Source organism: Mobula hypostoma, chromosome X2, assembly GCF_963921235.1.
Source record: "Mobula hypostoma chromosome X2, sMobHyp1.1, whole genome shotgun sequence".
In the NCBI taxonomy this organism is placed as follows: domain Eukaryota; kingdom Metazoa; phylum Chordata; class Chondrichthyes; order Myliobatiformes; family Myliobatidae; genus Mobula; species Mobula hypostoma.
In genome coordinates this window covers 33855437-33983877 of record NC_086129.1, presented here as the reverse complement: position 1 = coordinate 33983877, position 128441 = coordinate 33855437, and the positions used below count along the sequence as shown (strand labels likewise).

At 40.7% G+C, this 128441-nt stretch overlaps 3 protein-coding genes and 2 long non-coding RNA genes across 5 annotated transcripts in view; all 5 read right to left on the bottom strand.

Annotated features, from left to right (window-relative positions):
• Positions 1-7166: 7166 nt before the first annotated feature.
• On the bottom strand, positions 7167-29600 carry LOC134340880 (delta-like protein 1). Its single transcript, XM_063038453.1, has 12 exons — positions 29597-29600; positions 28569-28703; positions 24010-24234; positions 19756-19887; positions 18352-18516; positions 16220-16342; positions 14976-15153; positions 13764-13903; positions 12508-12699; positions 11693-11914; positions 9170-9319; positions 7167-7276 (listed from the first exon to the last, which is right to left on the bottom strand). The coding sequence occupies exons 1-12, from the start codon at positions 29598-29600 to the stop codon at positions 7167-7169; spliced, it is 1776 nt and encodes a 591-aa protein (XP_062894523.1).
• Positions 29601-32746: 3146 nt separating this feature from the next.
• Positions 32747-62752, bottom strand: LOC134340879 (platelet endothelial aggregation receptor 1-like). Its single transcript, XM_063038452.1, has 11 exons — positions 62662-62752; positions 61902-62037; positions 59983-60116; positions 57905-58114; positions 53279-53476; positions 52336-52437; positions 44469-44624; positions 40681-40863; positions 34352-34501; positions 32957-33079; positions 32747-32811 (listed from the first exon to the last, which is right to left on the bottom strand). The coding sequence occupies exons 1-11, from the start codon at positions 62750-62752 to the stop codon at positions 32747-32749; spliced, it is 1548 nt and encodes a 515-aa protein (XP_062894522.1).
• A 17917-nt stretch (positions 62753-80669) lies between these two features.
• Positions 80670-84247, bottom strand: LOC134340814 (uncharacterized). The gene is made up of 3 exons (XR_010016643.1): positions 84125-84247; positions 81103-81279; positions 80670-80796 (listed from the first exon to the last, which is right to left on the bottom strand). It is a non-coding gene; the product is annotated as an uncharacterized LOC134340814 (long non-coding RNA).
• Positions 84248-93946: 9699 nt separating this feature from the next.
• Positions 93947-122862, bottom strand: LOC134340878 (neurogenic locus notch homolog protein 4-like). The gene is made up of 14 exons (XM_063038451.1): positions 122760-122862; positions 120661-120894; positions 117893-118080; positions 113361-113481; positions 111691-111841; positions 108474-108613; positions 108241-108387; positions 106408-106656; positions 102523-102657; positions 100376-100496; positions 98706-98908; positions 98127-98360; positions 95404-95655; positions 93947-94089 (listed from the first exon to the last, which is right to left on the bottom strand). Exons 1-14 carry the CDS (start codon positions 122860-122862, stop codon positions 93947-93949), a joined length of 2421 nt encoding a protein of 806 aa, XP_062894521.1.
• Positions 122863-127540: 4678 nt separating this feature from the next.
• The window catches only part of LOC134340813 (uncharacterized), a 5089-nt gene continuing 4188 nt past the window's right edge, over positions 127541-128441 (bottom strand). Inside the window, exon 3 of the long non-coding RNA XR_010016642.1 lies at positions 127541-127669. This is a non-coding gene — a long non-coding RNA (uncharacterized LOC134340813). The remainder of the gene's footprint in view (positions 127670-128441) is intronic.

Here is a 128441-nt window from a genome sequence, read left to right as displayed (position 1 = left end):
ACTTGGTCTTAAGGGAGGTATGAAATCCTTTATTGGCAAAACTATCGATCTCCCACAAAATCTCATACCACTCTCTCCCTCTATTCTACACTCAGCCTAATGAAAACCTTTTCTCCCCCCAACAGCCAACAAACTTCTCAAACTTGCTGGCTGTGGTCTACAAACTTAGGTGTAAGGGTCTGGCTCGAGTTCATCAGTGACACAGGAAAATATATATTCTTCTGGGTTTCAGTGTCCAACCCACAAGTCAAGTTTACGCCTGACATGTAAACCACACTCAATTTTAAATAAAGTTTGAGCTTAACTGAGCTGAAAAAACATTAAATTCTTTCCAGTGATTTAATTATTAAATTGCTGGCTTTAAAAATGTTGAAGTTACTTCTACGCACTTTTATCAGGTCACTCCTCAGCTTCCTTCACTCCAGGGAAAACAAGGCCAGCCTATCTAAATATCTTCCCATAATGAGAGTCCTACAATCCAGGCTATATCACGGTGAATGTCCTCTACACTCTCTCTAGCTCAATCACATTCGAAGTCCTCACCTATTAAAACAAGCCTCCTTCACCAATGTTACCACTTTTAGGGACCTATGGACTTGGAACCCTAGGTCAAATGTTAGAGCCATAGAGCACTACAGCACAGAAACAGGCCCTTTGGCCCATCAAGTCTGTACTAATCTGTTTTTCTGCCTGGGCCCATCCACCATACCTTTCTCATCCAAGTACTTCGACAAAATTCTCTTAAATGTTGCAATTGAACCCACATGCACCAATTCCAGTGACAGCTCCCTCTGCATGAAGAAGTTACCCTCAGATTTTCCTTCAATATTTAACCTTTCACCCTAACCTATGACCTCTATTTCTAGTCTCACTTAGTTTGTTGAAATGTTTTAAATCTTTTAACAGTTCTTTGTGATTCAGGTTTTTATAATATTTGATTTTTAAAAAATTGTTTATTTGAATTTATTACTACCGCTTAATACTGAGAAATTGAAAAAGTGACATATTTGACAGATGATAAAGCTGGGGGTGTGGACTATGGATGGGAAAGGCGTTGAGATAGGTCACCAAGTCCATAAGGTTGGAGAGGCCACTGGAAGCACAATACATTCCTGAAAGTGACATACACAAGAGTATGAGCAAAATGGTTGTTAACTGAAGGCAAAAAGAATTATTAAGGTAACTGAATAGGATGCACTGGATCTTTTTTCAGGGTGGTAGCCACTAATTGGATGAGAGTACCATGTATAATGTTTTAAAGTTTGCAGTCTGTGTGGATCAACACTGGTGCACCTCAGGAGTGGGTGCTTAGCCCACTGCTCTATTCTCTGTATACACAACTATGTGGCTAAGCATAGCTCAAATACCATCTATAAATGTGCTGACGATACAAACATTGTTGGTAGAATCTCAGATGGTGACGAGAGGGCATACAGGAGCGAGATATGCCAACTAGTGGAGTGGTGCCTTAGCAACAACCTGGCACTCAACGTCAGTAAGATGAAAGATCTGATTGTGGACTTCAGGAAGAGTAAGACGAAGGAACACATACCAATCCTCATAGAGGGATCAGAAGTGGAGAGAGTGAGCAGTTTCAAGTTCCTGGGTGACAAGATCTCTGAGGATCTAACCTGGTCCCAACAGATCGATGTAGTTATAAAGAAGGCAAGACAGCAGCTATACTTCATTAGGAGTTTGAAGAGATTTGGCATGTCAACAAATACACTCAAAATCTTCTATAGATGTACCGTGGAGAGCATTCTGACAGGCTGCATCACTGTCTGGTATGGGGGAGGGGGGCAGCTACTACACAGGACTGAAAGAAGCTGCAGAGGTTCGCAAACTTAGTCAGCTCCATCTTGGGTACTAGCCTACAAAGTACGCAGGATATCTTTAAGGAGTGGTGTCTCAGAAAGGCAGCACTCATTATTAAGAACCTCTAGCACCCAGGGCATGCCCTTTTCTCACTGTTACCATCAGGAAGAGATACAGAAAGCTGAAGGCACACATTCAGCGATTCAGGAACAGTTTCTTCCTTCTGTCATCTGATTCCTAAATGGACATTGAATCTTTGGGCATTACCTCTCTTTTTTTTTAAATATACAGTATTTCTGTTTTTGCACATTTTTAACAATTTATTCAAGATACGTAATTGATTTACTTGTTTATTTATTATGTTTTATTATTATTTTTTTTCTCTCTCTGCTAGATTATATATTGCATTGAACTGCTGCTGCTAAGTTAACAAACTCCACGTCACAGGCTGGTGATAATAAACCTGATTCTGATTCTGATAACACTAAACTGAGTGTGCTTATAATCAGTGAGGATGATGCAATGAAGTTTCAAATTGATTTAGCTTGAACGAGAGTGCATTAACATGGTGGAGGGCGAATAATGCATTTAAATGTAAAGTTATCAATTCAGTAAAAGAAAAAGAAAGGCAGCATATCATTTAAATTGAGTACTAGTGATACACAAGGGACTTGTACACCAGTCACTGAAATCACACGGACACCTACAACAAGCAGTTAAGGTGGCAAATAGTAGGTTGGAGATCTGACTATCGGAGCAAGGTGTTTTGCTACGACTATACATAGCCTTGATGTGAACACACCCGTGGATTGTGTGCAGTTTAATCTCCTTATTTAATAGGTACAAAATATTTGTCATTGAGTGAATGAAGTAAATGTTCATGTTGTGTATTTAATATTTCAGTAATATTTGAGTAGTACTGTAAACATATTGTTTGATTAAGCATTCTTGTTTGTTTAGAAACTCATTACGGGTTATACGTAAACGTATATGAATGGCATATGTCAGCATGCCAGGTCAGTTGTGCGTGCCTCATTTAAAGTAAAAATTAAACTCGCATTTCTGGCTCCCTCGTTTTCCTTTCATTTAGTTTTTATGTTTTGGAGTTAGAAAATGTAACGTTGGTGATGAGAAAGTTTTAAACAAACCTGAGATGACTACCTACCTTTGAAGCACAGCAAGACATTAGAGTTTTAAAAAAAGGGCAGCGAATAAAGGTCGAGTAAAAAAAAAGCACAGCACATGCTTCTTTAGGAAAGGACAGACATGATTGAGTTTAAAAAAAGGCAGAAAATGGACAAATTCACAGGTTTATAAACAATGAATACCAGGAGATAATAATTATAAAGGAAAAAGCAGAAATGGCTGACTACATCGGGAAGATGGACATGTTTAATTGCACAAGAGATAACTGGATTTTGTACACTAAACAGACTGAGCAGTATCTTAAAGAAAATGAAATAACCAATGAGAAGCGAGTGTCAATTTTGCTAAGTGCATTGGATTTAAAGGCACACAGTTTGCTTAGAAGTTTGACTGCTCCAACCAAACCAGCTGAAATGAACTTTGCTGATATTGTGAAAGTAACACAGGAACATTTAGAACCAAAACTATTGCAGAAAACTTTGGGTTTCATAAATGGAATTAAAAGGAAGAGGAGTCAATTTCAGCATACGTGGCAGAAGTGAAGAAATTGTTTGACTATTGTCAGTTTGGCAATGGACTTAATGATGCACTGAGAGAATATTTAGTTTATGGAATCGTTCATGAAAGCATTCAAAACCGAATCCTCACTGAAGCACAACTTACATTGAAAAGAACAATTAAAATAGCTGTATCAATGGAAACAGCAGAGATGCAATTGAGTGACAGTCAGGAATGACAGGTCTAAACAGAAACCTGCCCAGCAGAACAAATTGTCTTACTGTTGTGGCAGGGGGGTCACGTACACCAGACCAATGCAGATTTATTAGCAAAACTTGCAGAAAATGCAATAGGACACATACAATGAGCATATCAGGCAGACAAAAATAAATGGACTGCACAGGGAAAAGAAAAAAGCTAAAAAGTTGCAGTTTCAAAAAGAGCGCTAATTTGCCTGAACCATCTGATAATGATGAGAGTGACACAGGACTGAGTAGCCTTGAGATTTGTATTGTGAAAACTAACAATAGAAAAGCAATATGGTTTACACCAGAAGTGAATGGCAAATTAATTAAAATGGAATTGGACACAGGCTTGGCTGTTTCAGTCATAGCACAAAATGAATTTGAATGGCACTTTAAAGATACTGAACTGAAGCCTGCAGATATCCAACTAAGAACTTATACTGGAGAAAAGATAACTCCTGTGGGAATGATTTTTGTAACAGTGAAATATAACAACTGACAAGCAACATTGGGCTTGTATGTGTTAAAAACAGGAGGGTCAGCATTGTGGGGATATGGGTGGCTGAGACAAGTACAACTTGACTGGAGAGCCATCCACTGTTTGCATACCACATCCCCTGCAATAGAGTCAACTGAAAGCTAATTAAGAAACATACTGGATGACGCTGCAGCATTGTTCAAGGATGGTATTGGTAAACTCAAACATATCAAGGGTAAAACAATGTTAAATGAAAATGTCACACCCAAGGTGTACAAAGTCAGTCTGTTTCCTATACCATCTGCGATAAAGTAGCCAGTGAGCTAGATCGCACGGAGGCTGAAGGAATTCTTTCCAAGGTTGAGTGGAGCCCATGGGCAATGCCAGTGGTTCCAGTAGTCAAGAAGAATGGGTCTATCAGGATCTGTGGTGATTTTAAGGTCACCATAAATACCCAGTACTGAAAGTAGATCAATACTCTCTGCCCAGGATAGAGGATGTCTTCACAAACCTGCTGCAGTGAAACACTTCAGCAAAGTGGACTTACAGTAGCTGAGGCTACCTACAGATGGAGATGGAAGAAGAGTCCAAATGTTTCTCATCATAAACACTCATAACAGGCTTTATCAATAAGATAGGCTTATTTATGGAGTAGCAGCTGCCTGTGCACTCTGGCAGGAAGCTATGCGCCAGGTGATGTCGGGCTGCCCAGGCACTCAGTGTTACCTGGATGACATCATTGTTACCAGTAAGGATGACAAGGAACATCTCCAAAATCTCAAGACAGTGTTAAAAAGCTTAGAGCACAACACAACGAGTGTGCATTCTTTAAACCAAGCATCAGTTATTCTGGTCACACCATCGACACAGAAGGTCATTCTTTAAACCAAACAATGTTCACACAAGTGTGCTGAGAAAACTCAAGCAGTGGTGGATGTCCCAAGGCCAAAGAACGTGTCACAGTTGCAGTCCTTTTTAGGATTTGTCAATTACTATAACAGGTTCTGCTAAACGTGGCTACTGTGCTCCACGCCTTGACTCATTACTACAGATCGGGACAAAATGGCAATGGACTAGGCAGTATGAGGTGGCTTTCCGAAAGGTAAAGGAAATGCTGACATCAGACACTCTACTCACACATTATGATCCACATCGTCTGGTGAAGCTTCACATGCACTGGTCGTGATGCCAACATGTTCTGAAGAAAGGTGTCCAGAGCTGTCAGAACCACTTCCTGCAGTCCGACAACTCCGACAATCACCAGGGAAGAGGCCCCTGAATAGAGAATGTTTCACAGCCACAAGTGTCAATGGCCAAGCAGAGTGATCCCCCTCCCCACTATTGTTAGGAAAGATGTTATCTCTAAGGAATCCTCCACAGTGATTAAATCTTCAGGCCTGAATGGTATAGTTTAAATTTACTATGCTGTGGGTGTCTCTATAGTAGTTGTATAAAAATTTTGATGCTCCGGGGGTGGGGTGGGGGGTGGTCGACAGCCTGCCCTTGCACTTCTAATGACCAGCACTGTTTATGGTTCTTGTGTTAAAATGCTTTCATGGAATTATGGTGGGAAGTTTCAGTTCATTTATTGTTACATTTTGACTTGGGTTATACAGTTATTTGCTTCGTGTTTTTGTGGGTCACCCTAACTGTAACTGGGGTGTGTGATAGTCACCTCCCCCATTGGTATGAAATAGAGCTGTTCTCTCTCTAGGTTATGGGCCCGGTCTGTTTTGACGTGTATCACAATAAAAACTGCTGTCGAGTTAAAGCGCTTCCTCATCTGTCATTATGGACCAAATGCACGCCACAATAATGTATACTGTGCTTATTGTTGAGGTACATTCTATATTGAGTTGGAGTTTATAGCTAAGCAGGGAAGGATGCTGTGTATTTAATGTTTTAGTGACATTTGAGTAATTTTGCAAATATATTGTTTGATTAAGCATTCTTGTTCATTTAAATAATTCATTACAAGTCATATGTAAACGTGCGTGGGTGACATATGTTATCACGCTACCACTTCAGATGTGTGTGCCTGGTTTAAAGTAAACACAAAGTTGGACTCATATTTCCAGCTCCCTTGTTCTCCTTCAAATTAGTTTTTATGTTTTGGAGATAAAAAATAGTTCACAACACTGATTGCTGGGATGGTGAGATTCTCATTACGAGGAGAGATTCTAAAAATTAATGATTTGCTTTATTTGTCACACGTACATCGAAACATACGGTGAAATGTGTCACTTTGCACCAATGACCAACACAGTCCGAGAATATGTTGAGGGTAGCATCAAGTGTTGTCATGCTTCTGGCCCAATATAGTATGTCAATAACTTACTAGCCTGTACATCCTTGTAATGTGGGAGGAAACCAGAGCACTTGGAGGAAATCCACATGGTCATGAGGAGATCATACAAACTCCTTACAGGCAGCGGTGATCGCTGGTACTGTAAAGCATTATGCCACTGTTATGTTGCCATGCTGCTATCTAGGTATTAGATAGAATTTAGAATAAGAGAAATCTCATTGAATCTTGCAAAATTCTCACAGGCTGGACCAGTTGGATATAGAGAGGATGTCTTCCCTAGCTGGGGCTTCTTCAATAAAGAGTCACGCTCTCAGATTACAGGCAAGAGATGAGGAGAAATTCCACCACCCAGAGGGTGGTGATCTGTGGAATCCGTTACTAAAGAGGGTTTCAGAGACAAAGTCACTGGACAATATGAAGGAGACAGATAAATTTCTTAACATAACTGGCATCAGTGGAGAGAAGAGGAATAAGGTATTCAGATAGGTGATCAGAACAACATGATTTTGAATGCTGATTGGCTTACTCTTTTTTACTATGCCTCAATATTTTTGTAAGATAACAAAACCAATATATTACAGTTCAATATTAATATATCTAATAAATAGATATTAGATTGGATCACTTGGTTCAAACATTATTTTAATTCATTCTGATTCCAATATTTCTGTGCAGATTATACCAAATGTTTGCTGGGAGTTGGGGTGATGGCACTTCCAGTACAGTAGTATCCAGGGTAACACGGTCCACTGGGGTTGGAGAGGCCATTGGAAGCACAATACATACCTATCAGGGAGATATGCAAGAGTTACAGCAATAGGTTGAAGAATGAACTAAAAATAACAAACTGAGCTGAGCATCACTTTGTTAGTATAGTAGTGCTTTGTTAATTGTTTTAAACAGGGAACTCAAGGTGTAGCATCACTCCCAATGTATGGAGCTAATCAGTTGGGGGTTGGGGGAAACTATCCCACTATTATAAGACTCCTGAACAGCTACCTCACATGTTGAAATGGAGATGAACTCTTGATTTCTCAATCTACCTCATGTGGCCTGTGTATTTCACTTATCTACCTACACTGCACTTTGTAACTGTAACGATATATTCGGCATTGTTTTTCTATTTGTACTACCTTGATGGGTGTCAAAATGGTTGTCGTGATGTGTCTAGTGTGGTAGTGTAGTGAGTAGTGCTTGTCACTCTCAGCTTCCACCGCTGACGAGCAGTTTTGTGAAAAAGAGAGCTGAATGTGCGAGTCTCTCCCTGCCAGTACATAGCCTCACCAACAGCAAGCCTCACATAGTGCCTCCTCGCTGGCGACAAATGGAAACTGAACTCCTTTCGGACTCCGGCTGAACTAGAGAGGACGGGGAGGAGGTCTGGCCCCTGCACACATAGCACACAGGCTCACTGGTGTGTGGACATGCCCTGGTACTTGTGAACCAGATCCCCAGCTATTGGTAAATAGCCCCACTGCCTTATGTACGTGGAGACTTATTGCTTCATAAGCTTTCCTTTGGACTACACTGGTGGTGCCAAGAGGGGGACCATGACAACTGGGCATCTCAGGATCTCCATACCTTCCGCCCAGTCTGGTGATGATGATCGTCATCACCCATTGCCCTTTGAGACAGGTGGATGCCAACCACCACTACCTTGACAAACTTGTGTATGGAATGATGTGACTGGATGCCACGCGAATAAAGCTTTTCAGTGTATCTCAGTACATGTGGCTATTTTAAACCAAGTGAATTAGCTCTAAGTATTGTTGTTTTTTTGTTTGCTCAGTTTGCCTTCTTTTACATATTGGTTATTTGTCAGTCTTTATGTATAGTTTTTCATAAATCCTACTGCATTTCTTTTTTCCCTGTAAATGCCTGCAAGAAAGTGAATCTCAGGGTAGTATGTGGTAATATATACATACTTTGAGAATCAATTTACTTTGAACTTAAAAGCCAAAATCCATTTGACTCAAGTTGACACAATCTGAAAGTCACCTGGAATCCCATTGGCCGATTACCTTTCTAGGTTAATAAAGGGTAAATGGAATATGAGGCTACATCATCATTGACTACAGCTTGAAATATGCTTATGCAAGAAACAAGTTAAAGTGCATTTAATTGAAATGAAAAAAAAGCTAATGATGCAACATTAAATATATATATTTGATAGTACAAAATGTCTCTTATGGGTGCCTGCAGCTTTTTAAGGCAAACATTTGTTTCATTTCTGTCTACATGAGGAAAGTGTGTAGGCAAAATATACAACTTCTGTACTCTTACAGTACTGTACAAATAGTTATTCTAATGTTAGCTGTGCTTTACTCATGAAAGGTCAGGAACATAATATCAACATTGGCTACTTAATTCTTTAACTTCCAAAATTACAAGAACAATTTATTAAGTTACTTCAGGACATAAGGAACTTGGGGCTGCTTCAACTCCAAAAGAACAAATTTAACATAATATCAACATTAGCTACTTTATTTCCTTAACTCCAAAATACTATTTTATAAAATTACATGTACACTTGATTACTATTACTTCAGAACATAAAGTTCTTGGGGTTGCTCCAACTCCAAAAGAACAGAATGAACAAAGTCATACTGCTGCATCAAAGTGCAACTGCTTTTCTCAGAGGTATATATTCTTCATTACACACTAATTGTCATTACTAACCTGGTGAACAGGGTAAACAGCCCGCCTCATTTGCTGTACCGGGCAAAGGACCATTTGTACCCTCAGCACAGGGATGTTCTGTACCCAAAGTGGTGCCAGGAGGACAGATGAAGCCCATGGGACACAGCTCAGGAACCTTCCCACCAGAACCTTCAAGTGGCAAGGAAAATGACAATAGTGTGACTAAAGACAAGAAGGCACATAGATGATTTGATGCACTGAAATATTAAATGTTGCTAGATTTGTCATATATAATAATATTCCAGATAAACTCAATTAGTTTTATCTAACAAACCTCACTCTATTACCAGAGGCCACACTTAGATTACAAAATGACTTTCTACAACTACCATCAGGGAAGGCTGTATTTGCATCATTCATACCTTTGATGTAAGTGTAGATGTGCACCATTGAGCACAGCTACATGAAACGCTGTCACAGGAAAGCAGCATCCATCATCATGGATTGCCACCACCGAGGTCAAGCTCTCTTCTCGCTGCTGCCATCGGGAAGGTGGTACAGGAGCGTCAGGACTCAGACCACTGGTTCAGGAACAGTTATTACCCTCAATCATTCGGTTCTTGAACCAGTGAGAATAACTGCATTCAGCTTCACTTGCTCCATCACTGAACTATTCCCACAGCCTATGGACTCACTTTCAAGGACTCTTCATCTCATATTCTTGATATTTATTGCTCATTTATTTATTTTTTATTATTTTTATTTTCCTTTTGTATTTGCACAGTTTGCTGTCTTTTGCACACTGGTTGTTTGTCCATCCTGTTGAGTATGTATGATTCCTCACTGATTTTATATTGGATTTATTGAGTTTGCCTGCAAGAAAATGAATCTCAGGGTTGATAATGTTCTTTGATAGTAAATTTACTCTGAGTTTTGAACTTTGAAGATACAATTCTGAACAATGATAATGATTTAACTTCCAGGAAGATCTTGCAGCAGTATTCCCCTTCCATTTGTTTTCTTTTAAAACATGCTCCTTGTGAATTTTCCCTCATCAATAGTATCTGCAATATGAAGTTACAGTGTATACTCAGGTTACCGCTGACTTACAGTAGAAAACGCAGCAGGAATGGATTCAGACAGGTTATAACAATTTCCGCACTGGATGTAAATGAGCAAAGCAGGAAGTATGAGAGGAATGTTCTGAGATCCCAAACGGCATGCATTGGAAGCTAGCATTATCCATTAGCGCTGTTATTCATACCCATTTGGAATGTCATCCCTTTCCAATCATAGAATCAGAATCAGATTTATTATTACTGATTTAGATCATGTGAAATTATTGCTTTGCAGTAGCAATACTGTGCAAAGACAAACATTTCTATAAGTCACAAAAATAAATAAATAGGTAAATAGTGTAAAAAGGATAATGAGGTAACCTTCCTGGATTCATGGACTGTTCAAAAATCTGATCATGGAGGGGAAGAAACCATTTCTAAATCACTGGGTGCGAGTGCTCAGGCTCTTGTACCGTCCTTCCCGATGGTAGTAACAAGAGGGCATGTCCCAGATGGTGAGAGTCCTCAGAGGTGAGGGTAGCCCGTGAGCCTCATACCCTGGCGAAATAGGGACATGCCTGACCAAGCATGTGAAGTCAGCTCCAGCAGATTGGGTGGATGAGATCAACAGTGAGATCCAACTTCCAAGAAGGCAGACCTGCAACGCTTCTTGGAGGGTGACGGATATGATAAGGCACAGTAGTAGTCAGGGTTATCCACTGCAAAAAGGAAGATCCCAGCTTGTTACGATCACTTGTACTACTGGGCCCAGACTTCCGAGATTGAGAGAGTGGAGCTGTCCCAGAGTAATGACCTTTCCAGTTTAAAAACTCTCCCGCACAGATTTCACTGTCATCATCAGATAGAACAGACAACGAACACGCTGCCATGTTCTTTTGATTGACAGTAAATGAACAAAATCAGCACAGGCACCTAGTGTACATAATGGACTGCCTTCATACAATGCTGTCAACAATTGCATCTAATAAATCTTCATCTTCATTGCAACATTCAAAATGATTGTTGATATCGTTACATTTATCATAGGTCCGAACTTGTTGAAGTAGTGAAGTAGTTTCATTTTCACTCCCAGCCGTCTCTGACATCTCCAAGCCTGAATGCTTGAAAGCGCAATGAGCAAAACAATTCTACATTATTTTACTGCTCATTTCTCAACAACTATGTGACAAAAGACACTGCTTTTTGAACTCAAACACACGCAACTGATGCTACGTAAGAACTGTTCGCTCTAAGCAGGGTGTAGTGTCTAAATGGTCACACGTCCATGCAACTGACGCTAGTTAGAAACTGTTAGGCAACAGTTTCCTGTCCCAATTATGCGGCATAGTGTCCCAAATAAAAGAACATAATCCTAGCTATTTTCTCAATTAATTTTTGTTTTTTTTTAAAAAGAGTTGTCCCAAGTCAGTGGCTGTCCTGATTAACTGATGGAATCCACTGTATTATCATTAATATTAGTATAATAATATATAACCTTTCTTACCATTAGAGAATTCACAAAAGAAACCAGCTGGACATGATTCACAGATCTCTTGGCCTTCCTGCGCTTGGTAAGTTCCTCCCTGGCATGCAAGTGGAATGGAAGTTCCACTGGGACAATAGTGACCAGATGGACAGAGGAATGAAGTAGGACTGGCTGACCTTTGACCAGGGGGACAATAAAATCCAGCCAAGCAAGGACCATCAGGAGCAACATTGCCTTGCCCTTAAAAACAAAGTAATTTAAGAGAAATAAATTTTAAATAGCTCATTTGGTTCAAGTAATAATCTTGTCGGTATATTTCACCTTGCCTGGTGTCACAGTGTATTAGTGCACAGCACCATGCCATGGTCCAAAGCCATTCACACACCCTTCAGCATATTCTTGGTTTCAGACTCTATTTATTGTGCCAGCTTGATGCTGAGTGAAGGACCGATGTGTCGCTTGAAGAGATAGGTAACTTAGAGAGAATACATGAACTTCTCATCGTGGCCATATGTTGAAGAGCTCTTAATGTGTTCCTTCAACTGTCTAAGTACACTAAATCAGCAAAGGGCAGGAACAAAGCTTTTATTGAAGTTCACGAATAATTTCTGTGCCTATCAATAGATTTTGCTTTGAGGATCTTTTGGGGAATATTTACTTTGCAGTGTTAGAATTTATGCCAAATGTTCTAATGTTGTAAATACTTAATTTTTATACCTTTTGCAAAAGATTAAAGTAAATTTAGCTTTAGTGGCTTTTTCACATTTTCTTGCCATGAGTGTTTCTCAGCACATTGCATTTTCTTTGAGTGCAAGATTTTAACACTTCTTTACCTTCACAGAACTGTCCACTAAGACAAAGCTGGCAGTCTGATTCCTTTTCGTTTCCAGTGTTGTTGCTGTAGGTACCAGTTGGGCAAGGTATAGGAACCACTGTGCTGCCTGGGCAGTAAAAGCCAGCAGGACAGATGTGTTGGTCAGGCTGTGTGGAGCCAGCATTGCAATAATATCCGGCATTACAGCCTCCTGTATCAAGCAGAGGAAATAATAAACTATGACACAATTACTGTTTGTGTGTTAATTCAGACAATATTTTCCCCTCTACAGACTAGGTAGTCTCTGCAGGAATACAATAAAGTGTTTGCTTAAGAATCCTTAGGGTAATGGGAGTAACCATAAAACTGTATTTAGAAAAATGAAACCGAGAAAGCAAAAGAGCAGCAGTGCAGAAAAGAAACAAAACTGACTTTTAATTAACACACACAAAAAGCTGGAGGAACTCAGCTGGTTTGGTGGCATCGGTAGAAAAAGAAAGAGTCAATGTTTCGGGCCGAGATCCTTCATCAGGACTGGAAAGAGAGAAAGGGGGAGGAGTGCGATATTACTAGAAATCAATGTTCATGCCATCAGGTTGGAGGCTACACAGATGGAATATGAGGTGTTGCTCCTCCACCCTGAAAGTGGCCTCATTGTGGCAGTAGAGGAGGCCACGGACTGGCATGTTGGAATGGGGATTGGAATTAAAATGGTTGTCCATCCTCCCCCTTTTCTTCTTTTACACTCCCCATTCTGGCCCATTCTCTTTCCCTCACCTGCCTATCACCTCCCTCTGGTGCCCCTTCTTCCCTTACTCTCAGGGTCCAGTTTCCCCACCCATCAGATTCCCTCTTCAGTTCTTTATCTTTTCCACCATCACACCTCATCACCCCTCCCTCCTCATCTGGCCTCACCCACCTGGTACTCCTTCCCCTTCTCCCAACTTCTTATTCTGGCTTCTTCCCCCTTCCTTCCCAGTCCTGATGAAGGGTCTTGGCCCAAAACATCAACTCTTTATACCTCTCCATTGACATGACCTGACTGCTGAATTCCTCCAGCATTTTGTGTGCATTGCTCTAGGTTTCCAGCATCTACAGACTTTCTTGTGTGCTTCTGACTTGTGATTTACAAGCAACCCAAAAAGAGACTCACAGCACATCAGAGCAACTTATTTTCGAATAAAATGTTTATCATTGTGTAAGATTTTGTAAATGCTGTAAAATTAAGCAGACTGGTACTATAACTTATATGAAAAATATTGACAATTGTTATACCTGTTGGTGCGGAGAGTTTTGTATCTGAACAGTATGTCCCTGCATCACATGGTACTGGAGAGGGAGATCCTGGTGGGCAATAATAACCAGCTGGACAAAGCCCACCTGTCATTTGGTTTTGTTCCAGCCAGGACTTGCACCTAAAAATGTCAGTGAATATCAGGCAAGTTGGTTTCTAGAATTATTCACATGCAGCATTAGAAGGGTAAAAAATCTGATGACCAAATTTGCTACGAAGAATCACGTCTAACCTTCTGTTTTAGAGTAATGTAACAGAAACAGTATCACAAATGGAAAACTACGAATAAATACAATAAAGAATCAAAAATCACAATACACTTAAGCTCTGAAATCTATCACCCAAGGGAATCTGGATTGGCAAATACCTCGGACTGCTGGATGGTACTCCTAATAATAACAAACTTACTTTATTCCCCTTTCCCTTTAAAGATATTACACAATTGCACAATACATTTTCCAGTGAACCCAGGGAGTTCATACGTAGCAGGAAATTTACAAACTGCAAATCTACTCATATTCCTGGGCCCTGATGTTGTGTCTCACACACTGAACTAATGGGTGAGCCAGATACCAAGCTATCAGGAGTACCAAACAATTATTGAAGTTTTACTGTATTTCATTGCTGTCACTGTGCTAATGAGAACAATTAAAATGTGCATCTCAGAAAAAGGAAACATAATCTTTATGCTTCAATAATTGTAGCTCTCGTTCTGAAAAGTTGGCCAAATAAAATGAGATCGGAATGCAGGGCCACAAGCAAATTAAATCAATAATGGCTCTGTAAACATAATCCTATTGAACATGATATTGACTATGACTTAAATTTTGGGAAGATGAGAAGACTGTACATGCAGTATGCATCTGATGTTCAGATGAAATGCTACATAAACTACAGGAAACTAATATTCAGAATATCTACTCTGTGTATTTGAACAAAAATTTCCATTCATTTTTATTCAGAATGGGAGAAGATATTTTGAATACATCTAAAGATCAACAAGGTCTTAAATTAGATTCATGTGAATTCAGTTCCAGATGCAATTTAAAACTTGAATGTGTGTAATTGTTCCAAAGATGGTATCTACATGCACTTAAAACTAAAATGTAGATCCAACATAGTGTGTGTAAAAACAAATTATCCTGAATATTACATTTTGGCTTGATGGTAAAAGACATATTGGCAAAACGTACTCAGAAGTGGAGTTCAAGGAAGTGTTAAACTTCAAATTATTAGTGGTTGGTTTGCTGGTTGCTGACCCCCCTGTGCAGTAGTAACCCGTGGCACAAGGCCCAGAAGGTTTCGCGAGGCCAAATCCACTGCAGTGTTGCCCTGGAGGACAGGTCTCACACTCCCTCTCACTTCTACTACCTGGGGAAAGTTAAAGCAAAAAGTTACGTTTATAGTTTAGTGCAAAGGTAGATCATGGCTCATTAATATAATTTGCTGCCTGTCTACAAAAAGATGAGCACCTAAACTACATATGCACCAAAATACTGTATTTCACATTCAACAGGTTCAATTCACAAAAATCCTTGCAACACACATCAAAGTTGCTGGTGAACGCAGCAGGCCAGGCAGCACAAAATCCTTCATTGGTTCCAAACGGCAACCAAAAACAGTTTTCTTTTGAATAATTCAATGTAATAACATTTAAAAAATGCATCAGCTATTACTCTGAAATTCATGTATGTGGAAGTACTTGGATGAACTTTGGTTCTTTGCGGGAATGGGACCCTCTCTCGGGGTCTCACGACTGGCTGCTATTCGATATACCAAGGACGTGGCCGAGAAGGCTAGCGGGTCTTCAGGGTTCCAGGATTTTGTGTCTCTGAAGGCGGGCAGACTCATGGTCGGTGCCTCCACAGGATATCGGTGTGTCGTGGGAAACGGAAGATCGAAAGCAGCGAGCTGGCTGCTGGCTGTGTGCCCAGAGACCCGAGTTCTTTGGGTACAGAGCTCAGAAAAAGCGATGCAACAGACTTTTAACATAGTAAATCAGCGAGTTGTTTGTTATGTCTCCCCTCTTGCTGTGAAATGGGGACACATCTTTTCCCTTATTAGGGACAGAGAGCCGATGGTATGTCAAATTACCAGGTGAATGAGTAGTCTTTGGGGTACTGCAAGTCTATGTCTTTATTGATGTTTTGCTGCATGCTTCAGTGCTTGGTGGGGGAGCGCTGATGTTTTTATTGCTGGTGAGGGAGAGGGGGTCATTGCTTTGCTGTTGCTTATCCGTGGGTGGTGGGGGGGACGTTGGGGTTCTAACATTTAACTGCCATTCATTCTTTGGGGCACTCCTCTGTTTTCGTGGATGTTTGTGAAGAAAAAGAATTTCAGGATGTATATTGTATACATTTCTCTGGCATTAAATGTACCTTTGAAACTTTGAACACTATACTTACTATACCAAGATGTACACTGATAACAATAATACCTGGTCGTTCGTTGTATGTTCCTGGAGGACAGGGATACTGTGTGGCTTCCTCGGTTCCAGAGGGACAATAATAACCCGGCAAACAGGGCTCAGGAGTCACCACCGTAGATTGACAGTAATATCCTGTACCATTAGCATGAGAAGGTTTGCACATTGTTAAACGAGGCATTGATCATTAAAAAGTCTTGTCAGCATGATCTATATTGTCTGCTGCTCATCACATTATCAATGAGAAACCTGGATATTCTTTACCGATTTTTTGGAACCTGGCCCCACGGGCAAGACCAAGACATACAACCCTTCTGCAGTTCACCATTAGAAGATAGAAACATAGAAACATAGAAAATCTACAGCACAATACAGGCCCTTCAGCCCACAAAGTTGTGCCGAACATGTCCCTACCTTAGAACTTACAGGTTTACCCATAGCCCTCTATTTTACTAAGCTCCATGTACCTATCCAAAAGTCTCTTAAAAGACCCTATCGTATCCACCTCCACCACCATTGCTGGCAGCCCATTGCACGCACTCACCACTCTCTGCGTAAAAAAACTTACCCCTGACATCTCCCCTGTGCCTACTCCCCAGCACCTTAAACCTATGTCCTTTTGTGGCAACCATTTCAGCCCTGGGAAAAAGCCTCTGACTATCCACACGATCAATGCCTCTCATCATCTTATACACCCCTATCAGGTCACTTCTCATCCTCCGTCACTCCAGGGAGAAAAGGCTGAGTTCACTTGACCTATTTTCATAAGGCATGTTTCCCAATCCAGGCAACATCCTTGTACATCTCCTCTGCACCCTTTCTATGGTTTCCACATCCTTCCTGTAGTGAGGGGACCAGAACGGAGCACAGTACTCCAAGTGGGGTCTGACCAGGGTCCTATATAGCTGCAACATTACATCTTGGCTCCTAAACTCAACTCCACGATTGATGAAGGCCAATACACCGTATGCCTTCTTAACCACAGAGTCAACCTGCGCAGCTGCTTTGAGCGTCCTATGGACTCGGACCCCATGTTGTGAGTTACATTCAGATGAACAGGTAGGGACTCGAGGATGCGAACTAAATGTCAGGTAGGATGGGATTGATTTAATTTGGCATTATGGCCGGCACATGTTTGAAGGGCCTGTTCCTATGCTACATTTTTCTATATTCCTTTTCATTGGTCCTTCTGGTGACGGTTTTTTGGGTAGGGTGATTTAGCCCTACATTGCAATACTATTCTGAATCATGGATGTCATATCCATAATACTTGCCTTGTCCAAATTGCACTGTCATGATGAAACCCAATATGATAGCATATGTAAACTGAGATGTATACTAACTTGTAGTTTGGCTGCCATGCAAGATGTAAAAGATGTGGCATCAGACATCAACTTATTTCTTTCTATGTGCTTACCTGCCTAAGTTCAAATGGGCCATTCTTAATAACTTAGGATCTTAGCAATGCCTTTGTGCAGTCATCTTACACTGTCTATTGTGGCTTCTTCAATACAGTAGAGGGCCATTATAATGCGGATTCAATCTTGGCACATGTGAACAAGCCTTCACTAACCAAGTTGGCTCTGTGAGCTACTCTGGTCACCAAGACATCTCTTGCTTGGCCTGAAATACCTGAAAATGTTAAATTATCTAAACTTGCACAAAAAAATGAATGATTTCAAGTTCTGCTGCTCTAAGTGACAATCAGGACAGCAATTTGGGAAGTGGCATGCAAAGGTTTAAAACAAAATGTTAGCTAATGTAAAACCTTGTCAAGCAACATACACATTGGCAGCTCCTTGGAGATGAATTGTTAATACATCAAAATGCAATACATCAAAGTTCATTGCACAAACAATGCAGGTATAAAAGTAGGTTAGAATTTCTACAAAAACGTAAGTAGCATTGGAATTATCAGTAGTTTGATCACAGTGCAGGTCCTCAAATTGGAATTTGCTGCAGGTATTAAAAGCTTCTCAGGTAATGGTGAAACCAATGACAGCGAAAGGAAGAATGAAGGAAGAGAACTCCTTGCATATGTAACACTCCTTCACAAAGAATATGTTATCAAAATCACTACTTCTACTCCAGAATTTTTATATGCATAACTGATTATACTTGCTAAATAATCAGGAATGTTTCACCTGCAGGACACCTTCGACAATACTGCATTCCTTCTTCTTCAGCATAGGTTCCTGATGGACATGGCTGTGGTTGGGCTGATCCAGCAGGACAGTGCTGTCCAACCCCACACTTTCCACCTATGCCCAAGAACTCCTGTGTTGGCCCAGGGTTGGGGATGTTCACCCCTGCAAATAAGACAGCACCTAAATTATTTTGAACTGCTTATTTTCTGTGGTTTCTTCTTATTACAGCTTCTCTATAATAATTTTAATAGATTTTTACAATATATTTTTAACATTATTATACTCCCTTCTAGTACCCAGAACATTAAAGTAGTGGTTTGGAGAGATAATTAATGAAGAGGTACGATGTAAGAAGTTATTTGTCTGTGTGTTGGGGCAGTATGATGATAACTAGGGCAATGAAGAGTAGAGGAATCACATCTAAATTTCTAATCTTATGAACAAAAATTATTGGATACTAATTGATTGTTGGGGTCTTGGCTGTTTCTGCCATCACTTTGTAAGTGGGATTATCTAGCTCTCTAAAACAAAAATCTGGATTACTATTATTCACTGGGTTAACTCACAAAATTACTAGTTCATAATTTTCATGGCCGGATGCATTTCAGCACGTGCTTCATAACTTGCTGTCAAACTCTCATATGTTATGATATGCTTCCTGGTTAATAAAATATTATGATCAACTTCTCCCATAATATTTCATTAGTACACATGCATTCTCAGTCAGCAAAGTAAAAACAGTTGTTCACGGTGAGTTAACAAACTATTTTTGCTTCCCAGCAAGGGAAACAAGAATGTAATTTATGAGATTAGTAAGAACAACAATCGCATTGTACATCCATAAACATTTTTAATACTTTGAAATTTAAGTTAAATTGGTTTTTTTTTATGTTGATATACCATGATTCTCTATTGTGAAAGGAGTACTTCACATTACATCAACCTTAGTAAGCCAATCACTGTGCATCAAATTTATTTAAATGGCTAAAGTCATGATACAATTTGGTCAAAAGTGTTGGAAAGAATAAAACAAACTGAAATTTAAATACTATTAATATAAAACCTATGAAAGGAAGATTATGATCTAACAATTCAACTTATATAATACCAATAACTTTTAATAACTGGATCTATTCAATGACTGATCTGCATGATTTCAACTATCTTTGTCCATAATCATTTTAAGAGAAATAAAGCCTATGGAACAAGATTTTTTTATTGCAGAGATATTAATGATTTGCACATGTGCAATAGATTCTATGTCTGCACTGTAAGGTCATGATTTTAAAAATAACTCTAAATTATTCATAGCTAAAAGGATTCTACATCAAAATTCTGACAGCTGCTTTTGGAGCTCTCTCAATTACTTTTGCTGCAATCTAATGACAAGCTTGTCCTTACCTGATGTACAGTAATGCCCAGGATCACACTTCCCCTGAGGCCATGGAAGGCCATCTTGGGCACAGTAGAACCCTCCTTTGCATGGCAGACAATCCCTCTCTTCCTTTAGTCCTGCACGTCCTCCATATGTACCTGAGGAAGAAGGGACACAAGGTGGAATTTTATCTTGTGCATGTGTTACATGTTGATTTGATGACAGAAGCCCATTAAACTCTGCTTCCGAAACTTGGTTTTCCTTAATGTTCACCATACAATGCAATTACAGGATTTGAGTTGTAGCATGCAGATAGAAAGAACAGAAAATCTGCAGATGCTGGAAATCCAAGCAACACACACTAAATGCTGGAGGAATTACAGTGGACGTTTCCAGCTGAGACTCTTCAGCAGGACTGGAGAAAAAAAAAGATGAGGAGTGGGTTTAAAAGGTGGGGGAGAGGAGAGACAAACATAAGGTGAGAGGTGAAACTGGGTGAGAGGGCAGGGATGAAGTAAAGAGCTGGGAAGTTGATTGGTGAAAGAGATAAAGGGCTGGAGAAGGGGGAATCTGATAGGAGAGGACAGAAGGCCATGGAAGAAAGAAAGGAGGAGGAGCACCAGAGGGAGGTGATGGGCAGGTAAGGTGATAAGGTGAGAGATGGAAAAGGGGATGGGGAATGGTGAAGGGGTGTAGGGGGGGTGTTACCGGAAGTTTGAGAAATCAATATTCATGCCATCAGGTTAGAGGCTACCTGATGACTCACAGGTGAAATGTCACCTCACCTGGAAGGACTGTTTTTGTGCCCTGGATGGTAGTGTGGGAGGAGGTGTAGGAGCAGGTGTAGCCCTTGTTCCGCTTGCAAGGATGTGCCAGGACATGCCACCCTACCAGGGATAGGGTTCCTCTTGTTCTCATCTACTACCCCACCAGCCCCCGTGACCAGTACATAATTCTCCATAGCCTCCGGCATCTCCAACGGGATCTCACCACCAAGCACATCTTTCCCTCACCCCAACTTTCTGCATTCTGCAGGGATCGCTCCCTACGCGACTTCCTTGTCCATTCATCCCTCCTCGCAGATCTCCCTCCTGGCACTTATCCTTGCAAATGGAACAAGTGCTACACCTGGCCCTACACCTCCTCCCTCACTACCATTCAGGGCCCAAACAGTCCCATCAGGTGAGGCAACACTTCACCTGTGAGTCTGTTGGGGTCATATACTGTGTCTGGTGCTCCCGGTGTGGCCTCCTGTATGTTGGTGAGATCCGATGTAGATTGGGAGATCGCTTCACTGAGCACCTACGCTCTGTACGCCAGAAAAAGCAGGATCTCCCTGTGGCCACCAATTTCAATTCTACTTCCCATTTCTATTCCGATTCCAATATGTCTATCCATGGCCTCCTTTACTGTTGTGATGTGGCCTCCTTTACGGTCATGATGAAGCCACACTCAGGTTGGAGGAGCAACACCTTATATTCTGTCTGGGTAGCCTCCAAGCTGATGGCATGAACATCAATTTCTCGAAATTCCAGTAATGAACCCCTCCCCCCTTTCACCATTCTCCATCCCCTTTTCCTTCTCTCACCTTATCTCTTTGCCTGCCCATCGCCTCCTTCTAGTGCTCCTCTCCCCCCTTGTCTTTCTTCCATGGCCTTCTGTCCTTTTCTATCAGATTTCCCCCTTCTCTACTCCTATATCTCTTTCACCAATCAACTTCCCAGCTCTTTACTTCATCCCTCCCTCTCTCGGTTTCACCTATCACCCTGTGCTTCCCTCTCCTCTCCCGCACCTTTTAAATCTACTCCTCAGCATTTTTTCTCCAGTCCTGCTGAAGGGTCTCAGTCTGAAACGTTGACTGGACTTTTATCCATAGATGCTGCCTGCTGCCTGGCCTGCAGAGTTCCTCCAGCATCTTGTGTGTGATGCAGATAGAAAGGTTGGGTTTGCAAGATCTTGAGAGAGAAATGCCAGGCTACTTGTGACTTATTCACTGAAACATACAAGTGTACAGGTCTCACCCTCAACACCTGTGTGTCAAATGTCTTCTACTACCCTATCCTTGCCTTACCTTCCAAAAATCAAGGTTCAGTGTGAAAGGGTGGCCACTTCCCATATCTCAGAAGCCTCCTCTTACCAAAGCCAAATAATGATTCGGTCTTCAATGCACCAATCTGTGGGTCTCACTTTGACCTCAAAAGTCACCTCAAAAACCCATCGGAGTACTTAATCATCAATATACTTACTTCAGATATAATAGTCAGCAACTTAAATACTTAATGCAATGAACACCCTTGGGAAAAATATTGAGGAGAATGTTGGACTACTGATTGCTGTGTTATCAAATGTGGTTCAACACGTGATGTCTAATTAAACCAGTTCCTTCATAATCCATATCCCTCCGACTATCTAAAAACCACTTAAACACTGCTGTCATATCTGCTTGCATCATCACTCCTGGCAATGTGTCCCAGGGAACCCACCACTCCCTGTGTAAAAGTGAACTTGCATCAATTAACATAGAACATAGAATAGTACAGCACAGTACAGGCCCTTCGGCCCACAATGTTGTGCCGACCCTCAAACCCTACCTTCCATATAACTCCCCACCTTAAATTCCTCCATATACCTGTCTAGCAGTCACCACTGACTCAGGCAGTGCATTCCACGCACCAACCACTCTCTGAGTAAAAAACCTTCCTCTAATATCCCCCTTGAACTTCCCACCCCTTACCTTAAAGCCATGTCCTCTTGTATTGAGCAGTGGTGCCCTGGGGAAGAGGCACTGGCTATCCACTCTATCTATTCCTCTTATTATCTTGTACAACTCTATCATGTCTCCTCTCATCCTCCTTCTCTCCAAAGAGTAAAGCCCTAGCTCCCTTAATCGCTGATCATAATGCATACTTTCTAAACCAGGCATCATCTTGGTAAATCTCCTCTGTACCCTTTCCAATGCTTCCACATCCTTCCTATAGTGAGGTGACCAGAACTGGACACAATACTCCAAGTGTGGCCTAACCAGAGTTTTATAGAGCTGCATCATTACATCGCGACTCTTAAACTCTATCCCTTGTCTTATGAAAGCTAACACCCCATAAGCTTTCTTAACTACCCTATCCACCTGTGAGGCAACTTTCAGGGATCTGTGGACATGTACCCCGAGATCCCTCTGCTCCTCCACGCTACCAAGTATCCTGCCATTTACTTTGTACTCTGCCTTGGAGTTTGTCCTTCCAAAGTGTACCACCTCACACTTCTCCGGGTTGAACTCCATCTGCCACTTCTCAGCCCACTTCTGCATCCTATCAATGTCTCTTTGCAATCTTTGAAAATCCTCTACACTATCTACAACACCACCAACCTTTGTGTCGCCTGCAAACTTGCCAACCCACCCTTCTACCCGCACATCCAGGTCATTAATAAAAATCACAAAAAGTAGAGGTCCCAGAACAGATCCTTGTGGGACACCACTAGTCACAAACCTCCAATCTGAATGTACTCCCACCACCACCACCCTCCGCCTTCTGCAGGCAAGCCAATTCTGAATCCACCTGGCCAAACTTCCCTGGATCCCATGCCTTCTAACTTTCTGTATAAGCCTACCGTGTGGAACCTTGTCAAATGCCTTACTAAAATCCATATAGATCACATCCACTGCACTACCCTCATCTATGTGCCTGGTCATCTCCTCAAAGAACTCTATCAGGCTTGTTAGAACACGATCTGTCCTTCACAATTATCTCCTTTAAACTTTCCCCCTTTCATCTTAAGAGCTATATGTCATTGAGTATATGATATTTTAACCCCAGGAAAGAACTTCTGATTGTGTTACTCTATCTTCTTCATTACTTTATAAACTTCTATCTGAACTTCCCTTAGCCGCCAACACACCAGAGAAAACAACCCTAATTTTGTTAAAATCAATACCATCTGGTCCAGGCAATATCCTGGTTAACCTCTGCACACACTTTTCAAAGCCTCCACGTTTGTCCTGTTGCAACATTCTGATTCTAGATTTTATATTTGTTGGGACATACTTCAAAAAAAAAACACCCAGTAAAAGTGAGTCATTGGGCAAATCTACACTATAATGTATGAATGTTTAATTTTTTAGGTTTAAATTCATTTCTCTAATGCTGAGTATATTTCAGTACTGGTTTGAAAGAATCACAGGTTCAAAAATTGAAATTCATCCATGCATGAAATATTTAAACACTGTAGATCCCTAAGAATTCAAATGTCAAAACCATGAAGCATTTTTGTTGTATCCCACTCACCTACAGGACATGCTGGGATTTCTACCCCAGTGCTGGCTGGACAGTAGAATCCTGGTGGGCAGGGATTAATCCTGTTGCCATGAGTGCAGTAAAATCCAGCAGGACACACAGCACACTCAGCACCACCACTGTGATTCAGGAATGTTGTGACAGGACAGGGAACAGGTTTACGTGCTCCAGCTTTGCAGTAAAATCCCACAGGGCAAATTCCACCACTTTGACCATCTACAAAAAAAAAATTATTGAAAATGCAAGCAAAAGCTAAGTTTTGATTTTATGGTTTACAGTCATCAACAACAGGCTGGATGTTGGGATTATTTTAGCATGAGTGCCAAAAGAGGCAAAATCTAGAAGAGATAAACCTACACTCTTGTGGGGTCACCATGTTTACTGGAAGTAAGTGATTATGGAATTACCCATGCAACACACACAGAATGCTGGAGGAACTCAGCAGACAAGGCAGCATCTATGGAAAAGAGGACGTGTCCCGATGAAGGATTGTACATAGATGCTGCCAGTTCTGTAACATTTGACTGTTTTTTTTTTATACAAGGCCAAGTTTCTAGCTTGACACTGAGCCCAGCATGGATGGAAAGTATGCAAGGAGCCGGCTGGATTCAACCCTGGGACCATTGGCCTCAAAGTCTGGTGCTGATGCCACTACACCTCTGGCTGGCTACTGAGTAGGATATAACAGATGGAAAAAAAGGCTTACATTTATATAATGCCTTTCATAAGTCAAATGTGTGACAGTGTTTTGTGGGCAGCCAAGAATATTTGAAGTTTAGTTGTTGTAGTAGTAATGTAGGAAACACATTAGCTTCTCACAAATAGCAATGACCAAACAATTTGTATTTTTTTTAAAACAATGTTGGTTGATAAGTGTAAAGCAGAATATTAGAAAAACCTCCTCTGCTCTTCCAAACAGCATTAACTTGTCTTCTTCTATTGCCTTGAGAATGATTTAACGTCATCTGAAAGATGGCATCTTCAATGATGTAGTACTCCCTTAGTAAAATGCCAGCCTGGGTTAAATACACAATATCTCTGGAATGTAACTAACCAAGGCTAAATTTCTACCTCAGGATACCCATGGCCTTGCACTGGGAGATTGAGTGAGGCAGAGTAAATAATGCAGTAATGAGAGAATGTTGCATCTTTTAATTGGAGAATGATATGCTTCAGTCCATTGTATAAACAGAAATACACAATGACATCATATTTTCAAGATTTTTAGCCTCAGGTATTAGTTATTAGTTTAATATTGCACACTTGTCACTGTCAGTAATGCTGAGTCTTTTTGTGACAAAGTGGCCCTGCCTTCTCTCAGAAATCATATCATATAGCATGAAAATAAGGTCCTTCATCATTGAGTCTGCACTGACCATTAAAAACACTTTGGCACAAATCCTACACTAACCTGATTAAGAAGAAAGAGAAGGTGCATGGCAGGTATAGGCAGCAAGGAACGAATCAGATACTTGAGAAGTATAATAAATGCAAGAGAACACTTAAGGAGGAAATCAGGGGGTCTAAAAGAAGGCATGAGGTTGCTCTAGCAGACAAGGTGAAGGAGAATCCTAAGGGTTTCTGCAGATATGTTAAGAGCAAAAGTATTGCAAGGGACAAAATTGGTCCTCTGGAAGATCAGAATGGTAATCTATGTGTGGAGCCAAAAGAGATGGGAGAGATCATAAATGGATTTTTTGCATCTGTATTTACTCCAGAGACAGACACAGAATCTATAGAAGTGAGGCAAAGCAGCAGTGAGGTCACGGACCCTATACAGAAGACAGAGGAGAAGGTGCTTGCTGTCCTGAGACAAATTCGGGTGGAGAAATCCCCAGGGCCTGACAAGGTGCACCTCAGACTTTGTAGGAGGCTAGTGCAGAAATTGCAGAGGCTCCAGTAGAGGCATCTAAAACATCCTTAGCTACAGATGAAGTGCCAGAGGATTGGAGGCCAGCTAATGTTGTTCCATTCTTTAAGAAAGGCTTTAAGAATAAGCAAGAAAATTATAGGCCTGTGAGCCTGACATCAGTAGCGGGTGAGTTATTAGAGGGTAATCTAAGCAACAGGATATATAAGTATTTGGATAGACAAGGACTGATTAAGGATAGTCATCATGGCTTTGTACATGGTAGGTTGATTCTAACACATCTTATAGAGTTTTTTTGAGGAAGTTACCAGGAAAGTGGATGAAGGCAAGGCAGTGGATCTTGTCTAAATGGACATTAGCAAGGCCGTTGATAAGGTCCCTCATGGGATGTTGGTCATGAAGGTTCAGTCACTCGGCTTTCAGGATGAAGTAATAAACTGGATTAGAAATTGGCTTTGTGGGAGAAGCCAGAAAGTTCTAGTGGATGGTTGCCTCTCTGACTGGAGGCCTGTGGATAGTGGTGCACAGTTGGGATCAGTGCTGGGTCCGTTGTTGTTTGTCATCTATATCAATGAATTAGATCATAATATGGTTAACTGGATCAGCAAATTTGCAGATGTGTCCAAGATAGGGGATGTAGTGGACTATGAGGAAGACTATCAATACTTGTAGTGAAATCAGGCCCAGCTGGAAAAACAGGCTGAAAAATGGCAGATGGAATTTAATGCAGACAAATGTGAGGTGTTGCACCTTGGGAGGACAAACCAAAGTAGGACTTCTATGTTAGAACATTGCAGAGTGCAGTAGAATCGAGGGATCTGGAAATAGGCATCCATGATTCTTTGTAAGCGGTGGCACAGCTAGATAGGGTCGTAAAGAAAGCTTTTGGCACCTTGGCCTTCAGAAATCAAAGTATTGAGTACAGGAATTGGCATGTTATGATGAAGTTGTATAAGATATTAGTCCAAATTTGGAGTATTGTGTGCAGTTTTGGTCACCTATTAACAGAAAAGATATCAATACGCTTCAAAGAGTGCAGAGAAAATTTAGAAGGATGTTGCTGGGACTTGAGGACCTAAGTTGTAGAGAAAGGTTAAAAAGGTTAGGACTTTATTTCCTGGTGTGTAGGAGACTGAGGGGAGACTTGATAGAGATATACAAAATTATGAGGGGTATAGATAGTGTAAGCCAACTGGTGGCTTAGTGGCATCAGTGCTGGACTGTGGAACGGAGGTTCCGAAGTTCAAACACTGCCGGCTCCCCCCGGCACATTTTCCATCCGTGCGGGGGTTAAGAGCTGGTGATCTCATTGGAAAAAAAGCTCACCCGGCAGAAGGCAATGGCAAACCACGGCTGTAACTTGCCTCGTATGTGAATTCCAACTACGTCAGAACGGCGTGGGAGGAAGTCGTCCACTACCGGGAAAAATTCCGGATGCGACCTACATTATTATTATTATAGATAGGGTAAAGGCAAACTGGCATTTTTCACTGAGGTTTGATGAGACAGGGACTAGAGGCCATGGTTTAAAAGTGAAGTGTGAAATATTTTAGGGGAACATGAGGGGGAGTTTCCTCACTCAGAGGGTGATGAGAGTGTGGAACGAACTGCCAGTGGAAGTGGTGGATGAGTGTTTAATTTCAACATTTAAGAGAAATTTGGACAACTACATGGATGGGAGGGGTATGTGGGTTATGGTCTGGGTGGTGGTGGATAGGACCAGGCAGGAAAAAAACAGGTCAGCATGGACTAGACAGGCTGAAGAAACTGTTCCTGTGCTGTAGTGTTCCATAGTATGACTCTATGATTCTAACCACATCTCCCCACAATCCCATTAACTCTCTTTTACCGCAAACAACAGGAATTCTGCAGATGCTGGAAATTCAAGCAACACACATAAAAGTTGCTGGTGAACGCAGCAGGCCAGGCAGCATCTCTAAGAAGAGGTGCAGTCGACGTTTCAGGCCGAGACCTGACGAAGGTTCTCGGCCTGAAACGTCGACTGCACCTCTTCTTAGAGATGCTGCCTGGCCTGCTGCGTTCACCAGCAACTTTTACGTGTGTAACTCTCTTTTACCTCCCGCTAGATTTAACCACTCACCTACATACTAGGGGCAATTTAGTGGGCCAATCAACCAACTGACTTGCATGTTTTTGGAATATAGAAGGAAAATGGAAGGCTCAGAGGAAACCCATAGAGTCACAGAGAATGTACAACTTCATACATTAAGCAATTGCATGTGTGTGTTTGAAAATCAGATTAATCAACCAGTTTATTGCTGAAACCATTTCCATAGAAGTCAACCTTAAATGCATTGGTGTGCTACAGTTTTAAAGCATTGTTCAAGTCATCACTATTTTCAGATAAATGTTATGAAATCAGACAATATCTTGGGAGGTTAGAACACATTTAGTAAGGTTTTCAGGGCTTAAAATACATCATTTAAATAAAAAGGCTTTAGAGGAAAACATTCTGTTCCAAAAGATTGGGATAAATTGTTTTTCTCTGAAAACCTTAGACGTTAAAAGAAAACCCTATCTGTGTACAAGCACAGGCATCTTGATTTCACAGTTTACTGGAATTTACCTCCTGCCAAAATGCAGGCAACTCTAACATTTTGCACAGAACGTTCTTCAAGAATGAAAAATCAATACTGTAAGTGGAAATGTTAACACATACCAGGTGGATTAGGCTGGGAGGCATTTCTGGTGCAATAAAAACCCTCAAAGCACAAGCCGCTGGGTTGGGTTTGACCGGCAGTTGAACAGTAATGTCCTGGTTTGCATGGCAAGCAATCAGATAATGAAGTCCTTCCTACAGAAAGCACAGGAATATCTCAAGATCAGAAATGATCAGAATGAGCGTGTAAAATGACAGCTTTGGGAGCTGGATTCTGATCAGGGCACAAGAACATTTCTTCAGTGTGCCAGGGATACACCAGCTGCCAGCTGAACAGGCAAACAGGCCTATGGAGCAGCTTTTTTTCACGCTCAGGTTTTGGAATTTTTGCTGATACCCACCTGACCAGGAAATTATAGTGCAATCAGTTAGGTTAGGGTGACATTTATTTTTGCATCCAGACACAAATCATAAGCTAGAATTTCCTGTAAACTGCTTGTGCTTACTGCTCCCTTAACTGCTAGGTTCACATTACAAAGTATCAGGTAACATCTGTCTGATATTCGTGTTCAGGTGAAGTGTCTGTCGAAACAGTTGAGATATTTGTGAATGCCTTTGACTTTCACAAACATGCAAAATCTTAGAAGTTAAAACATTTAACAAACATTAGAAAACATTAAAAATGCAAATTACCAAGAAAATCTATCCATTCTACCCTTCTTTGAGAGGAATAGAATCACTCAATGTATACCCGATCCACACAGCCATAGGTTGAATGGGTAGAGCAGATTTACTATTCTTTCATTTGATTCAGTGAGGAGTCTGCTGTCAAACTATAGTTGGATAATTGTTGGTGATCATTTCTAAGGAAATTCAGTGCTAGCACATCCACACAGACCCAACAGTTCTGAGAGTTACAAAGGAAAACTGGCAGCCAAAGTCTGGCTTTTGCTAAAAAAAAAAGCCATGTTATCTCAATGGAGATCTTAGAAACATATAAAACATAGAAAACCTACAGCACACTATAGGCCCTTCAGCCCACAAAGTTGTGCCGAACATGTCCGTACCTTAGAGATGACTAGGCTTACCCATGGCCCTCTATTTATCTAAGCTCTATGTACCTATCCAAAAGTCCCTTAAAAGACCCTGTCGTATCCGCCTCCACCACCGGTGCCGGCAGCCCATTCCACACACTCACCACTCTCTGAGTAAAAAACTTAACCCTGACATCTCTGCTGTACCTACTCCCCAGCACCTTAAACCTGTGTCTTATTGTGGCAAACATTTCAGCCCTGGGAAAAAGCCTCTGACTATCCACACGATCAATGCCTCTCATCATCTCGTACATCTGTATCAGGTCACCTCTCATCATCTTGTACACCTCTATCAGGTCATCTCTCATCCTCCATCGCTCCAAGGAGAAAAGGCCAAGTTCACTCAACCTATTCTCATAAGGCATGCTCTCCAATCCAGGCAACATCCTTGTAAATCTCCTCTGCACCCTTTCTATGACTTCCACATCCTTCCTGTAGTGAGGCGACCAGAACTGAGCACAGTACTCCAGGTGGGGTCTGACCAGGGTCCTATATAGCTGCAACATTACCTCTCGGCTCCCAAATTTAATTCCACGATTGATGAAGGCCAATACACCGTATGCCTTCTTAACCACAGAGTCAACCTGCTCAGCAGCTTTGAGTGTCCTATGGACTTGGACCCCAAGATCCCTCTGATCCTCTACACTGCCAAGAGCCTTACCATTAATACTATATTCTGCAATCATATTTGACCTACCAAAGTGAAACATTTCACACTTATCTGGGTTGAACTCCATCTGCCACTTCTCAGCCCAGTTTTGCATCCTATCAATGTCCCACTGTAACCTCTGACAGCCCTCCACACTATCCACAACATCTCCAACCTTTGTGTCATCAGCAAACTTACTAACCCATCCCTCCACTTCTACATCCAGGTCATTTATAAAAATCACAAAGAGCAAGGGTCCCAGAACAGATCCCTGAGGCACACCACTGGTGACTGACCTCCATGCAGAATATGACCCGTCTACAACCACTCTTTGCCTTCTGTGGGCAAACCAGTTCTGGATCCACAAGGCAATGTCCCCTTTTGTCCCATGCCTCCTTACTTTCTCAATAAGCCTTGCATGGGGTCCCTTATCAAATGCCTTGCTGAAATCCATATACACTACATCAACTGCTCTTTCTTCAATGTGTTTAGTCACATCCCCAAAAAATTCAATCAGGCTTGTAAGGCACGACCTGCCCTTGACAAAGCTATGCTGACTATTCCTAATCATATTATACTTCTCCAAATGTTCATAAATCCTGTCTCTCAGGACCTTCTCCATCAACTTACCAACCACTGAGGTAAGACTCGCTGGTCTATAATTTCCTGGGCTATCTCTCCTCCCTTTCTTAAATAAAGGAACAACATCCGCAACCTTCCAATCCTCCGGAACCTCTCCTGTCCCCATTGATGATGCAAAGATCATCGCCGGAGGCTCAGCAATCTCCTCCCTCGCCTCCCACAGTAGCCTGGGGTATATCTCATCCGGTCCTGGCGACTAATCCAACTTGATGCTTTCCAAAAGCTCCAGCATATCCTCTTTCTTAATATCTACATGCTCAAGCTTTTCAGTCTGCTACAAGACATCACTACAATCACTGAGATACTTTTCCACAGTGAATACTGAAGTATTCATTAAGTCCCTCTGCTATTTCCCCCGGTTCCGTACACACTTTCCCACTGTCACACTTGATAGGTCCTATTCTTTCACATCTTATCCTCTTGCTCTTCACATACTTGTAGAATGCCTTGAGGTTTTCCTTAATCCTGTCCGCCAGGCCTTCTCAGGGCCCCTTCTGGCTCTCCTAATTTCCTTCTTAAGCTCCTTCCTGTTAGCCTTATAATCTTCTAGATCTCTAACATTACCTAGCTCTCTGAACCTTTTGTAAGCCTTTCCTTTCTTGACTAGATTTATTACAGCCTTTGTACACCATGGTTCCTGTACCCTACCATAACTTCCCTGTCTCATTGGAACGTACCTGTGCAGAATTCCACACAAATACCTCCTGAATATTTGCCACATTTCTTCCATACTTTTCCCTGAGAACATCTGTTTCCAATTTAAGCTTCCAATTCCCTGTCTGATAGCCTCATAATTCCCCTTACTCCAATTAAACACTTCTCTAACTTATCTGTTCCTATCTCTCTCCAATGCTATTGTAAAGGAGATAGAATTATGATCACTACCTTCAAAATGTTCTCCCACTAAGAGATCTGACACCTGACCAGGTTCATTTCCCAATACCAAATCAAGTACAGTCTCTCCTCTTGTAGGCATATCTGTATATTATGTCAAGAATCCTTCCTGAACACACCTAACAAACTCCACCCCATCTAAACCCCTTGCTCTAGGGAGATGCCAATCGATATTTGGGAAATTAAAATCTCTCATCGTGACAACTCTGCTATTATTACACCTTTCCAGGATCTGTTTCCCTATCTGCTCCTTGATATCCCTGTTACTATTGGGTGGCCTATTAAAAACACCCAGTAAAGTTATTGACCCCTTCCTGTTCCTAACCTCCACCCACAGAGACTCCATGGACAATCCCTCCATGGCGTCCACCTTTTCTGCAGCCGTGACACTATCTCTGATCAACAGTGCCACGCATCCACCTCTTTTGCCTCCCTCCCTGTCCTTTCTGAAACATCTAAAACTCGGAACTTAACAGTAACCATTCCTGTCCCTGAGCCATCCAAGTCTCTGCAATGGCCACCACATCATATCTCCAAGTACTGATCCATGCTCTAAGCTCATCTGCTTTGTTCACAACACTCCTTGCGTTAAAATAGACGCATCTCAAACCTTCGGACTGAGCGCATCCCTACTCTATCACCTGCCTATCCTCTCTCTCGCACTGTCTACAAGCTTTCTCTATTTGTGAGCCAACCCCCTCTTCCCCAGTCCCTTCAGTTCTGTTTGTAAGTTCCTTTGATCATGCACATATATTGGATTGAAATGATAGTGTCAAACTTAGATAAATAGAATTTGAGTTAAATTGAACATCTTTTTCTAGCAAGTTGACTTTCTCTGAAAGCAAAATTAAGAATCTAATTTAAAAAGATTGTATTCTAGACTTACTAATTTATCTCAATAAAGAGAACATCAGAACTAGTGTCACTTTAAAGATATTACAGTACTGCTTCTTTTCAAATCACTTGTAAATGTCTTCACATAGATCTACTAGTGGCCAGTCACAGAACCACTTCTCTGATTCAACTTTAATGAACAAAGAAAGATGATTTATGTATGTATAACACATCATAAAAACAAATATATTTAGCTTTATTACACATGAATGAAAATTTCCCTGAAATTTCACATACCATTAAAGATAAATTTATATAGTAAATAGCATTTATACCTTTTGAAGGATTGTAGGTCCCAATTGGACAAGGGGCTGGTCTTGTTGTTCCAGTTGTACAATAGTAGCCAGCAGGGCAGAGGAGTCCTTCAGTCCCATTGTTTGGATTAGGTGTTTGAGCACCTGTGAACAATAAGATAGTTTTATAATCCTAATTCCGAACAAACTTTGGATTCACTGGCTGACCCCAAAATGGATCAATATTAAATGCACATTTAAGAACCATCCAATCCAAGCAACTGCTGAAATTTACATATAAAAAATAAAAGTCAAGAGTTATGATTTAGTCTCTGCACTTGGTAATACAACTAAATTATTCTACCAGATTGGAGACATCTGCTTTCTATTATCTCATTTGTGCCTCCAATGATTTTATAAGCTCAGCTGATGTCAGGATGATGGCTGATGACTGTTGCCAAGCCCCTTAGAATTGACTGTGATCAAAAAAAAATCTCCCTGGTTCCAAGTGAATAGCCACTGGCTTTGCTAACTAGGACATAGTGAATATTCTAAGCAAGGAATACCAGAACTCATTCATTTATATTCCACATTGCTCACAAAAAGGGACAACTGCTGCAGTTACCACTGTACTCAGACCTTTGCAAGAGTTACTTGTAAAGGTAGTCACATAAATGTTAGCGCCTCTCTTCATGTACTAGAGAATGTTGTATGAGCACACTGATTATTTGTTTCTTACATTAATGCACAGTATTTCCTATCATCTGACAGTATAAGAATTGTTAATATGAAATAATTATCACTGCTGTTTATGATAAAATTATAACCATATAAATGTATTTACTTTCAAATTAAACAGTAAGCAATAAACAATGAGTATCTATCACTGGGAAAATGTTGCATTGCTACTAACAGTCAAATTACATTAAATATACAAAATGAATCTAATATAGTAAAATTAATTAAAAACATATTAAGGAATGCATACATATGCTCCAAATTAGCCTGTTTAAAGGTATGAATGACATTTTGTTCAACATTCTGTTTGCACCAATATCCCTGCAAATATTTACAGCATTAAGTATTAGCAAAATGAATATACCTATGAGTCAAATAAGTAATGCATTTTAAGTAACAGGGAGAGATGTTGGAATAGCTACCCAAACCACTTTAATAAGCCAGTAAATGGAAATTTAGACTTTATTTGACAGGAAAGGGGCCATATACTGTAATTTCCACATCATTTGGCTAACACAGATGGTAATATATGCTCCACTTCAGGCTGAGGTGTTTATTATTAAATATTATCTGAAGTTGCTCACCGAGCCATTTGGCAAAAGTATTTTCTTTGTCCAACAAGGAGTAGGTAGTATGTGTGGTCTTCCCAGTCTTATCCACATTCCACACAAAAACAAAATGTAAAGACTATTCTCTTACCCAGTTTACAGTAGTGCCCCGCTGCACATGGACCTTGGGGTGATGTCATCCCAGGGCGATTGCAGTAAAACCCAGGGTCACAAATGGTGCAATCATCTGGAGATGTCAAACCAGTTTTATTGCTGTAATAGCCAACTGGACAATCAACACCTGTTTTGTAATAATAGACATTTAAAGCTTTCAATGATCATGGCAACTAAGATCAAAAAGATATTTCTTATAACTTTCAGGAAATGCAACTTGCGTGGGGAATTGAATGTCCTTTCTTCAGCAAACTTTGCTTGGTGGGACCACAGATCAGCAAATTAGTAAGTAGGTATATATCTGCTGCTGATACCTAGCTTGTGGTGATCACAATTTTCAGGTAATTTATTTTAACATTTGGAAACCCAGGGATTCAATAACTCAGCTTCCTGACTAACGTTCCCAATCTTTTAAGCAACACTTCATTTCATGAGGTTATGTGTTATGTCAAGACCTCAAAATACTCTTAATTGCATGATCTCACATTTAAAACTTAGAGTCCCAGTGCCATGTGTGCAGTCATTTATTCTCATCTTATACATGGTTCCAACTGAATATGTTATTGGACAAGCAATAACGTATCCAGGCAACCTGGAGACCTGAACTATTGACAGGAAGACAATAGCAACAGGAGCTGGGGAACTTAAATTCAGAAATTATACAAGTTGGAATTAAATGCAACAAAACACCATTTGTCAGTAATGTTGACAACAAAAAAAAACACTAATTTATTATTAAAACCCAAAAGGATTCATTAATATTTGTCAGGAAAAGAAACATGTCACTGCTACATGGTCTGCAACTCCAGCCTCACAATCATCAAAAGTTAACTGAAATGCCTCATCAATGCCCTAGTAGTTGGCAATGGACAATAGATAATACAGGCAGAAATGTGCAGCATAGAAATTGGCTTTCTCAAAAAACTCGTGAAAGTCCATGTGTACCACATTTACCACCCTGCCCTGATCAATTGCTCCACAAAAAAGCTCAGTCAAATTTGAGACACAATTTCCAGACAGACAGATTTGAATCCTGTCTTTCCAACTTGCCACTTGAAGTTTTTTCCAATAATTTCCCGACTACTGCTTTTTAACAAACTCATGTATTTTTCACAGTCATTGGTAGACAGCAGTATAGCAGCTAAACTAACGGTTTACCTGTATCACCTTTCTGATTTTTCTTTGGCTAAGTATTAGCACATTACCCACATGATGTAATTGTTTGAATTATGTAACCTATTAACTAATTCATTATCTAAGGAACTTTCCTCAGCTTATTATAAAAGTGACAAATTTTTCAGTAGTGCCACCTTTATTCCTTTGTCTTAGATTCTTCAGCATCGCTTATCAGTTCTTTATTTAGTTTGCTTAGTATTTCTATGTTTGTACTCTAAAATAAACTGAAATCTTGGAATTAAGACTGCTCATTGTTTCCTGACTCCAGGAAGAACCTTGAGGATCAAAAAATAAACAGAGATCCAACATTCCTACGGGCCTTTTTGAATAAGAGAGCAATATTAACCACCTTCCAAATCTGGTATCTTTCTCGTGGTGAATGAAGATGCAAAAATCTCTACTAGTGGTCCAGAAATCTCCTCTCTTGCTTTTGATACCACCCTGGAACAGATTCCTTCTGAGCCTGGAGATTTATCCACCTTAATATTTGCCAGTACCTCAAACACTTCTTCGTTCTTGACTCAGATATGTTCTGGCATGGTGCACCTGCTGCCCGTCTTTGATTGTCGATTTAAGATAAATACATTATGAATATGCTTGGGAACATACTTCATGTTTTCTGGGACATGTTCAAAATGTATTTATCCCACACCTGCAATAAAACCAATGCCAAGAGCAACAGGCATGCAAACCAGGTGTAAGTTCTCCCCCAAGTCTCTCACTATGCCTTTGAAATACATTATTGTTCCAATATTGTTGTTGGACATAAATCCTGTGACTCCTGTCTCAGCTACACTTTGGAACTGCTTTTACCACAGGACTGAGATAATACTATAAGATGGCTGACCAGTATTAGGGTTGGGCAATGAATGCTGGCTATGCCAGTGATGTCAACATCCCCAAAAATAAATAAAAGTAAATTTGTTTCCCATATATAGTTATACAGAATTATACAAAAATCTTAAACACAGAGGTTTCTTACCTATGGTAGAGCCTGCCACACAATACCTGCCCACTGGGCAAATGTCACCAGTGATGCCATCAGTTGGGGTGGGAGTTGTTGCTCCTCCAAGGCAGTAAAAGCCTTTCCAACAGGAACCAGAGGGTTCAGCCTGACCTTCTTGGCTGCAGAAAAGGCCAGGTGGGCAAGGATCACATTGAGCTGGAATTAGAGGATAGACAATATTTTAAATATTATCTTTTGAATTTCCAAGGCATAGAAGACTATGGATCAAGTGCTGGTAATTGGAATTAACATAAATGGTTCCCATTGGTGGTCACATGTTTGTGGACCAAATGTCCTGTTTCTGTGCTGTATGATTTTTTGCACTCAAGTGGGCATTATTGAAGGCATCTTTAATTAAAGAGATCGATATGTATTAATACTAAATTTCATGTGTTAATACTCCAATACAAAGGATCAATGAACTGTCTCACTTTAAGAATGGTCAATGGGAGCAATAGAGCATAAAGAGGTAGTTTGAAGAGTAACATTCCTGGTTGGAAGTAATATCAACAAAGAACATGCTGAACAGTTAGAACAATACAGTGCAAAAAAAAAAATCAAACAGTGCACAAATCACAGGATGGATTCCACTGGGAATTGTTGGGCTTTGTCAGTAAGCGTAATTTAATTGGACTCCAGTTGGTATTTTGGTACTAGTCAAATAAATTTCAATCAATGCACAGAGTCATCACATAAATGGAGATGGAAAGAAAATGACAAGCCAAAAAGATTAATTTAGACTAGACATAGCATTAACCTAGAATTTCTTTTGATGAGTCAAGAACGTTTTTATCGTTGAACTAATGATTATGTGTGAAAGCTTGAATCTAATTACTTGCAAATAAGACATTATTTCTTCAAAAGGAAAGATGATTGGAATAGATTAAGCATTTACCTGCTGAGGTTTGACCTTCTTTGTTGCTGAAAGTCCCACGGGGACATTTGTACTGGGTAGCAAATTCTGTTTTGACTGGACAGAAATGGCCTGATGGGCAGAGCTGAGGGATTTCTATTCCCCCGTTCTCCAAATCCGATGTGCTGCAATATGTTCCAGTAGGACATGGATTGCAGTTGGGTTGGCCTGTCAGAGCTTGATAGAAACCTATTGATCACAGAAAGCATTGTAATCTTAATGGAGAGAAAATTAAGTTTTAAGAATCTTCATTATGATTCTCAATAAAAATCTAATTGCTGAGCACTTCTGGTGTCCACACAGAGATTGAAGATGATCAGATCATCATGGAAGCATCTTTCAAAGCCAATTGGTGCATGAGAGCACCACAAAGCCCTCAAAAATCACACCAAAGATTCAAGATTGTTTAATCCCATTTCCAGTACACAAGTGTAAAGGAGAACAAACTACTTGTTACTCCGGATCTGAGCAGATGCAGCAGAAAAAAAAAACTCAAGATAAAGACACAAAAATAATAAAAACAACAAAAAATATAAATACATAAGACAGCTTATATACATAGATTGATTGTTTGTCCTTAAAGTGACGCTCAGCACAGGAGTGTCTGTGCATAAGGTGACTGACAAGAAATGATAAAATAGTGGACGGCTGGGTTAATAGGTGGAGGTGTTGATCAACCTTACTGCTAGGGGAAAGTATCTGTTTTTGAGCCTGCTGGTTTTGGTGTAGATGCTACATAACCTCGTCCATGATCAGATTGGGACAAACAGTCCATGAGCAGAGTGGGTGAGATCCTTCATGATGTTACTGGCCCCTTTCCGGCATCTTTCTGCGTACATGTCCTTGATGGCGGTGTGCTGGTGCCAGTGCTGCGTCAGGCTGTTTTGACTACCCTTTGTAGAGCTTTCCTGTCTGTGACAGTGCAGTTTCCGTACCATGCAGTGATGCAGCTTATTAGGATGCTCTCCACTGCGTATCTGTAGAATAATGTGAGTATAGATGTGCATAGTCCAGTTCTCTTCAGCCTCCTCAGAAAGTAGAGGCATTGGTGAGCTTTCTCCAACTGTAGTGTGAAATCAAGTTCATGGGTTCAATGAGTGGGGCAGAAGACACTTACTGCCAGTAAGTTAACTATCCATTTACAGCACAGGTCAGACACTAAACGTTCAGTAAACTCTGCAAGTTGCACTCAATTACAAATACTTATCTAAATTGAGTGCTCAGGGTGGCAGGACAAAAAGACAATAAACGTTCAGTAACCCATTCAAGTTACACACAGTGGCAAATACTTCAACTAAATTGTGTGTCCTGGCCCTCTTTACTGCAGCATAGCACCACTGTTTACTACACTGATGTTCTTTCACTGATGCTGGGGCAAAATTCTTGAATTTCCAATCCAACCACATCTCAGAATACTATCACCACACAAACTGCATCACCTATGTAAGTAAAAAGTCAAGATTTTTTTTAAAAATGGGCTACATAATTGGCAACAAGTGGTTTTCATTTAATTCTAGCAAACAAAATTGCTAATGTTGTGGATGCACAAATATTTCTCATAGTCGGGGAATTTCAACATAAGATAGGACTTTCCACAAGTGTTTGACGAGTCAATCAGTTCTTGCCTAGCTTGTTGAAATGTTAAAGATATGACAGAAAATGTTTCGGGTAAAGGCTAAATAGTCCAATCCTAGGTGTGTTAGATGCAGCAATGACGCAGGAAGACATTTTAAGGAAGCTTTCAATGATCTATCCATTCAGGTAATGATTATAGATGAATATATGACTGGATTCTTCCTTGTCTGCTCTGTTTCACTACACCTACATGATCCAGGACAAATGGTAGAACCAGGAAAACCTTCTCTTTGCATGGAAGAGGAAGATTACTTGACTGTCGCCTTCTTAACTTAATTGGGATGAGTTTAGTCATAACCAGATGAGCTGCACTACCCCTCTCAAGTGAACAAAGGGAAAACAAGACTGCACTCGAGCTACGGCTGAAGACATTGCTAATGTCACCTACTAGACAGAGCAAGAGGGAGAAAGGAGAAAAGGAAAGACAATGATAACTTTGAAAAGAAAATGCAAAAATGAGAAGAGAGGGAAGTCTTGAAAATCATATTAGATTGCTGAAGTATTTTTTAATAAAATTATTTTACCTCTTGGGCAGGGGTCAGGACTGGAACTTCCTGCTGGACACCTTGACCCAGCAGGGCACAAGAAATATGCTGGGGTTGGAGAGTTCTGGCCTCCCGGGCAGTAGTAACCAGATGAACAGACACCAGTGGGGTGAAGTAACCCAATGCCTTCACAGAAGAACCCTAGGAAAGGACAACTTGTTTTGATGAAAGGTCATTGATCTGAAACAGTAATTTTGCCGCCGAATTGCTGAAACCTTCAGCCTTTCCTGTTCTTATATCAGATTTCCACATTTGTATTAATTTTAATTTTTAACATGATTAGATATCACTTTTAAGCTTTAATTAGAATTGATTTGCAAGTAAGCGCAGCAGATACTTTTCACTGATGAACGTATTTTACTGAAGCGTTTTACTAACGTGGCCACTTTATTAGGTACTTCTGTAGATCTGTTTGTTAATGCAAATATCTAATCAGCCAATCATGTGGCAGCAATTCAATGCATAAAAGCATGCATACATGGTCAAGAGGTTAAGTTGTTGTTCAGACAAAACATAAGAATGGGAAAGAAATGTGATCTAAGTGACTTTGACCATGGAATGATTATTGGTGCCAGATGGGGTGGCTTGAGTATCTCAGAAGCTGCTGATCTGGGATTTTCACACACAACAGTCTCTAGAGTTTACAGAGAATGGTATGAAAAGAAAACATCCAGTGAAGGACATTTCTGTGAGCTTGTTAATGAGAGAGGTCAGAGGAGAATGGCCAGACTGGTTCAAGCTGATAAGAAAGTGACAGTAACTCAAATAACCACGCATTACAACAGTGATGTGCTGAAGAGCATCTCTGAACATACAATATGTTGAATCTTGAAGTGGATGGGCTACAGCAGCAGAAGACTTCACCAGGTTCCATTGCTGCGGCCACTTTATTAGGTACACTTCTGTACTGAGCGAAGTGGCTACTGAGAATATTTCAGAAGGGCCTAGAAGATCTTGAAGTGGATTTCATGTAACACCATGTAATATGTTCATTGCATGTCAAACAATTTGACAGACAAGCACTGTTTTACCTTGTGTGCATGGCAGGCAGTTGTCCAATGCTTTGTTCCCAGCTGTTGTGGAATATGTTGCTTCAGGGCATGGTACAGGCAATGCTGAACCCTCAGGACAGTAATGCCCTGCAATACACTTGAATTGGTCTGGAGCACGATCAGTGCTGCCAATAGGGCAATAATACCCTGCATCACAAGGCCCTAAATTATAATAAAAATAGAGCAAATATCACGTTTTTGATCAGAATGTACTTTTTAATATTAATATGTCACTGAAATGCAACAATTTTCTGAAAAGTATCTGAAAATTGCATTCTGTGGAATAAAATAAACCAAGTATTTTGATCTTGTTGAATCTAACCAGCATTGTGCAATATATGAACAGTTCACTTGACATCAGAGGGTATTTAGTTGGTGTGAAATGAAATTTTAAGCCTGTTGTTTGTAATTCCACTAAATGAAGTATTCAGAATTACTGCAATTGTATTAGATAGTTAAATCTATCTGGGCTAGTTCCATGTACAAAAATAGCTCCAAGAAGAGTACTCCGATTGGAATTGATAGGGCGCACCGTTTGCTTGTCCAGCGGTCTCCCGGAGTCAGAGAAGGTAAACCGCGCTCCATAATATTTAAACTCCTTCGATTCAAGAGCAAGGCGGAGATTCTACGAAGGGCCTGGGGTAAGAAGAGGGTGTTTTGGAACAGGAAGTTAATATACTTCGATCATGATTACCCCCCGGTGGTCCTACAGAAACGGAAGGAATATTCCGAAGCGAAACGAATATTAAAGCAAGAAAAGATTAAATTCCAAACCCCGTACCCTGCTAAACTGAGGGTATTTTACCAAGAAGGGATACGACTATATCAGACGGTGGAAGAGGCGACCACAGACATGAACAACAGAGCACTGTCCATTAGCGTGGTCAAACCAAGGGAAAGTCTGGCTGAGCAGTTATCCCGATCTACTTGGGAAATAGTAAGAGAACCTAGAAAGCAGCGGACGGGAACAGGATGAGAGAAGGATTTTAGGAAGAGACTGTCAGTTCTCCGAGGGCAGCCCTCACCTCCTCCAGAAGAGCCATAAGGTTTGGCTAACTTTAAAAGTGCTGATAAACTAAACGGAAGCGAAGATAGACGGTGATATACCTATCTCGAGAAATACGTGTTATAATGTGGAGTTTATATTGCTCAATTAAAAAAAATCATTTATTCATTCCTTTCTCCCCACCTAAGTGAGAATATATACATGGGAGGAATACACGGGGAAATCATTGCTGTGTAATGGACATAGTTTTGTTTTACTTACTTTTATAGGTACTGCAGCTGGGGCCTTCAACCCACAGGTAGGAGGGACTATCCCCCACGGCTAGACCTTTCTTCTTGCCCAACCCAGGGTCATCTGGAGACCCCAGCCTTGGAACCACACCTTCCTTACCTTTCTTTTTATTATTCAATTTTCTTGGTTCTTATTTGTTCAGGGAGTAGGTCGATTAAGCTATATTCTGCAAAATTCAATGATATACTAACAGATAAATGCACTTAGAGAGTAAGACCATATTTTTGGGGTATATACCTCAAGAATGGTTAAAAAGAGATAAATATAATTATTTAATGAATGTACTGCTGGTGGCTAGTAAAAAAGACCCTTACCAGGAATTGGTTATTAAATGTATTGACGGAAATTGCAATGGACATTTACAAAATGGAGAAGTAACAACATCTGTTAATCATAAGTTGGAACAATTTTATTCATACTGGAAAAAATGGTTTAACTACATAACATCCTATAGGCCTGATTTTATTCTCACAATCAATATGTTGTTAAAAAAAAAATCACTCCCTACTCTGTACATAGTTTTCTTCTTTCTTTCCTCTCCTTTCTATAAGAGTATACTTTAGATAAATATTATGTGGAGATTTGTGACAAATATGATTATATAATATATACAGTATCTGAAATACATCCTATGGAAATGTTTGTTTGATGGTGAAACTCAATAAAAAATAAATTACAAAAAAAAAAGAGTACTTCATCAGCTCAGGTAGGTGATTTCTCCACGTAGTGTGAGGAACATTCTTTATACTTAACTTTAGGAACAGCAATTTTCAGTCCTGACGAAGGGTCTCGGCCCAAAACGTCAACGGTACCTCTTCCTATAGATGCTGCCTGGCCTGCTGCGTTCACCAGCAATTTTTATGTGTGTTGCTTGAAATTCCAGCATCTGCAGATTTCCTTGTGTTTGCATTAATAATTTTCAGTTCTATATTGCACAATGCATATACAATGTTGCATTTTTGAGGCAACAGACTTTGCAGTAATTCACAAAGAATGACAAACTTGGAGATTTAAATGTGCTTTGGAAGAATGGATAGTAGGATGATGATGTTTTTTTCCTATGAAAGGTCTTAATAATCTGAGAGAAGATATAGACAGGTTAATGTTATTAGTAACCATGGAATGTGGTAGAGGAAACTGGACAATGTAAAGCTCCATTCATACGGCATATCTGTGACTCTGGTGCTTTTCCGAATTGTTGGTTATTATTATCAGATTCCAATAATTCTTCAACACACTATTAATACAGTTTTTTTAAAAAAGATGTTGCACTGTAGAATAATACATTTTCCAGTGAAACTAGAAGTTTTAAAGGAAGCATGGGAGTAGGTCCTTAGTAAATGTCAGTAGAGCGTGATGAACAGAACTAGGTGAAGGGAGTGCGGAAACTGGAGTCCTATTGAGTCAAAGGGAACACAGGAACCAGCACCTTGTGAGCCAGATACTAAACTATCAGGATTTCCAAATAATCAGATAGTGGATTAATAGAGAATTACCATATACAAGGGATGGGAGTGAAAGGGATCAAAAGGGCTTTGTGAAGGAAGTAAGTGTACTGAGAGTGAAGTGATGAAGACAGGAAAGGAAGGAGTTAAAATGAAGGAGAAACTATTGCAGTGGGAGTTCATTTAGTAAGAGAATAACAATTATTACTCACAGCTGAGAAGCCAGAAGAGCAGTGGAGGCATGAAGCAGAGATCTTATGAAAAGCCTTCGTTTTGGGGCTAAGGTGGCCAAGTGTTCTTCACATTCATTGTTGGAACTGGGAGTGAATTGTATGGCATAGGAAGGTTAGAAATGATTAGAACTAGAGGCGAGGAGGCTGGAGTTGCTTTGTACTCCAAAGTATCAGGATGCAGATAGATTTCGTTGCAAATTGTACAAATTCTGGTGGTGGCAGCAGTCCAGCAGGACATTTATTCAGAGTTTTTGTATCTGTGGCTAGGGAGATGCCCGCTCCAAAACGCACTGTATGTCTAATAAATATGAAAATTTCTAAGATGGAGATGCTGATGTCCACTGGGGTTGATAATCAATCACAAACTAAATGTTAGAAAACTGACTTCTTTTTATTGATTTTTTAAAAGTATAGCTAATATATTTCAATTTGACGTGTGCCGACCAGTATACCAGTAGCTTGTCTAAAATTTGTCAATAATCTTAAATAAACAATATTTTAGACATCCATTTCTTCGCTGATCTAGGCAGCTATTTCTTCAGAGATGTTCTCCATGATAATCTGCAGATGCTGTCACCGGCTCACCTACAGCAAATTTTATATTGATCAGAATTTACAGAGAAGGCCCCCAAGAAAGGAAGTTAATAAAAGATGAACAAAATGACACATTAGCACTCAATGTTGTGGATTCCCTAATGGAAAATGCTCATTTATTGCTTACTGTGGATCAGATATGCAACGAAATTGCCTGAATTTAAATTCATCTCTGAGCAGACAATCGAAGAATCAAACCTGTTGGATCGGCAAGCTCATATTGATCACAGTAGTACCCTGCTGTACAGATTAGCGGGAGAGAGGACCCTTCAGGGCAGAATGACCCTAAAGGGCAACGATTTCCTGGGGAAACACTTTCCGGGTTGCCACAATTGGAACTGTTTAAAAAGTCACCTGTAAAGAGATACAATTTCAGAACAAAATGTGAATCATGACTTCTGAGAAATATTTGAGATTCTTCTCAATGAAAAACAACACTTTCTTTAATATATTTGTCCTGGGACATGATTGATTTTGGTTGATTTGCTGCTATTCCTTGTTGCACTGAGAAAGTTATAGCTCAATTTTTCCTTAATGTGCTAACAAACTAGTGTCATTGTGCTAGCTCCCTGTTGGGAGCTCAGTTTATTCATCCAATGATGACGGAATGCCCATTATGGATTTAAGTCTGATGGTATGTGATTTGGAGATAATGTTTTTCCAGTCTGCTGTTAGCTGAGGCTTGGTGATAGAGAATCACAGGTTCAAATCCCAATTTAAAAATTTAACCATAATTCAGCTTGATAATTTAGTGCTTTACTGGCAGAGGTGCTATAAATGAATTGCAGACTCCTCTTCTTTTAAGAGGATGTGAAAATGAGCAACTATATTAAAGTAAAGCAGTGAAGCTCTCCTAATGGACTGACCAATACTGGTTACTCTCGTTGCACACGAAGCAAGTGATCTGAATATTTTATCTCAAATTGTTACTCTGCATAATGTTGCTGCACTGTTGTATATAAAAGCAGCAATATATTTCAAAATTTGCTTCATTAGCTGTGTACTTCCTTGATATGTTCCAAGATTACAAAATGCACTTTATAAGATGCTCATTTATTTTCTTTTTGGTAGAAGGACTGTGGGAATTTGACACAAAGTGAAGTCTATACACTCGATGTCCTCTTGATTAGGTACACCTGCTCATTAATGCAAATATTTAGTTAAAGATAGAGTGTGGAGCACACACTCCTGGCCCGATGAGCAGCACTGCCCAGCAACTCACTCACCTATTAGTCTAACCCTAGCCTAATCGCAGGACAATTTACAATGACCAATTAATCTACTAACCGGTACATCTTTGGAATGTGGGAGGAAACTGAAGCACCCGGAGAAAAAACAAGCGCTCACGGGAAGGACCATAAGACATAGGAAGAGAATTAGGCCATTCAGCCCATTGAGTCTGCTCCACCATTCCATCATGGTTGATCCCGGATCCCGCTCAACCGCATACGCCTGCCTTCTCGCCATATACTTTGATGCCCTGGCCATTCAACTTCCACCTTAAATGTACCCACAGACTTGGCTTCCACCGTAGTCTGTGGCAGGGTAATCCACAGATTCACTATTCTCTGGCTAAAAAGAATTCTTCCTTACCTCTGTTCTAAAAGGTCGCCCCTCAGTTTTGAGGGTGTGCCCTCTGGATACCCCCTCCATATGAAATATCCTCTCCACATCCACCCTAATCTAGTCCTTTTGACATTCGGTAGGTTTCGATGAGACCCCCCCCCCCATTCTTCTAAATTCCAGTGAGTACAGGCCCAAAGCAGCCAAACACTCCTCATATGTTAACCCCTTCATTCATGGAATCATCCTCCCGAAACTCCTCTGGACTCACTCCAATGACAACACATCCTTTCTGAGATATGGGGCCCAAAACGGCTGACAGTACTCTATGTGTGGTCTGACTAGTGTCTTATAAAACCTCAGCATTATCTCCTTGCTTTTATATTCTATTCCCCTTGAAATAACTGCCAACATTGCATTTGCCTTCTTTACCACAGACACGACCTGTAAATTAACCTTCTGGGAGTCTTGCACAGGGATTCCTAAGTCCCTCTGCACCTCTGATGTTTGAACCTTCTCCCCATTTAGACAACAGCCCGCACTATTGTTCCTTTTACCAAAATGCATTATCATACATTTCCCAACACTGTATTCCATCTGCCACTGTTTTGCCCATTCTTCCAATTTGTCTAAGTTCTGCTGCAATCGCATTGCTTCCTCAGCACTACCTACCCCTCCACCTATCTTCGTATCATCCGCAAACTTTGCCACAAAGCCATCAATTCCATTATCCAAATCGTTGACAAACAATGTGAAAAGTAGTGGTCTAAATACCAGCCCCTGACGAACACCACTAGTCACTGGCAGCCGACCAGAAAGGGCCCCTTTTATTCCCACTCGCTGTCAGCCATTCCCCTATCCATGCCAGTATCTCTTCTGTAATGCCACAGGATTTTATCTTGTTAAGCAGCCTCATGTGTGGCACCTTATCAAATGTCTTCTGAAAATCCAAGTAAGTGACATCCACTGCCTCTCCTTTGTCCAGCCTGCTTGTTACTTCCTTGAAGATTTGTTAGACAATATTTCCCTTTACAGAAACAATGCTAACTTTGATTTATTTTATCATTGGTCTCCAAGTACCCCAAAAACCTCCTCCTTAATAATAGACTCCAACACTTTCCCAACCACTGAGGTTAGGCTAACTGGCCTAATATTTCTTTTCTTTTGCCTTCCTCCCTTCTTAAAGAGTGGAGTGACATCTGTAATCTTCCAGTCCTCCGGGCCCATGCCAGAATCAAGTGATTCTTGAAAGATCATGACCAATGCATCCGTTATCTCTTCAGCAACCTCTCTCAGGCTCTGGGACGTAGTCCATCGGTCCAGGTGACTTATTCACCTTAAGACCTTTGTAATAGCAATGGCACTCACTCCTGCTCCATGACTGTCACGGACCTCTGGTACACTGCTAGTGTCTTCCACGGTGAAGACAAATGCAAAGTACCCATTACGTTCATCTGCCATTTCTTTCTCCCCCATTATGACCGCACCAGCATCATTTTCCAGTCGTCCAATATCAACTCTCACCTCCCTTTTACTCTTTATATAACTGAAAAAACTTTTGGTATTCTGCCTATCGGCTAGTTTGACCTCAGATTTCATCTTTTCCCTTCTTATAGCTTTTTAGTTGCCTTTTGTTGGATTTTAAAAACTTCCTAATCATCCAACTTCCCACTCACTTTTGCTACCTTATATGCCCTTTCCTTGGCTTTTATGTAGTCCTTAACTTCTCTTGTCAGTCACGGTTGCCTACCCTTGCCATTTGAGAACTTCTTTCTCTATGGGACATACCTTTCCTGGCACCTTGCAAACTATTCCCAGAAACTTCAGCCATCTCTGCTCTGCTGTCATCCCCACCAGTATCCTCCTTCAATCCACCTGGGCAAGCTCCTCTCTCGTGCCCCTGTAATTCCCTTTGTTCCATTGCGATACTGATACACGTGACTTATGCTTCTCCCTCTCAAATTGCAGTATGAATTCAATCGTATTATGATCACTGCCTCCTAAGGGTTCCTTTACAATAAGCATCTTGGTTATTACACAATACCCTATCTAAGATATCCTTTCCTTGAGTAGGCTCAAGCACAAGCTGCTCTAAAAACCTATCTCATAGATATTCAACAAGTTCCCTCTCGTGATCTGACACCAACCTGATTTTCCCAATCCCCTTGTATAATGAAGGCCCTCGTTACAATTTGTGACATTACCTTTATTACATGCCTTATCCAGCTCTGTTTGTAATCTCAACCCCACACCTTGGCTACTACACTTTGTATTTGGAGACTTGTATATGACATACGAGCTCCTGGGAATTGAACTCCAACCTCCAACGTCTTGAGAAGTAACAGCACCTTGCTAACTGCTACGCTACCGTGGTGCCCCAACCCAATCATCTCATCAGCCAATTGTGTGGCAGCAACTCAATGCTTAAAAATATGCAGATTCTGACTATGCAGAACTCAATGCTTAAAAATATGCAGGTCAAGAGGTTCAGTTGTTTTTCAGACTAAACATCAGATTGTGGGAGAAATGTGATCTAAGTGACTTTGACTGTGGAATGATTGTTGGTACCAGATGGGGTGGTTTGAGCATCTCAGAAACTGATCTCCTGATTTTCACACACAACAGTCTCTAGAGTTTACAGAGAATGGTGCAAAAATCCAAAAAAAAAATCATCCAGTGAGCGGCAGTTCTCTCTGCAAAAATGTCTTGTTAATGAGAGCAATCAGAGGGGAATGGCCAAACTGGTTAAAGCTGACAGGAAAGCAACAGTAACTCAATAACCATGAGTTACAACAGTGGTGTGCAGAAGAGCATCTTTGGTCACAGAACGTGTTGAACCTTGAAGTGGTTGGGCTCCAGCAGCAGATGACCACAACGGGTTCCACTCTGTGGCCACTTTATTAGGAATACTCCTGTATCTAAAAAAGTGGCCGCTGAGTGTAAGTGCTGTTAGTTCATCTTCTGTGGTAGACATTGCAGCCTATTGTTTAGGTTACAGCATGTTGGGTCTAATGATCATGAGTATCAGTTTAGCAAACTGTTTTGTCATGCACAGAAGTATCTTGTGTACTGTTGCAACTGGATTCATCCATCCTGCTGCTGAATGGAGCCTTGTTGATGACATAATGGCGTTGATGGAATGGATGGTTACCTCCATGCTGGAGAAACCTGGAATCTGCTCACATTTCAATGTTAACATAACTACATTCTGGTTAATGGTGACTCATTAAGATGCTTCGGCAGAGGTCTCATTTGAGGATATTTATACTTTGAAATACAGATGCGAAATAAATAAAATTTTCAAATGTACATTAATTATAAGTAAATACAAACTGCTATTTAGCCAGTCTATCTGATCTAGAAAATAAGTGGAGCAGAACACTATAGAAAGATTAGTAAAGAGCATGAACTAAACCATTTTTGTCATCATAGCCCAGAGAAGGTCACTTGAAGATGGTCAAATCCTTGATAGACCACTATGCTCAAGATTGTTATGACTGGCTTTTTATAAAGCCACCTTTCTTACATCATTATAGAATTCTTCCAGTGAGAATATGTCCTTTGTGAACTAAAGACTTCAGCTTTGTAAAGGCTTCTTGGGGGCTAAGCTCAACTAATAGTCTCTCTCCAACAGTCAGACGTTATGTACTTATGTTGAAAATTCTCTGGTGAAATATGAGTTGATTGGTTTCTAGTAGACAAATAGAAAATGTGAACTACAGGAAAGGTTGCCTAACATCCGTTATTGGGAAAATATTGTAAGCTGTTATTAAAGAAATTATAACAAAACACTTAGAAAATTTCAAGGTAGGCAAAGCCAATGCAGTTTTGTGTAAGAAAAACACACGTTTGATCAAATTATTGGAGCTATTGGAAATAATAGCGTCTGGTGTGGATAAAGGAGAACCAGTGGATGGATGTACTAAATTTCCAGAAGGTACTTTACAGAATGGGGCATCAAAGGTCACTATGAGAAAGAAGATTGTAAGGAAGTAACATACTAGCATGGATAGAAGATTGCCTAGAATAGAAAACATGGAGCAGGTATAAAAGCTTTTTGCTGGTTGGAAAAATGCCACAAGAATAGGTGCTGGGGATTCAAAATTGTACAAGTTATGTAAATGTCTCAAATAAAAGCAGCAAAGATATGATTACCAAATTTGCTGATGACATGTAGATGGGTAGGAAAATACATTTAATAGGATTTATAGAGGATTTTTTTATATAGAGATACAGCATGGTAACAGGCCCTATCGGCCCACAAGCCATTGATGCCCAATTCTACCCAGGTAACCAATGAATGTACTAACCCAGACAGCTTTGGAACGTGGGAGGAGAGGGAACACTCATAGGAAACCCACACAGTCACTGGAAGAATGTACAAAATCCTTACAGTCAGCAACGGGAACTGAACCCGAGTCGTTGGCCCTGTAATAACACTACACTACCATGTCGCCCCAATGGGATTCAAGCAGAATTAGTGCAAATGAGTCTTTGATGGCCAATGCAACTGATTTTGCTCAGTATAACTCTAAGTTTTGAAGATAGTATACTGAGGACACAAAAGAGTGTTGATAGGTTAAGCTTGAGGGTAAAGATCTGGCATATAGTGTAGAGCATGGAAAACTGTGGAATTATCCAATATGAAAGGAAAACAAAAATAGAAAGATTAATTCATTCATTAATTTAGAGATACAGCATGGTAACAGGCCATTCTGGCCCAATGAGCCCGCACCACCCAGTTGCACCCATGTGACCAATACATCTACTCACCTGTACATCTTTGGAATGTGGGAGGAAACTGGAGCACCTGGAGGTAACTCACACAATCACGGGAAGAACGTGCAAGCTCCTTGCAGACAGTGGCAGGAATTAAACCCAGGGTGCTGGTGCTGTAATAGCGTCACGCTAACCACTATGCTATTGTACTTCCCTATGGTGAGAGTTTGCAGAGTTCTGAGATGCAGAAGGATCTGGGTGTTTTGGTGAATGATTCACAAAAGGGTAGTGTGGAGGTACAGCAGTGAAGGAATGCCAACAAAAACCGTTTTTTGCTGAGGCAAGCAGAGTATAAGTGTAGGGGATATGTATTTAATATACAGATATATATTTATTGCAATTGATTGATTTACTTATGCATTTTTCTATATTATCATGTATTTCATTGTACTGATGCTGCAAAGTTAACGAATTTCGCGACACATGCCAGTGATAACAAACTTGATTTCGATTTTGATTTCTGACAATGCTTCAGTTATGTAGAGCAGTGGTCCCCAACCTCCGGGCTGCGGACCGATACCGGGCCGCGAAGAACACAGCAGTGCAGTGGTAGCCGGAATGCACCCAGCACATCTTTAAGAAAAAAGCCAAAATAAACAAGCTAATTGATTAGGTGCCGCCCGGCACGTAAATGTCGGCCCAGATCAGAGGCGATTGCCGATTGCGTTGCCTCTGATCTGGGCCGACGTTTACGTGCTGGGCGGCACCTAATTAATTAGCTTGTTTATTTCGGCTTTTTTCTTAAAGATGTGCTGAGTGCATTCTGGCCACTGCTGTACCCCTGCATGCTTCGCGGCCTGGAGGTAGGGGACCACTGATGTAGAGCATTAGTGAAACCACATCTGGAATACTGTGTATAATACTGTCAGCTTATTTAAGAAAGGATGGGAAGATTGGGGGTGTCTTATTTGCCCAATATCTGGAATGGGTAGATCATCTTAAGATAAAAGCTTGGATAGGCTAACCTGGTATTTGTTGGAGTTTAGAAGAGTGAGAGGAATCTTGATTGAAGTATGCAAGGCCTGAAAGGGTGGATGAGAGTCAATGTGGGAGAACCTTCAATAAGTGGGGTTGGGGGTAAATGTTCTTGCACTTAAAGTGGAGGTTAGGAATTTTTTTTTATTTTGGAGGGTTGTATGTTTTTGGAGCTCTCTTCCCCCAAGGATGGTGCAACAGGAGTCTTTGAATGTTTTTAAAGTAGGGGTAGATTGATACATGACAAGCAGAGAGTGAAAGAGTATTGTCAATTGACACAAATGCAGAATTGATTTAACAATCAAATCAGCTGTGATGGTATTAAATGGCAGAGCAGGCTTGATAGGTTGCCAGAAATATTCCTGCTCCTAAGTCATAATTAGTAATCACAGCTGATTAGATGATGTTTGATAACTCCTTGGTCACTTTATTGATAACTGGAAGGCAGTTGAAGTTTAGCAGGAAAACAGTTGGTTTAAGAGGTTAGGTTAAACATTTTGAAGATAGTACACACATGGGCAATGACTAGGTCTAAGCACAACCTGCAAGGGGACCTGTACATGGATACACTTGGTTAAGACATACTTAAAACCTGGCCAATCAATGTCTTTTCCCATATTTATAGAAATTTAATTGAACAACTTGAACAATGCAAATCTAGTCCTTTCATTCTAAATACAAGGTGATCTTCCATCATCAAGCAAATGCTTTATAACCAAAGAGCACAGGCTACACTGCAGCAACTTACCTGAACACAAGGGCCTGCTTGTGGATGCGCCTCCAGTACAAAACCAACCTTCAGAGCAGTTCCCACTGGGTGAACTCAAACCATTTCCTTCACAGAACTGACCTATAAATATTTGTATTTTGAGGAGAAAAATAGCTCAGGTTTACTACATTAGCAACATTCTGTTCTGACCAGAGAGTTCTTCACTGAGGAAATATTGCTCATACTTCAGGACAGCAATCCCATAGAAACAGTACAAGTATTTTGTAGGGATTAACAGTATGCAATGTAAAAGGTGATGTTCTTGATTAGCATTATTTCAATGGTCAAATGAATTAATAGCAGCTGTACCCTGACCACATGCATATGGAAAGAATTGTGGGCAGAAACCTGAGCACCTTTGACATCTGGGCAAACAACACTGTCCTGTTTCATGGCGTGTTCCATGTAATAGTTTTCTTCAACCCAGTGTACAGACAGTCTTACAGTATATGCACCACACAAGTGAATTCACTTTGATCACATTCGGCATATTTTATATAGGAATGCTCCACAAATATTGGAATTTTACAGTGGGATTAATAATGCCACATTGCCTGAAGCATACGATTTGTTATTTAAAGCTATTTTTCTCCCATACAGCTGTGTCCTACATGGAATGCTAGTCAAGCAGAATAATGAAAGTGGTCCTTCAGGCAAAGTGATAATATTAATTCCACTACAAAACATTTCAACCCAAAAATAAAAGTAGAAACTTTTATGATAAATTAAAGGTGATGAGTCTGCATAGTGGTAAAAACAGAATGACTTTGGTCCTACAGCATTACAATGTGATTATACAATGGTCTTGAGAATGACTACGATTGACATGCTGACTACCTGGACTGTTTTAGTTATTGGGGGAATGGGGAGTTACCAGTAAAAATATCACAGTGAGTATTTTAGAGCATTAATGTTTGCTTACCTGGAGGGCAAGGCAAACATCCAGCTGAGCTTTGTAGGCCAGGCAAACTACCATAGGTCCCAGAAGGACATGGAAATTCATTCGCAAAGCGGGTGCATTCTGGACAGTAATATCCTGACAGGCATTGTAGTGGATATGGGTTGGAAAGACCACCCAAACAGAAATAACCAGCTAAGCACTTTTGGCAGATACTCTGACCTGAAAAATTTCAGAGATTCATACAGTTAGGTAGAAGAATACAGAGAAGGAATCACCCGTATTCATTCAATACTGAGTGTTACTTGTTTAAGTGACAGGCTCTTCGGCTCACAAAGTTGTGCCAAACTAATGAAACTAATGGCACCTAATTAAACAAGTCTCTTCTGCATGCACTGGTCCATATCCCTCCATTTTATAAATATTCACATACTTATTTAAAAGCCTCTTAAATGCTTTGATTTTATCTGCCTCCACCACTACTATTAGTGCATTCCAGGTACCCATCAGTCTCTGAGGAAATCACCCCCTCTCACATTAAATGCATGCCTCTCTTTTTATAGTCTGTCTAATCTATGCCTCTTATAATTTTATAAACCTTTATCTAGTTTCCTCTCAGCGTCCACTGCTCTAGAGCACACTACCCAAGTTTGTCCAACCTCTCCTCATAGCCAATGCCCTCTAATCAAGGCAGCATCCTGGTAAACTTCTTCTGCACCATCTCCAAAGCCTTCGAATAATGGAGTTCGAATAATGAATTGAATACAACATTCCAAATGCAGCTAATTGTAGTTTTAAAAAGCTGCAACACAACTTTCCAACTCTTGAACTTAATGTCTTGACTAATAAAGGTAAGCATACTAAACGCCTTCTTCACCACCCTTGTGTGGCCACTTTCAGGGAGCTTTGGATTTGGACCCCAAGATCCCTCTGTACATCAGCAGTTTTAAGGGCCCTTCTATTAACTGTGTATTTTCTCTTTAACTTTGATCTCCCAGAGGTGCAACACTTCAAACCTGCTCAGATTAAATTTCATCTACCATTTCCCCACCCATATTTGCAATTGTTCTGATTCTGCTGTATCCTTGTCCATGACCCACAACTCCACCAATCTTTCTGTCAGCTGTAAACTTGTACATCACAAATGGCAGTTGTCTTAGTATGCATCCATTAGTCACCATTTGTCATGAACCTGCAGTCAGAATAAAACTACTACCCTCTGTCTTCTATAGGCAAGCAATTGTGATTTAAAATGGTCAGGCCACTGTGGATCCCATGTATCTTAACCTTCTGGATGAGCCTTTCAAGAGGGGCCTTGTCCAATATAGAAAATCCATGTAGAAATCATTCACCGCTCTACCTTCATCAATCCCTTTTGTCACCTCCAATCAAGTTAGTTAGACATGACCTGCCCCACACAAAGGCAAGCAGACTGATATAATATTTGCACTTTCTTTACCTGTATTTCAATGCAGAAGTTAAAGACAGAATCCAACAGAATGGAAATAGGCCCTGGGACTCCCCAAGTCCACACTGGTCACCCATTTACTTCCATTCTATTCTTTCTCCCCACACCCTTTCACCTTACACCTGGGCTGATTCACAGTGCCACTTATCTGATCAATCCATGAAATTCTGGAAAGTGGGAGTGAATTGGAGCCCCTGGGAAAAGTCCATGCAATCACAGAGAGGATGTGCAAACTCCACAGACAGCACCAGTGGCCAGAAACTTTATTTCTTAGACCACGTGAGATTTTTGTGCAGAATGATAGTTTTTGGTTAACCTAACAAATTTTATTTCCTCTATTAATATTCATTTTCAAGCATGATTCAATTCAAGCAGTAATTGGGGCAGTATATTACAGATACTAAAAATCCTTACCAACAAGTCAATATAGAAAATTCTGTTATTTTGATTTCCACATTAAACCTCAACTATCTTACATTTTACAATGTTTCAGAATAGAAGAGCCTTACTTTACTTTGCCACTCAAGTGACCATTCCAAAGACTGACAATGAAACAATTTCAACCCTCAGAACATTTTAAATCTGGGAAACAGATGCTTGTCTTCAACAGAAAGAAAACTTATCTAACCCAATGTCAATATAAACACCTGTAGCACCATGTCTTTGAGTAAACATTACAAGAGGCAAGTTTGACAAGTCTTATATAATGAACTTGACTTTGAACTTCCATTTACTGCACTGCTCTATGTTCTACTTAATCATACTTAAAATCTTCTCAATGAAATAATTTAGTTTTGATTATGTACTCTACACAGCAACTGAAAAAGTCCTTTCACTGACAATTGATATAGACTTATCTTGATCTTTTGTCAATTGTAGTCGGAGGTACGTTCTGATATTGTGTGGCACTTAAAAATAAATAGTAAGGCTCAATATTGTAAATTTTAGGAGTTAATATTCAGCTACTCTACTTATTTTTCATGAAATGTTAAACATAGATTCTTTTAAGACAACAGAAATAGACAGCACTGTGTACAACAGGTCGTGCTATTTTCTCAGCTCCAGGTTCTTATACTTGATCTTGACCCCCAGTGCTGTCTGGTCCCCCTTGTGATTGCATGGTTCTGACCTGGGTGCTGTTTTCCTGCCACATCCCAAAGATCTGTTGATTAATTATATTGCTACTCTCAATTCCTCTTAGGGTGGGAGGCTATAGGAGAATCAGGAGAGAATCTCTTATCGGGAAATAAGTGAGGGAATGGGACTGATGGATTGTTCTGAGACCAGGACATTGATGGCTCAAGTGTCCTGCTTGCATGTGGTAAGAAAATTGGAGTAAGAGGAGACTGATTTAACAGGTTAATAAGTCAATGTCTTTAGTTTATTTTCCATATTCATTATATATAAGCATGCATAGTATTCAAGTAACATGACATTGTGAAATGATCCAGTGAGATGGAGGAACTGAGCGAAATACATGTTAGTAGGGAAGTGGTGTTAGGTAAATTGAAGGGATTGAAGGCAGATAAATCCCCAGGGCCAGATGGTCTGCATCCTAGAGTGCTTAAGAAAGTAGCCCAAGAAATAGTGGATGCATTAGTGATAATTTTTCAAAACTTGTTAGATTCTGGACGAGTTCTTGAGGATTGGAGGGTGGCTAATGTAACCCCACTTTTTAAAAAAGGAGGGAGAGAGAAACCGGGGAATTATAGACCGGTTAGCCTAACGTCGGTGGTGGGGAAACTGCTGGAGTCAGTTATCAAAGATGTGATAACAGCACATTTGGAAAGCGGTGAAATCATCGGACAAAGTCAGCATGGATTTGTGAAAGGAAAATCATGTCTGACGAATCTCATCGAATTTTTTGAGGATGTAACTAGTAGAGTGGATAGGGGAGAACCAGTGGATGTGGTATATTTGGATTTTCAAAAGGCTTTTGACAAGGTCCCACACAGGAGATTAGTGTGCAAACTTAAAGCACACGGTATTAGGGGTAAGGTATTGATGTGGCTGGAGAATTGGTTAGCAGACAGGAAGCAAAGAGTGGGAATAAACGGGACCTTTTCAAAATGGCAGGCGGTGACTAGTGGGGTACCGCAAGGCTCAGTGCTGGGACCCCAGTTGTTTACAATATATATTAATGACTTGGATGAGGGAATTGAATGCAGCATCTCCAAGTTTGCGGATGACACGAAGCTGGGTGGCAGTGTTAGCTGTGAGGAGGATGCTAAGAGGATGCAGGGTGACTTGGATAGGTTGGGTGAGTGGGCAAATTCATGGCAGATGCAATTTAATGTGGATAAATGTGAAGTTATCCACTTTGGTGGCAAAAATAGGAAAACAGATTATTATCTGAATGGTGGCCGATTAGGAAAAGGGGAGGTGCAACGAGACCTGGGTGTCATTATACACCAGTCATTGAAAGTGGGCATGCAGGTACAGCAGGCGGTGAAAAAGGCAAATGGTATGCTGGCATTTATAGCGAGAGGATTTGAGTACAGGAGCAGGGAGGTACTACTGCAGTTGTACAAGGCCTTGGTGAGACCACACCTGGAGTATTGTGTGCAGTTTTGGTCCCCTAATCTGAGGAAAGACATCCTTGCCATAGAGGGAGTACAAAGAAGGTTCACCAGATTGATTCCTGGGATGGCAGGACTTTCATATGAAGAAAGACTGGATGAACTGGGCTTGTACTCGTTGGAATTTAGAAGATTGAGGGGGGATCTGATTGAAACGTATAAAATCCTAAAGGGATTGGACAGGCTAGATGCAGGAAGATTGTTCCTGATGTTGGGGAAGTCCAGAATGAGGGGCCACAGTTTGAGGATAAAGGGGAAGCCTTTTAGGACCGAGATTAGGAAAAACTTCTTCACACAGAGAGTGGTGAATCTGTGGAATTCTCTGCCACAGGAAACAGTTGAGGCCAGTTCATTGGCTATGTTTAAGAGGGAGTTAGATATGGCCCTTGTGGCTACAGGGGTCAGGGGGTATGGAGGGAAGGCTGGGGTGGGGTTCTGAGTTGGATGATCAGCCATGATCATAATAAACGGCGTTGCAGGCTCGAAGGGCCGAATGGCCTACTCCTGCACCTATTTTCTATGTTTCTATGTTTCTATGATTTACATTGCTGAGTTTCAGCCTGAATACAAATGAAAACAGAATGCCACCAGGAAGCTCTGTACCTGTTTCAGAGTTGTAGGTTCCAGGTGGGCACGGTATAGGTAGCGTAGAATTTCTGGGACAGTAGGCACCCGCACTGCATTCTCCACCATTCCCTGTATGATTGACATGCATGGAGGGATGTGGAGAATTAACTCCAGATACACAATAAAATCCAGGATCACAGGGGCCTTCAGTTTGTGTTAGGCCTAGGCTACTGCAGTAGGAACCACCTAAGGATGAAGATTGAGAATTGCTTTGAAATTTCCCAATATATTACATTTGAAATAGCAAAACAATATATCTTATTTCTTATTTTATAATATTTTCTTTCCCTGGGACTTCAGATATTTGTACGTTTTAGTATAGACGAGAACGTTGTTTTGTTTGAGACTGTTACTGACCAGACTATGATCAAGGACTCGTTGTATGTGAACTAGAGGTAAAAATCTGTATTCTTTTAACTCTTACTCACTATTTGGTTATGACTGGCAAGTTGAGTATTTTCTGCACAGCATAATAGCTCTTTAACCAAGCTGCTTGTTATGTTATCTTAACTAGCAGTTGAGAGTCAATGAATTTAGTGTGGGTCTGGCGTAACATGACAGCAAAACCAAGTAAATACAACATACTTTCTTCTCAAAGGATATCAGTGAACTGGATTGCATGACAATCCATCTGATTCTGGCTTTATATTCCACATTCAGTTAGGTAACTAAAGTTCAATTCTCTGACTGCTATGGTGGGTTCTGATTTCCTGCCTCCAGATTACTGGTTCATACTTCAGGATTGCTGTTCTGGAAATATAAATATTAAACTACTGTGCCCTGCTCTGGTACTCTGAGGAAACTAACTCACTCAACTTTCAGGATGCCTGTTCTGCATGGTGATAACCCAAGACAGAAAGGATCCATAGTCTTGATAGGGCGGTGTGGAGGAGTTTTTGCAGGGACACATTAAACCCACTTAATGTTGCATCTATTCCATGCTTAAAGATTATTTTGCAGGTTCTGGGGATAAAGTCTAGTTCCCACCCAACATATGTGTTCACCAGATCAGGAGAACCGTTTGTAGATGGTTGTCATGTTTTGTGATCTTAACTCCACCATTGTCAAGAAATTATAACTTCCACAGGCTAACTATTGGTGAAATGGATTCGCATATCTACAAGTCATTCTTCCCGTTGCATTTTAGAGTTTCAGTTATTGAAGATTATTGAAATTGGGTGGGGTTGGGGCAACAGGAGGAGTTTGGAGAGGTATCTAATTAGTGATGAAAGAGGACAGGATGGGATCAGGGGTACAAAGTATCCTGGGGTCTGGTATTGGAGGTTTGAAAGATATTTGCAGCAAAGTAAAGGCTATTGGGATTGTGTGCAGAAGGTGAATTAACAATATTAGCAAACCTAACTGTAATAGAATCTAAACAGAAGATGCTGGAAACTCTCCTCAGGGTTTCATCATCTGTGAAAAGATGAAGAGAGTTAATTTTCAGGTCCAAGATTTATTAACAGCCAAAGGGTCCTGTACTCGAAATATTAACTTTGTTTCTCTTCCCACAAATGCTGCCTGACCTACAGAGTTTCTCCTTGTAGATTGTTTGTTGCTCCAGATTCCAGCATCGGCAGTCTCTTGTATCTTCATGTTGTTTAAGGGATATACATGCCAATGATTTATTGTAAAAGTGGTGTCAAAAGAATGCATTTCACTCCTTACAAGAATATTTGTGATTCTGTCCCCCCAGCTTCAGAAAAGCTTGAATTGACCTGCAGCCAAAGATATCTCTGGCAGCCTATAAAAGGTGCAAGAGCATTAGACGTCCTATCAAAGTTGGTGCTAATATCAATGCTAACTATGTCATCTGCAAAAGCTCAATGGAAGGTGGCGAGCCTGCATTTTAGCTTCTGTTGTATGGGAGCAGGTAGAGACCATGTTAGCTGAGAGAGAACAGAAGGATTGTAATTGGTGGCTTCCATACAAGAACACTTCAAAGGTCCGAGAATAAATTTACCAAATGTCTCAGAGTATCAGTCACCAATTGGGAAGACTTATTAAGAAATCAGAAGCAAAATTTACACAAATCAAGGACCCCATTCTCTCACCAAGACATGGAGTACAGTCAGATATCTTCGTCAGTCCCTGGGATGCTCCAAATGTTCCAACAGGGCAAGGTTGGGGAGATACACCAGTACCCTTTGGACAGTATGCACCTTGGGGGCAAGGTTCAGCTTCCTCTCTGCCAAGAAAGAGATGGACATGAGGATGATTAGAAATGCCTAATCAAATCTTAAAGAAATATTAGTGAAATTAGGGTTCTTGCAATAGCATGAAATGAAAGCTAACTCATTTTATAATCTGCCCAAGAGAAAAATACAGTCACCTGTCACATTTGCTCATGACCAGTTTCACCCCCAATATTACTTAGGTGAGTAATAGAACTAAATTAGCCAACTGAAATCGAAGCACTAAAATATCTAAAAGGCAAAATTAAGCCTTCAAAGAAGGCTTGTGAGAATGAGGCAGTGAAAATATTGTAGGTTAATATGATAGGTACAAGAATAGAACCAATAGCTTATTAGGATTTGAAATTCTATGTAGCTTCATATGGAGGCCTTGATCTGAGATACAATTACTGATGTGGAAATCATTTCACAATATTACTGTAAATGCTTGTTAAGCAATTACAAAATGTGCTTATATATTCTAATTTCATTTTGTGTTTGATGCTTAAAATAACTACATACCATATATAAAGTTAGAAAAATGCAGATGTTCAAATTTTAGTTAAAGTGAGCCTTCTGATATATTAGGATATGGTGTGAGCAGAATTGTCTGCAGCTTAATGTGAAAAAGACTAAGGAGCTGGTGGTAGACCTGAGGAGAGCTAAGGTACCAGTGACCCCTGTTTCCATCCAGGGGGTCAGTGTGGACATGGTGGAGGATTACAAATACCTGGGGATACGAATTGACAATAAACTGGACTGGTCAAAGAACACTGAGGCTGTCTACAAGAAGGGTCAGAGCCATCTCTATTTCCTGAGGAGACTGAGGTCCTTTAACATCTGCCGGACGATGCTGAGGATGTTCTATGAGTCTGTGGTGGCCAGTGCTATCATGTTTGCTGTTGTGTGCTGGGGCAGCAGACACCAACAGAATCAACAAACTCATTCGTAAGGCCAGTGATGTTGTGGGGATGGAACTGGACACTCTGACGGTGGTGTCTGAAAAGAGGATGCTGTCTAAGTTGCATGCCATCTTGGACAATGTCTCCCATCCACTACATAATGTACTGAGTGGGCACAGGAGTACATTCAGCCAGAGACTCATTCCATCAAGATGCAACACAGAGCGTCATAGGAAGTCATTCCTGTCTGTGGCCATCAAACTTTACAACTCCTCCCTTGGAGGGTCAGACACCCTGAGCCAATAGGCTGGTCCTGGACTTATTTCCTGGCATAATTTACATATTACTATTTAACTATTTATGGTTTTATTACTATTTATTATTTATGGTGCAACTGTAACAAAAACCAATTTCCCCCGGGATCAATAAAGTATGATTATGACTAAATTCCATCTGTTTTGTGCTGGATGGAGCATGTTCTGGTGGCTAATAGTTTACATGGGATAATTCAGCAAGCAAACAAAGGAAAATAACCTCATTTCAGATTGTCATGATTGCTAATTGTGCATTTTACTTTTAGAAATACAGTATTTACAGTTTCATTTGTATTCTATTTTTTTCCTTCCTTAATGTTTTGATTTCATTATGTGGCACTCACAGATGAAGGTTGCATGAACCTGATTTGACATCACTACCGAGACAGATGAAGTACTACACTCACTCAAATCACGTAAATGAATTATAAACAAGTGTGATATAATAACTATACATCTGATTGCTACTTGTCTGAGTTTGGAAGCTTCTGGTGTCTCGCAAAGATTTTGAAAACGAGTATGTGTCACCTCTACAAGCGTAGCTCACACACTATATTCCAGTGCAATGTACATTGGATCTTACCTGCTTGTGCACTGGTATCCTTCAGGGCAGGTGAAACATTCTTCTGCCCCTGTATGGTTCACAAATTTCCCATTTTCACATGGTGTTGGCACAGCAGAACCCGATGGGCAATAGTGACCAACAGGACAAATGTCACCTGAATTCATAGAAAATATTAAACAACTTCTGAGTGATGCTCAAGAGAATATTGAACATTTAGAAACAGCAGCACCTTGCTCTTGTTCTCCTGCATAATTACCAGTATTACTTAATCTTACTGTGTATTCTGTAGTCATTCATACTTGCACAGAACTCTTTTGAAGGAGATCTGCTCAAGGTAGGAATAGGATTAGTGGTTAGGCACAAAAGTGCATTTCACTGATCCCAGAAAGATCAATTTAAAACCAGATGACACTAAAAATTAAATAGAGGGTCTTGGAAGATTTGTTTCATAACATAATCTGAGTTTTATTTACAGGTTAGTTCATCAGCATATCTCACTGCTGACTTAGTATTCTCAGAAGCATTTTCAATAGGATATGTAACTATCTTTACCCATTCCATTGCAGGTAAATACAATGTAGATATACTAATGTTTTAGCATTTATTCTATGAGATAGAATTAGAGCTGTACTCTGTTCAAGAAATAGAATGTATATATTGGTAGACTTTTCAAAACATGTTTAAGCTCACTGAGAGCTGCTCGAGAGAAGACAGCATTTAGTGTCATTGGCTACACGGCAGAGCCAAATCAAAACCAGTTGATCATTAAATCTGGTACCTGTAACGCCATCAAGAGGTGTTGCACTCTTTGCTCCCTTCTTGCAATAAAATCCCGGGTCACAAAGTTCTCCAGCATTGTCTCCGCCCATTTCGCTACAATAGAAACCTTCAGAAATGCAAAAATCAGGCTCATATCATGACAATAAACTTAGGCATGGGCTCCAAAATGGCATGCTTTGTTCGACACTGTGGGTCAAGGATCACTTCATTTACATAAGTGTATATTATTTATGCATCCAGGGTAGTATAGATTTAAATAAGAACCTAAGCCGGTAAATACACTCAAATATCAATGACGAACAGGTAGTTTTAATTACACACAAACCTGAAGGACACGGTGCACAGTCTTCCTCACTCGTGCCTTGCGTTGTTGATCGGAACGTTCCAGATGGACATGGGATGGGGAAGGCTGCAGCTTCGGGACAGTAGTGACCAGGAGGGCAAATGTCCCCAAAGGTAGCTGCAATGGGAGCTGCAGATTGGGATCCCTCGTGGCAGAAAAATCCTAAAGTGAAGAAAAATCCTAAAGTGAAAAAAAACAACCAACTCGGGACAGTGATTGAAAAGTGGTGGAATTATCAGCATTCTGGTTTGCCTTTGAACTCTGATCCAGTTTAACTTCAGAACATGTAGTAAGATGAGAAAGACTGAGGTAAGGCCGGGTAAGTTCCTTTAAAAGGAGAACGGTCTGCAGCGGTATTTTATTTGAAGTAAGGAAGGCGGCGAGGCTGTAGCGTATTGGGTAGGTCATGACAGCTGAGATTGGCCCCGTGGTTTGTTCCTCCTGCAGCATGTGGGAAATCAGGGATACTTCCAGTGTTCCTGATGACTATGTGTGCAGGAAATGTGTCCAGCTGCAGCTTCTGGCAGACCGCATTGAGTGGCTGGAGCTGCGATTGGATTCATACCGGAGCATCCGCGATGCTGAGAAAGTCGTGGATAGCACGTTCAGTGAGTTGGCCACACCGCAGGTAAAGGCTACACAGGCAGAAAGGGAATGGGTGGCCACTAAACAGCATAGCAGTAGGCAGGTAGTGCAGGAGTGCCCTGAGGTCATCTCCCTCCTAAACAGATATACTGTTTTGGATACTGTTAGGGGAGATGTCTCATCAGGGGAAGGCAGCAGCAGCCGAGTTCATGGCACCATGGGTGGCTCTGTGGCACAGGAGGGAAGGAAAAGGAGTGGGAGAGCTATAGTGATAGGGGATTTGATTGTAAGGGGAATAGATAGGCGTTTCTGCGGCCGCAAACGAGACTCCAGGAGGGTATGTTGCCTCCCTGGTGCAAAGGTCAAAGATCTCTCTGAGCGGCTGCAACACATTCTGGAGTGGGAGGGTGAACAGCCAGTGGTCATGGTGCATATAGGTATCAACGATATAGGTAAAAAATGGGATGAGGTCCTACAAGGTGAATTTAGGGAGTTAGGAGATAAACTAAAAAGTAGGACCACAAAGGTAATAATCTCTGGATTACTACCAGTGCCACGTGCTAGTCAGAGTAGAAATAGAAGGATATTTCAGATGAATATGTGGCTTGAAAAATGGTGCAAGGGGGAGGGATTCAAATTTCTGGGGCATTGGAACCAGTTCTGGAGGAGGTGGGACCGGTACAAACAGGACGGTCTGCACCTGGGCTGGACTGGAACCATGTCCTAGGGGGAGCATTTGCTACTGTTGTTCAGGAGGATTTAAACTAATGTGGCAGCGGGGTGGGAACAAGTGCAGAGAGACAGAGGGGTGTAAAATGAGGGCAGAAGCAAAAAGTAGTAAAGTGAAAAGTAAAAGTGGCAGGCTGGCAAATCCAGGGCAAAAATCAAAAAGGGCTACATTACAACATAATTGCTTCCGAGCTAAGAGTGTTGTAAAAGCAAGCCTGAAGGCTTTGTGTGCCAATGCAAGGAGCATTCGTAACAAGGTGGATGAATTGAATGTGCAAATAGTTATTAAGGAATATGATATAGTTGGGATCACAGAGACATGGCTCCAGGGTGACCAAGGATGGGAGCTCAACATTCAGGGATATTCAATATTCAGGAGGGATAGACATGACAGAAAAGGAGGTGGGGTAGCATTGCTGGTTAGGGAGGAGATTAACACAATAGAAAGGAAGGACATTAGCCGGGAGGATGTGGAATCGATATGGGTAGAGCTGCATAACACTAAGGGGCAGAAAACGCTGGTGGGAGTCGTGTACAGGCCACCTAACAGTAGTAGTGAGGTTGGGGATGGCATTAAACAGGAAATTAGAAATGCGTGCAATAAAGGAACAGCAGTTATAATGGGTGACTTCAATCTACATATAGATTGGGTGAACCAAATTGGTAAGGGTGCTGAGGAAGAGGATTTCTTGGAATGTATGCGGGATGGTTTTCTGAACGAACATGTCGAGGAACCAATTAGAGAGCAGGCTATTCTAGACTGGATATTGAGCAATGAGGAAGTATTAGTTAGCAATCTTGTCATGCGAGGCCCCTTGGGTAAGAATGACCATAATATGGTGGAATTCTTCATTAAGATGGAGAGTGACATAGTTAATTCAGAAACAAAGGTTCTGAACTGAAAGGTGGGTAACTTTGAAGGTATGAGACATGAATTAGCTAAGATAGACTGGCAAATGATACTTAAAGGGTTGACGGTGGATATGCAATGGCAAGCATTTAAAGATCACATGGATAAACTACAACAATTGTTCATCCCAGTTTGGCAAAAGAATAAACCAGGGAAGGTAGTGTACCCGTGGCTGACAAGGGAAATTAGAGATACTATCAATTCCAAAGAAGAAACATACAAATTAGCCAGAAAAAGCGGCACACCTGAGGACTGGGAGAAATTCAGAGTTCAGCAGAGGAGGACAAAGGGCTTAATTAGGAAGGGGAAAAAGATTATGAGAGAAAACTGGCAGGAAACATAAAAACTGACTGTAAAAGCTTTTATAGATATGTGAAAAGAAAAAGATTGGTTAAGACAAATGTAGGTCCGTTATAGTCAGAAACAGGTGAATTGATCATGGGGAACAAAGACATGGCAGACTAATTGAATAACTACTTTGGTTCTGTCTTCACTAAGCAGGACATAAATAATCTTCCGGAAATAGTAGGGGACCGAGGGTCTAGTGAGATGGAGGAACTGAGGGAAATACATGTTAGTAGGGAAGTGGTGTTAGGTAAATTGAAGGGATTAAAGGCAGATAAATCCCCAGGGCCAGATGGTCTGCATCCCAGAGTGCTTAAGGAAGTAGCCCAAGAAATAGTGGATGCATTAGTGATAATTTTTCAAAACTCTTTAGATTCTGGATTAGTTCCTGAGGATTGGAGGGTGGCTAATGTAACCCCACTTTTTAAAAAAGGAGGGAGAGAGAAACCGGGGAATTATAGACTGGTAAGCCTGACATCGGTGGTGGGGAAAATGCTAGAGTCAGTTATCAAAGATGTGATAACAGCACATTTGGAAAGCAGTGAAATCATCAGACAAAGTCAGCATGGATTTGTGAAAGGAAAATCATGTCTGACGAATCTCATAGAATTTTTTGAGGATGTAACTAGTAGAGTGGATAGGGGAGAACCAGTGGATGTGATATATTTGGATTTTCAAAAGGCTTTTGATAAGGTCCCACACAGGAGATTAGTGTGCAAACTTAAAGCACACAGTATTGGGGGTATGGAATTGATATGGATAGAGAATTAGTTGGAAGACAGGAAGCAAAGAGTGGGAATAAACGGGACCTTTTCAGAATGGCAGGCAGTGACTAGTGGGGTACCACAAGGCTCAGTGCTGGGATCCCAGTTGCTTACAATATATATTAAAGACTTAGACGAGGGAATTAAATGCAGCATCTCCAAGTTTGCGGATGACACGAAGCTGGGCGGCAGTGTTAGCTGTGAGGAGGATGTTAAGAGGATGCAGGGTGACTTGGATAGGTTAGGTGAGTGGGCAAATTCATGGCAGATGCAATTTAATGTGGATAAATGTGAGGTTATCCACTTTGGTGGCAAGAACAGGAAAACAGATTATTATCTGAATGGTGGCCGATTAGGAAAAGGGGAGGTGCAACGAGACCTGGGTGTCATTGTACGCCAGTCATTGAAAGTGGGCATGCAGGTACAGCAGGCGGTGAAAAAGGCGAATGGTATGCTGGCACTCATAGCAAGAGGATTTGAGTACAGGAGCAGGGAGGTTCTACTGCAGTTGTACAAGGCCTTGGTGAGACCACACCTGGAGTACTGTATGCAGTTTTGGTCCCCTAATCTGAGGAAAGACATTCTTGCCATAGAGGGAGTACAAAGAAGGTTCACCAGATTGATTCCTGGGATGGCAGGACTTTCATATGAACAAAGACTGGATCGACTAGGCTTATACTCTCTGGAATTTAGAAGATTGAGGGGGGATCTGATTGAAACGTATAAAATTCTAAAGGGATTGGACAGGCTAGATGCAGGAAGATTGTTCCCGATGTTGGGGAAGTCCAGAACGAGGGGTCACAGTTTGAGGATAAAGGGGAAGTCTTTTAGGACTGAGATGACGAAAAACTTCTTCACACACAGAGTAGTGAATCTGTGGAATTCTCTGCCACAGGAAACAGTTGAGGCCAGTTCATTGGCTATATTTAAGAGGGAGTTAGATATGGCCCTTATGGCTAAAGGGATCGGGGGTATGGACAGAAGGCAGGCACAGGGTTCTGAGTTGGATGATCAGCCATGATCGTACTGAATGGCGGTGTAGGCTCGAAGGGCCGAATGGCCTACTCCTGCACCTATTTTCTATGTTTTTATGTGTCTTCCAGAGTCACTACTTGTGCACTGAATCTTTGGACAGCTGGAAAAGGCATTCTTCATGTTTGCTTGAGTATGCACGTACTTTTACCTTAGACAATCAGTTTTAATTCTGTTCAGTCCTTCCCATATTTCTAATGGCTTTTGCTGATCATAAAAATAGCCCACTTGACAGCCCATCGGAATACAAGATCTTGAAATCTTTTACGTTATTAAACCAACTACCACTCTGTCCCATTACTTTATTCATGAATCATACTGTTAACCAAAACCTCACAGATATAGCAACAAGACCCAAGGCTTGTAGTAACAGTCAACAATTAGAAATGAAAAGAACAAGAGAGTATGAGAAGGTTGAGGGTGAGATGGGGCGGGGAGGGGGGGGGACCAAGTAGAAAGGGAGTGATGGAGATGTGATAAAAGGTCATCAATGGGGTGGTGGGGGTAAGATTCCTTGCTGAAAAAAGGGGGGTGGTAGAAGGGATAGAGCTTACTTCCAGTTAATTTTGCAATAACTCAGTGGTAGTGATGTGTTATGAATATATGCCTACGGACACCTGCACATATGAAGGAGCTCCCCAAATTATTAAACTCAAATGAGATCTATTCTTGAAAAGTATGCAACTTCCCCACCATAATCAGACACTATTAGGTCTTAAGAACGTAGGCTGACAATCCCATTGTGGGAGGCCACTTAAAGGAGTTGCTTTGGAAATTGACAAGAAATTGCTGTTATTAGTGCAATAATACTCGATTAAACAATAGAACAGCTGCTAATAAGGAACAGGCAGAAAGGCAGCGTGGGCCATCCTGATACTGCACTATTGTAACTGGGCACAGGAAGACAATAAATTAATGATTGTGTTCAGGTTCATATCACATTACTCAGTACTGTATTCAATTATTATGGAAATAAGGCTATCATACCAAATGTAAACATGAAGAATTCTGCAGATGCTGGAAATTCAAGCAACACACATCAAAGTTGCTGGTGAACGCAGCAGACCAGGCAGCATCTCTAGGAAGAGGTACAGTCGACGTTTCAGGCTGAGACCCTTTGTTAGTCCTGACGAAGGGTCTCGGCCCAAAATGTCGACTGTACCTCTTCCTAGAGATGCTGCCTGGCCTGCTGCGTTCACCAGCAACTTTGATGTGTGTTGCTTATCATACCAAATGATTTTTGTGTATTTTCTGACTGATGGACAAAATCTGTAAAAATGGAAAATGTTTGTAAACTGGTGATGGCCTGAATAAGAAATTACCAAGACCTGATATGATACATTACCTGCCCCACAAGGTCCTGACACCGCAGTAGCTCCTGTTGCATCACAGTACTGTCCAGGGGTACAGGACTGACACTGCGAGGCTTCAGTTAGTCCTTGTTCCTCGCTGTAAAAGCCACAAGATTAAATGCTACATACCAAATGACAGATAGGAATGCAACATTACTCTAAATCAGGGTTTCTCAACTTTTTTTATACCATTAAGTAAGTGGTCCATGGACCTCAGATTGAGAACCCCTGCTTTAAATATTTTCAGATAAATTTATTACTTTTCCTAGCTGGCACAAACACTATCTCTGTATATCAATTTTTGAACTTTAACTCATGTTTGTGATGGGATGGGGTGGATTACATACTGAGATATTGTTGAAAGAGTGAAGTAGATCAATCCTTTCACCAGCTTCCATGCCTTTCATTTTGAAATATTCCAATCAAAGCTTGTTGGTTTTCCATTTTATATTAATCTCGTTTGGTTATAATTAAATGTCCACCATTTTAATTTGTCACTCATTGTTTTGTGCATCAATTTTGCAAATTGCCCAGAAGCCTTTAAAGCCCTTTTACTGGGCCCCAGCTTTGTGGCTCCAAGAGGACCACAACCTTGTCATATTTTGGAGGCTTACGTGTCTGTTGGATAACATTTCAAACTTACTTACTACCTGTTCCACCTGCTGGCATTTAGGGCAGCAATAAAGTTCCTCATTCTGCTTGGCAGAGCTCAGGGCTTCCTTCATCATTGCAGTAACTTCCACTTGGCTTTTACTACTAATGCAAGTCCCGGGTGGAGACTCAGGAATACCATCGCACAAAGATGTGGAAAGATTCTTCATTGCTGTTACCGTGACAGTTTTATTTGACTAATCAGGGGTTGTACCTCTGAGCTGAACCCCCGAACCTGGAGGACTGGTGGACCACTCTTAGTCCGTCCTCTACCCTTTGACCTGTTTGGCATGGGTGACCCTATCAAAAGCCCTGACTGCAGCCAACATAACTCTCCAGGTCATTGAGGCACGTAAGCCTCCAAAATATGACAAGGTTGTGGTCCTCTTGGAGCCACAAAGCTGGGGCCCAGTAAAAGGGCTTTAAAGGCTTCTGTCTAGCTTTACTCATGCAAAAGACTCCATTTGGAGAATCAGTCTTCAACCTTAAGATCAATATTGAAAAGATAAGCAATATTATTGGGTATTTTGAGATTGAATTATTGAAAACTTTTTATACTTGCATAACTGGCATTAAAGACACTCACAATGATGCTTCAACAAGGATTCTGTCTTATCAAAAATACCTGAAGGTTCCTTTTGGACAAGGCTGTCCTGTGACACTACCAACTGGACAGTAGGATCCTGGTAAACACTGCTCTCCTGTAATCCCATCAGTTGGGGTTGGTACAGTAGCACCCTGGATACACAAGTACCCAGCGCTGCATGATCCAGATGGTTTAGTGTTTCCTGGGAAAAATAAAAAAACAACTAATATGTTCTAGTTTCTGCATACAACAATCTAATGAACCTTTGTAATAGTGTGAATACCCCTTATCCAAAATGTTTGGGGCCAGAAGTGTTTTGGAGTTTGGATTTTTTAGGATTTAGGAATATATAATGAGATAGTTTGGGATTGCCATCATTTCCAGCTCTGAATTTATGTGCTACTGTTAAGAAGTCTGTGTCTTACGCTTGTTCATCACACATATGTATGTAACAGTAAAAATGATTACAAACCACTAATAGAATGAAAATATAATGTGTACAGGGTAACAAAGGCAGCACAGCAGCACTGGGATCAGCAGACAATTTAAAAGTTAAGAAATAGCTGTGCCTTTTCTTAAATTTCTGCAACCAGCCTGCTGAATATTCCAAATTGTCTTCAATTTTCAGTTCATCCTGAGAGGTTGTTTGCTTATTTCATGATTAGCATACCATTACGCAGCATACGTTCACTTGAACGCTGACAATACACGATCGAGATCTTAATTTTTCGCTTTATACTATGTTTTTCTATTTTACATTAACTTCTCTTCATTACATATGTGAGGTCAATTCTCAGAACTACTTGTGATGTGCAGAAACCTGCGTATTGTCTATGAACCTTCCAGTGCCTTGTGGAATTTTCCATTTGTGATGTCTTTTGTGAGAAAGATATGCCAACTAGTGGAATGGTGCCGCAGCAACAACCTGGCACTCAACGTCAGTGAGACAAAAGAGCTGATTGTGGACTTCAGGAAGGGTAAGATGAAGGAACACATACCAATCCTCATAGAGGGATCAGAAGTGGAGAGAGTGAGCAGTTTCGAGTTCCTGGGTGTCAAGATCTCTGAAGATCTAACCTGGTCCCAACATATTGATGCAGTTATAAAGAAGGCAAGACAGTGGCTATACTTCATTAGGAGTCTGAAGAGCTTTGGTATGTCAACAAATACAGTCAAACACTATTTTATAGAATTCTGTGGAGAGCAGCCTGACAGGCTGGTATGGGGTGGGGGGGGGTGGGGGGGTTGGGGGGGGCTACTGCACAGGACCGAAAGAAGTTGCTGAGGGCTGTAAATTTAGTCAGCTCCATCTTGGGGACTAGCCTACAAAGTACCCAGGACATCTTTAGGGAGCTGTGTCTCAGAAAGGCAGCGTCCATTATTAAGGACCCCCAGCACCCAGGGCATGCCCTTTTCTCACTGTTATCAGCAGGTAGGAGGTACAAACGCCTGAAGGCACACACTCAGCGATTCAGAAACAGCTTCTTCCCCTCTGCCATCTGATTCCTAAATGGACTTTGAACCCTTGGACACTACCTCACTTCCTTAATATATATTATTTCTGTTTTTTGCATAATTTTTAATCCATTCAATATACATATACTGTAATTGATTCACTTATTTATTATTATTATTTTTCTCTCTTTTTCTATATTATGTATTGCATTGAACTGCTGCTGCTAAGTTAACAAATTTCATGACACATGCCAGTGATAATAAACCTGATTCTGATGTCAGCGCTAAAAAAAAATCAGACTTTTGGAGGTTTTCAAGTTTTGGAAATTCGGATAAGGAGTACTCAACCTCTATAGATTTTGGTGAATAGTAAATCTGAAAACAGCTTAAACTTGAACTCAGTGTGCACTATTTCCCCAAATTTCTCTGTAGAGCAGGATCAGAGTATTCGTTTTTGAGACTATTTTTATTGTCATTTGTTTAATTGAGGACTTTGGTAATTGTGAAGCTGAGGTGTGAGTGAAGCACAAGTGTCTAGAGGATACCTGAACCCTGACAGTACATTCCAGGATCACAAGGTAAACAGTCCGATGCGTTCTGTAACCCGGTTCGATTTCCGTAGGTACCCTCAGGGCAGAAGAACTGGCTTGCAGATGCAGTACCTTGTGGACAATATGAGCCTGACGGGCAGATGATAGGCTGATGCACTCCTTGAAGAGAGACACAGTGGGGTGGGGGGGGGTGTTGGAAGCAAACATATAAATAAATGAGGAGAATGAAACACTAATAAATATAACGGCAAGCGTGAACTAGCCAGTTTTATATCATTTCATTCTTAAGATTATTCTCTGCCACATCCACCGCAACATATTAACAGAAATTTATTCCATTGTTACCTTGTGATTGGCAGAAGAATCCTGCAGGACAAACTTCACAGTCTTCTGTTGCCCAGTTGGACTGGTAATGGCCTGGCGAACAGCTAGTTTGATTGGCACTTCCCTATGGAATTTGAGAGTTCTATTATAACAAGATAAGGCACCACTATAATTTTAACTCACTGAGACACTGTCAATACTTTCATGAATCACTCTGTATTCAAGCAACTTCAGTCCTGTTTCACAGACATCCAACACTACTTATTCTCAACTTAATTTTTTTCTTTCTTATTTCAATTATTCTTAACAAATTCTACTGGAAAACAAAACACTTCTGTGCTGGAGAAGAGATTCATTCAGTAATATGCAAGTGAGATACGAGACATTGAGAGATCATTGAAATTCCGATAAACCTTACCAAAGAAAGCACTCAATTAGTGTCAGATCTGTTTCTTTTAATTGGATGGGATGCTAAATTCTAAATTACATAAAGTGGCAAACAATGGAGTAGTAAAAATCTTTCATTTTAATGCACTAGCTTAAAACATTTTCAAATGGAGCAACTAATATCTGAAATCAAAGTAATGTGCTGAAATTTTCAGCTATTCTTGGCTGGAATTAAATAGCTGGCATCAGGATCGATCTCCTTCCATGATCAACATCAAAGACTGTTACAGAAAGCCCAGTGTTAAGTACTATCATCATCATACTGGAATTTGTTTGCATCATTTCACTGTAAACCTGACAGTAGTTTCTAGCACCTGCTCATACTTAGTGAAGTGCTGACACCATTATCTATGAAACCCCATTTTTCCATAGGGAACCCCATTAGAGGCTTTCAAGATGCACTTACTGTTTGAATCATAAAAAAAATAAGTCAGCATAAAAATGTTACTAAGATTATGGTAGCAATGAACAAAAATCTTATCTCCTCAGATTAAACAGATTTTAAATAGCACACTAAGCAAATTATACAGGCAGACGATTGCTCGGGCCTGAAAAAAAGTGTATGGGGGTTGTAATTAATAGGCCACTGGGAAAAATATTGGGAAAAAGGTCAGATTAATGAATATAACATAACATTTAAACATCGCAATGGTCTTCCTGCAAATTACATGCTACTTGCACCATTTTAGAAAAGCAAAAGAAAATATTCATTCTGCTGACCTCAGGGCAGAAATGACCTGGCATACACATGAACTCTAAAGGCCGTTGGACAATCTGCCCTCCTGGACAGTAGTATCCTGCACCGCAAACACCTGACGGTGTTGACAAGCCGTAACCTGTACAGTAATGACCAGATGGGCAAGGACTGCAATCAGTTAAAGCAGCTCCTCCTAAAACAGCTTTGTGAGGAAAATGACAAAAAAAGTTAAAAACAGCAAGATAAAAGACATAATTTTACACTCAGTAAAGAAGGACTTGTATCGTTATCTTAAAAATATGCGTAGGGTACATAAATTATATTTTATAGCTTTTGATAATACTTCTGTTAGTATTCTTCTTGTAGATTGTATATTCCCAATAATATTATTGATAACGACCAGAATGAAATTGTAGATTCACACCACTAGAAGCCTTTTTGCAATAAAGGAACAGCAGTTATAATGGGTGACTTCAATCTACATATAGGTTGGGTGAACCAAATTGGTAAAGGTGCTGAGGAAGAGGATTTCTTGGAATGTATGCGGAATAATTTTCTGAACCAACATGTCGAGGAACCAACTAGAGAGCAGGCCATTCTGGACTGGGTATTAAGCAATGAGGAAGGGTTAGTTAGCAATCTTGTCGTGCGAGGCCCCTTGGGTAAGAGTGACCATAATATGGTGGAATTCTTCATTAAGATGGAGAGTGACATAGTTAATTCAGAAACAAAAGTTCTGAACTTAAAGGGTCACTTTGAAGGTATGAGACATGAATTAGCTAAGATAGACTGGCAACTGATACTTAAAGGGTTGACGGTGGATATGCAATGGCAAGCATTTAAAGATCGCATGGATAAACTACAACAATTGTTCATCCCAGTTTGGCAAAAGAATAAACCAGGGAAGGTAGTGTACCCGTGGCTGACAAGGGAAATTAGAGATAGTTTCAATTCCAAAGAAGAAACATACAAATTAGCCAGAGAAAGTGGCTCACCTGAGGACTGGGAGAAATTCAGAGTCCAGCAGAGGAGGACAAAGGGCTTAATTAGGAAAGGGAAAAAAGATTATGAGAGAAAGCTGGCAGGGAACATAAAAACTGACTGTAAAAGCTTTTATAAATATGTGAAAAGAAAAAGACTGGTTAAGGCAAATGTAGGTCCCTTATAGTCAGAAACAGATGAATTGATCATGGGGAACAAGGACATGGCAGACCAATTGAATAACTACTTTGGTTCTGTCTTCACTAAGGAGGACATAAATAATCTTCCGGAAATAGTAGGGGACCGAGGGTCTAGTGAGATGGAGGAACTGAGGGAAATACATGTTAGTAGGGAAGTGGTGTTAGGTAAATTGAAGGGATTGAAGGCAGATAAATCCCCAGGGCCAGATGGTCTGCATCTCAGAGTGCTTAAGGAAGTAGCCCAAGAAATAGTGGATGCATTAGTGATAATTTTTCAAAACTCGTTAGATTCTGGACTAGTTCCTGAGGATTGGAGGGTGGCTAATGTAACCCCACTTTTTAAAAAAGGAGGGAGAGAGAAACCGGGGAATTATAGACCGGTTAGCCTAACGTCGGTGGTGGGGATACTGCTGGAGTCAGTTATCAAGGATGTGATAACAGCACATTTGGAAAGCAGTGATATCATCGGACAAAGTCAGCATGGATGTGTGAAAGGAAAATCATGTCTGATGAATCTCATCGAATTTTTTGAGGATGTAACTAGTAGAGTGGATAGGGGAGAACCAGTGGATGTGGTATATTTGGATTTTCAAAAGGCTTTTGACAAGATCCTGTACAGGAGTTCAGTGTGCAAACTTAAAGCACACGGTACTGGGGGTATGGTATTGATGTGGATGGAGAATTAGTTGGCAGACAGGAAGCAAAGAGTGGGAATAAACGGGACCTTTTCAGAATGGCAGGCAGTGACTAGTGGGGTACCGCAAGGCTCAGTGCTGGGACCCCAGTTGTTTACAATATATATTAATGACTTAGATGAGGGAATTAAATGCAGCATCTCCAAGTTTGCGGATGACACGAAGCTGGGCGGCAGTGTTAGCTGTGAAGAGGATGTTAAGAGGATGCAGGGTGACTTGGATAGGTTGGGTGAGTGGGCAAATTCATGGCAGATGTAATTTAATGTGGATAAATGTGAAGTTATCCACTTTGGTGGCAAAAATAGGAAAACAGATTATTATCTGAATGGTGGCCGATTAGGAAAAGGGGAGGTGCAACGAGACCTGGGTGTCATTATACACCAGTCATTGAAAGTGGGCATGCAGGTACAGCAGGCAGTGAAAAAGGCGAATGGTATGCTGGCATTTATAGCGAGAGGATTTGAGTACAGGAGCAGGGAGGTACTACTGCAGTTGTACAAGGCCTTGGTGAGACCACACCTGGAGTATTGTGTGCAGTTTTGGTCCCCTAATCTGAGGAAAGACATCCTTGCCATAGAGGGAGTACAAAGAACGTTCACCAGATTGATTCCTGGGATGGCAGGACTTTCATATGAAGAAAGACTGGATGAACTGGGCTTGTACTCGTTGGAATTTAGAAGATTGAGGGGGGATCTGATTGAAACGTATAAAATCCTAAAGGGATTGGACAGGCTAGATGCAGGAAGATTGCTCCTGATGTTGGGGAAGTCCAGAATGAGGGGCCACAGTTTGAGGATAAAGGGGAAGCCTTTTAGGACCGAGATTAGGAGAAACTTCTTCACACAGAGAGTGGTGAATCTGTGGAATTCTCTGCCACAGGAAACTGTTGAGGCCAGTTCATTGGCTATGTTTAAGAGGGAGTTAGATATGGCCCTTGTGGCTACAGGGGTCAGGGGGTATGGAGTGAAGGCTGGGGCGGGGTTCTGAGTTGGATGATCAGCCATGATCATAATAAATGGCGGTGCAGGCTCGAAGGGCCGAATGGCCTACTCCTGCACCTATTTTCTATGTTTCTATGTTTCCACAGTAAGCTTGTGCACCTCTTATTTCAGCTCCATCTTATACATAAAAAGATTCATCTGCGGACCACTAACTTAACCATTAATTTAATATTATTTGTGCTTTTGTACACCCTCAACAGGCGTGGCTGTAGTAAGACATGAGCTAGGTAACTCTTCTTAGGATCACTGCACACCAGAAAATGGGAAATTATTGAAGCAAATAACTGAACGAGATCTATCTGCTGAGGGACTCTTTCTTTTGAGCTTTTTCAGAGGAAATAAGATGTTGCTTGCCTGCCATCTGCTGGCCACAAGAGGAAAAGTAGCTGAACTAGATTTAAAAAATTTCAACACCAAAGTAACTATCCATATCTAGATTATTACATCAAAAGTATCAACATAAAATATGATAGAACAAAACTGTAATTAAATCCATTTGTTTACTGTTCTGTAGGACCAACAAAGAACTGGCAGGAGCACAAGGCTCTCTAAGAAAGATTCAGTAGGTCCATCAATATTTTAATCATACAGATATGAAAATACTGATGCAACTGTAGCCTAAAATATGCTACCAGAATATAGGTAAGAATATTTATTAAGCAGCAATCAAAATACTGGAATTTCACAAATGTCTTTTTGGTCTCCAACCTGGGTTAGGAGTTTTTATTTTCCTTTCTTTCACCTTACGATGGAAAGGGATAAATGATGGATATATTCGTAAAATGGAAGTGGTGGGGTGGGGGGAGATCTTATTGGATGTATAAGGTCAGCTTGGAGGGCCAATGTGGTCATTTGTGTCCAGATATTATTGTATATTTGTACCTTCATAAGAAAATCATTAAAACTTTAACAAACCCTATAAAACTTGAACTCGAAATTAATATTACTGATATTCTTACCCAACAGGGTTCCAGGAGGGCAGGGTCTTGAATAGCTTGTTCCTTCTGGACAGTAATGTCCTACTGGACAGGGCTTGGAGTTGGGAGTTGTTGCAGTACCCTCACACAGAAACCCAGCTGTGCATAGCCCAGTTGGAGCTGATAGACCGGATTGCTCACAGTATAGTCCAAGATCACATGGAATTGGTTGAGACGAACTTTCAGGACAATAAAATCCTAAGGAAGAAATCATTGTCACCCACTGATCAACTATTAATTGAATAGTAAGTTGTAAGGATAATACAAGGATATACTGGGTTAATATTATCAAGATGACTTGCTGGGTATATGGAATGGGAAACTAAAGAGATGCTAGGCAACCATAGATTCATTTCTAAGAACAAAATCGCAGCATCACCTACTGTTTTTTCACCTCTAAAGATTCAACTGAAATATAGCTAATATTAAACCTTTCCTATGGTTGTACAATCCTTTTACATTTCCATAATATACAGAATCCTCTATTTCTTTCTTGAGCAGAGGCCCAACCTTTCTCCTTCACCTGCACATGCATTCATCTGGTCAAACATTACATAACTTCTTCAAATCTACTCACTTTCTTCATATGAACCAAATTCCACCTTGCCCTCATCTTCACAGGGTCTATCACTAAGTCATCTCATCTTTGTCTGGATCTCTCTGTCTCTATTTACGAAGATAGTCTATCCACATCCATTACAAGCCTACTGATTCCCACAAATATCTAGCCTACTGTCTATCTAACCCTGCCTCCCATAGGACTCTAGTCCATTCTCCATCCATTGCATTTGCTGTGATGATGAGCCTCTAAAAAGGGTTCATTCTTACTGAACTGTGCTTACCCCTACCATCATTAACAAAGCTCACGACAGTGTCTCATTTGTTTCCTCTATCTCTGCTCTTATATTCTGGGACAGAACAAGGAGTTTCCCAGGTCCTCACTTTTCATCCTACCAGCTTCCACATTCAACATATCATTTTGTTGATATGTTTCTGCAACTTTCAAAAGAGATTCCACAACTAGGCATATTTTTCCTTACAGCATTTCAAAAAGTGAACCAACTCGTTGCAGAGATGAAGTCAACTGAAGGCACAGCAATGATGTTGTCACCTATTGTGATCCACATCATGCTCGACTCATATCTTACTACTATTACCACTGCTGAGGTCACAATGGCTTTCCCACTTAGGCCAATTTCACAGTGCTGCTGGTTTTCTGTGATATCTGATCCTATGTGCATTTTGAAACATCCCTATTGATTATGGTTTAAAAATCAGTAGAATTTGACAGCAGAAGATAATGGTAGGATTATATCCTACCATTATATTCTAGCATGTATTGGCATTCAAAAATGTTCACAATGTTTTAGTCTGGTGATATGATTTCCATTTAACTCTGAACCAACTGAAGTTCTCCATAATGTTTCTAGCTACATGACTTACATAACATTAGTTTTTTTTCATGGAAATCAAAAACAGTGGACTCCACTTAACTGGGACACATTGGGAAAACAGTACATTTTGGCCCAATTAAGCGGCTGCCCCAATTAGCCAAATTTTCATGGAAATAGTTAAAAAAGGTCTTTAAAAAAGTCAAACTACGATTTGAGCAACAATTTATGTATTAAATGAAATACAGAACAAATTGGAACACTACCAATACTACAGTACTATAAAACTGTGCCATAGTTCCTAATCGTTATCAACAGAGGAATTCATCCAGTGTTCTTTTGATTGACTGTAAATGAACAAAATCAGCGCAGACGCCGAGTGCAGATGAGGTACCACCTTCATACAATGTTTTTGATGGTTGCATCCTCCAAATCTTAATTTTTATTGTAATATTCAAGATGATTGTTGATACCTTCCAATTTTTTGTAACGCCCAACTTGCTGAAGTAGTGAAATTGTCTCATTATCAATCCTAGCCATTTCTGGCATCTCCAAGCCTCAATGCCTGAAACCGCAGGGAACAAACCGGTTTTGAATTGCCTTACTGCTTATTTATCACCAACTATCATTGACATAAATCACAATTTTTTGAACAAAAACACACGCGATGGACGCTATTTCAAAACTGCATGCTCTAAGCATAGTCTAACAGCTACATAATGGCACATGACTGATGCTAGTTAGAAATTGTTCGACAGTGGTCTCCTGCCCCAGTTAAGCGGCATAGTGTCCCAAATAAACAAAGGGAATCATATCTATTTTCTAAATTAGTTTTTCTTTTTTAATAGTTGTCCCAAATAAGTGGCTGCCCTGATTAACCGATGGCCCAATTAACCGGAACCCACTGTATACTCTAATAATTGACATGTGTTAATGGATACCTGGAGGACAAAGAAATTCTGTAAAGTTTCCACGCTGGTCAAGGCAGTATGAATGGGACCCAAGATACTTGGACACGTTGGCTTGAATCTGAGGTTGGCTGTTGCACGTTCCACCTGGGCAATAAAAACCCGGGCGGCAAAGGCCTGAAGGAGCACTAAGACCTTTTCTATCACAGACGTGACCGGCTACAAAAGACAAATTCATTAAGCAAGATGTGATTAATAATGAAAGAAAGCAATCAGAATTCAAGCTGAAGTTGTCAGTACAGTTTAAATTTTATTCAACAGACATGATAACCAACATAAATATCGTATTCACTGCTGGGCCAAGGATCTGAACATTGTAAATATATCTTAAGGTGCATCACTTTCTGTTGATTCATAACAAGGTTATATTAGGGTTGCAAGGTGACTTGTGACTAGAAGTGCCCAGAGGAATTTCACAAAAGGCATGATTAGTCTTTGAAATGGTAATAAATGTGATTTACACTTGGTTAAGTTGTTTTATTTTACATTGCAGAGTATTACATCACGTGATTTAAATTTCTAGGTGCATCCCTGAAGTTCTTTTTCATAATCAGATTCTCAAACTTAATTCCAGACCCAACCCAACCCAACTAGCTAACTGCCCTAGTGAGCCACAGTCACTGGTTGTTTCACTAACCTGGACAAGCAAGGCACTCCAAGTCACTGTGAGCTGTTGTTCTATTGTTATAAGTTCCAATTGGGCATGGATATTGAGTAGGATGTGAAGTACCTCCAGGGCAATAATAACCTAATTTCAACCAAAGAGATAACTTTGTAATTTGTTACACAATCAGTATCAATTATGAAGACCTTCCTGTAAGCAATGCTGTCACCATGAACGAAAGGTAGCATTGGCTTGTGGAATTTACCATCTGTAACAATGCAAGTTACTTTGGCAGATTTTCTATGCGCAGATAAAAATGCACGCATCTGATATAATAAGATCATTTTCATATTAAAGGCTATTAAGTATGAAATTACCTGGCCAGCAAGGTGTCAAGAGAAATGATGTAGAGGATTCTGCACAGTAATACCCAGGTTTACAAAGATCACACTCCGACTGACGGCTTCTGTCACTATAGCTCCCTGCTGGACATGAAGTTGGTTTTGAGCTCCCAGGTGGGCAAAAAGTACCTTCCAAACATGGCCCTAAAATGAAAATTATGTGCACATCACTGTGATGACGAGATACACTTATTACTATTGGAAGTAACTGGTAGTTACATGTGTATCATAAATATGCAATGCCCATTGTAAAACAAAAAGGCTAAAGGAAGATTTGATAGAGGTGGTGATAATTATGTAAGGTTTGAGAGAATGAAAAGAGGACAATTCCTCCCGCTGGGTCATGTATTGCAACATGCCAGCAGAAAATGGAATCCAATTACATGTCTCTACAGTCATACACTGCTCTGAAGAAGTATTGATATTTCACTATGCTGGCTGCAAGCTCACCTCCTATGCCTGCATTGTTGCCTTCTGGTGTAGGAGTGTCAACTCCCATCTGACAGTAATATCCAGGTGAACATGGCCCAGCCACTTGATCTGCTCCATCTTCACTGCAGAAGAAACCAGCATCACATGGAGTGCAGTCAGACATTGCCTGTAGACCCAGAGCTGCACTATATGTACCTATGAAAGCAAAATAACAAATGTTTAAAGCTGCTGAAGTTAACAGTTGTTTGTCACAGTGATGTCTGTGATCGTAGAACATAGAACAGTACAGCACAGTACAGGCCCTTCGGCCCACAATGTTGTGCCGACCCTCAAACCCTACCTTCCATATAAGCCCCCACCTTAAATTCCTCCATATACCTGTCTAGTAGTCTCTTAAACTTCACTAGTGTATCTGCCTCCACCACTGACTCAGGCAGTGCATTCCACGCACCAACCACTCTCTGAGTAAAAAACCTTCCTCTAATATCCCCCTTGAACTTCCCACCCCTTACCTTAAAGCCGTGTCCTCTTGTATTGAGCAGTGGTGCCCTGGGGAAGAGGCACTGGCTGTCTACTCCATCTATTCCTCTTAACATCTTGTATACCTCCACCATGTCTCCTCTCATCCTCCTTCTCTCCAAAGAGTAAAGCCCTAGCTCTCTTAATCTCTGATCATAATCCATACTCTCAAAACCAGGCAGCATCTTGGTAAATCTCCTCTGTACCCATTCCAATGCTTCCACATCCTTCCTATAGTGAGGCGACCAGAACTGGACACAGTACTCCAAGTGTGGCCTAACCAGAGTTTTATAGAGCTGCATCATTACATCGCGACTCTTAAACTCTATCCCTCGACTTATGAAAACTAACACCTGTACTGTGCTGTACTATTCTATGTTCTATGTCTATGTTCCTGTTCCTGACTTCCACCCATATTGACTCAAAAAGAGGATCCTGCTACATTACCCACCCTTTCTGTAGCTGTAATAGTATCCCTGACCAGTAATGTCACGCCTCCTCCCCTTTGTCCGCCCTCTCTATCCCTTTTAAAACACTGAAATCCAGGAATATTGAGAATCCATTCCTGCCCTGGTGCCAGCCAAGTCTCTGTAATGGCCGCTACATCATAATTCCATGTATGTATCCAAGCTCTCAGTTCATTACCTTTGTTCCTGATGCTTCTTGCATTGAGGTACACGCATTTCAGCCCTTCTACCTTACTGTCTTTACACCGTTTATTCTACTTCTCTTTCCTCAAAGCCTCTCTATATGTTAGATCTGGCTTTACTCCATGCACTTCTTTCACTGCTCTATCGCTCTGGGTCCCATCCCCCTCGCAAATTAGTTTAAACCCTCTCGAACCATGCTAGCAAACCTACCTGCAAGGATATTGGTCCCCCTCGAGTTCAGGTGCAACCCATCCAATCTGTACAGGTCCCACCTTCCCCAGAAGAGATCCCAATGATCCAGAAATCTAAAACCCTGCCCCCTGCACCAACTCCTCAGGCACGCATTCAACTGCCATCTCCTCCAATTCTTACCATCACTGTCATGTAGCACTGGCAGCAATCCTGAGAACACCACCCTTGAGGTCCTGTTCTTCAGCCTTCTGCCTAGTTCCCGAAACTCACACTCCAGGACCTCATCCCTCTTCCTGCCTATATTGTTGGTGCCAACATATATCATGACTTCTGGTTGCTTTCTCTCTCGTACCAGGATGTCGTGCACCCGGTCAGAGACCTGGCACCCGGGAGGCAACAAACCGTGCGGGTGTCCTTCTCATGTCCACAAAATCTCCTGTCTGCTCCCCTGACTATAGAGTCTCCAATGACGACAGCTCTTCTCTTCTCCGACCCACCCTTCTGCACCACCGGGTCAGACTCAGTGCCGGAGGCCCTGCCACCGTGGCTCACACCTGGTCGGTCGTCCCCGCCAACAGTATCCAGGACGGTAAACTTATTATTGAGGGGAATGTCTACAGGGGTGCTCTGCACTACCTGTCTGCTCACCTTCGCTTTCCCCCCTCTGACTGTCACCCAACGATCTGCTTCCGACAGCCTAGTGTGACTACCTCCCTGTAGCTCTCATCTATGACTGTCTCATTCTCCCTTACGAGTCGAAGATTCCTTACACAGTCTTCCAGATCGCCCAGCTGCATGCATTTCTGGCAGATGTGACTCTGTGGGAGAGGGGAGTTCCCCCAAGACTGCCACATCTCATATGAGAGGCACATCACATCTCAGGAGGCTTTGTAAAGACTAACTGGGAACAAGCTCGTCCCCCGCCTCTTCTCATTGAAGCCTCTCGAGTCAAAACCTCAAAGCTCCACTACTTCACTGGCCCACTCACTCACTGGCTGCTTTCCACAGGCCGCTCCGCTTGAGCTACTCCTCTATTTATTTATTCATAAAGATACATTGTCCAGCTTTGCGATTGGAATCAGTACTCAGAGTTGTACTGGTCGACAGAAGCATTCACCTTCTAAATGCAACATCCATTAAAACTAAACTTCTGCAATAATTAAGAAGTTCACAAAATGGATTGAATGCCTATTTTTCCGGCATTGAACTAAGACAGTGTTTATCATAACACCATGTCAGTAGGCTCTCTATCTCCTTCCAGCCCACTATGTTTGTAGTATCTACAAACTTGTAGATGGAGTTAGAGTAGAATCTGATCACACAGTTGGGAGTGTCCAAGGAGTAGAATAGGGGACTGAGGATGTAGCCTTGTGGAGCATCAGTTTTGAAAATACTATTTACCATTTACATTAAGAACTGATGACGGGCTCCTGCTTACGACAAGAAGTTGAACAAAGAATATTGGTTGGATCTTTAACTTACTCAGAAAAGACACTTTGATCTCTACAAGTGAGAGCTGCTATGTTTTTTGCCAAGCTGATCTGGGCAAAAAAGAAGGCCTTGTGGCCCTGGACAGTGAATATCCATCACAAGTGAAGGGGTTGAGGAGGAGATTGAAAGTATTGTGGTTTAAGCAATAGTAAAAGAAATTAACAAGCACCGATCTCTACATTTGTTACCTTTTGGACACTTCTTCCAGTTGAGACTAGTTTGCGGTGGACAATAATATCCTTTAGGGCATTTCTCAATTCTATTACCATCAGTACAGTAGTGTCCTGAAGGGCATATGTCACAGCCATCAGCATGTGTGTAGAGCATATATGTTCCTAGAGAAACAAAAGATAAGCATCCTGTTTAAACATTAAATAAGGTACTTAGAGCTTCAAAAGGTTCAAAACCAACATTGTGAAGGTAAAATTCATGAACATCATAAGACCATAAGACATAGGAGCAGAATTAGGCCATTTGGCCCAGCGAGTCTGCTCTGCAATTTCATCATGGCTGATCCAATTTTCCTCTCAACCCCAATTTCCTGCCTTCCCCCCATATCCCTTCATGCCCTGACTAATCAAGAATCTATCAACCTCTACTTTAAATATACTCAATGACTTGGCCTCCACAACTGTCTGTGACAAAGAATTCCACAGATTCATCATACTCTGGCAAACAAAAAAATCCTCCTCTTCTCTGTTCTGAAATGACGCTCCTATATTCTGAGACTGTGTCCTCTGGTCTTAGACTCTCCCACCACAGTAAACATCTTCTCCACATCCACTCTATCAAGGCCTTTGACCATTCAATGAGATCACCCCTCCTTCTGAGTTCCAGTGAATATAGGCTCAGAGCCATCAAACGCTCTTCATATGACAAGCTGTTCAATCCTGGAATCATTTTCATGAACCTCCTTTTTATCCTCTCCATTTTCAGCACAATCTTTCTAAGATAAATTGTCCAAAACTGCTCACAATACTCTAAGTGAGGCCTCACCGATGCTTTATAAAGCCTCAACATTACAATATTACATCCTCACTTTTATATTCTAGTCCCCTTGAAATGATGCTAACATTGCATTTGCCTTCCTCACCACAGATTCAACCTCCAAATTAATCTTTAGGGAACTCTGCACAAGTACTCCCAAGTCTCTTTGCGCCTCAGATTTGTGTACTTTGTTTCCATTAAAAAATAGTCAACACTTTCATTTCTTTAAAGGTGCATGACCATACACTTCCTGACACTGCATTCCATTTGCCACATCTTTATCCATTCTATAGCCTCTCTACTTCCTCAAAACTACCTGCCCTCTCCCACCTATTTTCATATTGTCTGCAGTATTTACAACAAAGCCATCAATTCCATCATCCAAATCATTAACATATAACATAAAAAGAATCGGCCCCAACACAGACCCCTGTGGAACACCACTAGTCACCGGCAGCCAACCAGAAAAGGCTCCCTTTATTCCCACTACTTGTCTCCTGCCAATCAACCACTGCTTTATCCATGCTAGAATCTTCCTTGTAATACCATAGCTTGTAACTTGTTAGCAGCCTCATGTGTGGCACCTTGTCAAAGGCTTTCTGAAAATCCAAGTACACAACATCAACTGATTCTCCTTTATCTATCTTGATTGTTATTTCTTCAAAGAATTCCATCAGGTTTGTCAGGCAAGATTTTCCCTTGAGGAAACCATGCTGACTACAGCCTATTTTATCATGTGCCTCCAAGTACCCTGAGACCTCATCCTTAATAATCGACTCCAACATCTTCCCAATCGGTGAGGTCAGACTAACTGGCCTATAATCTCTTTTCTTCTGCCCCTCTCTTTTCTTGAAGAGTGGAGTGACATTTGTAATTCTCCAGTCTTCCGGAACCATTCCAGAATCTGTGATTCTTGAAAGATTATTCAATCTCTTTAGCCACCTCTTTCAGAACACTGGGTGTACACTATCTGGTCCAGGCTACATACCTACCTTCAGACCTTTCAGTTTCCTAAGAGCCTTCTCCTGAGTAATGGTAATTTCACACACTTCATGGCCCCCAACACCTGAACTTTCACCATACTGCTAGTGTCTTCCACTGTGAAGACTGACGCAAAATACTTATTTAGTTCAACTACCATTTCCTTGTCCCCCATTACTACCGCTCCAGCATTGTTTTCCAGCGGTCCAATATCCACTCTCACCTCTCTTTTACACTTCATGTATCTGAAGAAAATTTTGGTATCCTCTTTAATATTACTGGCTAGCATAACTTTTGTATTTTATAGTTACCTTCTTAATTACTTTTCTAGTTGTTTTCTGTTGGTTTTTAAAAGCTTCCCATTCCTCTAACTTCCCACTGTTTTTTGCTCTGTTATATGCCTCTCTTTGGCTTTTGCGTTGGCTTTGACTTTTCTTGTTGGCCACAGTTGTGTCATCTTACCTTTAGAATACTTCTCCCCCTTTGGAATGTATATATCCTGTGCTTTTCGAAATGCTTCCGAGAATTCCAGCAATTGCTACTCTACCGTCATCACTGCCAGTGTTCTTTTCCAGTCAATTCTGGTCAACTCCTCTCTCATGTCTCTTTAATTCCCTTACTCCACTGTAATGCTGATACTTCTGACTTTAGCTTCTCCTTTTCAATATTCAGGGTGAATTCAATCATATTATGATCACTTTCACCTAAGCGTTCTTTTACCTTCAGCCCTCTAATTGATTCCAGTTCATTGCAAAACACCCAGTCCAGATTATCTGATCACCAAGTGGGCTCAACCACGAGCTGCTCTAGAAAGCCATTTCATAGGTATTCTAGAAATTTCCTCTCCTGGAATCCAGCACCAACCCCCAACCAGATTTTCCCAATCTACGTGCATATTGAAATCCCCCACGACTATTGCAACATTGCCCTTTTGGCATGCATTTGATATCTCCTGGTGTAATTTGTAGGCCACATCCTTCCAACTGTTTGGGGGGGGGTCTGTATATAACTTCCATGAGGAATTGTGAATCCCTTGATTTACTTATTAATTTTTAACAGAGGCAATAAAAATTTCCTGCCTGCTCTAGAATTCCCTGAAACTTGATGGATTTAAAACCATGGACTTAGCAAAGATCTGCCAATTCGAGGCAATAATATTTTGCCACTCAAATTTCAGTGCTCATTGTAATTTCCTGATCCAAGAAATTCTGGGTCCTACAATCCATGGCTCTGCTCGGCTAACACTCACACAAGGTGGAGGTTCAATGGAAGTTGGTACACTGATGTCATTGACTCATTTGGTGCTTCATTCACTTCCCAAAGGGCAGACTAGGGTGGACTATGGTGAAAGGAAGAGTAAGGGAGAGGTGATGGGCTGATAACTATACATTAACTGGGGTAGTGTTCCTGCAGAAGAAAGATTTTGTAACAAATGAAATCTATTAATTTGATAAGCTGTTAAATTGGTAAAATTAGTTTATTATTTTCACATGTATTGAGGTACAGTGAAATGCTTGCATACTTTTCATACTGATTAGTTCAGTACAACAGTGCTTTGAGGAAGTACAAGATAAAAAAAATATAACAGTGTGCAGAATGATGTAACAATTACATAAGGTGCAAGGTCATAATGAGGTAGATTGTGAGGTCATAATGAGGTAGATTGTGAGATCAACAGTCCATCTTATCGTACTAGGGAACTGTTTGATAGTCTTATAACAGCTGTCTTGATCATAAGACAAGACCATAAGACCATTAAAAAAAAGGAGCAGAAGTCGGCCATTCGGCCCATCGAGTCTGCTCCACCATTTTATCATGAGCTGATCCATTCTCCCATTTAGTCCCACTCCCCCACCTTCTCACTATCACCTTTGATGCCCTGGCTACTCAGATACCTATCAATCTCTGCCTTAAATACACCCAATGACTTGGCCTCCACTGCTGCCCGTGGCAACGAATTCCATAGATTCACCACCCTCTGGCTAAAAAAATTTCTTCGCATTTCTGTTCTGAATGGGCGCTCTTCAATCCTTAAGTCATGCCCTCTCATACTAGACTCCCCCATCATGGGAAACAACTTTGCCACATCCACTCTGTCCATGCCTTTCAACATTCAAAATGTTTCTATGAGGTCTCCCCTCATTCTTCTAAACTCCAAGGAATACAGTCCAAGAGCGAACAAACGTTCCTCATATGTTAACCCTCTCATTCCCGGAATCATTCTAGTGAATCTTCTCTGTACCCTCTCCAACGTCAGCACATCCTTTCTTAAATAAGGAGACCAAAACTGCCCACAGTACTTCAAGTGAGGTCTCACCAGCGCCTTATAGAGCCTCAACATCACATCCCTGCTCCCATACTCTATTCCTCTAGAAATGAAAGCCAACATTGCATTTGCCTTCTTCACTACTGACTCAACCTGGAGGTTAACTTTAAGGGTATCCTGTACGAGGACTCCCAAGTCCCGTTGCATCTCCGAACTTTGAATTCTTTCTCCATTTAAATAACAGTCTGCCCGTTTATTTTTTCTGCCAAATGGCATAATCATACACTTTCCAATATTGTACTTCATTTGCCGCTTCTCTGCCCATTCTTCCAATCTATCCAAGGCTCTCTGCAGACTTTCCGTTTCCTCAGCACTACCAGCCCCTCCACCTATCTTCGTATCGTCAGCAAACTTAGCCACAAAGCCATCTATTCCATAATCCAAATCATTGATGTACAATGTAAAAAGAAGCGGCCCCAACACTGATCCCTGTGGAACACCACTGGTAACCGGCAGCCAACCAGAATAGGATCCCTTTATTCCCTCTCTCTGTTTCCTGCCAATCAGTCAATGCTCTATCCACTTATGTAACTTTCCCGTAACTCCATGGGCTCTTATCTTGTTAAGTAGCCTCATGTGTGGCACCTTGTCCAAGGCCTTTTGAAAATCCAAATATACAACATCCACTACATCTTCCTTGTCTAGCCTACTGGTAATTTCCTCAAAAAATTGTAATAGGTTTGTCAGGCAGGATTTTCCTTTAAGGAATCCATGCTGAGTTCTGCCCATCTTGTCATATGCCTCCAGGTACTCTGTAACCTCATCCTTGACAATCGACTCCAACAACTTCCCAACCACCGATGTCAAGTTAATAGGTCTATAATTTCCTTTTTGCTTCCTTGCGCCCTTCTTAAATAGCGGAGTGACATTTGCAATCTTCCAGTCCTCCGGAACCATGCCAGAATCTATCGACTTTTGAAAGATCATTGCTAATGCCTCAGCAATCTCCACAGCTACTTCCTTCAGAACACGAGGGTGCATTCCATCTGGTCCAGGAGATTTATCGACCTTTAGACTATTCAGCTTCCTGAGTACTTTCTCTGTCGTAATTGTGACTGCGCACACTTCTCTTTCCTGCCACCCTTGAGTGTCCGGTATACTGCTGATGTCTTCCTCAGTGAAGAGTGATGCAAAATACTCATTTAGTTCCTTCGCCATCTCCTTAACTCCCATTACAATTTCTCCAGCATCATTTTCTATCGGTCCTATATCTACTCTCACCTGTCTTCTACTCTTTATATACTTGAAAAAGCTTTTAGTATCCTCTTTGATATTATTTGCTAGCTTCCTTTCATAGTTAATCTTTTCCCTCTTAATGACCTTCTTGGTTTCCTTTTGTAAGGTTTTAAAAACTTCCCAATCCTCTGTCTTCCCACTAATTTTTGCTTCCTTGTATGCCCTCTCCTTTGCTTTAACTTTGGCTTTAACTTTGGCTTTGACTTCTTTTATCAACCACGGTTGCATCCTTTTTCCACTCGAAAATTCCTTCTTTTTTGGAATATACCTGTCTTGCACCTTCCTCACTTCTCGCATAAACTCCAGCCACTGCTGCTCTGCTGTCTTTCCCGCCAGTGTCCCTTTCCAGTCAAAATTGGTCAGTTCCTCTCTCATGCCACTGTAATTTCCTTTACTCCACTGAAATACTGACACATCAGATTTCGGCTTCTCTTTTTCAAATTTCACAGTGAACTCAATCATGTTGTGATCACTGCCTCCTGAGAGTTCCTTCACCTCAATCTCTCTAATCACCTCCAGTTCATTACATGATCATGGTGGTACACGATTTCAGGCTTCTGTAACTTCTACCCAATGGGAGGAGAGAGAAGAAAGGATAGAACCATAGAACATTACAGCACAGAAACAGACCTTTTGGCCCTTCTTGGCTGTACTGAACCATTTTTCTGCCTAGTCCCACTGACCTGCACCTGGACCATATCCCTCCATACACCTCTCATCCATGTACCTGGCCAAGTTTTTCTTAAATGTTAAAAAATGAGCCCGCATTTACCACTTCACCTGGCAGCTCATTCCACACTCCCACTACTCTCTGTGTGAAGCCCCCCACCCCACCATGTTCCCTTTAAACTTTTCCCCTTTCACCCTTAACCCATGTCCTTGGTTTTTTTCTCCCCTAGCCTCAGTGGAAAAAGCCTGCTTGCATTCACTCTATCTATACCCATCATAATTTTATATACCTCTATCAAATCTCCCCCCATTCTTCTACGCTCCAGGGAATAAAGTCCTAACGTATTCAACCTTTCTCTGTAACTCACTTTCTCAAGTCCCGGCAACATCCTTGTAAACCTTCTCTTCACTCTTTCAACCTTATTAATATCCTTCCTGTAATTTGGTGACCAAAACTGCACACAATACTCCAAATTTGGCCTCACCAATGCCTGATACAACCCCACCAACATTCCAACTCTCATACTCAATACTTTGATTTATAAAGGCCAATGTACCAAATGCTCTCTTTACGACCCTATCTACCTGTGACACCACTTTTAGGGAATTTTGTATCTGTACTCCCAGATCCCTCTGTTCTACTGCACTCCTCAGTGCCCTACCATTTACCTTGTATGTTCTACCTTGGTTTGTCCTTCCAAAGTGCAATACCTCACACTTGTATGTATTAAACTCCATCTGCCATTTTTTAGCCCATTTTTCCAGCTGGTCCAAGTCCCTCTGCAAGCTTTGAAAACCTTCCTCACTGTCCACTACACCTCCAATCTTTGTATCATCAGCAAATTTGCTGATCCAATTTACCACATTATCATCCAGATCATTGATATAGATGACAAATAACAATGGACCCAGCACTGATCCCTGTGGCACACCACTAGTCACAGGCCTCCACTCAGAGAAGCAATTCTCTACCACCACTCTCTGGCTTCTTCCATCGAGCCAATGTCTAATCCAATTTACCACCTCTCTATGTATACCTAGTGACTGAATTTTCCTAACTAACCTCCCATGAGGGACCTTGTCAAAGGCCTTACTGAAGTCCATGTAGACAACATCCACTGCCTTCCCTTCATCCACTTTCCTGGTAACCGCCTTGAAAAACTCTAATAGATTTGTTAAACATGACCTGCCACGCACAAAGCCGTGTTGACTCTCCCTAATAAATCCCTGTCTATCCAAATACTTGTAGATCCTATCTCTTAGTACTCCTTCCAATAATTTACTTACTACCGATGTCAAACTTACTGGCCTATAATTTCCCAGATTACTTTTAGAGCCTTTTTTAAATAACGGAACAATATGAACTATCCTCCAGTCCTCCGGCACCTCACCTGTAGATACCGACATTTTAAATATATCTGCCAGGGCCCCTGCAATTTCAACACTAGTCTCCTTCAAGGTCCAAGGGAATACCCTGTCAAGTCCTTGGGATTTATCTACTCTGATTTGCCTCAAGATAGCAAGCACCTCCTCCTCTTCAACCTGTATAGGTTCCATGACCTCACTACTTGTTTGCCTTATTTCCATTGACTCCATGCAAGATTCCTTAGTAAATACAGACGCAAAAAGATCTCCCCCATTTCTTTTGGTTCCATACATAGCTGACCACTCTGATCTTCAAGAGGACCAATTTTATCCCTTACTATCATTTTGCTCTTAATCTACCTGCGGAAGCTCTTTGGATTATCCTTCACCTTGACTGCCAAAGCAACCTCATGTTTTCTTTTAGCCCTGCTAATTTATTTTTTAAGTATTTTTTTGCACTTTTTATACTCCTCAAGCACCTTATTTGCTCCCTGTTTTCTATACATGTCATACATCTCTCTCTTCTTCTTTATCAGAGTTCCAATATCCCTTGAGAACCAAGGTTCCTTATTCTTATTCACTTTGCTTTTAATCCTGACAGGAACATACAAACTCTGCACTCTCAAAATTTTTCCTTTGAAGGCCTCCCACTTACTAATCACATCCTTGCCAGAGAACAACCTGTCCCAATCCACGCCTTTTAGATCCTTTCTCATTTCTTCAAATTTGGCCTTTTTCCAGTTTAGAACCTCAACCCGAGGACCAGATCTATCTTTATCCATGATCAAGTTGAAACTAATGGTGTTATGATCACTGGAACCAAAGTATTCCCCTACACACACACTTCTGTCACCTGTCCTAACTCATTTCCTAATAGGAGATCTAATATTGCCTCCTCTCTAGCTGGTACCTCTATATATTGATTTAGATTCTGGAGTAGTTGGGGCCTTTGATTTTGCTGGCTTCCTTACTGATGCAATAAGAAATGTTGACAGAGTCTATAGAGGGGAGACTATTTCCATGATGTGTTGGGTCCAGGATGCTTTACTGTTTCTTCCGTCACATGTAGAGCTGTTGCCAAACTAAGCTGTGATGCATCTAGATAGAACGCTTTCTATGGTGCATTGATAAAAATTGGTGAGGGTCAAAGGGGGCATGCCAAATTTCTTTAACCTCCTGGTGCCAGTGAGCTTTCTTGGTCATAGCATTAACATGATTGGAACAGGACAGGCTGTTGGTAACATACACTCCTTGGAATTTGAAGCTCTCAACCTTGCCGACCTCAGCACCATTGATGTAAACAGAATCCTGTGTGCTGCTACCTTCCAGAAGTCAATGACCAGCTCTTTGGTTTTGCAGTTATTGTGGGAAAGGTTATTGTCATGGCGTTATGGCTCTAGGTCCTCTATCTCCTTCCTGTAGTCTAGTACATCATCATTTGAGATACAGCTCACAATGGTGGTATTATCTGCATACTTGCAGATGAGGTTAGAGCAGAATCTGGCCACTCAATTGTGAGTGCATAGGGAGTAGAGTAAGGCAATAGGGACACAGCCTTGCAGGGTCCAGTGCTAAGCATAATCATGGTTGAGGTGTTGCTGCCTATCCTTACTGATTGCTGTGTCAGACAGGAGGTCAATGATCTAGTTGCAAAGGGAGATGTTGATTCCCAGGTGTAGGAGTTTGGAGATGACTTTGCTTGGAATTACACTATTGCATAATTATAGTATTGACAGTTAGTCAATAAACAATAGCCTAATATAGGTGTTTTGATTGTCCACGTACTCCAGAGTTGAGTGTAGGGCCAGGGAGATTGTGTCCGACACAGACTTTTTTTGGCAGTAGCTGAATGTAACGGGTCACATTGTCTGTGAGGGTGAAGTTAATGCATGCCATGACCAGCCTCTCAAAGCACTTCAGGAAGGTAGATGCCAGAGCCAGGAGGATTATTTTTAAATTTAACTGCACAGGTAGTAGCAGAAACTGAAGAATTATGATTGGAGTAAATCTTGCTCAGAGTTATTTGAAGCTCTCAACAATATCTGTCACTCAGCATTAACCCCTCAGGTAATTGTGTAGTTTTAGCTAGCTGCCCAGGATGCCAAAAACCTTGTGAATTCAGTTGTGGGACCAAATGTGCAATTTAGGCCAAACTGCTTCACTGTTTAATAGGTATATTTTGCATCCAGAAAAATTGAATTTCATTTTCTATCCATTGAGATTTGTAAGTTATTTTGTTAAACAATTATAAATACAAAATATTCTTGTTGCTGGAAATCCAGAGCAACACACACAAAATGCTGGAGGAACTCATAGGTAAGGCGCTATCCATGGAAGTGAATAAACAGTCAACATTTCAGGGAGAGACCCTATGTATCAGAACTCCTTGCACTGCCATAATAGAACCCAAACAGATTCACTTGTTATGAATGCATGCTAGAAAGATTTACTTGCCATTTCTGCATGCCCAAGGCTGGCTAGAAGCAGCTGGGCAATAATGCCCCACAGGGCACGGAGCACCCATGCTGCCATCCAAAGGGAAGGCACTGCTCGAACCAGAGATGCAGTAAAATCCAGCTGAACAGTCTCCTGAAAGGAAAGGGAAGAGATTTCTTTCAATTATGAACTTGGAATTGTAAATTTATTGCTCCTTTGTTTCATTAATTTCTTTTAATTTCCTTCTAGTTTATTTAATCATTCTAGAAATGAACACTTTATATTCTGCAGTTATAACTTCTATTTGATATATTCTGGTCAGTCCTGCTGATTGATTTGATACATATAGATATATAAAAGCCATATGATGGAGTTAAATAGATAGAGATAGATAAAATACTTCATTATTTTAAAATTATTCTGTCATCATTTTTATTGCAACCTTATTGGTAACAACTTAAAATAGACTGCTCCTTATGGTTTTGCAAGATTGAATCAGTCACATGCTAATTCCAATCTAAAGGGAGAATACAAGGTGTCCTGAAGGCTGAATCATCTTCCTAAAAACTGGAACAATTTATTCTCATAATCCTTAATATACCTCCTTCATACTGTCTTCAATCATATTAAAACAACAACACAAAAGGTTATCTTTCCCTTCTAAGTGGCTCCAGAGTTAATGGGCCAAATTGCTGTGAATTCATGTTTAGTAATATTAACTACTTCACAATCTTCATTCAACCATACAACTGTGTTGAAAACAGGTTTGGCTTTCTGGTAGAAGAAAAGCTTGGATGTAAAACTGGGTACTAGAGAAGCAGGACTGATTTTGTGGAAATACATTTTCTCCAATTTTTCTCTTGAACTCACAACCACCCAATCTTACCCAATACGAGAATTGTTGCAGTTTCCAAACTATATTGGTGAACTCAGAGAGATAATGGAAGGAAGATCACAACGATCTGGGTCTGGGTCATACTACCCTATCATCAAAGATCCTGCCATCCAGGCAAAGCCATCTTCTCATAGTTACCATCATTTAGAAGCTCCAGAAGTTCAACATCACCAAGTTCAAGATCAGCTAATACCCTTCAATTATTTGATTCTTGAACCAATCTGCATTACTCTAATCATTGCTTCAGTATAGCAACACCACGACTACTGTGATCATTTTGCAGTACTTTGTCCTTTTTGCTGTAATTGTGTTCTTTCCCGTAAAAATTGGTTGTTTTCCTTGCGAATGCTGCTCATCTGTTGCAAGAAAGTTTCTCATTTCTTAGTGCATATGACAATAAACTTGACTTTGTTTTCATTTGCTTCTCAGCGTGCTTTGCTATATTATTTGTTAAATTTTGAATGTCATACCATTTGACTGAATTAATATCCTTTCATCATATTGAAGAACACGTATTAAATGATGTGGTTAGACATAGTTAATATACTCTTAAATTATATCAGAATCCTTACCAGAAACATTACTTTGTCCCTGACTTTCACAATACTTTCCACCTGGACAAGGCAGACATTCATTTCTGGAGGTCACACCTGACAAAGGTTGGTAAGTTCCTGGGGGACAAGGTTTAGGACTGTCAGTCTCAGAAGGGCAGAAGTAACCTGGTGGACACTTATCCCCTGTTTGATCTCCAAAAGGACTCCCTGTTCTGGCACCAAGCACACAGTAATGCCCTGGGAAACAAGGTCCTGTTGGAGAAGCAAGCCCTGGGGGAAAAAAAGATAAGAGGTAGAGAAATTGAACATATGAAGCCCTCAAAATAATTCTAAAACACTTTTTGGCAAATTCCATGATCCTACCTGGCTAATAGGGACTTTGGTCAGAGTACAGATCCAAGGATATGGTTACAGCATATCATGATGCAGAGAATAATAAATCTACACAACTCTGCAGTATTTAATCTGACCTACTGCGGGTAATCAAGTACTTTTAAAAAATTGTAACATTAAATCTGTACAATTGTAGAACAATAAATATTGAAGTTTATATAGGTTTAAGTTGAGAGTGGAACCAGAAACATTTTCTTGTGAATAATATTATTTGTCTATGAAGATACTTTACAAAGAAAATACCGATGTTATCTTCAATAACTGAGCTAGGAAGGAAAAATATGATTACAGCTGATTTGCTCATGATTGTAGTGTTTGGTTATATTCTTAATGGTGCCCTCTTCAAATCTGACCTCATATTCATGTTCAAAAAATGCAATTTTGATTTCATTGTCCTGATAAATGCCTGCTCCAGCAAGAACCTGAGCATGTTGTCACCTGCCAGATCCATGCGTTTATAACACTGTGCTTGAACCTCTCCAGTCAAACTGCAGTTTTTTGGCACACTACCAAATTAGACAGTGTCAAAGTCATTGGCATGCCATGAGATCATGATAACGAGAATCTGACCCTCCATCTCCAGTGCAATCTTTGAATCTTTGACACAGATGACCACACCATCCTCCACCAATGTTTCTCTGCCACAATATAACTGAATAGAACTGGCTTTGCTAGTTCCATTAAAATTTATCCATTGGAGTCAAGGAGATACCAGTGTTGGCTTATTTTCCCATGGCCACATTTCTTTCCGGCATTCATGAAGGATTTAGCCATCTACCCATTCTCTTTTTTTCCTGCTCTTCGTGAATACAACAAATTGGTTTCCAGGTGTTTGGTGGATATTTTCTTTTTACTTCTGCAGTCCCTTTCAGGGCTGTTCCATTATCTGAAATTATCAAACTAGTTGCCCCAAATCCAGCTTTGGATGAATAGAAATTTCCTCAATTAAACACTAAGAAGACTAAAACCAATGTCCATCATTCCCCACAGCCTCAAATTAAGGTGATGAGCCTTTAAAGCTGATATGAGGAGGAATTTCTTCAGCTAAAGGGCAGCGAATCTGCAATTTATTGCCACAGAGGATGGAGAAAGGCAATTTATTTAGGGGAAAGATTGAGAGGCACTTGTTTGAATTGAGGCAGAACAGGGTTAAATAAAACATGATTGAATGGCAGAACAGACTCAATGGGCCAATGGCCTAATTCTTCTCCTATATCTTAAGGTCTAATTTGTTTGATAATACTCCTTTGAAACACCTTGTGTTTCATTTCCTATGTTAAATGCACTAGAAGATATTCTTGCTGATTTTGTTGAAGTTTTCAGACAAATTTACTTATGAATATCTTAGGAATGATTGACTTATGGTTTTAATGAACAACATGTAATGTTAATAAGCTCCAAAAAGCCAGAGTTGTGTCTTATAACATTTGTGTACATTGTCTGAATCTGGCCCACTCAATGAATTGATTACATCATGTCTTCACACCTTGTGGATATATAAATCAGTGTACTTTTTGTCCAGATTTTTAATCATTGAAATAACTGGCATTGCCTCTAGGTAAATATCTGTCAGTAAGTGATTGGAATGTTCCTCCACCTCAATGATAGAATTCTTGTCTGATATTGTACTGGAAGGGTTAAAAGCCCAGTCTCCACAATAAGTAGGTACATTAAACCAGGAAGATATGTAACACAAAACATCTTGATTCATAGGATTCTTGAGACTTTGAAGCATGCAGATGAGACACATTCATGCATGTGAAATTACAAGATCACTTGTTATTTTCTTGGAGACAAGTGAGACTGGTTCAGTTGGTAATATAAAACTTGTTAAGGAATAATTAGTTTTAGAATTGTAGCTGACTGGAATGCATAGATTAGAAAAGAAGTGTGGGCTTTCTTGATGATATGAGTAGTGAACAAGCTCTTTGTACTTCTTGGGCCGAATCTGTGCCAAGGATCCAAGGACCTCTGAGATTTTCCAGACCAGTTGTCGTAAATTGGAGACCCCGATGAGCAGAAGGGTGTGAGACTTGTTCTTTCATCAATCATTCTACAGTGACTTTTATATATTTTTTTCATTCCTATCTTGTTATACCTTAAATAAATACCCGTAGCAACCTTGAAGTGTTCTTTCTCCCTCATTGATCTAAATCCTCAAAACTTGCTTATTTCCCATTATAGGTGTCAGAGGTCTACATTTGAAGCAATTCTAGTTGTTGATACAAGAACATTTTGAATTTTATAAATTTGAAACAACACATGGAGGTTTTAGTGCTAAACTATTTTAATTATTCATTATCACATGCCAATAAGACATCTATTTTATAGTTTTTATTTTCCTATACCTTCCACGTCACAGTAGAAACCTGGTGTACACAGAACACATTCCATAACAGATGACAGACCATCCCTAGGGCCAAATGTTCCGGCTGGGCATCTTATTCCATAGCCAGAACCTTGGGGGCAATAGTGCCCAGGTGGACACAGGTAACCAGTGATGTTATCTGAAGGGCAGGAGGTGGTGGCCCGCAGCAAGCAAACGCAGCCTGGGTCACAAAGACCGGAGTAATGACTCAGACCTGAAAAACAATTGAAATGAGCAGAGTGAAAAATGAGCACTGCAACAATTACTTTTGATAGAAGACATTTTGATATGTAAATGGATAGAAAGGACTTGGAGGGATTTGCAGGCAAATGGAGCGAGTTTAGACGGGCATCTTGGTTGGCATGGATGAATTGGGGAAAAGGACCACTTTCCATGCTCTATAACTCGAAGAGTTGGAACGTGCAAGGACTCAGCAAGGAAATATCAAATTCTAACATATGTACAAAAGGTACATGTTTCTCACCAGTGGTGACGTGGACTTTGGTGATAGTATCATTATTATTTACTTCATTCCTAACTACTGAAGTGAGACTCTTACCTTCCACTGCACAATATTTCCCTCTTGGACATGCCTCACACTGCTCAGTACTGACTTGAGCAGTCCGGTTACTGTAAGAGCCCCGTGGACATGGATACTGGATTCCTTGAATGCAGTAATAGCCAGCTGGACAGTCAATGGGTTGGACTGAGACTGGCTTATTTTCGATGTGTCGTCCAAGCAGGTGCAGTGGACCACAGTACCTAGAGCAATATAAATGTAAATATATTTTCACTAGCATTTTACTCACCTACAAATTTCATACATATACATTAAAAGTTAAACAGCATTAAAAAAGATGGCTTCATTGAGCTGACTCAAATTGTTTTTTTTAAACTGAGCTGCCTTTGTTTCATTAAACCATGAATCAGTTATAGCTTTCTCCTCCTCAGTCCTCCACAGATTCTCTTCACCTTTGATCCAGTCCCATTATCTTAGTTGTTTTACCAGTCTTAATTCAATGGCCTTGTTTGACTCTAGGTTGAACCTTCAAACTCATAAATTTGGTCCCATGGACCACCTGTCTCTTTAGCATAAACAAAAGAAAATCTGCAGATGCTAGAAATCTGAGCAACACACACTAAATGCTGGAGGAACTCTGCAGGCCAGGTAGCATCGAGGAAAAGAGTACAGTCAACGTTTCGGGCCGAAACCCTTCGGGCCTACTCTGGAGAAGTTTAAAATCTTCCCTTTCCAGCATTTGCAGATTTTCTCTTGTTTGTGATTCGATTACCAACTGTGAAGTCTCTTCCAGGGATGCCTACTCTGAAGAAGTTTAAATCTTCCCATCCTGTCAAAGGGCTTTGGCCCAAAATATCGACTGTACTCTTTTCCTAGATGCTACCTGGTCTGCTGAGTTCCTCCAGCATTTTGTGCATGTGTCTCTTAGCATGCATTGTTGTCATAAGACATAGGAGCAGGATTAGGCTATGTGGCCCATCAAGTCTGCTCCGCCATTTCATCATCTTTGATCCATTTCCCTCTCAGCCTCAATCTCCTGCCTTCTCCCTGTAACCCTTCATGCTCTGACCAATCAAGAATCTATCAATCTCTGCCTTAAATATACATAAAGACTTGGCCCATTATTGCCTATATCTACTTTAGTGCATAATTCTGATCCCTTTATTGATGCCTCTTGCCTTCACAAAGCTTTACTAGGCCAATGTATCTTGGCTGTTCCTCTGTTCATTGGTCTCCCTTAAGCAGCTGAACTTAAATTCTGACGAAGGGTCTCGGCCTGAAACTTCGACTGTGCTTCTTCCTATGGATGCTGTCTGGCCTGCTGCATTCCACCAGCATTTTGTGTGTGTTGCTTGAATTTCCAGCATCTGCAGATTTCCTCGTGTTTGCGAATTTAAATTCTGTTCACTACATTCTACATTGGTTCATCCATTTCCAAAATAAACACAGAGATGAAAATATTCAATCCATTTCATGATCTCTTCCTATACTTCCTTGATCTCAAAAATTACTATCCATCTCACACCTGTCCATTCCTTGGATAATCACCCCCTGCTTGTGGCTCCATGCTTGGGATCTTCTCATCCAAAGCTTCTCTCTTTATTTAACATGCTTCTGAAAATCCTTTTATGAAAAACAGAACACCAATTTCTCCCAAAATAGGAACAAGATGATGTTTAAACTAATATTTCTATTTTGTGGAAACTTACTTTCCAAATGGGCATGGCTTGCAATGTATTTGTCCATTTTGATCCTGATATTGCCCAGGAGGACATGGCTTGGGATTTGAACTGCCAGAGGGACAGTGGTGATCAATTGGACAAATGAACCCTGTGAAAGATAGAATGAAGAGGTGAACTGGAGACAAGAGGCTGAAGAAGCTGGAATGTGGAGCAACACACAATCTGCTGAAGGAACTCAGTGAGTCAAGGAGCATCTGTTGGGGGGATAGGAACTGTTGGCTTGTCAGATTGAAAGCTTGGATAGGAGAAGGTTGGGATGAACTGTGGAAATAATGTCAAATGATGCTACCACAAGCCTGACTGAGGTCAACATGCACTGACAGCAGATACCAAAAGTTGTGAAGACAAATAAGACAAAGGAGTAAAAGCAGAGGAGAGAGAAAGGACAGAGAAATGAAAAGTAAAAAAAAATTCACAAGAAAATGATTTAGCAAATGGAGTTGAAGCAAAAATAGAAAATTAGTAGAGACCAAAAATAGAAATTGAAAGAGAAAGAGTAAATAAATGAGATGAGATAAATGTACATAGATAAGAAAGGAAGGAAAGATAGTGACATAGCAACAACACAAAATGCTGGAGGAACTCAGCAGACCAGGCAGTGGAATGGAAAAGTGTACAGTCAATGTTTTGGCTGAGATCCTTCATCAGGATTGGAAAAGATGGGGAGAAGTCAGAGTAAGAAGGTGGGAGAAGAGGAGGAAGAAACACAAGGTGATAGGTGAAACTGGGGGGGGGGCGTAAGAGGGGTGAAGCAAAGAGCTGGGAAATCGATTGGTGAAAGAGATAAAGGGCAGGAGAAGGGGGAATCTGATAGGAGAGGACAGAAGGCCATCAAAGAAAGGGAAGCGCGAGGAGCACCTGAGGGAGGAGATGGGCAGGTGAGAAGGAAACAAGAATAGGGAATAGAGGAGAAGAAGAAGAAAGGGGGTAATTCCCAGAAGTTCAGGAAATTGATGTTCATGTCATCAGGTTGGAGGCTAACCATAAGGTGTTGCTCCTCCAACCTGAGTTGGCCTCATCCTGGAGGTACAGGAGGCCATGGACTGACATATTGGAATGGGAATAGTAATAGTGATATAGAACTCATTATGTCCACAAGGTAATTTAAAATGTTTTATTTCCATTAAAATGTTACCACAGACATATAATCAGGCATATAATCAGCCATTTGAAAGTGTTTCACAGACATCCTTCAGATGAAGGACCAGATAGTAGTTTAAGAAGTACTTATTTCAGGGTCATTGATACTGCTCTCATTATCACCAAATTCACAGAACAAGCAAAGCGGCACATCAGGGGAAGGGGAAATAAAAACAACAAATGCAGGATACACTCAACAGGTCAGGCAACATTTGTGGAAAGAGAAACAAGAGTTAATATTTCGATCTTTATTTCAGATTTCCAGCACCTGCAACTCATTTACTGCCAAAATTCATTGAAAACTTGGTGGGTGTATGGGTATAAGTCAAAAATAGACTCGATAATTCACACGTTATTTAATAGCTCCCAGTTGATCATTTCCACCCAATTGTGGTTACCCGCTTACGCAAAGGAGAAAAAAAAGTTTTATAAGAGTTTCCGCTGCAGCATGAAAAGAATATTGATAAACCCGAATGTAAAGGATGAATGGTAAAGATATAAGAATAGATAGTAAAGCTAGAAGGGTGAGTAGAAGGTTAATGAAGAAAGTGGAGGCATGTGTTTTTCAGCTAATTAGCACTCAGTCATGGCAGGACAGTATAGGCCTTGGTGGAGGAAGGGCTTACAAACACAGTGATGTCAACAATGACTGATCACAAGGTCACTTTCATCTGATTGAGCCTGTGCTGAAAGCAAAATGGGTGAAAATATTGTACGCTGATGTTCCTTGCATCTGATTATGTATAAAAGTCATACTTTGTTCATCTGCAGAGAAAGTGTGAATCATCTTCTCTTATCTGCAAGTACAAGATGGATGGAAATAAAGGTGTTTCTGTTTCACCCAATGAATGGATGGTATGAGCATTTCTTTCACATAAGGGGAAAAAAGTGGGCTGGATTATCCATTCACTCATATCCAAGGGGTAGATAAATTGAGAACAAAATCATAGCCTTTCACATTCATGATTTCTTACCTACTGAAGCTGGTTCTGATTGACCACTAGGACAGTAATACCCTGCTTGACACACTTTGGTAGCATTAATATTTGCAAATCCAGGACAGTAAAATCCAGGAGTACATAAATGACAGTGAGAAACATCTGGGTTACCTGAATTCAAAAAATAAATCCTTGTTAGAATTTATGCAGCACCAGTAATTCCTGTTTTACTTTTGTTTAATTTAAAATGATATGTGGGCTTTTAATAATGGGTCTTGAGAACATAGATATTATCCTTAGAGCACAGTTAATACCTCCACATTTGTATTGGATAGGAAATTTCAGAAAATGTACTCACTGATGATAAAGGCTTATATCTACATCAGGATGATAAGAAAGGGCACAATACAAGCCCTTCGGCCCACAAAGCTGTGCCAAACATGTCCTTACCCTAGAAATTACCTAGGTTTACCCATAACCCTCTATTTTTCTAAGCTCCATGTACCTAACCAGGAGTCTGTTAAAAGACTCTATCATTTCCGCCTCCACCACTGTCGTTGGCAGCCCATTCAACGCTCTCACCACTCTCTGCGTAAAAAACTTTCCCCTGACATCTCCTCTATACCTACTTTCAAGCACCTTAAAACTGTGCCCTCTCGTGCTAGCCATTTCAGCCCTGGGAAAAAGCCTCTGACTATCCACACGATCAATGCCTCTCATCATCTTGTACACCTCTATCAGGTCATCTCTCATCCTCTGTCATTCCAAGGAGAAAAGGCCAAGTTCACTCAACCTATTCTCATAAGGCATGCTCCCCAATCCAGGCAACATCCTTGTAAATCTCCTCTGCACCCTTTCTATGGTTTCCACGTCCTTCCTGTGGTGAGGCGACCAGAATTGAGCACAGTACTACAAGTGGGGTCTGACCAGGGTCCTATATAGCTGCAACATTATCTCTCGGCTCCTAAACGCAATCTCACGGTTGATGAAGGCCAATGCACCATATGCCTTCTTAACCACAGAGTCAACCTGTGTAGCAGCTTTGAGTGTCCTATGGACTCGGACCCCAAGATCCCTCTGATCCTCTACACTGCCAAGAGTCTTACCATTAATACTATATTCTGCCATCATATTTGACCTATCAAAATGAACTACTTCACACTTATCTGGGTTGAACTCCATCTGCCACTTCTCAGCCCAGTTTTTCATCCCATCAATATCCCGCTGTAACCTCTGACAGCCCTCCACACTATCCACAACACCCCCAACCTTTGTGTCATCAGCAAATTTACAAATCCATCCCTCCACTTCCTCTTCCAGGTTATTTATAAAAATCACGAAGAATAGGGGTCCCAGAACAGATCCCTGAGGCACCCCACTGGTGACCGACCTCCATGCAGAATATGACCCATCTACAACCACTCTTTGCCTTCTGTGGGCAAGCCAGTTCTGGATCCACAAAGCAATGTCCTCTTGGATCCCATGCTTCCTTACTTTCTCAATAAGCCTTGCATGGGGTACCTTATCAAATGTCTTGCTGAAATCCATATACACTACATCTACTGCTCTACCTTCATCAATGTGTTTAGTCACATCCCCAAAAAATTCAATCAGGCTCGTAAGGCACGGCCTGCCTTTGACAAAGCCAAGCTGACTATTCCTGATCATATTATGCTTCTCCAAATGTTCACAAATCTTGCCTCTCAGGATCTTCTCCACCAACTTAACAACCACTGAAGTAAGACTCATCGGTCTATAATTTCCTGGGTTATCTCTACGCCCTTTTTTGAATAAGGGAACAACATCCGTAACCCTCCAATCCTCTGGAACCTCTCCCGTCCCCATTGATGATGCAAAGATCATTGCCAGAGGCTCAGCAATCTCCTCCCTCAACTCCCACAATAGCCTGGGTTACATCTCGTTCGGTCCCGGTGACTTATCCAACTTGATGCTTTCCAAAAGCTCCAGCACATCCTCTTCCTTAATATCTACATGCTCAAGCTTTTTAGCCCACTGTAAGTCATCCCTACAATTGCCAAGATCCTTTTCCATAGTGAATACTGAAGCAAAGTACTCATTAAGTACCTCTGCTATCTCCTCCGGTTCCATACACACTTTTCCACTGTCACACTTTTCCATTGTCACACTTGATTGGTCAGATACTAAATATTAAAAGCCTGAGACTGTTCAGCATGCAAAGTTATTGATATCTTAAGTTTTATGACAAAAGGTCTAAAATTCCTTAAATATCACCTGATGCTTCAGATAAAGTTTCAGAAATACACAGCAATCCACATTTATCTTTTGCATGAAGTTGCTCAGCATGACAGAGCTGAAGGACACCATAGTGTATAATAAGGTATAATAATTCTCCTTTGTTAACGGTAGGAATGCCCACTATATTTTGTCCACATTTCCAGAATTGCTATTAGCAGTGAGCAGACAAATAACACATTCAATTGTCAATCTTATTCTCATTGTTTTGTTTATAAGGTCTAAATGAAAGAATGACATGAATCACAAAATATTGCTGAAGATTATTCTTCAGCATAAAAGAGACTTAAGATGTATCAAGGCAACCATATCATGTGGGATAGTGTGAAAAACAGGTAAACAAAAAGTGGCAAACAAGCTCCAGGTAACAGCAGGCTCTCCCTATGGGCAAAATGGGTTGTGTGTGGATACCTTGGAAATGAGTTTTCACAGTAGTTCATCTGTCTCTGTGGTACCAAGTACAGGCCCAGCAGTCTACTATTAGGAAGGTATGGTAGAATTCATATGATACTCTATTTTCCATGCAATATTAGTCTATATGGATAAGGAAAGTCAAAAACAAGCCCAGAACATTATTTTATGTTTTGCACTGTATTGTTGCTGCAAAAAAAATCATGATATATGTGAGTGATGATAAACCTGATTCTGATACGGGTCTCCATTATGGACTGAAAATAATGTCACCATTAAATGTATTGGCCCTTTGAGCACTTTATTCCTCACTTTATTTCCCTCTTTTATGGAATGACTTCGTCAGCCAGACCACACATCAGCCAGATTCCACAACACCAGCAATATATTACACTGACAAAGGAGATAAACAGTCCATTTAATGGACATATCATTTTACTTTTTTCAAGACATTCTGTTTGCTCCACCCATTGCCCACCCTGCCTTTTCCACTACCTAGAATAATTGGTTTCGATGATGAAGGGTCTTTGACCAGAAATGTTACCTGTTTGTCTTTCTACAGGTGCTGCCCTGACCTGTTGCGTGTCTCACATTTTCTGTTTTATCTCAGAATTCCAGCATCTGAAGCTCTTTTTGATTTTCATTCACTATAGGAATTTGAAAGTCACTTTCCAACAGCTATGATATAACTAGTGTCAATACTGAGATGGGTAGACTTTTTTTTAAATTAGCTTGGAGTATGAAAGCTTACAGAACTAATTTGAGAAAACATGTATGCAAAATAAATCATTTTATGATTTTATTGAATGATGATGCAAATCCAAGGGCTTGAATTTCTTATCCTTGGTCTCCAAATGAATTACATGTGTGTTGTTGTTCCTTTTCGCACTTTGTGATTCATTGGGTGTCATTTTTTGCCATTTCCTTAGCATATCTGTTTTTTACGAGGCTAAGTTGCTACCTCGATGCTCAACCTAGCAGGGATGGAAAGCATGCAAGGAGCCGGCCAGATTCAAACCAGGGTACTTTGCATCGAAGTCCCTTGCTGATGCCACTACACCACAGGCTGGTTGAATTACGTGTGTAGAACTGATCAAAAAGATTACACTGTAGAAGGATAAACTTTACTGATTATAAAGTACTTATATGGTTAGTTGTACTCAGTGACCTTTCTTAAAAATATACTTGCTATTATGCAAACAAAGCTACCAAGCAGAAAGAAGCTACAGGTCTTACCGGCTGTATCAGCAAATGTCCCTGGTGGACAGGGTAAGGCAGCTTTTGATCCTGCAGGACAATAATGTCCTGGTGGGCAAACATTCTCCGGCGGATCAGGTCTATAAGCATTTCCATCACAAAAATAACCAGCTCGACATGGGCCAGAAGGAGTTGACAAAGCAAACCCATTGCAGTATTTACCAGGATCGCATGGAACTGGATGTGCAGCACCAGCTGGGCAGTAGCTCTCAGGCTTACACATACCACCTGAATAAATTCATTACAAAACAGCTTATTATCATTCTTCAAAAATCTCTACTGGCTCATGCAATTAATGTCTTTTAATACAAATTCAGAAATGAGGGTAATTAAAATACTTCTGAGCAATCAAGTTATTGAGCAGTGCTAAGTATAAACTTTGACCTCTGACTGTTTCATTATATACAAGTGAGAATTTACAATGTTTGTAGCTCTGTCACTCACTTCTGGCAACTCATTAATTAGCACATTATTGCTTGTTGCTCACATACCTTCCAGAAATGTTTAAACCTAAATCAGAATCACCGAATAAATTTGCTGCAAGGTTTACACTTTTGGTAGTTTCACATCCTTGCTATTTAGTTGCCAATCTGTTTCTGAATATCAATTCAGTTTCTGAACCTCCATTATCTTCAAAGCACCTTGTTTAGTTGGAAAACAAATCAACATAACTATTTCATCAAATCATAGCGTGTCTCTGTGCTACTTAGTTCTCTCATTGGAAGAGGAATGCTTGCTGGAAGACAAAACAAATTCTACGTACTTTCAACTCAGATACTTCTAGGGCAGATGCACGGCTACAAGGTGAAGGAAATCAATCGGGCCCTTAAAAGGGCCAATGGAAAAACCAGGAAACCTAACAACAAGGAGGAACCTGTTGCAACCACTGTCTTTCCTATATTTCCACAGCTTCTGGAAGGATCGTCAGGATCCTGAAGAAATACCAGACTGATACCATCCACAAACCCGTAAGGAAGCTCAAATCACAGCTCAAGCAGGTCAAAGATGATCTGGGACCCAAGACGGCTAACATTTACAGGATTCCCTGTGAATGTGGAGCAGCGTATATCAGCCAGACAGGGTGCATGGTGGAAACCTACATCAAGGAGCACAGGAGGTTTATCCATTTGGGTTACCCGGAGAAATCAGCGGTAGCAGAACACCTCATTCGCAATGGCCATTGGATTGACTTTGATGGCACTAAACTACTGTGCAGTGCCAATGGTTTTTGGGACTGCCTGGTGACAGAAGCTACTGAAATAAAACTAGAGGAAAAGAGTTTTAACAAAGTTGAAGGTTTCGCTCTAAGTAAGAACTGGAATTCAATGTAAACAGGGTGGGACAGCGGAAACCTGATTTAGATGAGGACTAACCAATCAGAAGGGACGGACTAGGGGAGTATAAGTACCACTGGATTAGACATGTCCAGGCATCATCCTTGATGAAGATGGCAGTGTTTGTCATCGAAACACCAGATACCTGTACCCGACTGGAAGCCCAAGAAGAGTTTATTTGTCCTATACGCTGGGAAAGCACTAGATCCTTTTTCAATAAAGGGATAACATTTAAAATTAACATTTAACCACAACCAATTGAGGTTTATAACAAAGAGCTTCAAATTACAGCATTTGGTATGAAAAAATATTTCCTAACTGCACTCCAATTTTTAGATGATTGCTTCCCAATGTTAAGATAGTAATTTAGTTCAAGATAATCTGCATCCACCATGTTATTTTCACTAATGTTGTTAAACAGATCAGAGGTTGACAGATTGGATTAATATTAACAATGAATGGACGTACTGCAATTTACCTGTCATATGATCTATGGGTGTTGCTGTCTTTGAGTTTCCTGTACAGTAGTAGCCAGCATTGCATTTTCCAGTTGCAGCCACCAGGCCAGAGGAGTTACAGAATAATCCCGGCGGGCAGGGGAGACAATTAATTTCTGACCCACTACCTAAAAACAGGGAAAGTAGTTTTTACTTCCAGCATAAAAAACATTGAGCCTATAAAAGAAAATAAATATAATAAGGTGACAGTTACCTTGGATAGGCCCAAAGTGTCCAATTGGGCAGGGTATAATATACTCAGTACCTTTGGGGCAGTATGAACCTCTGGGGCACCTCTGACCTGTAATTCCATCAGTTGGATTTGGAGAGGAAGATCTTTCAATGCAACAATACCTGGAATTCAGACAAAACATATTTCTATAATGTTTACACCGTCATTCACTGCTTCTTTTAGAAACATGTAACTGATGGAATTCGATTCTAAAAAGCAACTGTACCATTACAAAACAACAAAAGAAACCCAGCTCAAAACCAAAACACCAGCCAGCATTGGTTTCATTCACCACTCTTCAGTAATTTCACTCGCAAAAAAATTAGCTGAGAAAGAAATATGAAAGCTTCATCTTTAAAACTACATAACTTATCACTCACAATTCAATATTTATGAGCAATGGAAATAAGAGAAATAATGACTTGAAACTTAATGGGATAGGCAGCAGCTCCAACACAAACTGCTGGCACTTGCCCAAGCAAATATAAGCAATTTTGAGAATGCATATTCAAATGCAGATGCCCAAAGTGGCCGACAGATTTCTTGTTCAAAGTTCATAGGAATTTTTTAAAATCAAAGTACATATATGTTACCATATACAACCCTGAGATTCATTTTCTTGCAGGCAATTATAGTAAATACAAAAAGTACAATAGAATCAATTGAAAGACCACACCCAATAGGACAGACAACAACCAATGGTAAAAAAAAAACTGTACAAATACAAAAAGAAAGAGGAAAATAGAAATAATAATAATAATAATAATAATAACAATAAATAAAAATCAATAAATAGAAAAAACATGACATGAAGAGTCCTTGAAAGTATGTCCATAGGTTGTGGGAATATTTCAGTGCTGGGGTGAGTGAAGTTGAGTGAAGTTAGCCCCTCTGGTTCAAGAGCTTGATGGTTGAGGGGTAATAACTGTTCTGGAACCAGGTGGTTCGGATCCTGAGGCTGTTTAATCTTCTTCCTGATGGCAGCAGTGAGAAGAGAGCATGGCCTGGATAGTGGGGTCTTTGATGATGGATGCTGCTTTCCTGTGTCAGCTCTCTGCGTAGATATGCTCAATAGTGGCAAGGGCTTCACCTTTGATGGACTGGCCGTATCCACTGCTTTTTGTAGGATTTTCCTTCAAGGGCATTGGTGTTTCCATACCAGGTTGTGATGCAGCCAGTTGATATACTCTCCACCACACATTTATAGAAGTTATCAAAGTTTTAGATGACAGGCAAATCTTTGTGTACTTGTACAAATGTAGAGACACTGTCATGCTTTCTTCGTAATGGCACTTATGTGCTGGACCCAGGACAGAGCTTCTGAAATGATAACACCGAGGAATTTAAAGTTGCTGACCCTCTCCATCTCTTATCCCCCAATGAAGACTGGCTCATGGACCTCTGGTTTCCTCCTTCTGAAGTCAATAATCAGCTCCTTGGTCTTGTTGATATTGAGGAAGAGGTTGTTGTTATGGCACCATCAGCCCAATCTTCAATTTTACTCGTATGGGCTGATTCATCACCATATTTGATTCAGCCTACAACAGTGGTGTCATCAGCAAACGTAAATATGGATTGGAGACGTGCTTAGCCTCACAGTCATCAGTATAAAGCGGGTAGAGCAGGGGGCTAAGCACACAGCCTTGCGTTGCCCCTGTGCCGATGCAGACCTTGGAGGAGATATTGTTGCTAATATGAACTGACTGGGGTCGGCAAGTGGGAAATCGAGGATCCATTTGCACAAGGGGGTATTGAAGCTTATTGATGACAATACTGAATGCCAAGCTGTAGTCAATAAGGAGTATCCTGATGCATGCATCTTCACTGCCCAGATGTTCCAGGGTTGAGTGAAAAACTGAAGAGATGGCATCTGCTGTGGACCTGTTGTGCCAGTAGGCAAATTGGAGTGGATCCAAGTCACTTCTCAGGCAGGAGTTGACATTTTTCATCACCAGCCTCTCAAATCACTTCATTACTGTGGATGACAGTGCTACTGGATGATAGTCATTGATACAGACTATGTACCACATTCTTTCTAGGCACCAGTATATTTGAAGCCTGCTTGAAACCGGTGTGTTTCTCAGACTTCTAAATTGAGAGGTTAAAGATATCAGTGAACACTCCAGCCAGTTGATCAGCACAGGTCTTTGGTACTCAGCCAAGTACCCCATCTGGGCTGGATGCTTTCCATAGGTTTACTCTCCTGAAGTTTGCCCTCTCATCGGCTCAGAGACTGAAATCACAGGATTATCAGGGGCTGTGGGAGTTTGTGAAGGTTGCTCCATGTATTGATGGAGCAAGCATCAAAGGCATTGAGTTCATCTAGGAGTGAAGCCTTGTTGTCACCTATGTTACTTGGTTTCACTTTGTAGAAGGTGATAGCATTCAAGCCCTGCCACAACTGTTGAGTATCCTAAAATGATTCAAGTGTGGTCTGGAATTGCTATTTCGCATGTGAGATGACTTTCTGGAGATCATATCTGGACCTCTTGTATTCAACTTGGTTGCCAGGCTTGAATACCACTGATCTGGCCCTCAGCAGATTGTGGATCTCATGGTTCATCCAGGGCTTCTGGTTGGGTAAGACTCTGAATGATTTTGTGGGGATACACTTGTCTATGATTGTTTTTATAAAGTCCATGACCACTGTGGTGTACTTATTCAGATCCACAGATGAGTCCTTCAACACGCCCCGGTCCACTGGCTCAAAGCAAACCATAGCCTCTCCTCAGCCTCCCACAACAACCTCTTTATTGTGTGAATTTGTTAACATACTCTGTCACTGGATCAATTGAAGGACCATAAATTTGCCAAGATGCTCCAGCACTTACAATGGGCAATCTACTCAATCAAACTTCATCAGGATGTACTGTATTTTGTTCAGGTGGCTGGATCCAATTTTTTTTAATGGAGACTTCACAGTTATGAGCAAGAATAGAACAGCTTATAGTATTTGCATTTGTTTGATTTTTTTCATTTATGTATACGTTAAGTTATCAGTGGATTTTAATCTCTAATCATTTTAATAGTTAACACTTGTAATAATTTATCTGATTTTCATCTTCTGAATGCTTCTGACCAGCAGAAACATTTAATTTGACTTGATAAATCTCCAGTGGAGCATCTGTGTATGCTTCAAGACCATTAATACTAACTATTGATACATAAATGGCTAAAAATGAAAGTTGCCATCTCACACCCTTCCCAGCAGTCTCCCATTGGTTCAGTCAGGCCTTCTTGGTCACAGTACTTCCCAGGAGGACACAATAGACAATCTGTGACTGCACCCATCCCAGTACGGTTGCTAAATGTTCCAACTGGACATGGAAATTGGGAAGGAAACCCTGAACCTGGAATTGAAAGAGAACGGATGAGTCAGTGACAAGTCATAGTTATTGTTGAATTCATTCATAGGTTTTTTAGGATCTGTTATTGATCCCTAACTGGCCCTGAAGTGAATGCCTTAACAAGCCAGTGCAGAGAGAAGTTAAGAGCAGTCAAATCTTTTTGTGCATCTGGAATATCATAAAGTTAAGAGTGGCAGAAGTCCTTCTCTTAAGGCTGATTTATACTTCTGCGTCAAATGGATGCCGTAACCTACGCAAGTGGCTTTCGCGCGTTGTGAGCATTTATACTTGTGCGTTGGTGTGTCTGCGTCGCTCTGCAATTCGGGCATGTCACACATGTGCACACACCTGCCCGTGCAAGGCTTCATGGTCATGGTAGTCTTTCTCAGGGTAAGCAAGCTTAAAGCGAGCGTCTTTTTTCGTAAAAGCGAAATGTTTCCTCCATAATTTCGGAGGTCTGTAAAGCTTTATGGAAAGCATTGCAGCCAGAGTTCCTTCCCTGCCCTTCAGTCGCCCAATGGGAAGCTATTGCAGCGTAGGAGGAAATGCGATGCTAGCAAGCGGACCAATCACAGTTGTTGCGGTCTGCGTTGCCGCGACGCGTAGTTACATTTTGGGAGAGGTGCGCGTTAGGCTATGGCGTAGGGATCCGTGTAGGCTCTGTGTAGGGTTCGCGGCTATGCCGTACCTATGGCGTCAATTTGACGCAGAAGTATAAATCAGCCTTTAATTGTGAGCAAAATGAACTTTTATGAAAATTTAATGGTATTTTAATGTAATATTTAATGTAATATCCATGAATTGTAACACCAGATTGATATTCCAGGCCTTCGTATGTAAGTTTGGTAAATAAAACACCAAATTGATCTATTTTACAGTATTGAGCATGGGTCATAATTTTTCATTCATAATGTGAGATGCTGGTTCTTATTCTGTTACAATACACCCATGTTCACTTTACAAATTAAAGTTGATTTGTACAATCTCTCTCCACAAGATTCCTCACCCAAGTTAAGTTTTTGAATGGAAACCACAGAAGACATCACTGGATATTACAAATTAAACCCCTTGATATTTATTTACTGCCTGCAAAATCATTCAAATTTTGCTTATATCTTCTGGGGAGCATCACGGGTTGATTAACCGAAAGGTTATTTGAAATGAGTCTCAGCCCAGCATTCCTGTTATTTAAAAGGACTAATTACTTTTTGTTTACAGATTATGCTCTGATTTCTATCAGAACCTTAGAATACTTATATTCTACCCTATCTCTGTAATGAAACTCCTTCCATATTACGTTGAGCACATAATTCAATTTTTGCTATACCAATTCTTGTACCACTCCATTCATTCTATTAAATCTCTATCATCATAAACTTATTGAGCTAATTTATTTTTAATTTTTATTTTCCTTTCTAAGTTTGCTAGTATCAATTATAAAATGTCACTGTGTTCTAACTTTTTGTGACTGTGTTCACTTTATAAGAATCCCAATTGAAATTGCAAACTAATTAAACATTACCTTCTGGGCAGTAATATCCTGCAGGACATGGGTGAGGTGTCTGCACTCCTTGTAAAGAGTTAGAAAAATTGTTGGACGTTAAATGACAGAAAAATCCAGCAGGACAGGGGATGCAGGAGGCCTTAATGAAAAAAGAAGTTAATTAGACTATTATCCATGAAATAAATCCAAAAGTGAAAAATCTAAAATGGGAAAGAGTAAAATTTAATTAAGATTTTAAAAAAATAGACTAAAATGGTGTTTGTGTGCAGAAATATATATATTTGCAGCCAGAGTAGGTCACTTGGCTCAACTTTGCTCTGCCATTCAATAAGATTATTGCTGTTCGGATTGTAACCTCAACTCCCCTTACCATCAAACCAACCTTTCACCTTACCTATTAAAGTCATTTTAACTCTCCCTTAAAACATTAGATTCTGCTTTTACAGCCTTGAAGAAAGAATTCCAAAGCTCAACAGCCTTCAAAGAAAATCTCATCTTCATCTTAAACACGTGAACCACATGTTGTTACAACAGTGACCCCAGTTCCAGATTCTCTCACTGGAGTAAACATCCTCACCACCTTCACCCTTTCAAGACCTCCCAGTATCTTTCAGATTTCAGTCTGTCACCTTTCATTCTTTTAAACTTCAGTGGATAAAGGCCTAGCCTCTGCAGTGTTTCCTCATAAACCACCCATTCCAGGTATCAGTTTATTAACCTTCTCTGAATTGATTTCCTCAAGGTGCTTAAGTAAGGTGACAATATAATTGATTCTCTGGGAATGGGCTCATACACAATTGAGGCAGACCTCCCTACTTCTGTATTTCATTCACCTCACAATAAACAATAACATTGTTAGTTTTCCTAGCTACTTGCTCTATGCGCTTACTCTTTTTATGAAGCATGCAATGCAGACCTTTCTACATCTCAGAGATTTGCAATCTCCCAACAGTTAGACAAAGTGTTTCTCTTATTCTTTCCTGTGTTAAAATGGTCAATATCTCTATGTCGGGGCCCCTTCATCTCACCAAGTAAAAACAACCCATTCATACCTCCTTTTCTGCTTCCTATCAGCCAGCTAATCTTTCTATGCCAAACGTACCTCTGCATACACTGTGTAACATCAGTCTACCCTAAGTTATGGGCAGAAATTTAGATTCGACCACTTTTGGACTGGCACATTAAACATGAAGATACCGGTGTAGGAGGAGCAGATTGGGGAAAGAAGAGATGGTGTCACTATCCAAGATGCATTTCAGAAAGTTTTTTCCATGCCTAAATGACGTTGAGTAGTCTCATTACCATTCCAGCAATTGGCAGCCTGTTTCCTTTTAAGCATTACACAAACTGACAAAATCTGAAAATCTAACAATTCCGCTCGGCTCAGGCAGCTGGGCATAAAAAGACAGAGAGATTCTGTGACAGAGAGAGTGGTGGAAGTCTGAATTTTCTGGGATTGTCCCAATCTCCCTGTATCCCTTCATGCCCCGACCAATCAAAAATCTATCAGCCTCTGCCTTAAACACACTCTTGGCTTCCACAGCCGCCCTGTGGCAATGAATTCCACAGATTCACCACTCTCTGGCTAAAGAACTCCCTCTTCATCTCCATTCCAAAAGGACGCCTCTCTATTCTGAGGGCTTGTCCTCTGATCTTAGACTCTCCCACCATAGGAGACTTCCTCTCCACATCCACTCTATCAAGGCCTTTCACCATTCAATAGGTTTCAATGAGGTCACCCCTCATTCTTCTGAATTCCAATGAATACAGGCACAGGGCTATCAAATGCTCTTCATATGACAAGCCAGTTAAACCTGGAATCATTTACGTGTGCTTCCTTTGAACCCTCTCCAGTTTCAGCACATCCTTTCTAAGATATGGGGCTCAAAACTGCTCACAATACTCGAAGTGAGGCCTCAACGGTGCTTTATAAAGTCTCAACGTTACATCCTTACTTTTATATTCTAGTCCTCTTGAAGCGAATGCAAACATCACATTTGCCTTCCTCGCCATCGATTCAACATGCAAACTAACCATAAGGGAATCTTGCATAAGGATTTCCAAGGCCATTTGCATCTCAGTTTTTTGTATTTTCTCTCCATTTAGAAAATAGTCAACCCTTTCATTTCTTCTACCATACACTTCCTGATATTGTATTCCATCTGACCACTTCTTTGTCCATTCTAAGCCAAGTCCTTCTGTAGCCTCTCTACCTCCTCCACCTATCTTCATATCATCTACAAACTTTGCAACAAAGCCATCAATTCTATCATCCAAATCATTAACATATAACATAAAAAGAAATGGTCGCAATACTGATCCCTGAGGATCATCACTAGTCACCTGCAACCAACCAGAAAGGGCTCCCTTTATTCCCACTTTTTGCCTCCTGCCAATCAGTCACTGCTTTAGCCATGCTAGAATCTCCTCTGTAATACCATGGGCCTGTAACTTGTTAAGCAGCCTCTTGTGTGGCACCTTGTCAAAGGCCTTCTGAAAATCCAATTACACAACATCAATTGATTCTTCTTTGTCTATCCTACAGACATGGTGCAGTAATGCAACAGTGAATGATTCTGAGGATGAATTTAAATATTAAACATTCTTATGCAATAGTATGCAATGCAAATGCATATTTTAAACAATAAATTCTCTACAGGTGATTACTGTACATCTGAAATGAAGTGAAACCTCAGAGCTGGTTTATTATATCTGAAATCTGCAAGTAAAAATATATTTCTCCAAACTCAGAGAAAGATAAACTGGCCCTAGAGGGAGGCATCATGGATTCACTAGACTTGGGGCGAGGAGATTAAGATCATCTTAAACACAGTGAAGTTTAGAAGAATAAGAGGTAACCCCATTGCAGATCCTTTGAATAACTTAAGGTGACTAGTTACATGGGAAATGGAAAGCCGATGCTAGAATATGAAACAAAATCAAGAATTACTGGTGGACCTCAGCCAATCAAGCAACAGCTGTGGAAGGAGATGCCAATGAATATTTTTGGTCATGAACCTTTCCTCAGAACCAAGAAAAGAGTAAAGGGGTAGTTATATACTTGATAACCAAATGAGTGAAAGTTCCTGGGAATATAGATTTTGGGTTACAATCAGATCAATTATGATCTTATAAAATGGTGGAGCAGGCAAGTGTCCTACTTGTCTATTTATTTCCTGTGTTTGAAACATATCAGATGGTGCAGTTGGACCACAGGTAAGATGCTGAGAGGCTATTCCTCTGGATGGGGAAAGTATGCAAAGCATTGTCTGCGCAGGATATTACTTGCTGTTTAGGACTGAGATGAGAAAGTATTTCTTTACTCAAAACACAGTGAATTTTTGGAATTCTCCACTTCTGAGGGATATGGATACTCAGTACATCTGAGACTTAGCGAGTATTTTTGGCACTGTATAAATTGAAGGTTATGGGAAAATGGGTCAGGAAGGCGAAAGAGATTGAGAATTGTTTTTGACATTGAAAGGCAAAGCAGGCTCATGAGCCTATATGACTAATCCCTGCTTGGAATTCTCACATTATCGGTAAAGTGGTCACAACTGACAGAGTCTGACTGCACTCATTTTGTATTATGTCTGTTCCATAACAATACCATGCGGACGTCTAAGTCACATACTGTATACATAGCTAGGGTGCCTAAGACTTTTGCACAGTACTGGGGTAATTTTCTGTATTACACTGTACCGCTGCAAAAAAAACCCACAAATTTTATGATATATGTGAGGGATGATAAACCTGATTCTGCTATGGGTCTGTGTTGTGCAGGGAGAGGGCAATCATGGTTGAAAAAAGGGGAAGGGAGAGGGGAGGGAGCAGAAAGCACCAGAGAGTCATTGGAATCAAATGATCTTGCCTGGTGTCTCAGGGCTGGGTGTATCTGCCACAACCCCCCCCCCCCCACCCCTGGCACTCCTTCTCTGTCACCTGTCCCACACTCTCTCCTGTGGCACTCCACCCTCGCCATTCCCAACATCCTTTGCTCCTGCCAGATTTTACAAACTCGCTCTCTGTCCTACATTGATACATACAGTACTGTGCAAAAGTCTTAGGCACCCCAGCTGTAACTATGTGCCTAAGACATTTGCACAGTACTGTATATCCATAGCAAATGATGAGCATTCTTGTACACCTAATACGGTTCCATAGTGCCCAGTGAAAATGTTTACAATGTCAGCAATCAGGGCTCAAATCCCACAATTTTCTGTAAAGAGTTTGTGCGTTCACCCTGTGACTGTGTGGGTTTCTAGTTTCCTGCCACATTCTAAAAATGTATGGATTAGATAGGGTTAGCAAGTTGTGGCCATGGCACAACCCTAACCCTAACCTTCATGCATTTCATTGTATGTTTCGATGTGCAAGTGATAAATAAAGCTGATTTTTAATCTCGAGACTGCAGGTGCTGGGATCTGGACCGATGGACTATCTGCTGGAGGAATGCAGGGAGTCCAGCAGAATCTGTGAAGGTAAGGACCTGCCAATGTTTTGGATCAAAACCTTGCCTTAGGACTCATGAATAATCTTGTACTTTGTACCTGTCCAGCCTGGTCTTGATATGTGCCAGAGGAACACGGTTGTTGTTCTGCACTTCCCTGAGGGCATTGGTGTCCTTTAGCACAGATGAAAGGAGCTGGTCTGCTGGAATTCTGGGCAGATGGACAATAAAACCCAGCATCACAGGCTTGGGAAGGTGAAATGAGTCCTTTCCTGTCACAGGAAAATCCTAGCAAAGAAAACAAACTTTCAATGTTTTTCATGCTGCTGAGATACTAAAATTTACTAAAACTTTAATGCGCAAGATTATCTTTTATTCCAAATGTTCTGCTTAAAAATTGATATTCAGAATCAAGCTCTGCAAAGCAGTGACCCACCAAGAAGAATCCGTTTCACTTCACATTAACATCACTCAACTGGTAGCAAGCTGGCATGCACATCCTCTTCACCAGGATGACCTCATTTACTTGGATTTTCAAAGGGCCTTTATCAAGGTGCCACATATGAGGCTGCTACACATAGTTGGAGCCCATGGTATTACAGGAAAGATTCTAGCTTTGAGAGAAGATTGGTTAAATGGCGGGAATAAAGGGGACCTTTTCTGTTGATTGCTGGTGACTAGTGGTGTTCCACAGGGGCCTGTGTTGGGTCCACTATTTTTCACATTATATGTTAATGATCTGGATGATGGACTGATACTTTGTGGCCAAGTTTGCAGATGACAAGAAGATAGGTGGAGGGGCAGGTAGTATTGAGGAAGGAGAGAAACTGCAGAAGAACTTAGCAGAAAGAACAAAGAAGTGGCAGATGGAATACAGTGTAGGGAAGTGTATGGTCATGCACTTTGGTAGATGGAATAGCAAAGGAGGAGCAAAGGTTCTTGGGAATCCTAGTGCAAGATTCCCTAGGGGTTAACTTACAGGTTGAGTCTACGGTGAGGAGGGCAAATGCAATGTTAGCATTCGTTTTGAGAGGACTAGAATATAAAAGCAAAGATATAATGTTGATGCTTTACAAGCAGTAGTCAGACCACACTTAAGAGCAGTTTTGAGCCCCATATCCAAGAATGGATGTGCTAGCATTGGAAAGGTCCAGAGGCGGTTTATGGGAATGATATTGGGAATGAAAGGGTCGACATATATAAGACTCCAGGCCTGTACTCACTGGAGTTTAGAAGAAGAGTGGGAAATCTCATTGAAAGCTACTGATTATTAAAAGGCCTAGATAGAGTGGATGTGGAGAGGATGTTTCCTATAGTAGGAGCATCTAGGACCAGAGGGCACAGTCTCAGAATAGAAGGACGTCCCTTTAGAACAGGGATGACAAGGAATGTCTTTAGCCAGTGGGTGGTGAACTTGTGGAACTTATTGCCACAGGCAGCTGTGGAGGCCAAGTCATTGGGTATATTTAAGGTGGAAGTTGATAAGTTCTTGATTAGTAAGGGTGTCAAAGGTTACGGAAAGAAGGCAGGAGAATGGGGTTGAGAGGGAAAATAAATCAGCCATGATGGAATGGTGGAGCAGACTCGATGAGCTGAGTGACCTAATTCTGTTCCTATGACTTATGGTCATATGGTAACTGGCATAACATCCCTGTTAAATGCCATGCCTTTTAGCTAATAATGTACAGCACTCTCCGTGCATTTTAACTCCATTTGTGCTCCAAGACCAACTTTGTTCCTGTCTACGATCAATATCACCCCATTTATTGCACAATCCCTTCCGTATTGCACTTCCCCAAATGTACTACTTCATATTTCTCTGGATTTAATTCCATTTGCAGGATTCACTCACTGGTTTCCTGTTGTAGGGTTAGAACCTGGCACAGCTGTGAGAGGCAACACAGGTTTTCCCTCTACCAAATACTTGAACACAGCAGTGAAACTTTGGCCACAACTATGCTTTGGTTAGCAGAATCATTTACCAGAGGGTTTTCAGAAATCCCATTTGCATCCTGATCAGTGGAAGCCTGCAATTAACATGAGGAAGGGGAAAGAGAAAGCAGCTACCCCCCAAAACTGATGTATTACTCATGAATTGCAGCTACTTTGACAATGCAGGAAATCCAACAAGTCAATTTTCAGACAGCAATTCAGTTTTATTTTTAAGATGTGGCCATCACCAGCTAAGCCAGAACTTATGCTTAACTGCCTTTCAAAAGGTGTCGTTAAGCCACCTTCTTGAACTGTTGCAGTCTTTCTGATGAAGGTTCTCCTGTGATAATGCTGGGCAGGGAGTTCCAGCATTTAAAATTAGTAATAAAAAGGTGTTGAAGAAGGAATAATTAACAAAGGTTCCAAGATGTCTTTTGCATAGAATTCTGGGGCCGCCTTCTTCAAACTATGAGGGCAGACCTTTTGGATTTAGTGCCTAACTTGAGCATTGGCAATTACAATAATACGGAATATAGTATTGCAGTGACATACCTGTCCAGATTACTCACTTAAATCCCTGGTATTGATCTTGAATCCAAAACCTTTTAACCCAGTGAGGGAGATGTTACAACAGATACTATCTATTATATTTAATCTTTGCATGTACAGATGAAACTCCTTAAGAAATAGATATTCTTATATTTATGTTCCACTGGAATTTCGTCATGGAAATTGGCAGTGAACTGTGTAATTTTGCACATTTTTAACATACAATTAACAAACTTTATAGTATAACATAAGTTACCAAATTTAGGATCTCCCAGAAAATGCTAGGTTGAGATAGAAGAACCATAATAGAGATGGAGACAGCCAGACTAAACCAAATATTCTTGAGCTCATTGATATACTTGGAGCAAAGGGCAATGAAATGATTACCTGGGGGGCATGGAAGGCAATCTTCCACCCTGGAGTTCTGAGAGCTGTTGCTATAATAACCAAGTGGACATGGTTGAGGAGCAGCAGCTCCACTGACACAGAAATGTCCTGAAGGACAGGCTTTTCCAGAAATACCATCATTTGGAGTTGGAGTTGTCGCCATCTTCACACAGTAATAACCAGCAGCACAGAGTCCTGTGACTCTTTCTTGACCAACTCCTTCACAGTAACGTCCTGAGGGAAACAATAAAGATATCAATTTCAAAGAGTATCACATTTTCTTTGTAAAGTGTCATTCATCTATTGCTCTCTGACAAAGCGCACGAGGAAATTTTCACTTGAAAATTCCAGATAAAGAGTTTTGTTTCTTTGGGCCTGCAGAAACCTGAGTAAAACAGTTCCATTTTTAATGCCAGATCAACTTCCATCAGCAATTTTTAAGTTTAAAAATGCTTTCACATTAGCAATGCAATGATAAGAAACTATTAACAGCAACGGCAAGCTATCTTTTGACACCAGGAGTGCAGAGTGATATTTTGGGAGTCTTAATTAGATAACTGTAACCAGAGTGCCGGAGAGGAATCCAGCAATGGCATCTGGAAGCTCAGAAAAACCTTTAAGGAACAGGAATGAGTGGCAGTGGCAGAATAAGCCAGAGAGTTAAAATAGAATTTTCTGAGTAAATTATTATTTTCTTTGTAAACATTCAAAGCGATGTTGAAATGAAGCAGTTGCTACAAAGGGATATGGAAAAAGTGGAGAGGTGTTTTGAAATTCAGGACTCCATGAAGTGGGTTCACAACTCATGAAAACAGCTCTGACGTGCTATTGTGGTCCCTCAGTAAGTGAGATACAGTATGCAGATAATGCTTCATTTGTGCATATACAGAGGCTAAGCTCCAAGTCATTGTGGACTATACTGAAGCATTAAGAATACCAGTTTTATACTTAACTCTATGACTGTTTAAAATAAAACAACTACGTATAATCTGCTTTGTTAGCCGAAAGTATATCCTCCTTGGTTTGTGGGGGGGAATCAACACTCAAAATAGTAATTATTGACAGCTAAGACCCTTTGGAAAAGAGACCAAAATAGTTGAGTTAATTAACGGGCTTGCCTATTGCTGCAGTCCAGGAGAGATGATGCTGGAGTCTGTGCCCGGTTGGGAGCTTCCTCTCCTGTCAGTGCTACACTCCAGCGTTTGACCAGCAGTAGGACAGGCTGGATTGCCGGCAGTTGTACCATTAACTTGCATGTTGCTCAGGGACTTGGACTCAGGGATATGTGTTTTCTTGCGAAATGATGTGTGTTTTTGTTTCCTAAACTTAAGCCTCATTTGACTGTATCCATGTATGGTCTGAATGATAATTAAACTGGATTTGATTTGATAGTATTTTGAAATATAGGCTGATGTAATATAATTTCCCAAAATTTAAAATACTTTTAGACACCTACATCTATAAGACTAAAGGTCTTGGCTTAAGTTTAGGACTCTAGAACAGGTACACTTAATAGCATCACAAAGGCAGACATTAATGATGCTATTCATTGTCATCTTTAATGCACCAACACAGCCTTTGGATGGCCAATGAAATGTGCGTTTGAAGACCAATATCTCAAAATTTTACCCGGTGCCAGTGATTGCTGCCTTTCTTTATACTTCTAAGGCTCAGAATACTTACAAATGCGCCTAACTGCAATGAAAACCAACAGTCTTGCTACCAAATGATTTCAGTCCACAAGAAGGATTACTTACCCAACATTAACACCCCCTCCAAGACCAACATCCCCAGCATTGAGATCTTAATTACAATTCCAAACAATGTCATTTGGCTACCAAACATTAGACTCCTGAAACAGTTGCACTGCTCTAAGCTGGCAGGGGAAGATACTACCAGGTGTGACAGAGGAAAACTTAGACAAATAGTATCTTGATAAAATACTGCACTCCTAATACCTACAGGGAATTTCTAGCACTTGGCTGCTCAAAATAGAGAAGGGGCCTTTGGATTTGCACTGAGACCTCAGGTGCATAAATTTGGAATGCACAGAAGCTCAGTATAAACAGTAGGAGTGTGTTACTTCCCAACAACCCTACTGTCCATCTGGTCAGGCTCCTCCTCTACCAACTGTGGCAAGTCCATGGTTCTCACATTGGCCTCAGTCACTTCAGAACCTATAGAGCTTGAAGTGAAAGTCATACCCGATGCTGAAGCACCACCAAAGAATAATAGAGGGATTTGGTGATAGGGAGGTAATGCAGCAGCCCATTTTCGCATCAAAATCCCATAAAGAGTGACAAGATAAATGATCAGATATTCATTTTTGGTAGTATTGTTTGTTGGGGCATCCATTAGTCTTGTGAAACCATGGATCTGCGCCTGGAAAGTCTTCACTCTCCAGGGCACAGGCCTGAGCAAGGTCGTATGGAAGACCAGCAGTTGCCCATGCTGCAAGTCTCCCCTCTCCACGACACCGATGTTGTCCAAGGGAAGGGCATTAGGACCCATACAGCTTGGCACCAGTGTCATCGCAGAGCAATGTGTGATTAAGTGCCTTGCTCAAGGACACAACACGTTCCCTCGGCTGAGGCTCGAACTCACGACCTTCAGGTAGCTAGTCCAATGCCTTAACCACTTGGCCACGTACCCACACAGTATTGTTTAAAACATAAATATTACCTGTAATCAAACCACTTTAAAACCGAACATCGTGAAGGTCGTTTTTAAAAATAAGATCATTAAAGCTGCTATCAAATGTGAAAAGGTTGCAACAATAGACTATCACACTTTCTAAAATGTCTGAATAAAATTCCTAAAACATTCCTGTGTTAAGAGTAGAGGGAAGCCGATTTTTTTTCTCCTGCAAACAGTAGAGATGTACACAGGTATTCATCCGAACACTGAACAATTTTAATCAAATTAAAGATGGCCCTAGTTTTTTTTTCCAGAAGTGGAATGTAATCTGAATTTAATGCTAAAGTTATCTGTAAGTTAAATAGTTAGGTGGCCCAGTCACTAAGGCTCTAAGAACTAAAAGCAGATTAGAATGAGTCATGATATAGAAGTGCGAAATATTTCATTTGATAATTTTTTAACAAGAGTTTTAAGAGAAACAGGAATTTCACTACTACACAATAACAAAAACTGCCAAATAATTTGCTCCCAACTGTAATCTTACACTCAGTGGTCATATTACTAGCTACACCTGCTTGCTACAACAAATATCCAATCAGCTAATTGTGTGGCAGCTACTTAATGCACAAAAGCATACAGACATAGTCAAGCAGTTCAGTTGCTGTACAGACCAAACATCAGAAGGGGGAAGAAATGTGATCTAAGCGACTTTGACCGTGGAATGATTGTTAGTGCCAGACGGGGTGGTTTGAGTATCTCGGAAACTGCTGATCTCCTGGGATTTTCATGCACAACAGTCTATAGAGTTTAGAGAATGGTGCGAAAAACAAAACAAAACATCAAATGAGCAGCAATTCTGTGGGCAAAAATGCCTTAGTAATGAGAGCTCAGAGGAGAATAACCAGACAGGTTCAAGGATTAAAGTATTTCTCATTTTTATCTTAAATATTTTGCCATGGAATTTCTATGTCAACTTTATTTCAACCTTTGAGCTCCACTCCCCACACCACAAGGATTTGTGAACAGACAACAAAGACAAATTCTAGGAATGTTATTGGCTTATCCTGGTGGACACTGTTCCCTAGGCTAACAATGATCATTCATCTATTCCAAAAGCACTATAGATATTTCCAGCTACAGTCATTCTATCAGGCCAATCTCCCAGAATTCAGGACTCCTAGAACAGCAAGTTCCTGAACAAGGCAACAATTATACCAGTGCCTAAGAAGAGTAGTGTGAGCTGCCTTAATGACCAACACCCAGTAGCAGTCATGTCTACAGTGATGAAATGCTTTGAGAAGTTGGTCTTGGCTAGACTGAACTGTTTCCTCAGCAAGGACCTGAACCCACTGCAATTTGCCTTTCACCACAATAGATCTATGGCAGATCCAACCTCAATGACTCTTCACACGGCCTTAGAAGATCACCTGGACAATACAAACACCTATGTCAGGATGCTGTTTGTTAACTATAGCTCAGCATTTATCGCTATCATTCCCACAGTCCTGATTGAAAAGCTACAGAACCTGGGCCTCTGTACCTCCCTCTGTAATTGGACCCTTGACTTTCTAACTGGAAGACCACAATCTGCGCTGATTGATGATAATATCTTCTCCTCGCTGATGATCAACACTGGCATACCTCAGGGGTGTGTGCTTAGCCTACTACTCTATTCCCTCTATACCCATCACTGTGTGGCTAGGCATAGCTCAAATGCTATCTGTATATTTGCTGATGATGCAACAATTGTTGGTAGAATCTCAGATGGAGCTGAGAGGGCGTACAGGAGTGAGATATACCAGCTAATTGAGTGGTGTCATAGCAAAAACCTTGCACTCAATGTCAGTAAGACGAAAGAGCTGGTTGTAGACTTCAGGAAGGGCAAGACGAGGGAACACGAACTGATCATCATAGAGAGATCAAAAGTGGAGAAAGTGAACAATTACAAGTTCCTGGGTGTCAAGATCTCTGAGGATCTATCCTAGTTTGAACATATTTATGCAGCTATAAAGGCAAAGCAGTGGCCTTTCATTTGGAGTTTAAAGAGATTTGGTTTGTCACCTAAAACACTTCAGTAGATGTACCGTGGAGAGCATTCTGACAGGCTGCATCACTGGTATTGGTGGGGGGGGGGGGCGCGGCTACTGCACAGGACCGAAAGAAGCTGCAGAAAGTCGTAAAATTAGTCGGTTCCATCTTGGGTACTAGCTCTCCATAGTGTCCAAGACATCTTCAAGGGGCGGTGTCTCAGAAAGTTGACGCCCATTATTAAGGACTCCCATCACCCAGGGCACACCTTATCCTTATTGTTACAGTGAGGAAGAAGGTACAGAAGCTTGAAGGCACACACTCAGTGATTCAGGAACAGCTTCTTCCCCTCTGTCATACGATTCCTAAATGGACATTGGACCTATGAACATTACCTCACTTTTTTAATACATACTGTGTGTTATTTTTGTTTTTGCACTGTTTTTAAACTATTCAATATACATATCTACTGTAATTGATTTACTTATTTACTTTTTCTTTCTATATTATCATGCATCACATTGAACTGCTGCTGCTAAGTTAACAAATTTCACAACACATGCCAGTGATAATAAACCTGTTTCTGATTCTGAGTTACATAAAGTCTTTCAGTTCTGTCACACTTGGACAATCAAAGGAAATTAATTTTGTATCAGGGGCGAATGTGCATTCAATTATTTTTACACAGCCCCCATGAGATGTTTGTGAAAATTAAGGCAAATGATTGACCTAGCTAAGAAACTGGATATGAACCAGAAGGAGAGGATAATAGGCAAGAATTCAATAGACATAATGTGACTAGTAGTATCCCAAAGGGAGTTGTGTTAATGCCACAGCTAATGATTTCCTCATTTTGGGGTGATAAAGCTGTTGGATCTTAACAGCAGAACATACCTAATGCCTACTTATGTTCTTAATTCTCACGTTCTACCGTGCAGTACTTACTAATGAACAAGTTAATGAACCATTGTCTATTAATGGGGAGTTGTGTGCAATTTTGCTGGTGGTGCATTAACCTGATCTACTACAAATGGGTCTGAAGTCCAGCTGCTCAGAACCAATAAGATTCCAAAAAGTTGCAACAATAGTTTACTTTTGTTGCTTTTAACTTCTGAACTGCGACGTTTTGTTCCAGATCTTCTCATGAGCTTAATGAAGTTGACATAGAATGAAGATAAGACATCATGAGTTTAAGATTGTTTAAAGCAGAACAGTTCCACTTGAAAATTGGAAGAAATGAGAAAGAGTTGAGTGACAACATTGAAGCAATGTCTCTGCACTCTCTAGGTCACTGTGTAGCCAATGAAATCTGAACATTTATCTCTCCAGTACCTGAAGATGGGTTTTGTATAATTTTGTAATCCTTTTTCAGTGTCCTTCTTTAACTGATAAAAATGCCAAGGTTTTCCAGTTTTTCTCTGTTACCCTGGACTGTGACGTCAGGGATCCACTTTATCATTCTTTCTTTGATGGCCCTATACCTGTCATCAGTGAGCACAATTGGAAACAATACTGAAGATGTCAGGAGTGGTTGGATTATACATGATGATGATGGCCTCATTTGACTTGCTTTATCGGCAGCTGTCACTTCTTCTTCATTGAACATTGTGCAATTCTTCATTTATTCCTATCAAATATTGAAAGGCCAAGATAAAGCAGATGTTTCCAATATCAGGAGAGTCTAGGACCAGAGAGCACAGCCTCAGAATAGCAGTACGTCTCTTTAGAACAAAGTTTCTTCAGCCAGGGGATGGTGAATCTGGGGAACTCATTGCCTCAGATGGTTGCGAAGGGAAAATCTTTGGGGATATTTAAAGCTGAGGTTGATGTGTTCTTGGTTAATAAGGACATCAAAGATTACGTGGAGAATGCAGGAGAATGGTGTTGAGAAGGGAAACCATGATCAAATGGTGGAGCAGAATCGGTGGGCTAAATGGCCTAATTCTGCTTCAACGTATGTCTTATAGTCTTATTATTATTTATTTACTGTAAGTACATGGTATCACACCCTCCAATGTCGAATCTTTGAATGGCAGATTGCATAAAAATAATCATCTAGTAATTAAAATTCCACGTTTAGTATATTGTTTGAAAAAATCACCTCTAATGTATATTTAATTTTTACATTTATTGTAATTAAGAAATGCTAGAATAGAAATAATATTTTAATTTTCTACCTGCATCACATGGCTTGCAGTCCAAAACACTCGTCCTTCCTGATTGTTGGTTATAAGTCCCTCTGGGGCAGGGAAATTTGTCTTTAGATTCTGTTCCGGGAGGGCAGTAATGGCCAGGTGGGCAGATATTATTTTTATAAGATGAAGTATTTGAAGGACAGAAGTAACTGTGGGGAAGCAACAGAGTTAGGGAGAACTCCTGGAAATATAAAAAAAAGCAGATGTTTAGTTTTACATCTTGTGGACTGTGTGTGTCTGTCTGTAAACAGAGACTGACACCTACAGTATAATGTGTGCTAGGTGTTCTAAAAGGTGGAAAATATTATTTAGGCTACAAATCTGAAGCATTGTCATCACTTACTGCTTCCATGATTGCTGCTTGACTTATTATTTCCAGTATTCCCTGCTCAAGTTTAAATACAATTTTATACAAAAGTACTATTTTGAACATCATCTGAATGGAATCTGGAGACACAGGCTAGGAGCACAGCAGAACAGCCAGAATGGAAACGGTTCAAAGTAAAAAGGCAAAAGATTTAGTAGTCTCTAGTTCAACAGTTTCCCATACATACTGCAAATGGAAAATAAATGTGAATTTAAATGTGACTGATGTGATGTGAAAGTACTGAAGCACATTCAGATCAGCTTATAAATAATAGAACACTGTTCAGAATTGCTGGTGTCACTATCAAAAGCTGCTGTGCAGAGATGAATGAGATAGGCTGTGCATGTATGGTGTACTCTAGTGGGTAGGTTGATGAGCCGCATCTGTTGTGTTGACTGCCGGTTTTTCGATCTCATCACACTGATTGAGATGTCTTCTGATCATCTCTGCTCTGTGCCTCCCATTCCCTCTTTCCTATTGATCATCACCCTGCTTATTCACTGTCATTTCTGTTTCCCTAAACTATCTGTCTGCTCCCATCTGATTTCCCATCC

What these genes read in the sequence shown, in the direction of transcription:
- LOC134340880 (XM_063038453.1), bottom strand. An exon ending in TTGTCGAAGGTGTCCTGCAG is followed by an intron (nt 16,343 to 18,351) that starts GTGAAACATTCC and finishes CTAATGGTACAG; the next exon opens with GATATTACTGTCAATCTACG. An exon ending in CTTTTGTGAATTCTCTAATG is followed by an intron (nt 9,320 to 11,692) that starts GTAAGAAAGGTT and finishes TGCCACTTGAAG; the next exon opens with GTTCTGGTGGGAAGGTTCCT.
- LOC134340879 (XM_063038452.1), bottom strand. Translation starts at nt 62,752, where the DNA reads ATGGGCGGAGACAATGCTGGAGAACTTTGTGACCCGGGATTTTATTGC. An exon ending in TGACTGTACTCCATGTCTTG is followed by an intron (nt 58,115 to 59,982) that starts GTGAGAGAATGG and finishes CTTCATCCTTAG; the next exon opens with GTGGTTCCTACTGCAGTAGC. An exon ending in TGAGCTTGCCGATCCAACAG is followed by an intron (nt 40,864 to 44,468) that starts GTTTGATTCTTC and finishes ATTATAATTTAG; the next exon opens with GGCCTTGTGATGCAGGGTAT.
- LOC134340878 (XM_063038451.1), bottom strand. Translation starts at nt 122,862, where the DNA reads ATGACTTTCACTTCAAGCTCTATAGGTTCTGAAGTGACTGAGGCCAAT. An exon ending in GGAGCCTGACCAGATGGACA is followed by an intron (nt 120,895 to 122,759) that starts GTAGGGTTGTTG and finishes TGTTTCCCTCAG; the next exon opens with GACGTTACTGTGAAGGAGTT. An exon ending in AGGATATTACTGCCCAGAAG is followed by an intron (nt 111,842 to 113,360) that starts GTAATGTTTAAT and finishes TTTCAATTCCAG; the next exon opens with GTTCAGGGTTTCCTTCCCAA.